This window comes from Vitis riparia, chromosome 14 (genome assembly GCF_004353265.1).
Source record: "Vitis riparia cultivar Riparia Gloire de Montpellier isolate 1030 chromosome 14, EGFV_Vit.rip_1.0, whole genome shotgun sequence".
Lineage (NCBI taxonomy): Eukaryota > Viridiplantae > Streptophyta > Magnoliopsida > Vitales > Vitaceae > Vitis > Vitis riparia.
The window spans coordinates 20,262,237-20,406,415 of record NC_048444.1 but is presented as its reverse complement, the minus strand read 5'-3'; the positions used below and the strand labels follow the sequence as shown (position 1 = coordinate 20,406,415).

General features: G+C 30.8%; 8 protein-coding genes across 13 annotated transcripts; 2 read left to right on the top strand and 6 right to left on the bottom strand.

Moving 5' to 3' along the window:
- Positions 1-14,274: 14,274 nt before the first annotated feature.
- LOC117930534 (phosphoribosylaminoimidazole carboxylase, chloroplastic-like) lies at positions 14,275-15,662 on the bottom strand. The gene is made up of 5 exons (XM_034851179.1): positions 15,624-15,662; positions 14,993-15,056; positions 14,802-14,899; positions 14,540-14,651; positions 14,275-14,357 (listed from the first exon to the last, which is right to left on the bottom strand). The coding sequence occupies exons 1-5, from the start codon at positions 15,660-15,662 to the stop codon at positions 14,275-14,277; spliced, it is 396 nt and encodes a 131-aa protein (XP_034707070.1).
- A 17,510-nt stretch (positions 15,663-33,172) lies between these two features.
- On the bottom strand, positions 33,173-44,441 carry LOC117931118 (phosphoribosylaminoimidazole carboxylase, chloroplastic). Of its 3 annotated transcripts, XM_034851993.1 has the most exons (16): positions 44,182-44,441; positions 43,229-43,444; positions 42,996-43,107; positions 41,534-41,596; positions 41,278-41,416; positions 38,696-38,751; positions 37,334-37,407; positions 37,025-37,172; positions 36,701-36,874; positions 35,517-35,604; positions 35,302-35,418; positions 34,437-34,534; positions 34,205-34,322; positions 34,010-34,104; positions 33,746-33,852; positions 33,173-33,598 (listed from the first exon to the last, which is right to left on the bottom strand). In XM_034851993.1, the coding sequence occupies exons 1-16, from the start codon at positions 44,385-44,387 to the stop codon at positions 33,505-33,507; spliced, it is 1,905 nt and encodes a 634-aa protein (XP_034707884.1). In that variant the 5' UTR covers positions 44,388-44,441; the 3' UTR covers positions 33,173-33,504. The 3 variants fall into 3 exon arrangements, with proteins under 3 accessions (XP_034707884.1, XP_034707885.1, XP_034707887.1); XM_034851994.1 differs by lacking the exon at positions 44,182-44,441 and having other exon boundaries at positions 42,996-43,111; positions 43,229-43,358; XM_034851996.1 differs by lacking the exons at positions 38,696-38,751; positions 41,278-41,416; positions 41,534-41,596; ... (1 more) ...; positions 43,229-43,444; positions 44,182-44,441 and adding an exon at positions 38,659-38,693.
- A 36,889-nt stretch (positions 44,442-81,330) lies between these two features.
- Positions 81,331-83,258, top strand: LOC117930970 (putative pentatricopeptide repeat-containing protein At1g12700, mitochondrial). The gene is given in 2 exon segments (XM_034851794.1): positions 81,331-82,218; positions 82,221-83,258. Coding segments are annotated over 2 exon segments (1,749 nt in total). The 5' UTR covers positions 81,331-81,365; the 3' UTR covers positions 83,117-83,258.
- Positions 83,259-88,550: 5,292 nt separating this feature from the next.
- Positions 88,551-90,523, bottom strand: LOC117929961 (putative pentatricopeptide repeat-containing protein At1g12700, mitochondrial). The gene has a single exon (XM_034850407.1). It carries the CDS (start codon positions 90,493-90,495, stop codon positions 88,723-88,725), a length of 1,773 nt encoding a protein of 590 aa, XP_034706298.1. The 5' UTR covers positions 90,496-90,523; the 3' UTR covers positions 88,551-88,722.
- Positions 90,524-100,459: 9,936 nt separating this feature from the next.
- On the bottom strand, positions 100,460-112,589 carry LOC117930037 (putative pentatricopeptide repeat-containing protein At1g12700, mitochondrial). The gene is made up of 2 exons (XM_034850486.1): positions 110,000-112,589; positions 100,460-100,560 (listed from the first exon to the last, which is right to left on the bottom strand). Exon 1 carries the CDS (start codon positions 112,572-112,574, stop codon positions 110,883-110,885), a length of 1,692 nt encoding a protein of 563 aa, XP_034706377.1. The 5' UTR covers positions 112,575-112,589; the 3' UTR covers positions 100,460-100,560; positions 110,000-110,882.
- Positions 103,565-104,029, bottom strand: LOC117930533. The gene has a single exon (XM_034851178.1). It carries the CDS (start codon positions 104,027-104,029, stop codon positions 103,565-103,567), a length of 465 nt encoding a protein of 154 aa, XP_034707069.1.
- Positions 112,590-117,487: 4,898 nt separating the features above from the next.
- Positions 117,488-126,425, bottom strand: LOC117930767 (myosin-binding protein 1-like). 2 transcript variants are annotated; one of them, XM_034851474.1, is made up of 5 exons: positions 126,207-126,425; positions 126,016-126,116; positions 123,938-125,155; positions 122,022-123,571; positions 117,488-117,984 (listed from the first exon to the last, which is right to left on the bottom strand). In XM_034851474.1, exons 3-4 carry the CDS (start codon positions 125,052-125,054, stop codon positions 122,046-122,048), a joined length of 2,643 nt encoding a protein of 880 aa, XP_034707365.1. In that variant the 5' UTR covers positions 125,055-125,155; positions 126,016-126,116; positions 126,207-126,425; the 3' UTR covers positions 117,488-117,984; positions 122,022-122,045. The 2 variants fall into 2 exon arrangements, with proteins under 2 accessions (XP_034707365.1, XP_034707364.1); XM_034851473.1 differs by having other exon boundaries at positions 126,016-126,425.
- A 10,803-nt stretch (positions 126,426-137,228) lies between these two features.
- LOC117931044 lies at positions 137,229-142,779 on the top strand. Of its 3 annotated transcripts, XM_034851897.1 has the most exons (4): positions 137,229-137,615; positions 137,881-138,008; positions 138,514-140,896; positions 142,613-142,779. In XM_034851897.1, the coding sequence occupies exon 3, from the start codon at positions 138,606-138,608 to the stop codon at positions 140,853-140,855; it is 2,250 nt and encodes a 749-aa protein (XP_034707788.1). In that variant the 5' UTR covers positions 137,229-137,615; positions 137,881-138,008; positions 138,514-138,605; the 3' UTR covers positions 140,856-140,896; positions 142,613-142,779. The 3 variants fall into 3 exon arrangements, with proteins under 3 accessions (XP_034707788.1, XP_034707786.1, XP_034707787.1); XM_034851895.1 differs by lacking the exon at positions 142,613-142,779 and having other exon boundaries at positions 138,514-141,124; XM_034851896.1 differs by lacking the exon at positions 142,613-142,779 and having other exon boundaries at positions 137,725-138,008; positions 138,514-141,124.
- Positions 142,780-144,179: the final 1,400 nt, after the last annotated feature.

Sequence of the window (144,179 nt, the reverse complement as noted above, 5' to 3'; positions counted from 1 at the left end):
AGAGAATGAGTAACTAAACCTTTTAGTTCCTTGGAGTGAAGGTTGCCAGGAAAGGTTCCAAGTGCAAGAATCAGAAGCTTTGTGGTTTCAGCTATGAATGAAGAGAAAGTGTGTCCCGTGAATGGTTTCTATGTTTTTAGTTAACTTAAAACGCCTTGGAGTCACCTGGGCCAACACTTGGTAAGGCAAGTGATCTCTATCCATGGAGATGCACTAGTTTACCCCTTGCGAGCCTCTGGGAGGTGACTTGAAGGTAGGATTTTCTAGAATTGCCAACACTTGGTAAGCTTTTGGACTCTAAGGAGACATCCATTAGTTATCTCTTGCGAGCTTGTGAAAGGAAGTCCAAGGTTAAAGATCACCTTGAATGGTAAAGGCTAAGTGAGAGGTTCGAACCATTGCAAGTTGCATCAGTGAGAGAATTAAAGCTGAAATCCAATTGAGGGATGCATTTGTACCAGCACCGGTTAGAGAATTGACTTATGTTAATTCTCTAATGAGAGGAAATAAACCAACTGACCGGAGTTATGCTTTTGCATGAGGAACCTCCCCTGTGAACCTGAATCTCCAAGGAATGTTTTTCTTCATAAGTAATTTCCAGTACTTGTTGTGTCGTTAGTCTAAGTCTAAACCTTTTTCAACTAAAGTTTGTGTTTTACTTCTTAAACTAACCTTGCAATGAAACAGCACCAATTCATTTTGAATTGGTATCATTTTCAGCTTGAAAACCCTTCCCAGTGAACGATCCTAGAGTCACTATGCTATAATAGCTTTTTCTTTGCTACCCTAGTTCATGGTGTTATAGGTTATAAATTTTGTTGATTACTCCCGCTATCAAGGAGCACCAGCTGGACACGAATCAGCTGAGACACCAATTAGGCATGAATCACCTACCGCCAAAAGGCAATGCCCAAGACATCTAACGGGCTAACACACCAGATTAGGGCTTGCCCTGTTCAAGGTACCCAACTTCACTCAACAATCCCCAATCCCGGTCGAGGATTTTCCCGCTATGACACCTCAAACAGACAAAGGAAGAATAAGCACCAGATAGACTCAACAGAGCCTCAAAACATGGAAATAACAAAACTTAGCCCTAATAGAGGTTAGTAGGGCGCGACATTAACCAGACTTACTGCCCCAGGAAAGTTACACACCCTCTTTTACAAACCTCGGAATAGCCATTTTGTGGCCGATTGGAACTCTCAAGCACCAGAACAATCCCCAATCACAAGCCAACAACATAACCAAGGAAAAATGGAAATCGGGGGCATTAGAGAAGAAAGAAGAATATACCTGACAAGTGCCTTCAGCAGATGACGAAGATGAACCGCAAGTGCCGAGATAAACAAATCGGAAAAATCGCCGGAGAAGAAGTGCTGCAACACGAAGACAGTAATTGCTGCCTGGATGTGGGAAATGTAGAGCAAATGGAAGACGAAGAGCAAATTTGATGAAGGAATGACAAAGAGATGTGCTTCATAGGGATTAATTTCCTATTTATAGGGGCAAATTCCCCAGGAACCCTAAACCTCAGGGCGCCCAGAAACTCACCATTTGAAGCGACACGCCACTTGACAACAACTTCAATAACGGTGCTCCTCCATAAATGCCCCGTGTCATGCGATCACTGAAGAGGTTTGAAAAATGTTTTAACCCACATTTTCTATCAAGACGAAACGATCGGGTTAAAAGGGGGCATTATAGGGGGCTTCCTCGTGTGATCACGTGGCAGGTCACCTTTGCTCCACGTGGCACCTTTCTATCTTTATTCGGACAAATGTAATCAGATTTGGATACCCAATCTGGATTAGAAGTATCAATAGTCGGTCACGCGGTGTTCCTTTGAAACTACATAATGCATTCCAGATGGGTTTCCTGACCCACTCCCACGAGCAATCATTCTCTTTATGCTAGAAGCACGCTCGATGGGACGTCACCTTGTCTCCGCAGGCGACCTGCTACACACTGCACCATACTGCTTGCAGACTGAGGTGACAAGTGAACCAGCAGGTCACCCTCACTAGCAATCCCTGTTAGTTGCCTAAAGGGTGATGATTTCTCTGTCACCAACTATGCTGTCATCATGACCACGAAAGTCAAGAAACCATCTAAGCACAAATGTGACACCGCTCCAGACACTATAAAAGCCCTCATCCAACTCAAAATCAAGGTACGTGTGCACATACACGTAATAGAGACTCCTTTTTAGTTCCTAAAAGGGGGCAACCTCTCAAGTTGACTTTCATCATCTGACTTGAACTTCGGAGGGGGTGTCCAGATAACCTGTTCGGACAACTTTTGCAGGAAAGAAGGGAGAAGCATCACTCCTAGTTGACTAAGGACATCAACAGTTACTAACTATGATTCTAAGGAAAATTGTAAAACCACAATATGTGACTGTCATTTTTAGGATATTTTTGAAACTTTTAAAACCATACTCACCAACGGTAGTTTTTTACACTAAAAAAAAAAAAAAAACCATGTGGATGCTTACATGGATACAAAAGATTACTTTGACAAATATTTTGAGATGAGTACTATTCTTACCATTTTTTTTTCTACCAGTGGATTATTTTGGACTTAAACTCTAAGATATCAATTAACTAGCCTGGCAAATAGGCTGCACCACCAGTACCAACAATGATAATCTGTATGCTTTGCAAATGTGTGGTGCCTAATTATTATCTTAAATTGTGATATTTTGGAGATTTTACATATATAATTTGATTACCTAATTATTTTATGTTTAAGATAATCGATTTGATTAGATTAATGTGTATTAAGAGAGAGAAAAAATTGCAAAGAGATAAACTTATTTTATTGTATTTGCTATATGGCTTTGAAATATAGACTATGTTTGGTTCCATAAAGTTTGAGGGAAAATGCAAAAGAAATAAAATAAAAAGGGAAAATAGAAGAAAAGAAAATAAAGAAAAATAAAAAAAATATTTAAAATCAATAAATTATTTTTATTAATTTAATTATATTTGACTTTCTTTAATATTTTCCAGAGTATAATCAAACATGAAAAAATCATTTTTATTAATTTTTTTCCCTTTTCCTAATACTTTTCAAGAATCAAATATAGCCATAATATTCATGTCCGACTCTATTGGTTTCTATTGAAAAATAGAATACACGCTTATGGATAGCAAGTAATATTGATGTAGGGATAAAAGTTATATTTTACTATATTTAAATATATTATATTACAGGTAATATTAAAATAATGATATTTGACATAAATGAAAATAAAATAAAATTATGGACCCCGCATGCGTTTCCACTCAAGTGGCGAGACTCGTTTTTTATTTTGAAAAATTGATTTTTGAAAAGTTTTTGGAGTCGCCACTTACCATTTTGTGGACCCCAGATTTTTCGCATGTGTTTCCACTTGAATGGCGAGACTCGCTTTTTATTTTGAGAAATTGATTTTTGAAAAGTTTTTGGAGTCACCACTTATTTTTGTTTTATTTTTAAAGGAAAAAAAATAAAGAAAAACCCTAAATGTAACTCCTGAAGAAAAAATAGGTCTTTGAAAAGTCGAGTCTGGGTTTGAGGGTCAGGTTACCTATTAGGAAAGCATGGTAAAAAGACCGTAGTACCCCTCTAAATCCTAAGAATTAGGTCTAGTGTGTACTTGAGTCGTGAGTTGATTGATTCATGAAAAACAAAGGTTAGCAAACGAGTATAGAATAATCACATGTGTCACAAAGCAAATCAAAGTCAATTAAGTAATCAATAACAGATGTCAAGCCCCATCAATACTCAACTGATTTTGCATGAATTAATCTCATAAATTCTATTATTTTGGAATTATGAAAATTCATTCATATTTATCAAAAATCGAGAAAAATCAGAAAATTATTTTTAGATCAAAGAAAATTTTAAGAATCGAACTCCGCTTTTAACAAATAAAAAAAATTCTGATTCTCTCCAACCATAACTGTGTCTCTATCATGAAATTCTACACCTGTAGCAATTAAAATTCAACAACCTTTAAGCTTGTAGAAAACATATGACCAGGTGGGAAACTCTCAAAATGTTCGCAGTTATCATTCAAACCAGAAATTCATACCGAGCATTCAAATCCCCAGCCAATACTTTCCCAATGATGTTTCTCCTGCTCCTCTCGATAAGCTTTCCCATGGTAATGATCCACCGGGAGCAAACTGTGTTCTCACCACTTTCTAACCAATAACAGCCTAGTCATCAAAGCAAACTCTAACCATATATTATTTGTGGAATGAAAAAGGTCTCAGGCTGCATGAGAGATAATCCTAACTGAAGTGAGGCTTTCTCAGGAAGATGAATATGTGCAAATAACAACCCCTTCGATCCCAATGAAGTCCTCAGCATATGAATTCCTGAACCACTATAACACCTTTCCCATGAAGTTGCCCCAATTTCTTCTAATAACAAAATTTCATATCCCAGTTTGCATTGGCTGTCGTCTTTGATGGTCATTAGAGCAGAACTGGAGTCCTCTTGTCGAGACACCAGCTAACCATTCATTAATTTAAGATCTCTGAGCAACTAATTGATCCATGATCATATTCTCTAGTATTACTACCATATCTACCAAAATCAAGGATGATTCTAGGAATAGTCACCACCCATGAGAGAGGTCTTGGAGTATAAAGAATATCCAACAGGTTTCCAAAAGCTATTTGAACTTCCAAATAATTTTCAAAACAATGGTATGAGTTTTTCAAAAGCAAGAATGGTTCCTAAGAAACAGAGCATGCTTTAAACAAACAATCCATTAAACTAGACCCCATTTCATGCTATACTAAATGGATCTAAGCAAGTGGAACGAACAGTGAGCATTTGTATAATTAATCAAGTGTCAAGCTCAAAGAAAACAATCCATATAAATAAAAGAAAACCAGAAAGGGAATAAAACAGAGCAAGTATGAAACGAACTCAGATTCAACAAAACCTAATCCACAACAAACGATGGTCAAGTAGCAAGATGAATTGATGAAGAACAATGAAAATGAGAAAGAATGAATAAGAAATCTACAAAGAATCCATACCTGAAGGTGCTCCTTTGATCCTCCAAAAATCGGTTAACTTTCCTTCTCCTTGCTACCCACGGCTCGCTTCCTACAGTTTTTTTCTCTACTCCAACTCACTCCCTCTCCAGCCCCCTCTCCAAAGTCTCCCTGATATGCCTTTCTACCATCTCTCCCAAGGCACCTTCTATCACCACCTTTCCTCTCACTCTTTCTTTTTTCTTTCCTCTCTCCTTTGTTTTAGCTTTCTTAAGAAATCTTTTTGTCCAAGCTCACTCCCAACGGTCTCTAAATCTTACTCCATGTGTCACCTGTTGGTTCCCACAAAAAAAGGTTTTGGCTAGCCCACTATGTCTCATACACCTGCTGCCAAAACCTCCTAAAAGGTGGTAAAAATGTGCTAAAAAAACCCTATCTCTAGACCAAAATGAGGGTCTATACAAACTCTATTGATTTTTCCCCTTCATCTATTAAAAAGAATGAATTGACGCCGGTGTCATGTTTTGAAATCAAAGACACCAATCTTGCAACCATAGAATGTTCTCTATTTTCATTTTTCATTACTTTGGAATAAGTTCACACATGGATCGATATATTATTTATCAAACCCTAATTATTTTAAAAAATTATTTGATTAAAATAGATAAAATGACATTAAAATGTGTAAATTGATTTAATTATTCTTATGTTTGAACTTAAAAAATAACTCATTTTTTTTACATGAATACTTTTTAATATTTTGATTTTTTTTTTTTGTAAATTTTAAAAGAGAATATTAATTTTATAAGAAAAAATAAGGTATTTTTTATTAAAATACGTATTTGTAAGCTAAAAAATATGAAGGGTTGATTTATAAATATATGATTATTTTGTCCTTTTAACCCATAACTATTTAAATCCACAAGCTTAATTTTTTATTTATGAATTTTATATTTTAAATAAATTTTATAATTTATTTTTATGATAAGTAATTTTTTTATATTTTAACTTATTAGAAAGGGACAAATGAAAAAAAAATTAAAATATTTTTAAAAATTATGTATATACTTAGAGTATGTAAAAATCCCACATATGGACTTATTCCAAAGTAGACCTTGCTCACGGGGCTCTCTCAAGCTTCAAGTCTTTGATTTCAAAGGCGCGGACATGGTCAAAAATAAAAAATAAAAAATAAAAAATTATGGCTTATGAATATAGGCATGGTGTTACCACCAATTAATTCCTGACATCATTCTCAAACCCCACCACCCTTTCTCCCTCTTCAAACTTCAAACTTCAAACACAGCCCTCATCTCCTCCAAATCAATAATCCTTTCGCTAACCCATTAATTTCCCAGATGGGTTTTCACAGAAACAGTAGCTCCTACACAACAATAATGCTCATCCTTGTTCTTCTTTTTGCCCTCTCAAATAATATTCAACAGCTTGTGGCAATGAGGCCATTAATAGAGGGATATGCTTCAGCTGTAATCGAAATTCAGTCCCTTCAGAGAGGCCCTGTGCCACCCTCTGGCAGCTCCCCATGCACTTACATCCCGAAACGTAACAGCGGACGATGCACCTTGGCTGATCCTGATCAAATGGGTGTTGCTCGTGCGCCACCTGCTTTTCCTTAGCTTAATGATCACGTTCAAAACTCCAGCTCTTGATCATCTTCCAAAGGAATCAGTTGTTAGAGACAGTGGAGGAATCATTGCTCTTTGTGGGAAGGTGCATATAGTAGATATGTAGCTGATGGATTAATTAGCTCCACATGGAGATTCATATATAACTGTAAACTGGATGATACACATTCATTTTCTTTTCTTTTCCTGCTTGGGACTCATCGTTTGGAGGCAAAGGATATGGTGGGAAAACCATGTGTTTCGTGTACTCATTCATGTACAATTATTTATTTATTTTCCAGTATCAAGTTGCCACGATCGGCATCTAATTTATTGTTATATTTTACGTTTCTCTTCTTTCTCTACTTTTATTTTATTTTTTGATGTTTTGCGTATTCTATAGATTTTCCTTCAATGATTATAGTATTCAAAGAAGATAAAATAGCACTTCATAGACTTTTACCCATTTATTTATCAATTAGTGAGGCTCAAAAAAAAATTGAAATACATGTTTAATTAAATAACACGTAAACAATGGCAGAAAGTTTAGTTAGCGTAATAAAATATAATATTGTCCTTATCATTTAGCCAAAAATATTGGCAAAAAAAATAAAACAATGATTTTGTAAAAAATTATATGAAAAGAATCTAAACTTGATTAAAAAGTCTGATTAGAAAATTTTCAATTTTTTTCATAATAAAAATCTTTTAATGTTATAACAAAGTGGAAGAGAAGAAGAAAACAAAAAAGAGAGGATGAAACGCATAAGAAAAATTTAATAGATTTTCATTAGAGACCCTTCCTTTTTATAGGGAGTCACAAAAAGATATTATAAATAATCATCCACAAGTTACCATAGTGGTATAGAATCTCATATTTTATGACACTCCCCCCTGGATAATCATAAGAATATGGTAACTGTCTCATTAATAATCTTACCAATAAAACCTAGTAAGACAAAACCTGGATGAAGGAAAAAATAGTGCAATATCTCCATATTAGTTTTCTTTCCTTCATGTAGACATGATCATGATTTTTTCAACACTTCAATTGGTAGATCTCTCAATCTTTGCATTTCGATGTCATACCTTAATCTTTTCAATGTGGTCGAATGTAACCCATTTGTGAATATATCTGCTAGATTATTGCATGACTAAATTTGCTGAACATAAATTTCACTTTTCTCCTAGAGCTAGTGGGTATAGTTAGGGGAGATATGCTTAATTCTACCACATTTTATGAATCCTCCTTTAGTTTGTGCAATACAAACAACATTATCTTCATGTAACTTGGTTGCATTGCTTTGATGGAAGGTAGTCTACATGTTTTTTGAATATGTTGAATCATTAACTTTAGTCATACACATTTACGACTTGCTTTATAAATTGTAAGAATTTTTGAATGATTTGAAGAGGTGACTACCACTGTTTGCTTGATTGAGTTTTATAAGGATCTAAAAGATATCTTGCATTTGCATACCCAATCAATTGTGATTTTGATTCTTTTGAATAATATAAACTCATGCCACTTGTTCTACAAAGGTATCACAATATATGTTTAATCTCATTCCAATGTTTTCTAGTTAGGGCAAAATTGTATCTTGCTAGCAAGTTGATAGAGAATGTTATATCTAGTCTAGTATAATTTGTAAGATACATTAGTGCACCAATTGTACTAAGATATGATACTTCTGGACTAAGCAATTCTTCATTTTCTTCTTTAGAACGAAACAAATATTTTTTCACTTCAAGTGAACAAATAACCATGGGGGAATTGAGTGGATGTAATTTATCTATATAAATCATTTTAATACTTTCTCTACATATGTTGACTAATTGACTAATATGCCATTTGAACAATACTCGATCTGTAGGCCAAGATAATATTTTGTTCCGTAAATCTTTTATTTCAACTTCCTTCTTTAAATAATTGGCCGTTATTGTGAGCTCTTCAGAAGTTCCTATGAGGTTTAAATCATCTACATATATTGCAATTATTGTAAGCCCAATCTCCGATTTCTTGATTAAAACACATGAGCAAATTAGATTATTCACATATTTTTCTTTTAACAAATACTTACTCAAACGATTATACAATGTGTGCTTGGATTGCTTTAATCTGTATAGAATTATTTGTAGTTTGATTGAGTACATGTTTCGAGGTTTTGGATTAGTTGCTTCAGGCAATTTGAATCCTTTAGGGGTTTTCATATATATGTCAGTATCTATAGACCCATATAAATAGGTTGTAACAACATCCATGAGATGCATGGCTAGCCCTTCAGAGACTGTTAAACTTATCAAGTATCAAAATGTGATTGCGTCCATTATAAGAGAATAAGTTTCCTCATAGTCTATATTAAGTCTTTAAGGGAAATCTTGAGTAACAAGTCATGCTTTATATCTTATGATTTCATCATTCTCATTTCGCTTTCTTATAAAAACCCATTTATATCCAACAAGCTTTATGACTCCAGGTGTTTGAACTACAAGTCCAAATACCTCTTGTTTTACTAACGAGTTTAGCTCTATTTGGATTGCTTCTTTCCATTTTGGCCAATTATTCCTTTTTCGACATTCATCCATAGTTTGTGGTTCATGATCTTTATCATTTCTCATGATGTCCATAGCCACTTGGAATGCAAATAAATTTTCTATGATAATGTCACAACAGTTCCTTGTTTCTCCCTTATGACTCATTGAGATATCTTCAGTTTTAAATGTTTATATTTGATCAATTTGTGCCTCTTCAAGGGCTAACTATTTATCAAGTTGAGTTTCATCATTCAACTTTTTCATATTTGTAAGCTCTTTAACAATACCAAGCTTTTCATATGTTGTTCCTTTTTATTTTTTGTTTTCATTTTTTTTTTCTAAGAACTGAATCCTTTGAGCCAATAGGTTTACCACACTTCAAGCATGTCTTAAATTCACTTGCTATGACATTCTTCAATTGTCTTTCAGGGACATCAATATGTGTTGGGGTATTCACAGCCGGTACATGTGACTTTGTTACTTTCTTTATATTTATGAGAGCATAAGGTAACTGATTTGCAAGTCCTTGCAAATGAATAATCCTTTGAACTTCTAGTTCCCTTTGCCTTGTACAAGGATCAAGATGAGACAAGGAGGATACATACCATGTAATGTCTCACCATTTTTCTAGAATTGACTTGCCTCCTCCTAATGGCGGGAAAACATTTTCATCAAATGACAATCTCCAAAGAGGATATTAAAAACATCACATGTTAAAGGTTCAAGATAAGGAATAATGGAAGGAGAATTAAAACCAACATATATACCAAGTCGACGTTGAGGACCTAACTTAGAATGTTGAGGTGGAACTATGGGAACATAAATAACATAACAAAAAAATAAGTAAATGGGAAACATTTGGTTGGGAGTGTAAAACAAGTTGTAAAAGTGAGCATTTATGATTAGTTGTAGGACGAATCTGAATTAAAGTAGCAGCATGAAGAATAGCATGCCCCTAAGCATACGAAGACAATTTTGTTCCTAGGACTAATGGTCTTGTAATCAATTGCAAATGCTTAATAAAAAATTCATCTAATCCATTTTGAGTGTGGGTATGAGCAACAAGATGCTCAACATCAATATCAACCAACATACAATAATAATAAAAAATTTCTTAAAGGAGAATTCACTAGCATTATCAAGACAAATTGTCTTGATAACGTGATCAGGGAATTGCGCCTTGAGTTGAATTATTTGAGCAAGTAACCTAGCGAAGACAACATTTCTAGCTGAAAAAAACAAACAAACATGGGACCAATGAGTAGATGCATTAATTAAAACCATGAAATGACGAAAATGTCCACTAGGTGGATGAATAGGCCCACAAATATCTCCCTAAATTGATTCTAGGAAGATTGAAGATTAAGATTCAACCTTGGTAAATGATGGTCTAGTAATTAATTTGCCTTGTGAGTAGGCAACACATTGTAATCATTAGACAACAAAATCTTCTGATTTTTCAAGGGATGCCTAAAAGAATTGTTGATGATACGATGCATCATAGATAATCCCAAATGGCCAAGGTGTTTATGCCAAATCATAAAAGTCGTAAGTTACAAAACTTCTAGTTCATGAAAGCATATGACTCAATGGGTCTAATGATTTTTTTTATATAACCCACATGAATAAGAAGGAATTTTTTTTACAAGACATATTTTTTTTCTACAAATAATCAAAGTAATGAGAAGGTATTCATTACTATCATTATTCATAGTTTCAATGTGATATCCATTTCGGCAAAAATCGAAGATTTCTCTTGGATTTGGTAGAGTACAAGGCATCATTAATGTGAGTTTTAGTTTCACTAGGTAAAATAATAGTTGTTTTTTTGGAGCCTTGAATCAAGTTTACAAGACCTGATATTATATTAAAATTAGACTTAACCAACGATAAGTTGGAAAATAATTTTATATAATGAAGGATTGTGTGTGTTGTGGCACAATCTGCAAGACATGTATCTACATTAGATGTCGTATGATGCATCAAGGTATATGAGAGATCCATGTATCTTCAAGTATAAATAAAGAAAAAAAATTTAGATAAGAAATAATAAGATATGAAATAAACTATAAAAGATGAATAATAAACAATGTGTTCAAAAGATGATAACATAATAAAACTATTGGCAAAGAATAACATTTAATCATAACAAACATTTCCATCACCAATTAGATGGTCAATTTTCCCATTAGGATCCTCAAAGAAGTTTAAAACATCTAAATGGGTTAAGTCCACTAAGTCATCACCATCAATGAAGTTCATTTCAACTTCCTTTCTTTTTACCTTTATTGAAGCTTGATAAAGGTCAACCAAAAGCTTTGTAGTATGATAGGTACATAGTCAATGTCTTTTCATACCACATCTATAACATTCATTTTCACGAGTATGTTTACTTTGTAGTTCTATCCCCTTTTCAGGTTGTATCTCTGAATTATTCCACTTCTGGTGGTTTGAATTATTTCATATTGGATGAAAGAATCTTTGACCATAAGGTATTCTCTTTTTAATCCTTCATCAATATGGTGGTGAAGGAATATTAAAGCTTTGACACGATTGTGTAGGGATGAGTTATTTTCTTCTTTAATGGCATTTCCAAGATTCATCGCATTTAGATGAATTTTAGCATCCATAACCTAAGATAAGTAGTTCTTGCCCGAAATATCAAGAGCAACAAATTCAAGCTTTGGAAGGTTTGACATTATCTAAAAAACTATATGTCAAATAATATCAATAAAAAAATTCAATTTATTGAAATAAACTATGAATAAATTAATAAAATGCTTTAACATTATTTCAAGTAAATAATATCTAAAAATATAATGATCTAAAATTTATCAATTATAAATATGGTAAAAATGCATAAGCACGAAATAGAAATTAAAATCTAATATTTTTCATAGCTTTAGGCTACGATTATTTTGTTAGAACAAAAATATGCAAATTTGTATATAGCTTCAAGCTATAAACTATTTTTATGTAAATTTGTGCAAAACTTTAAGGTATAAACTATTCATTGTGTAAATTTATACATAACTTCAGACTATGAACTATTCATTTTATAGTTGTTGACTATATAATGTTGTTTTGTATAACTCCTAGTTATACCATATAATTAAAAACAAATAATTATAAATCATATACATAGCTTTTGATTATGTATTTGTAATTTTGTAATTTGCCTTATAACTTTTGGTTATAAAGATTGCACATATTTTTCATAACTTCTGGTTATGATGTTATTTTTTTTTAATGATTTTTGACAAGAAAGAAAAACATATTCTCTAAGTAATATTTGTACATATTTATGTATTCAAGTAAAATAAGTGAAATGAAAAATCAAAGGATACTTTTATCACACATATAAGTAAAATAGAAAATCATATTATAAGTTTATGACATATTTTTTTGTGAGAAAGAAGAGAGAAAAGTTTTCTATTTATTTTGTATAGACAATTCATACTGATAATGTGTTATAACAAAGTGGAAGAAAACAAGAAAAAAAAAAGATGAAATGCATAGGAAAACCTGAATAAAATTTCCTTAGGGTCCCTTACTTTTATAGAGAGTCACAAAGAGATATTACGGATGATCATCCAAGTTATCATAGTGGTACAAAATCTCATATTTTATAACATTTTAAAAAAAATTCAATAAAATTTGAGATATTTTTTTTTTCAAATAAGTGTAAAATCAATTAAATTTTGAAAGTGATAAAATCTTTTACTTATAAATTATCAATTATATAATAATATCTCTAACATATTAAATATCTTGATATTTAAACTTTTAATGAATTCATATATCAACTTAAATAAAGTAGTAGTCACTAAGAATTTGATTTTTATTGTCATTTATGGTTTAAAGTATTTCTTAGTTACATTATCTTCAAGGGCTAAGACAAAATATAAATCCAATTAATGTAAACAATTTTTAAATTTTCAAATGATGGTAGAGAAAATACCACGAAAAAATTATTTAATAAACTATAAAATACAAAATGATAAAAATAACTTAATTTTATTCAAAAAAATTATTAGTTAGAAAAAAATTTAGGATAATATACAATATAAGAAAAAAAATGATAAAAATAGAATAAAAGGAAACAAAAAGTGATGATATAAGTAGATTTTATAATATATTCTATTTTCTTTTTAATTTTATTTAACTTAATAAAATAAAGCTTAATTTTTCTCATTTGAATTAAATATATTTGGTTCTTTGAGGTTTGGATTAAATGTACTTAGCCATACCCTTTTATTTTTGAGTGGAAAGGAAAGCGAGTGAAATTAATAAATAAATAAAATGAGGAAAGATATTTGATAAAATTTCAAATTAATATTAGTTAAGCATATTCAACCTAAACCTTAAGGGAGATGAGTTGAATTAACTTTATAAAATAAATTTATTTTTTAATTTTATATAAAATTTATAACATTATTTTTTTTGTGGTTCTTGAAACGTAATTAATTTTATATTTAATTTTATTTTTATATTTTATTGATATAGTTAAGATTTTGAAATACCCGTGATATTTTCTAAGGTTATGTTTCATTCTTCAAAAGTTTGAATGAAAATGCCAAAGGAGAAAATAAAGAGGAAAAGGAGAAGGAAAAAAAAAAATCAATAAATTATTTTTATATATTACTTCAAATTAACTTTTCACTTATTTAACTGTTCTCTGTAAAAAAAAAAAATTAAATATATAAATTTTTTATTGATCAATTTAATTATATTCAACTTTCTTTAACATTTTCTTCTATAATATAACAAAATATGAGAAAATCATTTTCCTTAAAAAAAAAAAAGAATTATAACTTTTTTGAAAGGTTTGATACCAATTTTTTCAAAAAAAATAACTAGCCAATTTTGCTTTTAAACAAACACAAAGCCAGGAACCACCGCCACTGCCTGCTCCCCACTTTTGCTTTCCCAGCTTCCCAATATTGTAACTTAAACATTGCTACATCTTTCTCAGATGTTTTTGCACCTGTCCTTATTCCTAATGGTCTTTGCTGATGTTGATTTTTTTCCAACCTCAAAATCATCTAATAGTAAGTTTATGAGCTTTCCGGGAAAAAAAGAATGGGCAAGAAATTACCAAAACTGAGCCAGCACTAAGGATTCAAATAGGACTCCCAGCCATCTTTCTCTAGCTTCTCGGCTTTTACTAAGACATCATCCTTTGTGTCTTCCTGTGCTGGCTCATTCCGCCCACAACATAAATACTATATCAGTACATGGGATTTGTCTTCTTTTTCCCATAGAGCGAGAAAAGAGGGCCCAACAATGCAGTATCCCTGGAGAGAGCACAGTGAGATAGAGGAAGCCCAACAAAGCAATCTGCAGAGAGAGAGAGAGAGAGAGAGTGAGGGGGGGAGCCCAACCTCACCTGTAGGTCAGGATCACCAACCCCCAACATTCTTACTGCCAGCAAACTAGCATTTGTGGCATTGTTTATAGCCACTGTAGCAACAGGAACACCCCTTGGCATCTGCATTGCATTGAAAGCAATGACAAGCTGATTAAAAATAAAGATAAAACTGACAAGGATAGTATATGGTTAGCTCCTTAAAGAATGTGCTTGTCTGATATCCGCAACATGATGCACCCTAAAGACATAATACATTATGGTGCAATAAACCTGCACAATCGATAAGAGGGAGTCAAGTCTGATACCTAATGCAGCGGCACGCACGGGCACACCAATAACTAGTAATGGAGTCGATGCAGCTACCATACATAAAATGCAAGTCATGGTTTCTTCAATGGCAATGAGACATTTAATGCATTTAGATGCCAGTATACGGAGCCATAAGTTATCAATTAACTAGCCTGGCAAATGGGCTGCACCACCAGCACCAGCAATGACAATCTGAACGTACGCCTCGCTCCCGAGCTAGCAGACATTTACAATAAGCTGAAATAAAGGAATTCATGTTAAAATGTGTGGTGCCTACTTATAATCCTAAATTGTGATATTTTGGAGATTTTACATATATAATTTGATTACTTAATTATGTTATATTTAGGATAACCGATTTGATTAGATTAATGTGTATTGAGAGAGATAAACTTATTCCCATGTATTTGTTATATGGCTTTGAAATATAGGCTATGTATGATTCTAGAAACTTTGAATGGAAAATACAAAAGAAAGAAAATAAAGAAGAAAAGTAGAAGAAAAATAAAAAATATATTTAAAATTAATAAATCATTTTTATTAATTTAATTATATTTGACTTTCCTCCATATTTTTTAGAATATAATCAAATATAAAAAAACTATATTTTATTTTCCCTTCATATTTGACTCTATTGATCTCTATTGAAAAAATAGAATACCCACCTATGGATAAATATTGATATAGGAATGAAAACTATATTTGATTAAATTTAAACATATTATATTATATTTAATATTAAAATAATGATGTTCGACATAAAAAAAATAAAAAAGATCAAACATGGTTCATTTTTGCCCATTGACCGCCGGTGCATGTCATGTTTTGAATTCAATGACACGAACCGTTCAACCACAAAATGGTCTCTATTTTCATTTTTCATTACTTTGGAATAAGTCCACGCATGGATTGATATATTATTTATCAATTCTAAAATATTATTTGATTAAAATGGGTAAAATGATGTTAAATTTGTAAATTTAAATTTTCACATGTTTGAACTTGAAAAATAATTCACTTTTTTTATATGAATAAATTCAATATTTTGGTTTTTTTTTTTTTTTTTAAATTTTAGAAGAGAATATTAATTTTATAAGAAAAAATGAAGGCATTTTTGTTAAAATAAGTATTTGTAAGCTAAATAATATGAAGAGTTGATTTATAAATCGACAAGCTTAATTTTTTATTTATGAATTTTATAATTTATTTTTATGATAAGTGATTTTTTTATTATTTTAACTTATTAAACAGGGATAAATGAAAAAAAAAATTAAAATATTTATATATATAGATACTTAGAGTATGTAAAAATCCCACATATGGACTTATTCCGAAGCAGTGAAAATATGGACTACCTTTCTCACGGGGTCCTCTCGAGCGTCAAGTCTTTGGTTTCAAAGGCTCGGAAACGCGGTTACATGGTCAAAAATAAATAAATAAATAAATAATATGGCTTATAAATATAGGTGCTGTGTTACCACCAATTCCTCACATCATTCTCAAACCCCACCACCCTTTCTCTCTCTTCAAACACAGACCTCACCTCCTCCTCCAAATCAATAATCCTTTCGTTAGTCCATTAATTTCCGAGATGGGTTTTCACAGAAACAGCTCCAACTCCACAACAATAATGCTCATCCTTGTTCTTCTTTTTGCCGTCTCAAATAATATTCAACAGCTTGTGGCAATAAGGCCATTCATAGAGGAATATGCTTCAGCTGTAATCGAAATTCAGTCCCTTCAGAGAGGCCCTGTGCCACCCTCTGGCAGCTCCCCATGCACTTACATCCCGGAACGTAACCACGGACGATGCACCTTGGCTGATGCTGATCCTGATCAAATGGGTGTTGCTCGTGCGCCACCTGCTTTTCCTGAGCCCAATGATCAGATTCAGAACTCCAGCTCCTGATCATCTTCTAAAGGAATCAGTTGTTGGAGACAGTGGAGGAAGCAGTGCTCTTTGTGGGAAGGTGCATGTAGTAGATATGTAGCTGATGGATTAATTAGCTCCACATGGAGATTCATATATAAACTGTAAACTGGATGATACACATTCATTTTCTTTTCTTTTCCTGCTTGGGACTCATCGTTTGGAGGCGAAGGATATGGTGGGAAAACCATTTGTTTCATGTCAACATAAATAATCATTCGTGTACAATTATTTATTTATTTATTTTCCAGTATAAAGTTGTCTTGATCATCATCTAATTTATTGTTATATTTTACGCTTTTCTTCTTGTATTCCTTTCTTTCTCCACTTGAATCCCTATTAAAAACTCCATAAAAGTCTAAATAACACAAACAATGGCTGAGCTAGAAAGTTTGGTTAGGGTGACAAAATATAATATTGTCCTTATCTTTTAGTCCAAAATATTGGCAAGAAAAAAAAAAAAAAAAAGTAATATATCAAAAGAATTAAAAAAAAAATGTATCAAAATAATTTTAAAGTGGTTAGAAGTTTGATTAGAAACTTTTCAATTTTTTTTCAGAAATAAATATTTTAAAAGAAATTTCAATAAATCTTTTAATAAAATTTGAGATTTTTTTTTTTCAAATAAGTGTAAAAATGAAATCTTTTACTTAGAAATTAGAGAAAAGTGAAATTTGATTCATTAATTTTAAAATATATATATTAAAAAAAGAATGTCAATTTTTATAAATGAGCTTTATCCTCATCCATTTAAAAATATCTTAGAATACATGCACTTTTTCATAAATCAGATAATTATTTTTTGAAATAACTTTTTACTTGTTATTTTAATAACATCTAATAACAATTTTTTTTTTTTAATATGAGAATTGATTTGAGATTAATAAAATAAGAAATTTTAAAAATTAAAGATATAATTAAAACTAAAAAACTTTAAAGTTAAAAATATAAAAATAAAATATTAACTTTTATTTGGCTAAATCACACTAATAAAAAATATAGATTTAGGAAAGAATTGGAAATATAATAAGAGTCAATATTTTATTTTTTAAAATTTTAATTTTTTTGCTTTTAATTGTATTTAATTTTTTTGTTTTAATTGTATTTTTAATTTTTAAAATTTCTTATTTTATTATTGATGTAAACTAATAATTTTTTTATTTAATTTTATTAAAAAAATAGAAGGTGACTGAATTGATATAATACACAATATAAAATCATTATTATTAAGGGAATTAGAAAGAATTTATTTATCATTTGAGGATTTTGGGAAAATTTCCCAAATGATTTATACACCATATTTTATAATAAAAAATTTATAATATATTTATTTGTAAGATACTTTTATCAAATTAAAATTACAAATTAATTTTTAATAATTTTATGCAATATTATTAGGTAAAATGGTATTTTATAAAATAATTATTTGATTTATGAAAAAGTGTATATATTTTAAAATATTTAAAATTTGATGAAGGTAAAACTGATTTATAAAAGTTGAGGTTCATTTTTTCATATTTTTTCAATTAGTGAGTCAAAATCCATTTTTCTTATATTTTTCCCTAATTTTTTTTAAATGAATACATCAATTGAGGTCTTAACCAATGAAATTTAAAATTAGTAATAATTTTATTTTTCTAAATTAAAATAGATTATATTAATCCACATATTACTTGATTTTTGCTTATATATATACATATATATATAGAGAGAGAGAGAGAGAGAGAGTAAATGAGAACATAAAGAATCCTTGGGCTAACAGTAAATTTTAGAAATGTTTTTTTAAAAATAATTTATTTGTTGGTTTATGCTCCATCTAGACTTAATTATTACAAAAAATAAATAAATAAAAAAGAAAATTGACTGACCTGGATTAAATCATTAAATGTAGAAAACAAACCTAGACTAAAGATGTGGACCTCCGGGTTCAATGACGAAACCCACGAGGTGAGGCACCCGGTCAATTGACCAACCTGGTTCCATCACTAAACCCAACCATGGACGCAACCATGTTAACTCTCCGAACCGCTATTGACTCCACATGCTACGTTGTTGAAATGCAAAACTAATGGAAATTCGTAGTTGTAGTCGTATTCGTGAAGTTTCAAAATTTAGGTATTTTACTACATAGTTTAATCTAAATCTATGTAAAGGTGGAAAAGTGAATAATAATAGTGTAAAAATCATAAACTCAAATATCACCTAATGATTAAATAGGTAACAGTTATGTCATCTATTTAACTTATTTAATAATTATATCCTTTTATTTAAAATCAGTTTGAGTTAAGTCTTGTATACGTGTACATGATTAATGTTTCAATCAAACATGCTTATAATTAAATTGATTTATTTATTTAAAAATAAATTTAAAATAAGTTAAATAAAGTTAAATGATTTAAAAATATAATTAGGTCAATAACGATATTACTAAATGGATCAATTCTAACCAATTTCGTGTTATATAAATTGATCCAAAAATTATTTATTTATTAAACTAGTTATGCAGGTTGATGAAAATTTGACTTAAACCTATATATACTAAATCCAAACTCACGAAAAAGTTGTTAAGTTTATATTATGTTGACAAATCATTTTAAACTTTACTAATATGGTAAAATCAAGATTATTGGATAATAATAGAATTAATGAGCCAACATACAAAATAATGGGGCCAAATTTGGTACAAAATAATAAGACTTGAGCATATATACGATGCTATGTGATTAATTATATTTTTCAACATGTACCGAATTGATATTATAACAAGCTACCTTCTCCATGTCTTATAAGATTTTCAATCATTTGAATATAAATTAGTTGATTAATTAATCAAAATTTTCATTTTTTTTCTATATTTTTTCTTTTGAGGAAAGTTACCTTGTATTTTTATTTTAAATTTTAAAAAAATAAAGAAGATTATTTTAATTTAATTTTATCCCAACCATTTAAAAATTTTGATAAAATTTTGATATTTGATTTTTCATAAGAAATTACTACAAGATATATACACCAAATTAAGTAGTATTATTTTGAAGAATATTTCTTAATTTTATGTGATAATATATACTCATAAATATGATTGTTTTCATAACATAATTTAATTATAAATTGAGACAGATATGCACGATATTGAAGTACAAAATTAACCAAAACCAAGTCAATTGTTTTAATCCATGTTCCAATAAATTAATTACTTAAGTTTAAAACTTAGCATTATAATTCATTCATATGCATAATACATTAATTAGTAGTTGGTGGCATAATAATAAAAAATATTTTCTGCTAAGTTTTAAATCATGTTGTCATTATGAGACATAATTCAAATTTTATTCCATTTTATTTGTAGTTTATTATTTTCTAAATTTGTATTAATGGGAACAAGACATGCATGCAACAAAGAAAAAGTCCAACCCTCATTGTTTTCTTATACAGGGATATATATGACTACTATCTAATAATAATAATAATAATAATAATATTATTATTATTATTATTATTAAGTGAATATTGGATGACAAAATTGAGGCACCATCTAGAATTGATATGATTTGTCATTTAGGTGGAGGTGGCAGTCTAAGTTTGCCTTTGGCTTGGGTGGGAAAAATGAAAATCCCACATATGGACTTATTCCAAGTAGTGAAAATATGGACCGTCTTCATCTTGGGGCTCTCTCGAGCTTCAACTCTTTGATTTCAAAGGCGTGGAAGAGCGGCTATATGGTCAAAGAACAAAAAAATAAAAAAATATGGCTTATAAATATAGGCGCAGAGTTACCACCAATTCCTCACATCATTCTCAAAAGCCCACCACCCTTCCCTCTTCAAACTTCAAACTTCAAACACAGACCTCACCTCCTCCTCCAAACCAATAATCCTTTCATTAGTCCATTAATCCATTAATTTCCCAGATGGGTTTCAATAGAAACAACTCCAACTCCACAACAATAATGCTCATCCTTGTTCTTCTTTTTGCCGTCTCAAATAATATTCAACAGCTTGTGGCAATAAGGCCATTCATAGAGGGATTTGCTTCAGCTGTAATGGAAATTCAGTCCCTTCAGAGAGGCCCTGTGCCACCCTCTGGTAGCTCCCCGTGCACTTACATCCCGGAACGTAACCACGGACGATGCACCTTGGCTGATCCTGATCCTGATCATGGTCAAATGGGTGTTGCTCATGCGCCACCTGCTTTTCCTGAGCCTAATGATCACGTTCAAGACTCCAGCTCTTGATAATCTTCTAAGGGAACCAGTTGTTAGGGACAGTGGAGGAAGCAGTCTTTTTGGGAAGGTGCATGTAGTAGATATGTAGCTGATGGAATATAATTAGCTCTAAAATGGAGACTCATAAACTGTAAACTGGATGATACACATTCAATTTATTTTCTTTTCTTTTCTTTTCTTTTCTTTTCCTGCTTGGGACTCATCGTTTGGAGGCAAAGGATATGGTGGGAAAACCATTTGTTTCATGTTAAGGAAATAATCAAAATACTCTTCAAGTTTACACTGTCCAAAATTATACTTTCGCACATCTTTAAGGGCATATGAAATTATACTTCTCGACAACTTTAAAGCCATTTCAAACTATACTCGTGAACAGACTTTGCATGCTCAGACACCGTGAAATCATTTTATTTTATTTCAAAATTTCTTCTTTCTACAACACATTTAAATTATTTCTAAATGTTTTTTTAAGTGTCCTTACAACAAACTTTTATTAAAAATTTACATAAATCATAATTCCTAAAATATTAACTTTGAAGTTATATAAATTCTTCTTGTATAAATATAATATTTTAAAATTATTGGAATTAACTTTAAATTTATCTCAAAAACTTTTTTGTTAACAATTGAATTTCAAAGAGAAAATTTTGTCTTGGGGTTTATTGTTAAGGTAGAAAAAAATTGAGAGAAACAAGAAAGCAGAAAAATGGTAAATTACTCTTTATTTCCTTTTATATGTAAGACTCATTTGTGATAAAAATTGATATACATATGTATATATATATATATGTATGTATGTACACAATTGAAGTGTAGTTTTTGAGGTTAAAAGGGTATTGAGCTACCAAGGGCAATGCTTTGTGGAAACCGGGTATTGAAAGAGAGATTCAATGGACACTTCGAAAGCACTAAGACAGTCGAAAGCGCCCCAAACTTGGTCTGAAATCATACCATTAAGCTTTGCAACCTAGTTCCTCCTTTTGGGACCTGGTTGAAGCACTTGCGACAATAAGGAAACCACAAAGTATATACCAACGTACACAATTGAGGTGTAGTTTTTGAGGTTAAAAGGGCATTGAGTTGAATAGAGTCGTCACACAGCGAGGCGCGGTGTGATGTGTTTGAAATCAATTAGTCAAAACTTTTGAAATTAATGGTGCATATTTTGACTTTGGAATAAGCCTACACGAATGCTAGTATTTAAGACATTGCAGCTTAAACCTATTCACATGTATTTAATTGCTATATATGTGTTTGAAATATAATTTTCATGTTTGACCCTGACTCCACTGGTCTGCACAAGCAACTACATCTCTACCCAAGAAAACAACCTTGTATGTTTCCCATGAATTGGAATTGAAATTGAAATACCACCCCTACATTAATTTCTGATTTCTAATGTTTAAAAGGTTTTTATTTTTATTTTTTAACATTTTCTAATATATATTGAAATGTTTTTCTTCATTAAATAGAAATTTTTATTAAAAGTTATTTGATTAAAAGGATAATTAAAAATCCAATTTTAAAAAATCTAACTCTCTATCATATTTTGGTCATATTTTGACTAAAATATCTTTTTTTTTTTTTTTTTAGAAATAATATTTTCTTTTAAAACCTATGTAAATATTTGAAATAGTTAAGAACATTTATGTAAAAAAAAAATATAGACTACTCTTCAAAAATAAATTAACATAAAAAAGGTTAAAATTACAAATATGAGAATCATTTCATCTATTTTTAACAAATTAATTCTTTTATAATAAAATCTTAAAACTTAGGATAATTGGTTAAAGTCATTCCTGCCCTTGATAGGTATTAAAAAAAATTAAAATTGTGTTATATGACATATTAAAAAATCATTATCTTAAACAATTTTTTGGTTTATGTAGAAAATTCTAAAGAATTGTGGGCAAAATGGCTAACCATTAAAAGCGCTTGTATTAGAATTGCTCTCAAATATACATGAAAAAAAAAAATCTAGAATTGCTTCAAGTTGATTACGAGAGCCACTAAAAAGATATGAATCATGAGAGTAATTAACCACCAAAATGTCCATATCAACAAAAATATCATGATTTTATTTGATGGAAGCATTAATGTTGACGGAAGCTTTTATAATAATAATAATAAAATTAAATATGTTTAAATTGACAAAAATATGAAAAAGGTAGAGATAACTTTAAAAATGATATGATAATCATGATACACATAATAAACTAATTTTTCTTAAAAAATTAATTATGACTTTAATTTGGATGAATCGATTGAATTCATAATTAACTTGAGTCTAATCCAAATTAAAAAATAATCAACTTCAATTTAATATAACCCGATCTCTAAATTGAGGTATCCAATTCAAACATAACTCAATGTCATCTTTTCTAACCCAGCAAGGTAGTCAATTGGTTAGGATGAACATTATATATAGGTGGTTTTAATAAGTGACACATGGTTCTAAATTCAAATCTTTTATTAATTAGATTTGAATTGATTAAGTCATATGATTCAAAATCTATTAATAATATTTTTTAAAAAATTTTTATATATATACATTCGTACCAAAATTTAAATAACAAATATGACAAAATTTCAAGAAAATAATAAAAAAAATAAAAAAAATTTATATATTTGATTAAAAATTTAAAAGTATATGATATTTTACCATATATCATAAATTTATCATAAATCCAAGCTTAATATTGAAAATGATTTTTTAATCAACCCAAATTTTAGACTAGATTGGATTAACCCACCAAAGCTGCATCCCTAAAAATAATACATGTATAATAAAATTAAAGATAATATCATAAATAAAGCCGGATGATTTCATTCACAACATCCTTAAGATTAGTGTAAATATATTAAGCATCCATTGGTTTTGAATTTCATTACATAACATCCCTGTAGATATATTTTATCTATAAAATTTATATTTTAGAAAATAAAATTTATTATTTAGAAAATTTTTAAATATATCTATCAAAAATATTTTCATCTTTTTTTTTAATGAATACATCAATAAAGGTCTTAATCGATGAAATTTAAAACTAACAAGGATTAAATATATTTATACCAAATATCATGGGTGTGAACAAAATTAACTCTAAATAAAATGTACTTGACAAATAACAAATATGACTTTTAAACCATTAATACTAACTTAGGATAAAAATTTTATTTCACTAAATTTAAATAGATTATATTACATTTACACATCCTTGATTTTTTCTTTTTTCTTTTTTCTTTTTTATGTATTTTTTGTAATTTTATTTATTGTTTTATGCCCTATCTAGACTTAATTATTACAAAAAATAATAATAAATAATTAAATAAATTGACCAACCTAGATTAAATCACTAAATATAGAAAACCAACCTAGACTAAAGATGTGGACCTCTGGGTTGAATGAGGAAACCGGAAACCCACGAGATGGCGCACCCGGTCAATTGACCAACCTGGTTCCAATTACTAAACCCAACCATAGACCCACTCAAACATTAACTCTCCAAACCACTATTGACTTCACATGCTATACAGAATATGTTGCTGAAATGGTAAAACTAGCTAGGGTTCACATTTCGTCGTGGTGGGTTGTGTTGTCTCGTGTTAAAACCTAAGTATTTTACTACATAACTTAATCCTAACCCAATACGAAAAATAATGGTATAAAAAATATAAATTCAAATATTACTTAATTATTAAATAAGTAACACATCATATAATCTATTTAATAATCATATCCTCATATTTAATAATCAAGTTGACGTAAGTCTTGTATATGTCTATATGATTAATATTTCAATCAAACACGCTTATAACTTAATTGACATATTTATTTAAAAATAAATTTAAAATGAGTTAAATATGATCAAATGGTTTAAAATATAGCTAGATTAATAACGAGATTATTAAATAGATCAATTTGGGTCAAATCTGTATTATGGAGATTGACAAAAAAATTACCTATTTATTAAACGGGTTATACAAGTCAATATGAACATAATCCAAGCTTATTTATATTCAATCCAAATCCATGAAAAACATGTTAAGTTCGTATTATGTTGACAAATCATTTTAAGTTTTGGGAACCTTAGATAAAACCTGATTTGTTTTTTTCTTATTTGTTTATTTAAAGTTTTCACATTATATATAGAGGCAACTCTATTATTTATGTCCTTTTAATATATGAATATCCATTTAATTTGGGAAATGGATATGAATGAAGGGTTGATTTGTTTTGGAGAACTGTTACAAAGAGTGAATTGACCACTGGTCTCATGTGTGGAATCAAAGACGCAAACCTTTGATTCTTGAACCACAAAATAGTCCATGTTTTCATTTTTGACTACTTTGCCACACATTGATATATAATTTATATAGTTTCAAACCCATTTATATGTATTGACTATTTATCTTTTCCAATTAAAATTATATTTGATATCAAGAATACGAATTGAAAATGACATTAATAAAGGTGAGTTTTGGAGGTTGTCTACATCTTGTCCTGCCTCACCCCAATTATCTAAATCCATTCTCATTCTCATAATGGGACTTGGGGCCTTGTTCATGGTCTCAATCAAACTCTCGAATACAAAGTATTTCTTCGAATACACACCAACTTCCGTTGTCTAGAGTTGTCAGTCAGGCCACCATCCCAATGATCCCACCCCTTCCAATATTAGTTATTTAGAAAATTGGAAAAATTTAAGTTCCTATTTATTCAAATTCACATCTCCAAAATGCATCTGGTAAAATCTAGATAATTGGATAATAATGGAATTAATGAGCCAAGATACAAAAAAAAGAAAAAAAAAAAAAGGCTAAATTTGATACAAAATAATAAGACTTGAGCATATTTGAATAATTATATTTTTCGACATGTACCAAATATAAATTAATTAATTAATTTTCAATCATTTGAATATAAATTAGTAAATTAATTAATCAAAATTTTCATAATTAATAAAAAATTTCATATTTTTTTCTTTTAAGGAAATTAAGTTACCTTGTATTTTTATTTTAGGTGTGTTTAATTTTTTATTTTTTATTTTACAGAAAGAAGATTATTTTAACTTAATTTTATCCCAACCATTTAAAAAATGCTGAATTATTTTAGAGTAAATATAATTTAAAAATAAAGAAATAATTTTCATAATATTTTGACATTTGATTTTTATAAGAAATAAATTGTAGGATAGGAAACACCAAATTAAGTAGTATTATTTTGGAGAATATTTCTTAAATTTATATGATAATACTTATGAACATGATTGTTTTCATAACATAATTTAATTATTTAAATGGCTCTACAAAACAACTATTTACTATCATCGCTCATAAATTAATTACTTAAATATAAAACTTAGCGTTACAATTCATTCATATGCGTAATAAATTAATAGTTAGTCGGGTAAAGTTCCCCATGCAATAATAATAAATATTTTCTTCTAAGTTTTAAATCATGTTGTCATCGCACATAATTCAAAATTTCATTTTATTCCATTTTATTAATAGTTATAATTTCTATATTTGTATTAATGGGAATAAAGCAGTGCATGCAGCTAAGAAAAAGTACCCCAACCCTTGTTGTTTTTTCAATAATAATAATAATATTAATAATTTATTATTATTATTATGCTCTATTTAAAATATAATTTTAACACGTAAATAAAATTAAAAAAATGAATTAATGCTTCTAAAATTGTGACTATATTAATAAAAAAAACCTAGAATTCATATCCATGCCGTACCCGTTACTTTAATTGCATATATAATTGGAACAAGTTTTTATATTGTTTTATAACATATTAAGTGAATATTGGATAATAAATTGAGGCATCTTATAAGAGTTTGATATGATTGGTCATTTAGGTGGAGCAAGCGGTCTAAATTATACCTTTCGATTGAGTGGGAAAAATGAGAATCCCACTTCTGGACTTATTCCAAAGTAGTGAAAATATGGACTACCTTGCTCACGGGGTCCTCTCAAGCTTCAAGTCTTTGATTTCAAAGGCACGGTAACGCGGCTACATGGTCAAAATAATAATAATAATAAAAAATAAAAAATAAAAACAATGAAGAAGAAATTATGGCTTATAAATATAGGCATAATGTTACTACCAATTCCTCACATCATTCTCAAACCCCACCACCCTTTCTCCCTCTTCAATCTTCAAACACAGCCCTCATCTCCTCCAAGCCGATAATCCTTTCATTAGTCCATTAATTTCCCAGATGGGTTTTCACAGAAACAACTCCAACTCCACAACAATAATGCTCATCCTTCTTCTTCTTTTTGCCGTCTCAGACAATATTCAACAGCTTGTGGCAATAAGGCCATTAATAGAGGGATATGCTTCAGCTGTAATCGAAATTCAGTCCCTCCAGAGAGGCCCTGTGCCACCCTCTGGCAGCTCCCCATGCACTTACATCCCGGAACGTAACCACGGACGATGCACTTTGGCTGATCCTGATCCTGATCAAATGGGTGTTGCTCATGCGCCACCTGCTTTTCCTGAGCCTAATGATCACGTTCAAAACTCCAGCTCTTGATCATCTTCCAAAGGAATCAGTTGCTAGAGACGGTGGAGGAAGCAGTACTCTTTGTGGGAAGGTGGATGTAGTAGATATGTAGCTGATGGATTAATAAGCTCCAAATGGAGATTCATATATACACTGTAAACCCTATGATATACTTTCTTTTCTTGTTTGGGACTCATTGTTCCAAGGCAAATGATATGGTGGGAAAACGTACCACTTGTTTCATGTCAACATAAATAACCATTCATGTGCAACTATTTATTTTTCCAGGATCAAATAGTGTTGATCAGCATCTAATTTATTGTTATATTTTAGGTTTTTCTTCTTGCACGTACTTCTTTCATTTTATTTTTATATTTTTGGTGTTTGCATGTTTGGTGTATTCTACAGTTTTTCCTTGAATGATTATAGCATTCAAAGAAGATAAAATAACACTTCATAGACTTTGACCCATTTATTTATCAATTAGTGAGACTCAAAAAAAGATGGAACAATGTCTGTTTAATCTTTTGAATCCTTGTTATTAAAAGCATAAAGAATACATGAATATCGAGGATGTTCATATCATAGAGAAGTTAATAATCAAAATACTCTTCAAGTTTACACTATCCAAAATCATACTTTCCCATATCTTTATGGGCATATGAAATTATACTTTGGAATAGGCTTTGCATGCTCGCACACCATGAAATCATTTTTTTTTTTTTCTCATTTCTCTTTTATTTTATTTTATTTCAAAATTTCTTATTTCTAGAATGCTTTTAAATTATTTCTAAATGTTTTTTTAAGTATCTTTATAACAAACTTTTATTAAAAATTTACATAAGTCATAACTCCTAAAATATTAACTTTGAAGTTATATAAATTCTTGTAGTACATATTTTAAAATTATTGGAATTAGGTTTGAATTTATCTCAAATTTTTTTGTTAACAAACAAATTTCAAAGAAAATTTTTTGTCCTAGGGTTTATTGTGAGGAAGAAAAGGAGTAAATTAATATTTATTTTCTTTTATTACATCTATTTAAATTTTAATAGCTTTAAGTTGTTTCTATTTTTAAGATAATTTATAATAAGAATTTTTTTTTTCTCTTTTTCTCTGTTTGAAACTTTTTTAGATTTCAACTCAAAAACCGAGAAAAAAAATCCTATGAATTTCAGTGATGTGTTTCTAGGAAGGTGAAACTCAAAATGATTTTGTTTTCCATGTTTTCCAAAAAGACTATGCATGAAGTCATGTGAAGAATGTGTAAACAAATTGAGCATGAGTCTTGTTGCACAAAATCTTTGAAATATTGTGCATTCATACCATTATGAATTTTCATCAAAGGAGAAAGCAAAAGGTATTTTCAAACACCGTAATATTGTTAAAGTAATTTATGCAGATACTTTTAAGAAAGCAATATAGAGAATTTATTAAAAATAATGGGATTACTAGTTATCTACGGTGTATATAATATAATTATAATTTATTAAAAATAAATAAGTGTAAATATATATTAAATAAAAAAGTATATAATATAATTATAATTTGATGTTTTTGCTTAAAAATTCAAAAAGAAAATGATTTCATTAATTGAGTTCTAATTGAAAAAATTTAACACAAATTCAATTTAAGTATTAAAAATGATTTTTTACATTTATCCAAATGTTAGATGTGGGATTAACCTACCAATTTGCATCCCTAAAAATAATATATATAGTAAAATTAAAGATAATGTCATAAATAAAGTTCGGATAATTTCATTCACACCACCCTTAAGATTAATGTAAATAAGTTAAGCACTCAATGGTTTTAAATTTCATTAGATAACATCCACATAGATATATTTTATCTATAAAATGTATATTTTAGAAAATAAAATTTATTATTTAAAAAAATTGTTAAATCCATCTGTCTAAAATATTTTCACCTTTTTTTTTTAATAAAAAAAATGAATACATCAATAGAGTTGTTAATTGATGAAATTTAAACTTATCGATGATTAAGCATATTGATATCAATTCTCACGGGTGTAAACGAAATTAACTCTAAATAAAATATATTTGACAAATAACAAATATGACTTAAAAACCCTTAATAATAAAAAAATTATTTCACTAAATTTAAATAGATTATATTATATTTACACATCCTTTATTTTTGCTTTTTTTATTATTTTATATAGTAATTTTAGATTTTTTTTTTTTGTAATTTTATTTGTCGGTTTATGCTCATCTAGACTTAATTGTTACAAAATAATAATAAATAAAAGAAAATTGACTAAGCTAGATTAAATCATTAAATGTAGAAAACCAACCTAGACTAAAGATGTGGACCTCTGGGTTGAATGAGGAAACCTACTAGGTAAGGCACCCGGTCAAATGACCAACCTGGTTCCAATCACTAAGCCCAACCATAGACCCACTCAAACATTAACTCTCCAAACCGCTATTGACTCCACATGCTATATATAGAGTATGTTGCTGAAATGGTAAAACTAGGGGTGTCAAGTTGGTTTTCTTATCGATTTTTACTATATAATTCAATCAAAATTAAATACAAATCATAATCATGTAAAAAATATAAACTCAAATATTTTTTAATTATTAAATAACACATCATATAACTCATTTAACCCATTTAATAATCATATTATCCTATTTAGTAATTAAATTGAGTTAAGTTTTATATATATATATATATATATATATATCTATATGATTAATGTTTCAATCAAACATATTTACGACTCATTTGACCTATTTATTTAAAAATATAATTAAATTAATAACAAGATTATTAAATGAATCAATTCGGGTCAATTCGAATTATGTAGATTGACCACAAATTACGTATTTATTAAACAAGTTATCAACATAAATTTGATCCAAACATATGAAAAACGTGTTAGGTTTGTATTATATTGATAAATCGTATTAAACTTTGTCAATCCCGATGTACCGCTATTATTGAAAATCGAATAATATATGTACAGTTATTATTTATGTCGTTTTAAGTTATGAATCTCTATTTAATTTGGAAAATGGATATGAATGAAGGGGTTTGGTTAATTTGTTGACTTGTTTTGGAGAATTCTAGAATGGTGGTGGTATATAAGATAAAGTTTTGATGTGTTCCAAAGAATGAGTTGACCGCCGGTCTCATGTTAGGAATCAAAGACACCAACCTTTGATTCTTGAACCACAAAATAGTCTATATTTCCATTTTTGACTACTTTGGTATAAGTCCACACATGAATCGATGTACAATTTACTTAGGTTCAAACCTATTTTTATGCCTTGACTATTTATCTTTTCTAAATAAATATATATTTAATATTGGGGAAAGGAATTGAAAAAGACATCAATAAAGGTGAGTTTTGGGTTGCCTACATCATTATCATGTCCTGTCATAATTATTTAAATTTATTCTCATTCTCATCTCAAACAAATGTCTAACCTTAATTTTTTATTTATGAATTTTTATATTTTAAAATATCTTTATATAAATTTACAATTTTTTTTATGACAAGTAATTTTTTAATTTTAATGTATTGGGGACAAATGAAAGAAAGATTAAAATACTTTTTTTAAATATGCATATACTTGAGTAGGTGAATTATTTTAGAGTAAATATAATTTATAAATAAATAAATAATTTTCATAATATTTTTATATTTGATTTTTTTATAAGAAATAACTTGTAGTATATAGGACACACCAAATTAAGGAGGATTATTTTGGAGAATATTTCTTAATTTTAGTTGGTAATACTTATAAATATGAATGTTTTCATGACATAATTTAATTATTCAAATGGGTCTACAAAAACAACTAAAACTATTACCATCACTCACAAATTAAGACAGATATGCAATATATTGACGTACATATATAATAATAATAATAATAATAATAATAATAATAATAATAATATGTGAATATTCGAATATAAAATTGAGGCATCATATAGAATTGATATGATTGATCATTTGGGTGGAGGTAGCAGTCTAAGTTAGACCTTTGGCTTAGGTGGAGGGAACGTAAGGACTTATTCCAAAGCAGTGAAACCATGGACCATCTTCATCTTGCGCCTCTCTCAAGCTTCAACTCTTTGATTTCAAAAGCGTGGACGACAGGCTGTATGGTCAAATAAATAAATAAATAATAAATAATAAATAATAAATAATAAATAATAAATAATAAAAATTATGGCTTATAAATATAGGCGCAGAGTTACCACCAATTCCTCACATCATTCTCAATAGCCCACCACCCTTCCCTCTTCAAACTTCAAACTTCAAACACAGACCTCACCTTCTCCTCCAAACCAATAATCCTTTCATTAGTCCGTTAATTTCCCAGATGGGTTTCAATAGAAACAACTCCAACTCCACAACAATAATGCTCATCCTTGTTCTTCTTTTTGCCGTCTCAAATAATATTCAACAGCTTGTGGCAATAAGGCCATTCATAGAGGAATATACTTCAGCTGTAATGGAAATCCAGTCCCTTCAGAGAGGCCCTGTGCCACCCTCTGGCAGCTCCCCATGCACTTACATCCCGGAACGTAACCACGGACGATGCACCTTGGCTGATCCTGATCCTGATCAAATGGGTGTTGCTCGTGCGCCACCTGCTTTTCCTGAGCCTAATGATCAGATTCAGAACTCCAGCTCTTGATCATCTTCTAAGGGTAGTCTCTATCACTCTGTGGGGTGGGGGGCGGGGGCGCGCTGGGGGGTGGTGTGTAAGGTACACATATTTAGCTGATGGAATTGTCTCCAAATGGAGATTCATAAACTGTAAACCCTATGATGTACGTACATTTTCTTTTCTTTTCTTTTCTTGGTAGGAAACCCCATCATTTGGAAGCAAAGGATATGGTGGGAAAACCATTTGTTTGATGTTAACATACATAATCTTATTCATGTAACATTCATATTTATTCCATTATTTTTATTTCAGTTTCAAGCCGTCTTGACCAGAATCTAATTAATTTACTATTTTCATTTTATTTTACTTTTTTGATATGTTTGGTTACAGAAAATTTGAGGAAAAATGCAAAAAAAAAATAATAATAAATAAAAAAAAATAGAAAGAAAGAAAAAATGAAAAAAAAAATAAAATAAATTAAAAATGGATAAATTATTTTTTCTTATTACTTCAAATTCCTTTTATTTATTTTTAACTCATCAATATAAAGATTAAATAATTTTAAAATACATAAATATTTAATTATATTTTATTTTCTTTGATATTTTTCATAGGACAACCAAACATGAAAAAACCATTTTCCTTTACATTTTTTTTCTTAGCATTTTTAAGGAACCAAACATAACCTTTGGGTTTTCCTTCATGATACTTAATAGATTTTCACCCATTAATTAGTCATCAATTCCTGAAAAGCATAAAGAACATATGAATCATCAGTATGCATGCATGCCCAATGGTATTCTTAAAATGAGTAGTTAGAAATTGTTGAGAAATTTGTCATTAGTTAGCTGGTTCAGTAATGTCTACTATATCTATATGGCTGTGTTTCAGTTTGTTTCTTAAGATTTTATAACACTTTTATTTCATATATATTCTTTTAATAAGAAAAAGATTTTCATTATGAAATAATTTTATACTAAAAATATAAAAAAGCAAGGTGACAGGCAAAAAACAAATGGATGGCTGGCAGTCATTAATCATTATCATAAGGAAACCCTTGAAATACAAAATCTTTCCTTTTAGCAAAATTGTAAATGCATGGAACCCCCTTAGGATAAAAAAAAAATCTTTCCCTTATACAAACTCACAACCATCACTCCCACCTTTTCTCTGCCAGCTTCCCAATATTGTAACTTACATTGCTATATCTTTTTCTAAGATGTTTTTGCAGTTGTCCTGCTGGTTTTCTTCCAACGTCAAAGTCATCTAATAGTAGGTGTATGAGCTTTCCGGGAAAAAAGGAATGGGCAAGAAATTACCAACACTGTGCCAGCACTAAGGATTCAAATAGGACTCCCAGCCATCTTTCTCTAGCTTCTCGGCTTTTACCAAGACATCATCCTTTGTGTCTTCTTGGTACTGGCTCATTCTGCACACAACGTAAATACCAATCAGCATACGGGATTGTCTTCTTTTTCCCAACAATGCAGTATACATGGAGAGAGGACAGTGAGATAGAGGAAGGTCAGTACAGAAATCTGCAGAGAAGAGAGAGAGAGAGAGAGAGAGAGCCCACCTCGCCTGTAGGTCAGGATCACTAACCCCCAACATTCTTACTGCCAGCAAACCAGCATTTGTGGCATTATTTATAGCCACTGTAGCAACAGGAACACCCCTTGGCATCTGCATTGTATTGAAAGAAACGGACATGCTGATTAAAAATGAAACTGGCACAAAAAGTATATGGTTAGCTCCTTAAACAATTTCTAGGACAATAAGTTTGTCTGATATCTGCAATGTTGTGCACCCAAAAGATGTGATATATTATGATGCAATATACCTGCACAATTGATAGGAGGGAGTCAAGTCCATCTAATGAAGAGGCACGCACAGGCACACCAATAACTGGTAGGGGAGTCAATGCAGCTACCATACCTAAAATGCAAGTCACAGTTTATTTAATGGCAATGAGACATTGAATGCATTAATGCATTTAGACGCCAATAATACAGAGCATAGTTATCAATTAACTAGCCTGGCAAATGGGCTGCACCACCAGCACCAGCAATGATGATCTGAACGCCTCGCTCCCGAGCAGACATTGCATAAGAAAACATCATTTCAGGAGTTCTGTGTGCTGAAACTATTCTCACCTGCAAAGTTTAATTTATGAAGGTCTAGTAGGAATATTATACCAAGGAAACATTTACAATAAAAGCCAAAATGAATGACTTCCCCAACCAACACAGTTATGTTAAGAAGGTAACCTCATGAGGCACACCAAAGTGATTCAAAATCCCTGCAGCATCCTTCATAACAGGAAGATCTGAATCAGAGCCCATTATGATTCCAACACGAGGTGTTACTGCATTTAGCAAATGTTGGTGATCAACATTAACAAGATAGTTGAATAAAATAAACTTAATAAAAGGAAAATTTGTTTGTCTATACTGCTCAGCCTCAACAAGACATAACTAACATTTTGATACTTAGATGCAGGAAGGGGCCACCAATATAATGAAATAGACATCACCTAGTTACACTCATTTACCAACTTCAACTGGATTGCCAAAAGTGGAACTGGAAATAGAAAATAATGAGTTAGTCTAACTCATCTACTCTGAGGTTTGGGCTGAATACACTTAACCATCATTAGTTTGAAATTTTGTCAAATACCTCTCTTACCCTTCTCATTTGTTAAGTTCACTCACCTCCTCTTTGAGGCTTTGACTCAAGGTAAGGAGGTATTTGATGAAATTTCAAACTAATTATAGGTAGTTAAGTGTATTTATCCCAAACCTCAAGGGAGGTGAATGAAATTAACCCAAAATAATATTGGTGAATGGAATATTTATTCACAAAAGAAAAGAAACCTAGCTTGGTTCTGTTGACAGCAAGAATTGATTAACAAAGTTTTCAGCACTTTTAGTTTGAAATCAAGTAACTAAAACAGAAGCTCAAGAGTTGCCACTAACTTTATTATGATGAAATATATATATATATATTTTCTGGATGCACCTCTCAAAATGTGTACAGATATAGAAAAAACTATATGATCTGCTGGACAAAACTTGAGTAACAAAAGGTTCCATGGACATGATGCAGTTATCAAGCCACAATGAAGCAACTGACCTGAAGACTGATCATCCACACTTTCTTCCCCCAACATTGAGTGCAGCCGAGCTTCCACAATTCCCATAGAAGGGCCTACAATAGTGATATGACCCATTTTTCTTTGCTTTCGCATTTCTGCCATATCATTTTAACCATCCAGGTAATTATTCAGGGAGAGAGAAAAAGAAAAACATGATAAATATGATAATGAGGAAAAATTGACATAATCTGACCTGGTTTATCGTACCAATGAACAGAGGCCCCTGGAATACTTAATGCCTTTCCAATCAGTTTATTGGCTAAACTGAAACCAGCCTCTCCCTAGAAGCATAACCATTGATATTAAGCTTATATAATTCTCTTAATATTGTTTGCACCAAAATGATGATGAAATAAATTTCAAATTATCACTTTTACAGTATTTCCCTGTTAAAATGAAATTTTCAGACATTGAAACGTGTTGAGATGAAAAACAGAGGAAACATGAAAACAAAGAACAAAACATGGAAGGCATAGCATGGAATATCGCTACAAAAAACTTCTAATCCAGATTTGCCACCATCACTTCTACCTTTCTCAACATTCTCCTATTCCACATCACAGACTGTTAGTGACTCAGGGCACAAGAATGTCAACCAATAACTAAGCCACCCACCACAATATCCATTTCTCCACATTCATCATGCTTTTATCATGGGCCACTAATAAACACTGTTAATTCAAATCGTAAAATATCAGACTCCACTTTTTGGGAGGGTATTCATACTTCAAATAATTGTAGTTACCAACTTTGTCAAGTTACATGTTAATGCTTCAATCTCTGATTCAATCTGAGGTGAAACTCTACTCTCTTGTACATACTTCTGTACTCTCACTCATCTTCTAAAAAGCAGTACCCTTGTTTTGTGATAGTAATGTTGCGACAATGTCTCATTTCTGAGAAAACCATAGATAAAAATTATTAACATTCATGATCATGTGGGATTTGCAGAAACTTTATACAGATTGTCATTTGTAAATAAGACTGATGCTGCATGTATTACTTCCTTTTCCAGAGACACATATCATGCTTTTTGTCATACTCAAGGTGAAGAAGAGCTGGACCGAACAAAAAATAAAGTTTGTACCATCCCTCTCTCTTCAAATTGACCTCTCACAGCATTTAGCTAACCAACTTCCAACACTAAACTAGAAAGTTTAGGCAGATAGCACATATTTTTTCAGATGGATAGCATCTGATAACCCCAACAGAGTGGATAATCATGAGTTCATTGCTACCACTTGACTAGGGAGTCTATGTTCAAGAGAGTGGGGAAGAAAGGAAAACTCTCAGAAGCATGGAAAGGCAAAATTCCATACATCCAAAGGACTCATAAAGATTGGAAAAGAGTAAGAAAAGGAAAACAAAAGTATGTACCTCATCTTCGCCCAGTAAATTGTACATAACGGCAGCTGGGGTTTTCATTGATGGATCACCAAGAGGAAGGCCGACAACCGCCCGCAGATGTTGTTCAAATTGTGAAGTGTAGCAAGATTCAATAGTGTGATGACCACTATTGTGAGGTCTAGGTGCTACTTCATTTAGTAAAATCTGTGGAAAAGGAATACATCAGATAGAACAGTCAAATAAAAAGTCTGCATAATCTAAAAAGACTAATAAAATACAACCTATCAAAAAACAAGACTAATAAAATGCAATAGATACTTCACAATATTAATTATGAGGGAAATATAGCACAACCTGACCATCTATAGTCAAAAACATCTCTACTGCAAACACACCAGCACCTTCTAATGAGCTAACAGCTTTATATGCAACATCCGTGGCAAGCCTTCTGATCTTCCAAGGCACATCAGCAGGTGCCTTAACTATGTGACAAATGTTCTCCCTGCAAAATACAGAAATCCTTGAAAACATGTAAAGAAATACAAAAGTACTTAAAGAGTAATATCATCAGCTAAAATACACTGTGCAACAAAGGTTTTGAAAATCAGAAGAAGAAATGGCCACTACCAACAGGATATAAAATGACTGAATCAAGCATCTTACTTGTGAATAGTTTCAACAACAGGATAGCACAACATAGAATTGTCTCTTCCTCTTGCCACAATGACAGCCAGCTCCTACAGCCAAAAAGGGGAAGAGAATCCTTCAGTATCACTTACACAATTAATCTTCACAATTTTTTTTTAATATATATAAAAAAAAAAACAAACAATAAATAAAAATGTTGAAAATTTTTCAAGGAACCATTATCAGAAATTTAAAAGAAAAATTTGACACCGTATTGCAACGTAAGGCTCTCAAAAAGAAACTTTTAAGTACACAAGGCTCTCAAAAAATGCCTTAGCAAAATCACACAGTTGACTATTACATGAAGTACTAGAACAAGCATTCATCATCATCATCACACACTTATGAGAACTCACATCATATAAATCTCAAGTACATGTGATTAAGATATAAAAGGCCTTTATGATAAAGGCGCAACTAAAAATAGTTTCATCATCACACACTAGAACAAGCTTTCTCTCTCTAGGTTTTTCCTTTCTTTTTGCAGCCTGGTTTTGGCTCTTTTAGCATACTGCCTGTGCACGTAGGGTGCACCCCCTGTTTTGGTGTTTTCTTAATTCAATCTGCCTTTGTTTATCAAAATAAATAAATAAATAAATAAAGGAACAACTTATACCATGAATAAGTTGAGGTGCTTTAAATTCTATGCAGATGATCTGCTCACTTTTGTGGCTTCCAATCATATGCCATGTCAGCAATGAATTCAAAGTCTTCAGAAACACTACTCAAAATTTGAAAGCAACTGGATGATTTTATACATTCAGCAAAATCAAAATGATTACTAATATTATAACTTGGGAAAAAAATCAATTTGTCTCCAATTTCACAAGCTTCATTTTGACATACACTTACAATTTTATATTGACTTTTTTTTATAGATAACACTTACTATTTTATATTGATAAATCAGCTTGTAATTGACACTATTAAGCAAAGAAAGATTCATAGACAATCCACATTGACATTAATCTCTTATAAAAAGCCTCAGCTTCCACTTTAACCGATAATTAAATGCATTTGATCTGTACAGTTTATGCATGTCTAATAGCAAAACTAAAACAATTCCTCATTTTAATGTGTGCCTATGTCACTGATAAAGTAACGTATTTGATGTGTACAGTGTATGCATGTCTAATTAAACAGTAAGTCATTTTAATGCGTACCTAATAATTTATAATTTCAGAAACATAGTTACTGACACTGAGATTACTCGTTGTATGCAAGCTGTCATACAGCATGGTAAATTACACAATCGCATAAACAACAAGTATAGTTAGTTGATGATATGGAAAAACACTAACTCAGCCTTAAATACAGTGGCAAACACTAGATTGTAACCTTTACAAAAGGTGCCCATTTCTCAATATATAAACCATGTTCATATCCTCCAAGCGCTGCAAAAGGTAACAAACTTAAAATCAGAAAGCACAGAATCTACAATTAGAATGAGATAAAAAATAACTAGGTAATGAGTAACAAGGATTAAAAAAAAATAGAAAAGAATGTTTTCCTAGGCAATGAGTAATGATGATATAAATCAAACTAAAAGATACCCCTATAGAACTGCAAAGAATCCAACCATACCATGTAGAGCAGAACTTTACGCAACCATGAATGAAAGCCCTAAAAATCTCATGTTTCTATCCAAATTTAATTCACCAAACTAGAAATATGATCCAATCAAACCATTCTCATGAGACCATGTAAGGATGGAATTTTTTCCATCTGATCTGCCTAACCTGGAATCAGGTTCTGGCAGAGCATTCTGAAACAAGACTCCCGCTCTAGACATGCCAATTATCCCCAATCTCCTGAATAACTGAATTATCTAACCAAAATCCAGTTTTGCAATATTTTGTCCAACCTAGTTGTCAGATCCTGTTCTAACTCAGGAAAAAACAAATTGAGGGGTGCCCAATTATTTGGTCTTGCCAATTGCAGGTAAGCCAAAATGACCTCAAGAGATGTATAGGTCAAAGGAGTCTGGAGGTTTGGGATTCGGGAAGACTACATTCAGGAATTATGCTCTCCTAGGGAAGTGGCTATGGAGGTTCCCCATGCGATATTCTACCCTTTGGCATAAGATTATTTTGAGTATTTATGGGACACATCCTAATGGATGGGGTGACAACATTCTGGTTAGATGGTCACATCACTGACCTTGGAAATGCCATTACATAGGTATTCCAGGATTTTTCTCCACAAATTCGGTTTATGGTGGGTGACAGGGAGAGAATTCACTTTTGGGAAGATTTGTGGCGAGGAAATCAACCTTTATGTTCACAATTTCCACATCTTTACAAAGTTATCACAATAAAAAATCTCACTATTTCAGCTATCCTAGGTAACTATTATTCTCCTCTTTCTTGGAAAATAGACTTCAATTGCAACCTCACAGATTTGGAATTGAGAATTTTAAAAGACTTATGTCCTCACTTACTCTTATGCACTTGTCTCCAATTGCCTACTACAAGAGCTTGATCTTTATCTTCTTCAAGTTTATTCTCAGTAAAATATTTCTTTTTGGCTTTGTCCACACTATATCAAATCCAATTCCTTTCTCTTCATTAAAATTTTTATGGAAATCTAAAATCTCATTTAGGGTCAAGCCTTTGCTTACTTAGTAGCGCACAAGAAAGTAAAAACCAATGACATGCTACAGTTAAGAGGACCTTACAAATCCCTTAGTCATGATAGGTGCATCTCATGCATGGGGAGTGGAGAGTCAATTGACCATCTCTTGCTACATTGTCCGACAACTTTGGGACTTTGGCACAAGTTATTCAATCTAGCAATGATGGATTGGGTTCTGCCCAAAAATATATGTGACATGATAACCATTTCTTATAAGGGATTGGGGAGTAATGTTAGAGGCAAGACCATTTGGAAAATCACTTGCCTCACATTGTCTTGGATTTTGTGGCGAGATGGATATGTTGTAGGATTTACCTTTAAATCTATTCCTCCTTTTGGGCCTCTTGTACCAATGCATTTAAAGGCACTCCACTTAATGTTATTCAACTCAATTGGCTTTCGGTTTGTAATTCAAAAGGTTTGGACAACAATAAGAGGAGTTTTGTTCAAAGTTGTAGTATATTCTTCAGTGGACTAAACTTTTTGTATAGCTCTCCTTGTATAGATAGTGGAGGATTCTAGTCATTCTTTGACCAGCTTCTTGTATTTTGAGGGGATGACCCCTCATCCTTCTCATGTTCTCTTTATCCATAGTTAATACTTCTTTGTTTCTGACAAAAAGATATGACCTTAGGAGAAGTCTAGGATATTAGTCATCAGAAACATGCACTTTGATAGTGTCCCATTACATCCATAAGAGACTTTTCTATATTAAAAAAGGAAAAAATTTTATTGTGTACACATATGAAAAGAAACAAGTGCTTAACCTTGAATCAATAAACCTAAAGTTAAAATGCAGTCACTAAACAACCACATTATTGAGTTTTATGGATCACATTCAGATCAAGAGTAAGTCTTGTTATCACAGTTATTTGCTGTAATTAGAGGATGCACTTCCATCTGATAATGAAAAATCATGTAAACAATGTAAGAAGAGATTTTATACCCTTTTCTTGATAATGCTCAAAAGATCATGCACTCAAATGTAAATAGAGCACTTAATGGTAACAATGCACCACTGCTCTGAGTCAAGTATTCCATAAGAATATTAATAACTAAAAAACTATGATGTTCTTCTCTCCACCCAAAATTTTGCAACCCTCAACAAATTTAAATAATGTTGAACAAGACAAAAGAGGTAAGATAAATAGGCCATAGGTGAGTCATAATTCAAGTCAGATGCCCTATTTATGAGATCCCTAGAGCAATGATCCTTACAACATTGAAAAAACACCAATGAGAGAAAAATGTTGTCTCAATTAGTTGGCAAGCAATGAAAATATTACCAGTCACGGCAGAAGAAAGCTCCACTTCACTCTTAGCAACTGCATTTCCACGCCCATCATAAGCAAGCCTTTTGCTCTTGATCATAAGAGGATAGCCAAACAGATCTCCAGCTCTCTTGGCACTTTCAAGATCATCTATCTGCTTTGGCCATATTTTCACTATCAAAATGCTAAAATCTCAGCAGCTAAGGTCTAAAAAACATTGCAAAATCAGCAACTAAATCCTTAATTCAAGTCCTAAGGAACATAATCGAACCTGCATAAACTCAGGAAGTGGAATTGCATGCTGAGAAAAGTGAACTTTTTGGAGATATTTATCCTGCAAAGGGAGGAAAAAACATCAATCCAACATGCATATACATTACATATCAAATATTCAAGTTTGATTTTGAGGAAAACTAAGTAACCACATAACATTTTAACATCTAATGTACCATTAAGTGCCAAAATTAGAAAAGGTGACAAGGAAGCAAATGAATTTTTTGCAAATTTCTTACTGAAATTTAATATAAAGTGAGATCTCATTATTTGTTTGAAATTTTATTTTTTTGATAGGCAATTTGTTTGATAAATTATAAATCAAGATTTATCAAGCCAATAAACAAGCTTGGTTTCCACACCAAGAAATATATTTTATTCTACTGAAATCTTTTGAGAAATGAGGGAACACAGACATCATATATGAACATGGGATGTTTCCTCGTACATGCATCCAGTTAGAACTAAGACATGAGAAAGAAGTTAATTTTGAATGGAAGGAGTTGAAAAATGCACGACAGGCTTTCTGGTTATTGTGGATTTATATCAACTAATTCATTGCAGAATAAATGGTAAGAAGCAAATAAAGACTGGCACTTCATTCCAGTAAAGATTTAACCCAGGTCTGAAGCCAGAGCTTCAAAACCACACCAATTGACCCAGAAAATCCATGTTATAATAAAGGAAAACAAAGCCTATTGATCACAATAGGCTTTGTAGATTGGATTACTTCAAAGGAAGGAGAAGGTGTGAAGGGGTTTTTTTTTGTTCCTTTCCTCTTCCTTCTATTTGCCTATTTTTGGGAAACATATGTATACTTTGTTGCACTTTTCATTCAGGCACTTTGCTTACTTATATATATGTTGTTCCGTATTTACTATGGCCTATAAAAAAAAAAAAAAAGGAAAACTTGAATACGGTAGAATGAGTTACATGAAATAGTCATTAGAAGCTTATATTTTTTATTTATATTTTGGAGGATCATGGGCCGCAAAACTTCTTATTTGTTAACAAGATAGATTTCCCATTTACAAAAGTAGGTATTCATGTTGATATGGTAAGATATAGATAAGAAAGCTAATTTTAGATCTTTTTTTTTCTTTTATAGGCATTTTGCTATTATATGGAATTGGACCTGAGGTTTCCCCATTCACCTCAGGCAAGCATGAGCATATGCTTGAAAGCAAAATGCATAGTTTCATTGAAGTCATCAACATGTGATCTGTTCAACCTATACCAAACCCTAAAACAGAAGGGCCCATGATCGTGGAAGGGGGCAGATTTTAGTTGTGGTGCCACATATCCACTAAGATCTTGTTTTAGTACCCATATTTTGATTGAAATGTAATTCCTTAAAAAGTTCAAGCTTTATGAGTTATACATCAGCAACAACCAATATCATACCATAATTTTCAAGATTGCATTCAAAATCAACTATTAATATGTGAAAAAAGGCATACCTGGATTATTCGAATAGTAGATGCCTTAGGTTGGCAATCTACTCCTTGTTGCTCAAGCTTCTCTAGAGTTGCCACATCAACATGTTCAATTTCCACAGTCAATACTCCACATCTAACTACCAAGAATTAAATTAGATTTTAACAGATGAAATTAAAAATTTATGTTATGAAGAAGAAATATGGAAAATAAGAATACATGAACATAATCTGCCTCAACTCCAAACAAATCCAACCTCTTTGCAAATTCCTGGACGGTAGCACTATCATCAAAGCTTCCAACCATATGATAATTGGAGATTGAGCTTGCTGGGCAGTTCTCAAGTGGGTCCAAAACAATGACTTTGATAGCCATTTGTGACGCTGCTTGACACAACATACGGCCCAATTGTCCTCCACCAAGAACACCAACTACTGTTTCGGATAGTCCATGAACTGGTAAATCATCTCTCCTAGATAGACAGTGCCACAGTGACAAATTACAAAAAAGGTAAATTAATCAAAATCAATAATTTTAATCAGAGGAGAATATTGAAATAACTAATACATAATTCAGTTGCTTGAAGATGGATAAAAAGGAAAGAATTATCACCTGGGACCTGAGGAAACAAAAACCTCAATTCGATTAAACATATTGGAACTCTCTGTCTTAGTTAACATGATAATTACAACTCTTCATAAACCAAGATAATAAAAGATATAAAATTCAGCATTTTATAGTCTTTTTGTTCCCTCCATTCTCTTTTCAGAGGGGGGAAGACAAAGTTAGGGAAAGAAAATAGCATATGGTCGTGTTAATAAATTAGGAATTCATGAACCATTTCCCATTTTCAGTCATTATAAATTCATCAAATTTCAGAAATCATTTCCAAAACAAACAACCCCTAAGAGTAATACTAGATTTTCCTATTGCCTTTTGGAGGTCCCAATTTTTGAAAGGAAATACCCATAACATATAAAGAAAAAAAATCTGACTCAATGCACGAACACTGTCGATTTTCCAACACAACTAAAAGAAAAAAACCCTAAACCAACAAGGAACATGCATGTTTTGTGCTTCAGCAGCAGTTCTTCTAACACTAAAAAGCACCAACGAAACGGATACAGCTCTTCCAAAGATTATAAATCAAAGAAAACGAATATATATTAATATATCGAGGGAACAAAACTCTAGAAATCAGGAGCTGACCTGACCGGAGAAGCCTCGCGAAGATGTTCGTCGGCGGATGCTCGGCAACGCAAAACAGGAGTGTTGTGCTTCAGCATGGAGGAAGAAGAAGAAAAGGCGTCAGTTGAAGAAGTGAAGAGAGTACGATTGACTGGAAAGCGGAGGGGGCGATGGGCGGAGTGGAGTCCAGAGGCTGCGGCAAAGGTTGCGAGGTGAAGCTGAAGCATTCTGATTTCGACCCTATTCCTCCCGCAACTCCGGCTTTGGGCTTTCCTCGGCTTGGTCACTATCCCCAACCTTTCACTTCTCTGCTGGGTTTATAATTAAAAGAATTAATTGTATCGTAATTCATTTTTGATATAAATATCCATAATTTATATATATTTAAAAAAAATTTATAAAAACAAATAAAATTATTTTTGTTAAAGTTAAAATAAGACTAAAAAAGAATAAATGATTAGATTTCAAAATTAGGTTTTCAATGAAATTTTTAATCAAATAATCCTAATTAAATCCGTCCTCAAATTCTAATCTTAAAAAACCTTATTTATATGAAACTGAGATTTATATTTATTATTTAAAATAAAATATTATATTATATTGTATGTACTAAAAAAATAAAATAAATAATTTATTATTTTTTCCGAAATAATTTATCAAGGATATAATTTATGATCTTTATTGCATTTTCTCTCTCCTTTTTTAAAAGTGGTTTCTTATAAAAAAAAAAAAAACATGTCATAAAAAATAATAAAAATAAAAAAAGAGGAAATTAATTCGTTGGACTCACTTACTTTCACCCCCAACCTTATTCATAATTTGTAAATATTTATACTTTCCAAGAATCCAATTCACTTCATGTACTTGTATGATAGAAAAAAGACTAGATTAGTCATTGGAAATTGGCATATGGTCCAAATAATTAACCCAAGTTTAAGTCCTATATGTGTATTTAAGTTGTCAACAATCTAGTTTAGGGTACTCATTAAAACTTATATTGACCTTGAAGACTCAAGATCATTGTCGATCTATACATGGGGTTATTCAAGTAACTATAGTTGAGTTTGTTTAAAGAATAATGATTGACAAAAATGCAATTTGGGTCTTAGAAACATAAAAATTCAATGAGAAAAAAGAGAAAGAAAACAAGCACTTGTGGATTTGAAACCATTCGTACACAATTTTGTTAGTTTTCTTATTATTGTTTTTTCTTGTTATTAACTTGACCTTGTTGGGGTTTTTAAAACTAAGAATACACTTTATGTTGTTTAACCCATGTGACCTAGAGTTATGTTATCATTATTTTTTGCTCGGTCTCAAACTTTGATAAACCTCATCGGTTAGCATTGTATATTGTGTCATAAATGTGAAAACAATTTCAAATGTTAGCCAATGTAAAATATTTGGATAAGATAACATTTGATCCTGGTAAAATTATATACTCGCTCTTTCATATTTAGCAAATTTAATATGTGATCAATTGACTCACATGTACAAAGTTTTTGGTAGAATTCGTAAGTGGCTTTTCACATTTATGATATATCATGCACATATTATAGGATTAGAGTGTGCATTTCTTGATATCTCATGTTGATCAAAGAAAATTATACTTGTGAAAATATTGAAAATTTGAGCTTAAAACAAGGATTACTTATTTACCTGTCTCTAATTAGTTTCAAGATAGAGATTTGAAATTCCACGCATAATTTAAGATGTGATTTGGATATGCTCCTTATTTTCTATTTTTAAAAAATAAAAAATAATAATGACTCTAGTATAAAAAGAACTCTCCTGTGGTTTACCTTAAAAAGATAATAATTATTAAAAAATTATTTTAAAAAATTAAAAGTAATTAAATGATATAAGGTAAGTTCATACCTTTTATATAAAAGTTACTATGTATTATATAGAAATTACTACTATTTTATATTTTTTAAAACAAAAAAACAAGAAACATATCCAAATGATCATTAGCTTTTCTAAGTCATTAAGTATTTACGAGACGGGCTATTAACTTTAAATCCTTGAACTCTAACTTCTTAGGAAAGTTGTTACTCAATATTAGTAATTAACATCCTAAAGATTTGATTTTTTCTTTTCTTTTTTAAAATTTTGCAACCCCACTCCAATCACTTACCATTTATGCCCCATTTTGCATAATCCATTCATTAGTATTCCATAAGTAGCTACATTGTGTCGAAAACCTTCTCCTTTGTCGAACAATTGGAGGGTTTTACCAATTTTACCCTCAACATAGAGCCCCCCGTTAGTGTGGTGAAGGTTGTAGTGTTTGTCATACAAAAAAGTTTGAAGGTTTTGCCTAAATTTTATAGCATGTGTTGATGTGATTTATAAGTAGTTTTTAATTTTTAAAAACCAATATAGATCTGTTTCATCATTATTTTCTGTTTTGAAGAACCGTTTTTAGAAAAGAAGAAGTTATTTTCACCTATTTTTAAAAACAAAGGAAAAATATTGAAAAAATATATATAAAAAGTAATAAAATTAAACATGATATTTTTTTCTTCTTTGTACACAAAAATCTTCAAAATATTCCTCCTTTAATTACACATGTTTTTCTGAATTTCTTTTTAACTTATTTAAAATTTTCCATTAAACAAATACATTCTAAACCAAATTATATTTGATACATAAAATTCATTAATTTTTAAAAATAATTTGTAAGTCAAAAATCGATTTAATTAGTAGTAGAACATCATAAAACTCAATAACTTTAGAAAGTCGTAGATCAAAATTTGTTTCGAATGAGTTAGCTAGCTTTTTCTTTACTTATAATCATATATTTTTTTACAAATTTTTTCTCTAACCAAATAAACTTCAAATCTAGTAAGACTCGTGTTGGATATATTAATGGGTTTAGTAAATTTTTGACAAATAAGTTCAAACTCGAATAATGAATCCATTTATACCAAAAATTTATAGACAAAAATCGATGTAAAATGATTCTATTGTTTCTTTTCTACATACAACTATATATATATAATTTTAATTGTTTTTAAATTAAATTTAAATGAAATATTATTAATAATTATTACTTTTGAAATAAATTTTATGTCTAGTCCTTATTTAATGAAACTATCTAAAAGGGTAAATAGAGAAACTCTAAATTAATCCTCAAATTAATACTTATTATCAATTTTCAATTTGTCCCTTTAGATTAATTATTTATTGAAAGCAATCAATTCTATATAAATATAAATAAAATGAATTGCACAAATGAACACTCTTTTGAAGTCATTGGATCCTTTTCCTTGTTCGAGAATCTCCTCCCCTTTTCCACTCTGTCCCGAAAAGTAACTAGGACCAATTTAGTCACGTTTCCATGTTCCAATTGAACACTTCCCATTTTTTATTATTCTCAAATCAAAGGAGAAGATCATTCTTTTTACCAAACATATGCGGATCAAATCATGATCTTATAATAAGAACAAGAGATCTTAAAGATATAAAGTAGAAAAACTACCTAACAACCTATTAAGTGTGAAAAACCAGGGGTAATCTCTTGATCTCTAAATATTTTGTTGTAATCTACTTCCATCACAAAATATTTTGTAACTTTAGGACAGATTGACCAACCTCCCATATTTTTTATGCAATTACTTGAAAATGGTAACTTCACAGGTTGTCAAAAAAGGAAGTTGATTCTAGTCTCCAGTCATCATCTTCAGTAAAAAATGCTCAAGTTTAGATCCATCCATCCCACACAGAAACTCCGAAAACAAACCTACCCAGAGTAATGGCTTTTACTTCTCTGCATAAGCCACCTATAGAGGTTGCTGAAAAAAAATCTTAGTCTAACATTATCACCATGGAAGCAGGGTACCATTTATTTATTATTATAAAAATTGCAACAAGCTTATTGAAAGCTAACAATAGTGACTGAAAGAGGGAATGTTCCTGGATTATGTTGGTTTCACAAAAGGATCACTTAAGCTTTAGGTCAAAAGAAGTTGCTACCATAATGATACCTCTTAATGTATCCTAAATTGGATGAAACTAGAAAAAGAAATCATCTGAACCTTTTAGTGATTGATCTCCAAATGTACACCAAAATGGTTCCTTGGCCTCATCACCCTATCATATTTCCAACATTCCCTGTAAACAAAGAGAAATGTTTGAGATATTCATACACTGAGTTCATGTATTTAAAGAGAAAATTGTGTATTCCAACATAAACCATCATATTCCTATTATTAGGGGTTTGTAGAACACTAAAGATCCATAATTTCACATAGAAGAGGATTTATTTATTTTTTTCAAATGAAATTGCACAATACTTTTAGTTAAAATCTTTCTAAAAATAAAATATTGAGGTGTTAGGAATAGTGGTTAATGGTTATTGTCCATATGTATAGCTTAGTTAGAATAAAACACAATAGTTGGTTGTTTTTGTTAGAATAAAACAAAGCCAGTTAGCTGACTAAGAAGGGTATTTATATACCTTGCTATAATAATTCATTTTGGGTAATGAGAAATTCCTTTCTCTGTTGAGTTTTCTCATATGGTATCAGAGCCAGTTTTCTCCACCGACATCAAGCTTCCTGGAGTTTTCATACCACAACTTCCCTTACCAACAATTTCTAGCAAATCGGCGTTTAGATTCAAAACTAGAACCTGTTCAAAGCTAGGGCAGTCTTGATTATGTTTGCTGAAAAATTCAAAGACTACAAAGGCATCATTTACTTTAAAATCTGGAGTCTTGATCCATAAATGCCTTCAATGGAGGCTCCAATTCAAATCATTGCTCAAGATTCATCAATGGTAGCTTAAGAATAGTCAAGATTTTTATCTGTGAGTTCCACACATTATTTTTCTATAAAACTTGATAACAACAATTTTCTCATCTAAAAACAACAAGTGGTCTTTGCAATCAAAGGTTATGGATTACAAAGATTTGTCTTCTTTGAGTCTACAATTCCTCCACGTTTTCTATTGAAAGAAGATGCATAAGACGGAAATGTGAACAAAGCCTTTGTTGAGTGGGAACAACAAGACCAATTGTTTCTTTCACGGTTGCTCTCGTCGATCTCTAAGAAAGTTCTTCCGAGGTTAGTTGGATGTGAAACCTCTTTTCAAGTTTGGGTGAAATTAGAGCAATATTTTGCATCTCAAACCAGGGCTAAAATTGAACAGTTTAAGGATTAGCTTAAGACTATGAAAAATGGATCTTTGAATGTTATTGAATATCTGTCCAAAATCAAGAGCTATGTTGATTCTTTAGCCTCGGTTGGTCACGTACTTACAGATAAGGACCATGTTGATGCTATTCTAGATGGCCTCACTGATGAGTATGATGTTTTCATCACCTCCATCCTTACTAGATCTGAATCCTATACGGTAGAAGAAGTTGAGTCTTTGATTATGGCACAAAAAACTAGAATTGAAAAGAATGCTAAATCTCTTGATTCTGCACCAAGTGCTAATTTTGTCTCGTCTTCTACTAATAATGGTTTTGGAGGTTGTGGCAAAAGCAATTTCTCTACCAACTTTGGTCCGGGAAGAGGTCGAGGTATTGGTCAAGGTAATGGAGGTCGTTTCAATTTGGAAACTTTGGTAGAGACAGAAATTTTAATGGAGGCAGAGGAAATGGTGGCAGATCTGGTTGGAATAACAACTGGAATAATATTGGCAAACCTTAGTGCCAACTTTGTCGAAAGTTTTGGACATGAAGTTGAAAGGTGTTACTATAGGTTTGATCCAAGTTTTGTTAGTTCGACCTCCTCTTCTCAAAATAGTGGTGGTCCTCGTGCTTATTTTAACCAAGCCTTTCCTCATTCCTCAACTTTGTTTACAACACCTGAGGTGTTCAATGATAACTCTCGTTACCCTGATTCTGGTGTTTCAAATCATGTCACACCAAATGCTAATGATCTTCAGCACAACACTAAATTTACTGGTCAAGACAAAGTACACATTGGTGATGGTTCAGGTTTGTCAATTTCACGAATTGGTCATTTTTCTTTACTTTCCTCTCTTACTCCTAAAGTGCTCTCCTTAAGTCATATGCTTTTGGTTTCTTCTATTACAAAGAATCTTCTTAGTGTTTCTAGATTTGAAAAAGACAATAATGTCTTCTTTGAATTCCATTCTGATGCTTGTTTTGTTAAGGATCAGGATTCTCAGGCTGTTTTTCTTACCGGGAAAGTTAAAGATGGTCTATACTCGTTTGATTCATCAAATTTGTGCCTTGCTCATCTAGAAGTTGCCTTCAACATTTGTCAATCATCCTCTGTTGTAAAAAGTTGTAATGTTCAAACCTATACTATTTCAAATCCTTGTGATTCAATAAAGCCAAATGTCTTTGATCTTTGGCATGCCAGATTAGGTCATCCTTCTATTCAAGTTGTAAAAACAATTCTTTCACAATGTAATGTCCCTAATATCAATAAAATGACACCTTCATTTTGTTCATCATGTTGTTTAAGAAAAATTCATAAATTTCCATTTTCCAGATCTGAAACAGTTTATACAGCTCCTCTACAATTAATTCATTCTGATCTATGGGGTCCAACTCCTGTCCCTTCAAGTAGTGGTTATAGATACTATGTTCATTTTGTGGATGCCTATTCTAAATGCACCTGGTTATATCTTCTTAAAAATAAATCCGATGTCATCCAAACCTTTATCAATTTCAAAACTCAAGTTGAACTTCAACTTGACTCCAAAATAAAAGCTTTTCAATCTGATTGGGGTGGTGAATTTAGATCTTTTCAGTTATTCCTTACTCAACATGGAATCATTCATAGAGTGTCTTGCCCTTATACTCAAGAACAAAAGGGAGTGGTTGAAAGAAAACATCGACACATCGTTGAAAATGGTTTAGCCTTATTAGCTAAATCTTCAATTCCTCTCAAATATTGGGATGAAGCTTTGAGAAAACTCAATAGAGAAAGGAATTTCTCATTACCCAAAATGAATAATTATAGCAAGGTATATAAATACCCTTCTTAGTCAGCTAATTGACTCTGTTTTATTCTAACAAAAACAACCAACTAATTTTGTTTTATTCTAACTAAGCTATACACGTGGACAACAACCATTAACCATTATTCCTAACATCTCCCTTCAAACTCAAAGTAGTAAGGTCTTCCACTTTGAGTTTGTTCCTCATTTGATTAAACTGTCCACTTAAGTTAGAACATCTGCTACTTGTTCATTTGCTGGTACATGTCTTATATCCATGTCTTTCTTCAAAACTTTTTCCCTTACAAAATAAATATCCAATTTTATGTGCTTTGTTCGAGCATGAAGAATGGGATTGGCAGATAACAACACTATGCTGAGATTATCACACCACAAAATCGGTGTTCTAGGTGTCTTGCACTGCAATTTAGATAGTAAGGATTGAATCCATGTTACTTCAACAACTAGTTCAGCCAAACTTCTATATTCTGCCTCTATGCTGGAATGGGAAACTATTTTTTGTTTTCTGGAATGCCAAGACACTATTATTGCCAAAGTAGACACATTGACCTGAAACTGATCGTCTATCATCAGGGTCTGAACCCCAATCAGCATCAGAAAATCCAATTAAACTCAACTCAATAACTTTCTTTAAATGAATGCCATAATCCATGGTTGCTCTTAAGTACCTTATGTTAGGAATATTAGGCTAATCCAACCTATGGTAATCACCTTAGAGGGGGGGAGGGGGTGAATAGGGTGATGGTCTCTTTTCGCAAATTTAAACAAGTGAATGCAAGAGACAATTATATGCAAGTATATAATAAACAATATATAGACAATTGCATATAAATTAAAGAATAGGGAAAAGAGAATGCAAACACAAAAGTTTATAGTGGTTCGACGCAACCCGACCTACATCCACTCTCCTTTAGCTTCAATCCCAAGCTTGAGGTTCCACTAATCTAAGGCTTCCAAACCAAGCCTTTAAGCAATACAATTGGATTATGGTTCCAATTCACCCTCTTGGATTTTTGGCTTCAAACACCATTTACACTTCTCAAGAGATATCCCACTCTTGAACAACTTCCTCTCAAGGATTTACAAATAAAATGATTTCACAAAAATCCTAGCACAAGAACTTTAAGCTCAAATGATACAAGAAAACCTAGGATTGAATGGTGTACTAAAGATATGCAAGTTTTGAAATAATGATGCACTCAAAAATACTCTTCCTATGCTCAAATTTAATCAAGAAAGATTTGGGAAGGTTAAACTTTTTAAAACAATGAAGATTGGAGCCTTTTTATAGAAGAGAAAGCCAAACTAGCCATTTGGGGGTTCGACAGGTCGAGCTAGGGGTCGACCGGTTGACTAGCCGTTAGCATTACATGCTTGGCAGGTGACCGTTAGCCTCGACCTGTCCTCGATCGGTCCTCGACCGGACCTTGACCGGGAAGAGAAGGCCATTGGGAGAGAGAGAAACTTTTTGGCCTCCCTCGATCGGTACTCGACCGGACGAGCACAACCGGTCGACCGGTTCCTCAACCGGTTCAACCGGTTGAGCCATTTTTTGGCTCAACACCCAATATTTTTCAACTTAAAACCTTTTAAAACAAGTTTGAAAGATATTTAACACAAGGTTTTAGTTGAAAACATGAAATCATCCAATTCTTAAGATATTTAAAGCAATATTACTCTTGGATGATTTTGGTGCATAAATAAAGAATGAAATGCATGAGAGTCCTAGTGCATCAACAACCTTACAAAGAGATCTTATGAAGCTTGGGTCTTGAAAAACTCTTCTCTTTGAGGTGATCTTCTTTTTCATGATTTCTCCTTGGCTTGATTTGTCTTTTTGATTGCCACTTTGGAAATCGTCTTGCCTAATCACACTTGAAATATGATCATTAGTTCTAAACCTTGTTTTGTTATCATCAAAACCAAGATTAACCAAACCTTGGTTTCACACCTTAGAATGCGTTTTACAGCCTTTCAATGCTCATCTGTAGGCCTTTGCATAAATTGACAAACTTTATTGACACTATATGCCAATTTAGGTCTAGTTACGGTAACATATCGTAAAGCTCCTACTGTACTTCTATATAGCTAAGCATTTTCAATTGGAACTCCATCTTGAGAACTAATCTTTAAGCCACTAGTCATGGGAATGGGAAGACCCTTGGCCTGTAACATTTTAGTTTTCACCAAAAGATCCCTTATATACTTCTGTTGAGAGATATGAAACCCATTCACTGTATGAGTAACCTGAATGCCAAGAAAATAGGTTATTTCTCCTAGATCTTTCAAAGAGAACTCAGCATCCAATTGTTTAATAAGAGTAGTTACTACCTCTGCATTGCTTCCAGTTACCAAAATATCATCTACATAGATAAGAATGTAGGTGGTATGAGTTGAAGTAATCCTGAAAAAGAAAGATTGATCTGCCTTGGAAGAGACAAATCCAAACTACAGAAGTGCTTTGTGAAGTCTCTCAAACCATTCTCGTGGTGCTTGTTTGAGTCCATAGAGAGCTTTATGCAGTTTACAAACATATTCAGGGTGTTTCTCATCCATGAAGCCTTGAGGTTGTGACATAAACACTTCTTCTTGTAAAATACCATTCAAAAAGGCATTATTTATATCCAAATTCCTAACACTCCAACCTCTAGATAAGGTAATGGTGAGTACAATCTTGATAGTTGTTGGTTTCACAACTGGGCTAAAAGTCTCATTAAAATCAAATCCAGCTTGTTGATGGAAGCCCTTGGCTACTAACCTAGCTTTGTATTTTCCGACACTACCATCAGGATTTTCTTTGACCTTATAGACCCATCTACAACCAATAGGTATTCTTCATTCAGGCAAGGGTACTAAAGACCAAGTGTTGTTTCTTTGCAAAGCTTCAAACTCAGATATCATGGCTTGTTTCCACTCATCCTTTTGTAAGGCCAACTCAACTGTCTCTAGTTCCTTTGTTGCTGCAATATACACTTTAGGTTTGGCAATGCCATTTTTGCTTCTTGTTGTCGTGACATGAGTGTTCCCTTGAACTCTTGGTTGACCTGTCCTTCTATTCAAATTAGTATTACCAGAAGAAACAATATCCTGCACAACAACATCAGTTATTGGAGAAATAGAATGTACATTAGGAACAGAAGGTAAATCAACCTCATTGATTGGCCCGTCAATGAGGACTGTGAGAATTGAACTTATTGGAATGAGCCACTTGCATCAGAACTTACCACCGAATTGAGAATTGATTTTGTTATATTTTCCACATCAAACACATTAGACACACAAACCCATGCTTTTAGGTCAAAGTTTTTGGCCATGTCATCATTGTAAAGCAACTGTGCGAGTGTTGTCTTGCCCAGCCCACCCATGCCAACAATGGAAATGACACCAACATTGTTTTCATTAGGCTCAACCTTGCGGAGCAAATCAAGAACCACTTTTTTTATCTTCATTCCTACCATAAATGCCAGGTTTGTATGCTATAGGTGTAGTGTGTGGTGGCCTTTGCCAAGCGGAATTAGTTGGTGCTCCTACAATCTTTTATAGGCCAAGTCCAGCTTTTCTAGCTGAAGTATTTTGTAATCTGCTAGTGATCTCTCTAATCTTGGGCCCCATCTTGACATTACGCACAACATGAGTTGGACTGAAACTAGTGCAGCAATTGGGAATGAACTTGCGTCCCTTGCTTGTGCTAGCTTCGTCAACTTCCGCCCCCATCAACTTTCTTCTCATCAATTCATAAGCAAATTTGTCCAAGATGTTCTCCACATCATACCATGGTTCAAAGTCGCGGTATCGGTCACCGACTCGGAAGGTCCTGAAGCGTATCGGTCTCAGTGTATCAGTTTGGTATCGGACGATCTGTAAAATAAGCTAATTAGAAAATTTTAAAAAATATAAAAATATTATGTAAATCATCAGAAAAATATATACAATTAAATAAGCTAAAAAAATTAATAAAATAAAATTGTCTCACATTTAAGATTATTTAAATAGTTATAAAAGTATTTGCTCAAAGTTATTTATGATAATGCTAATAAAAGAAAGTTATTTTATTTCAAATATAGTAACATTTTTACTAACAAACATACAATACAATAATCAATTCCATGTTGAATGACGAGGGGGTTCAAAATCATCATTATTAGTCCTATGACGAGTATTTAACTTGGGGTAGCAATTCCCGTAGTGAGGATATGGTTGAAAGAGTTGTTCATAACTCGAATATGTTGGGTGAGATGATTGGTTTAATGATCCATAATCAGGAAAATATGGTTTCGAAGGCTGTTCGGGAGCAACACCATATTGATAGCATCCAAAACCTCGATAAGCAATGCTATTGCTACTAGAAGATTGATCATATCCATATGAGTCACTAGCTCGTGTTCCAGTATTTGAATATCTCTCTGGATGCATCATTGGAAATCGATCAAAATCATTTCTACTAAAAGTACTGGAAGAGCTATCACGATTTCTAAAGTTGTGATATGATCTATCATCTACCCCTCTGAAATACGGCCTTGATCCTATACCCAAATTTTGTAAGTGCTCATCAATACGGTGATAATTTGATCTATGATAATCATGCCCACTAGAATAATCATCATCGTTGGGAAATGTAGTTAGTCTTTCCAAATGCTTTTGTTGTTCCCATATCCCTGGTCGATATCCATGATCTGTATCTTGTGTGGCATAGTAATTTTCACCTCCTTGTGTCCATGACATGCCAGGATCTACTTGACTAACATAACCGCCTCCAGTGCTATAATCTCCTCCAATACCCTCACTGGTGCCACCAACTCCTCTATTGCCCCCACTAGTGCCACCACCCCGCATACTGCCCCTATTTTCACCATCGTCACTACTATAACTAGAAGAAATTACTCTAAAAGCCTAACCTTTATGACGGGAATCAACATCTCTTTCTCTACCTTCTTCATTAGTGGAAAGACCTTTATCCAACCAATTCAAATTATTAGATGATAAAATAGGCTCGTCTTCTTCTCGTATCCACTCATTTAATATATCATCATCATTAAAGATATGATTTAGATAAATTGGATTGTATAAATCTTCATTGCTTCGCTCTTGCATCAAATTCTTAACTCGAAGTCACATATTGTAGTGCACATAAACTAACTTATGCAACTTTTTCATTGCCAAACGGTTACGCAACTTTGTGTGAATCAATGACCATGTGCTCCAATTTCTTTCACAACTTGTTGAAGAACACGTTTGACTTAAAATTTTAATAACAATCTTTTATAGATGTGGACCTTCATCGTCATAGTTGTTCTACCATTCAGCTATAATAAAGAAAATGCATACTTATTAATCACTATGATATATTTAACAAAAAATGATAATAATTTCTTATTTGTAATAGACTTAAATGTATTGAGTACCTGAAAGAGACTGATTTATTGCTTTCTTTGTAAGTGCACTTACAAATTCTTCTTGGCCGTCAACAAATAATTTCACCTACATCATTAACATTTTTTTTTTGTTAATGCACATTACATATACAAAATGCATTATATAAAGGTCACAAACTATTATTATACCTCGTTAATAGCTTTTGCTTGTCTATCCAAATCTGGCTCTAATCTCTTGATAACCTCCTTTAATCCAACTTTAATTTCCAGATGGTTGGAGAAATGCTTTGAATATTGGAACATTGGATTTAAAAAATATGCTGCCATAAGTTAAATAATGATCAGTTTATAATAATTTGTACTTGAAAAAAATAATAAAAAATATATAAAGAATTTTTTTATCACCTGTAGCATGCAAATGTCTGTGCAATTGACCTTTCCACCTTCTATCAATGACTTCCCAATACTATTCCTATTGCTTGACCAATGCCTTGATAGCCAATTTAGCTCTATCCATTGCTTCATAAATGATTGATAGTGTGGGCTTTTTATCTTGATCAACCAATTTCAATACTTTGATGAGAGGTTCCATGATGGTTTGAATTTCCCCCGCCTTCTTCCAAAATTGGTCAGTTAAGATAAGGTTGGATACCTTATCTCTTAGAATTTTTCTGCTCCTATATTTATTGAATTCATGCTACTATTTTGTTGTGCACATTCTCTTCAAATCAACCTCATAACATATAAGACTCTCAAGTGAAATGAATTCAGTGGCAAAATGGGTTATTCCTGGCCTTAATAGATCTCTATCCTTGGTGAACACTTTCATCAAATTCACTATTTTCATGCTTGCAATATCTTCAAGCATTAAATCAATACAGTGGGCTGCACAAGGAGACTAAAACAAATGCTTCCGCTTCTCCATCAACAACATACCGGATGCTTTAAAACTTGCCTCATTATCAGTGATTACTTGAACAACATTTTCCTCCCCAACCTCCTTTACAACTTTATCCATAAGGGAAAAGATGTAGTTTGTTGTCTTAGGTATGTTAGTAGTGTCAACTGAATACTGGTATATCATACTTCTATCGCAATAAATCATGAAATTGATGATAGGCTTTCTAGCCCTAGAACTCCAACCATCACACATGATTGTGCACCCATATATAGGCCATTTAGCCTTCAATGTTGTTATGTATACCTCAAGCTTTTGCATCTCCTCTTCCAAATATGTATTTCCAATTTGGTATACCGTGAGACCCTTGATGCCTGGGCCTGTTGCTGCTATGGTATCAATCATTGATTGATAGTAAGGCCCACTGTCAACTGCATTAAAGGGTATTGCATTAAATAGAAAGAATTTAGAAATAGTTTTACCCACTTTCTTCGCGCATTCAGTAGAAAACAAGCTTTTTATTGATTTATGCTTTGATGGGAACATGTAGGGATCAATTCCTTTTGGAGGTATGCTAGCTCATTCTCTTACACTGAAGCTATGTGTCAGTCTGCGCTTAATCCTAGCATTAGAAGGTTGTGAGAAACTATCACCATTCTGATGCTCTTGTCCACCTTCTTCAAAAATTCGACAACTTTCTTTCATTGCTTGTTTCATTTCTCTTCTTTCAAGATCAACCATAACAACTTCCTCAATTTCATCATCAGAATCACTCTCATCAATTTCATAGAAATTTTCTCTATTTAAGGAATTCAAAAGTCGTTTTTTTTATTTAACTGTGATTTTTCTTTTGAAGTATTAGACATATGTTGTTTAACACTATGTGACACTTCTACCAGTACATGTGGACATCCTTCCACTTATCCAGATATATGTGCGATGTGTTGCTTTAATCTTGTTATACTGTCATGTATGACTTTCCCACAATATTTACACTTTGTGGTTCTTCTACTACCACCAACTGGTTCTACATGCATGCTCCCAATCAATATAATGTTTTGAAGCCATTTTGAAATTTTAACCTAACCATGTATGAAAGGAAAACAACTTACTTTTCAAATTAAATATATATAAACACATTTATATAAGAATTATAATATTCAATTTTCCACTCACTTATATGTTTCATATTGTTACCATATAAAAATAAATTCTACTAAAAAAGCAATAAACACGATCTCACCTAAGTTCATCATCCTTTGTTTTCCACTTGTTTATCTGTTTTTTTTAATTAAAATAAATAATATTTAAATAAATGGATATCTTTGTAAAAAAAATTCTTTTAAAAAAGTTTGTTTTGATAATTATTGATTTCCTATTGTAATTTAATTGTAGAATATTAAAAAAAATAAAAATCTACATGATATAATGAAGTAAGATTGATTCAAATATAAATGTAATTGACCATGTAAATGCATACCCTTCATTCCATATTATTAAATCATTTATGATTATTTAAAAAAAAATAATTATTAATTTTCTAGTGTAATTTAATTTTGCAATATTATAAGATAAAAACATAAATTAAAAATACAATATCTATACTATATAAAGTTTACCATATAAATGTAGTTTATATTTCTATACCATACAAAAATAATTTAGTGAACCAATTTATTGTTTTGATAATTATTGATTTCCTTTTGTAATTTAATTGTAGAATATTATAAAATAAAAAAATCTACATGATATAATGAAGTAAGATTGATTCAAATATAAATGTAATTTACCATGTAAATGCATACCCTTCATTCCGTATTATTAAATCATTTATGATTATTTGAAATTTTTTTTAATAATTATTAATTTTCTATTGTAATTTAATTTTGCAATATAGTATTAATGCAATTGAATAATAGGGAAATTTTTTGTCACTAATATAATGTAAATTTATTTATACTAATAGAAAATTGAGTGATATTTTTAAAGTATTCAATACAATTTCTTGTGCATTATATTTTGTAGTATTATACAAAATTTTATATAATCCTTATACTTGAAGAGTAACTCAATTTATTAAAACCTAATTAGTTAAAAATGATGAAAATAATCCTTATATTTGAAGATTAACTCTTTTATATATATATATATATATATATATATATATATATATATATATAAATACCCTTGATTATTTTAAGTATTTACATGAATGCTTAAAAGAAATAATTATTTTTATAAGAAAAAAAATGAGAGTGTTTTATTTAAATGATGCCAAAAAAATAATGAAGGGTTGGATTTACAAATTTGGGTTTTCAATAACCTTTTTAATTAAATAAGTCATTTACTAATGCTATATTTGGTTTATGAATATTAGAGGAAAAAGAAAAAAGAAAACTAAACAAATTTAAGGTTAATAAATTATTTTTTTTATGGCTCTTTTAATTCATTTTATTTATTTATTTTTCTATATAAAGATTATATAATTTAAAAATATATAAATATTTAGCTAATTTTTAATTGCAGTTGATTATCTTTTATATTTTTTTATGTTAAAAATAGTGAAAAAAAATAATTTTTCTTAATAATTTTTTGGGAATCAAATATAACCTAAACGAAGGTTTAGTATCTATTACAAAAGAGTACTTATAATTTTTTACTTATATATGATATTTTAATAAAATCATAAGTTAATTTTATTCTATTTTTATAAAAACAAAAATACTATTTTAGTATATATTAGAAACATAAAAATATTAACATCTTCCTCATTTTTTTGGTTAAAAATTAATAATAAATATTTAAAGTAATAATTTTTCATAATATTTTATTTAAATTGAATAATTAATAAAGTTTAACTTTTTAAAAATGAGTCAAATTTTTCATTCCATGTACTCATTTAGAATTGAATTATGAACATAATATTATAAAATGTTCTGATTTTATATGTAACTAATTAGATTGGTTTTTTGAATTCTAAATTATTTTTAAAAATTAAAAAATTCATGAAATAATTTAAAATTATTAATTATGTCTTATTTAATTTATAATTTATATACGTAAATTCAAAATTAGATTATACCATAGTTGAAGAATATAAAACAAAAATCAAAGACCATTCAACCAAAGACTAATAGATCACATCTCAAGGATGGTCAAGGGCTAAGATGAATTTTAATTAATCACTTAATAAATAAATTAGTATTTAATGTCACTTGTCATTGTATAAAAATATAATAACTTATTTTATTAAGAGTATTGAGAAATTGATAAAATGTATAATTTAATAGGGATAATAATTTTAAAATATTAAAGATATTCATTTATGTTTTCTCATTTATGTCATGGATGAAAGTCAATCAAATTAATTGGCACCTAAAAACAAAAATGTTATCCAATATTTGAAAAGGAAAGATAGATTATATATAGCAATAATAAAGTGTTAAACCATATATAGAGAGTATACATTTACTGATATGCTTTATTAAACGCAACTATATAGCAGAAAAGGGGAATTCCTTTATTAGTTATTACCTGCTGGTTTGAAACCCTTGCCCTCTATCTTCTTCCCCAACACCACGAAGACGCAGCCTTGCTATCTTCTTCCCCAACACACCACGAAGACCACGAAGACCGATCTATACTCTGTAGCCTTGCTATCTTCTTTCCCAACACACCACGAAGACCATGATTTGGATTTGCAGCCTCTCAGATTATCGGACCTTCCCACTGCTACCATACAACCACGATCTACTACCTTCCTACCAGGCACTGCACCAAAGATGAAGATTCTACACTCCGGTAATGGTGGATTTAGGGTTAGGTAAGTTATTCTTCAACCGATGCTCTTTTTAAAGGTTTTCAAAAAAGGTTAAGGGTTTGTTTCAAAATTTCACGGGTTTGTTTCAAATTTTCATGGGTTTTATTTTACAGAGGAATCTCTGATTTCTTTGAAAAATTGATTCTTGTTGTGATGAGTTTCTTTTGCAGAGAATTTGTTGATTGGTTTTTTTTTTTTTTTTTTTTTTTTTTTTTTTTTTTTCTGAGTTGACTGAGTTAACTCGGAATATCGATCGAGTCATCCGAGTCCAACCGATTCAAGACCAAGTCTAGGTATCTGATATCAGACTCATTCCGATCGGCATCGAGGCGGATACGACTCGGCTGAGTCGTATCGGACTTGGCCGATTTTTTGAACCTTGCATCATACGCCAAAACCCTCAGATTGAATAGCCATGATTTGACAACCACGTTTGTGGTCTGCTTCTCCTCCACATCGTTGAGCTCTTGCCAGATGCTCTGCAACTCCTTCTCCCATTTCTTGAGCTCAGTGTGGACATCCTCCTGGCGTGCAAACTTAATGAGATCAGAGGAACCCAACTTTTCAAACAGCAAGTTGAGGGCAGTGGAAAGAAGAGCCTCTCCAACAACGTCCATGATGTTTTGAAAAGGAAAACAAAGCGCAAAACGAAGCGAAAGGAAGATGGAAACAAGTGAAACTGATCCTATTTCTACCTCCGTGAAGTAAATGCTTGAGTAATGAGAGAAAGAAAATGTGATAGACATAGGATTTCAATAGCTGTCATGGCCCCCATTCCCATGGTTGACATGGTTCAAAGTCACGGTATCAGTCACTGACTCGGAGGATCCCGAGGCGTATCAGTCTTGGTGTATCGGTTTGGTATCAGGCAATACGTAAAATAAGCTAATTAGAAAATTCAAAAAACTATAAAAATATTATGTAAATCATAAGAAAAATATATACAATTAAATAAGCTAAAAAAATTAATAAAATAAAATTGTCTCACATTTAACATTATTTAAATAGTTATAAAAGTACATGCTCAGAGTTATTTATGATAATGCTAATAAAAGAAAATTATTTTATTTCAAATATAATAACAATTTTACTAACAAACATACAATACTATAATCAATTCCATGTTGAATGACGAGGGGGTTCAAAATCATCATCATCAGTCCTATGACGAGTATTTAACTTGGGGTGGCAATTCCCGTAGTGAGGATATGGTTGAAAGAATTGTTCATAACTCGAATATGTTGGGTGAGATGATTGACTTGATGATCCATAATCAGGAAAATATGGTTTTGAAGGCTGTTCGGGATCAACACCATATTGATAGCATCCAAAACCTCGATAAGCAATGCTACTGCTACTAGAAGATTGATCATATCCATATGAATCACTAGCTCGTGTTCCAATATTTGAATATCCCTCTGGATGCATCATTGGAAATCGATCAAAATCATTTCTACTAAAAGTACTGGAAGAGCTATCACTGTCTCTAAAGTTGTGATATGATCTATCATCTACCCCTCTGAAATATGACCTTGATCCTATACCCAAATTTGTAAGTGTTCATCAATACGGTGATAATTTGATTTATGATAATCATGCCTATTAGAATAATCATCATCGCTGGGAAATGTAGTTAGTCTTTCCAAATGCTTTTGTTGTTTCCATATCCCCGGTCGATATCTATGATCTGTATCTTGTGTGGCATAGTAATTTTCACCTCCTTGTGCCCATGACATGTTAGGATCTACTTGACTAACATAACTGCCCTTAGTGCTACCATTTCCTCTAATACCCTCACCAATGCCACCAACTCCTCTACTGCCCCCACTAGTGCCACCACTCGCCTATTGTCCTCATTGTCACCATCATCACTACTAGAACTTGAATTTTTTTTTCTAGGAACCTTACCTTTACGACGGGAGTCAACATCTCTTTCTTGTGTAGCATTACGTATACGCCTACTAACTCTATGATTTGTGGCACTGTCATCTTCATGAATTGTTTCTCTACCTTCTTCATTAGTGGGAAGACCTTTATCCAACCAATCCAAATTATCAGATGATAAAATAGGCTCATTTCTTTCTCGTATCCACTCATCTAATATATCATCATCATTAAAGATATGATTAGGATCAATTGGATTGTACAAATCTTCATTGTTTGTTCTTGCATCAAATTCTTAACTCGAAGTCGCATATTATAGTGCACATAAACTAACTTATGCAACTTTTTCATTGCCAAACGGTTGCGCAACTTTGTGTGAATCAATGACCATGTGCTCCAATTTTTTTCACAACCTGATGAAGAACAAGTTTGGCTTAAATTTTTAACAACAATTTTTTGTAGATGTGGACCTTTGTCGCCATAGTTGTTCCACCATTCAACTATAATAAAGAAAATGCATACTTATTAATCACTATGATATATTTAATAAAAAATGATGATAATTTCTTATTTCTAATAGATGTAAATGTATTGAGTACCTGGAAGAGATTGATTTATTAATTTATTTGTAAGTGCACTTCCAAATTCTCCTCCGTCGTCAACAAATAATTTCACCTACATCATTAACATTTTTTTTTGTTAATGCACATTACATATACAAAATGTAATATAGAAAGGTCATAAACTATTATTATACCTGGTTAATAGCTTTTACTTGTCTATCCAAATCTGGCTCTAATCTCTTGATAACCTCCTTTAATCCAACTTTAATTTCCAGATGGTTGGAGAAATGCTTTGAATATTGGAACATTGGATTTAAAAAATATGCTAGCATAAGTTAAATAATAATCAGTTTATAATAATTTGTACCTGAAAAAAATAATAAAAAATATATAAAGAATTTTTTTATTACCTGCAGCATGCAAATGTCTGTGCAATTGACCTTTCCACCTTCTATCAATGACTTCCCAATACTTTCCCATTGCTTGACCGATGCCTTGATAGCCAAGTTAGCTCAATCCATTGCTTCATAAAATGATTGATAGTGTGGGATTTTTATCTTGATCAACCAATTTCAATACTTTGATGAGAGGTTCCATGATGGTTTGAACTTTTCCTGCCTTCTTCCAAAATTGATCAGTTAAGATAAGGTTGGATACCTTATCTTTTAGACTTTTTATGCTCCTATCTTTATTGAATTCACACCACTCATTTGTTGTGCATATTCTCTTCAAAACACCCTCATAACGTATAAGACTTTCAAGTGAAATGAATTCAGTGGCACAACTGGTTATTCCTGACCTTAACAGATCTCTATCATTGGTGAACACTTTCATCAAATTCACTACTTTCAAGTTATTATAAATAAATCATGTGATCATCTTAGCTTGATCTAATGTCTCCTTAATCTGCTTCATGCTTGCAATATCTTCAAGCATTAAATCAATATAGTGGGCTGCACAAGGAGACTAAAACAAATGCTTCCGCTTTTCCATCAACAATATACCGACTGCTTTAAAACTTGTCTCATTATCAGTGACTACTTGAACAACATTTTCCTCCCCAACCTCCTCTACAACTTTATCTATAAGGGAAAATATGTAGTTTGCTGTCTTAGGTATGTTGGTAGTGTCAACTGAAGACTGGTATATCATACTTCTATCATAATAAATCATGAAATTGATGATAGGCTTTCTAGTCCTAGAACTCCAACCATCACACATGATTGTGCACCCATATATAGGCCATTTAGCCTTCAATGTTGTTATGTATACCTCAAGCTTTTGCATCTCCTCTTCCAAATATGTATTTCCAATTTGGTATCCTGTGAGACCCTTGATGTCTAGACATGCTGCTGCTATTATATCAATCATTGATTGATAGTAAGGCCCACTGTCAGCTGCATTAAAGGGTATTGCATTAAAGATAAAGAATTTAGAAATAGCTTTACCCACTTTCTTCACGTCTTCAGTAGAAAACAAGCTTTTTATTGATTTCTGCTTTGATGGGAACATGTAGGGATCAATTCCTTTTGGAGGTATGCTAGCTCCTTCTTTTACACTGAAGCTACGTGTCAGTCTGCACTTAATCCTAGCATTAGAAGGTTGTGAGGAACTACCACCTTTCTAATGCTCTTGTCCACTTTCTTAAAAAATTCGACGACTTTCTTTCATTGCTTGTTTCATTTCTCTTCTTTCAAGATCAACCATAGCAATTTCCTCAATTTCATCATCAGAATCGCCCTCATCAATTTCATAGAAAATTTCTTTATTTAAGGAATTCAAAAGTCGTTTTTTTTTTCTTTAACTGTGCTTTTTCTTTTGAAGTATTAGTCATATGTTGTCTAACACTATGTGACACTTCTACCAGTACACGTGGACATCCTTCCTCTTGTCCAGATATATGTGCGATGTGTTGCTTTAATCTTGTTATATTGTCATGTATGACTTTCCCATAATATTTGCACTTTGTGGTTCTTCTACTACCACCAACAGGTTCTGCATGCTCCCAACCAATATAATGTTTTGAAGCCATTTTGAAATTTTAACCTAATCATGTATAAAAGGAAAACAAGTTACTTTTCAAATTAAATATTTATAAACACATTTATATAAGAATTATAATATTCAATTTTCCACTCACTTATATGTTTCATATTGTTACCATATAAAAATAAATTCTACTAAAAAAAGCAATAAACACAATCTCACCTAAGTTCATCATCCTTTGTTTTCCACTTATTTATCTGTTTTTTTAATTAGAAGAAATAATAGTTAAATAAATGAATATTTTTATAAAAAAAATTCTTTTAAAAAAGTTTGTTTTGATAATTATTGATTTCCTATTGTAATTTAATTGTAGAATATTGTAAAATAAAAAATCTACATGATATAATGAAGTAAAATTGATTCAAATATAAATATAATTTATCATGTAAATGCATACCCTTCATTCCGTATTATTAAATCATTTATGATTATTTGAAAAAAAAAATTATGAATTTTCTAATGTAATTTAATTTTGCAATATTATAAGATAAAAACATAAATTAAAAATACAATATCTATACCATATAAAGTTTACCATATAAATGTACTTTATATTTCTATACCATACAAAAATAATTTAGTGAACCAATTTATTGTTTTGATAATTATTGATTTCCTATTGTAATTTAATTGTAGAATATTATAAAATAAAAAATCTACATGATATAATGAAATAAAATTGATTCAAATATAAATGTAATTTACCATGTAAATGCATACCCTTCATTCCGTATTATTAAATCATTTATGATTATTTGAAAAAAAATAATTAATTATTAATTTTCTAATGTAATTTAATTTTTTAATATTGTAAGATAAAAACATAAATTAAAAATACAATATCTATACCATATAAAGTTTACCATATAAATGTACTTTATATTTCTATACCATACTAAAATAATTAAGTGAACCGATTTATTGTTCTGTTAATTATTGATTTTCTATTGTAATTTAATTGTAGAATATTATAAAATAAAAAAATCTACATGATATAATGAAGTAAAATTGATTCAAATATAAATTTAATTTTTCTATACCATGTAAATACATACCCTTCATTCCGTATTATTAAATCATTTATGATTATTTGAAAAAAAAATTGATTTAAATCATTATTGATTTTTTATTGTAATTTAATTGTAGAATATTATAAAATAAAAAATCTATATGATATAATGAAGTAAAATTGATTCAAATATAAATTTAATTTTTCTATACCATGTAAATACATACCCTTCATTCCGTATTATTAAATCATTTATGATTATTTGAAAAAAAAATTGTTTTAAATCATTATTGATTTTTTATTGTAATTTAATTGTAGAATATTATAAAATAAAAAAATCTACATGATATAATGAAGTAAAATTGATTCAAATATAAATGTGATTTTTCTATATCATGTAAATACATACCCTTCATTCTGTATTATTAAACCATTTATGATTATTTGAAAAAAAAATATTGTTTTAAATCATTATTAATTTTCTAGTGTAATTTAATTTTTTAATATTATAAAACAAAAACAGAAATTAAAAATACAATATCTATACTATATAAAGTTTACCATATAAATGTATTTTATATTTCTATACCATACAAAAATAATTTAGTGAACCAATTTATTGTTTTGATAATTATTGATTTTCTATTGTAATTTAATTGTAGAATATTATAAAATAAAAAATCTACATGATATAATGAAGTAAAATTGATTCAAATATAAATGTGATTTTTCTATACCATGTAAATACATACCCTTCATTCCGTATTATTAAATCATTTATGATTATTTGAAAAAAAATTGTTTTAAATAATTATTAATTTTCTAATGTAATTTAATTTTGTAATATTATAAGATAAAAACATAAATTAAAAATACAATATTTGTACCTTATAAATGTATTTTGTATTTCTATACCATACAAAAAGAATTTAGTGAACCAGTTGAATATTATAAGATTAAAAAATCATATAATTTAATAAATTAAAAATATAATCTCTATATAAAATAAAAACATTACATATAAATATATTTAATACCATCATAATATTATCATTATAAATTCTCCAATTTCATATAAACATTATTTTCTAATTCTTCAATTTCATAAATGGTTTTTAAAAATAATTATTGCAAGTCTCAAACGATTATTACATCTTGTATAGGATTTATCATTTTCTACTTTTAAAAACAAAAAATGACAAGTATATCCAAACCATATCTTACTTCATTTGGATACATTTAAAAAAATAAAATAAAATAAAAACTTATATGTAAAAAGTAAGAACTCTCTTACACAATATGTATATACTAATCTTATGTTGTTAAAAATTTTAAAGTGAGGTATTAAAAACTATTTCATTGTCAATAAAAGTTACCACCATTTTCTATTTTACAAAAGAAAAAAAAAAACAAAAATGAATGATAGATTAATATAGCAACAATAAATTAAAACCATATACACAGAGGTATATATATACTCACCTGGTTCATTAAGCACAACACGATAGCAAAAAAGGGAAAAAGAGAGAGAAATGTGCATTGTGTAGTAAAATAAAGATTTCACAGCAACCAAACTGAGGAAAAAGAAAGGAAACAAAATAAAGATTGATCTTTTTCCCTTTATTACCTTTATTAGTTATTACTTGCTGGTTTGAAACCCTTGCCCTCTATCTTCTTCCCCAACACCACAAAAATCGATGTGCATCGGCTATTTTCTTCCCCAAGACACCACGAAGACCACGATCTGCAGCCTCTCAGACTATCGGACCTTCCCACTACTACCATACAACCATGATCTGCTACCTTCCCACCGGCAGTGCACTAAAGATGAAGATTCTACACTCCGACGATGGTGGATTTAGGGTTAAGTAAGTTATTCTTCAATTGAGGCTCTTTTTAAAGGCTTTTGAAAGGGTCACGGGTTTGTTCCAAATTTTCACGGGTTTTCTTTTGTAGAGGAATCTCTGATTTCTCTGAAAAATTTATTCTTGTTGTGATGGGTTTTTTTTGCAGGGAATCTATTGATTGTTTTTTTTTTTTTTTTCCAAGTTGATCAAGTTAACTCAGAATATCAGTTGAGTCATTCGAGTCTAACCGATTCAAGGTCGAGTTTAGGTATAAATTGTATCTGGTATCAGATTCGTCGTGATCGGCATCGAGGCGGATACGACTTGACCGAGTCGTATCGGACTCAACCGAGTCATACCGGACTCGACCGAGTCGTACCAGACTCGACCGATTTTTTGAACCTTGATGGCTGAAGAAACTTTTTGTTTTCTTTTCTTCAGTAGAATCTTGTACAACCTCTTATAATTACTGAGAGAAATCCTAAGCTCATGAAATTCGAAAAATACTTCCCAATATAGTTCAAGGAGATATCTTTTAGGAAAATTCTACAGTACTGCCCTTGGGCTTGGTACTATACCGAAAATTTTTTTAGCTGTTGGATGTGCAAGATTAGATCTTGCCTGTCCATTTTTATTTTTTATTAAAAAAAAAATGATGACCCGTTAAAGGAATAACCGCTTATCACTTTTCCATTCTCTCTCCTGTATTTCCAATTTTTTTCATATTTCCTATTATATAAAATAAATAAGATATAAATATTAACATAAAAAACATGAATTGATAAAAAATAAAAATAAAAATTATAAAATATATTTATTAATAAAAATAATTTTTTTTATCACCTACCATAACAATATTTAGATTATAGGTTAAACAAAAGCATTGAGGTAATTGGACCATGATCCATGTAAAAAACTTTACTAATTATATGAAATGAAAACCATATCATATTTAAAATTTATTATATTTTATAATAAAAATTAATTATTATACATTTGAATATAATTTTAAAAAAACCATATAAACTTAATTTAGTTGTTTTTATCTCGATTCATCAAACAATGCTATTACTCTTATCTCATGTATGTGAGATTGACTCATAAAAGGATGATATTGGTATATTTGTCGCTAACTTTGCAAAAATACAAGGAAATTATAATATTTGTATTTTGATATGATAGTATTAAAATATAAGAAGCTTATTTATCGTTATTAAATATAATATAATTTATAAATACACTAATTCTATTTAGAAATGATAAAATTTATGAATTTTTTTTTTTAAAGAACTTCAAAATTGGAGAGAGTGCAAAAAATCTAAGAAGGGTATAATGAATTAGTATGAATAAATTATTTTAAAATTTTATAATCTTTTCCCCACCTCCAATAATACTAATATTGCTTAAGCATACTAAACACTTGGAAAAGATGGAAAGTAGTACCAAAAAATTTAAAAATTAAAAATAATTCAAAATTCAAGAGGGTACAAAAAAATGTGAAGAGGGTACGAAGAAGAACACGTCTCTAATTTTTGTGAATTTTAAAATTTTATAGTCTTTTTCCCACTTCCAATTATATTAATATTATTTAGGCCTATTAATCACACTTAGAAATTATGGAAATTAGTGCTAAAAATATTTAAAATTAAAAATATTTAAAAATTCGAGAGAGTACGAAAAATATGGGGAGGATGCAAAGATTGTGAAGATTTTTCCTACCCTCCAATTTTGTAAAAATTGAAGATGGCGAGAAGAATATGAGAAATGGTATGAACAATGTCAGAAATATTCACATTCTTCCTATCATTTTTCGTATTCTTCGTACTCTTGAAATTTTATATATATTTTTTTCAATTTTAAAGATTTTTTTTTTCACTTGGAAATGCAATAATATTGTTTATCCATACCAATTAAAAATTAAAAATATAAAAATACTAAAAAAATATAGAAGATATAAAAAATATGAGAAATCTTAAATATCTCTAATTCTCTATCTTCAACTATTTAACATAACTAAAATTCTAAATGAAATAAAATTTTGAATGTCACTAACATCGTACATTATTTAGAACACCAATTAAACATAAGAATGTTGCTATAAAGTTTATAAGACAATAATCACCCAATATTATAAAAGACATCTACTAGACACAGTACAGAACACAGAAAATCCTCTAGATTTGATATTCACTTTCCAAGAAAAAGGTAGAGTAAGAGTGGATTTATTCCCTTTATCCAATCAACTTGGACTCAAAAGGAGTAACTACAAAAATATCCACACCATAAGTAATTACTGGTCTATCCTCACTTAGATGTCCTTGGAAGGCTATTGCTCAAGTTTTTTAGGATTTCTCCCATTTTGTCCACTTAGTGGTGGGGAATGGGGAGAAAATCCTTTTTTTGGGAAGATATTTGGTGGCGTAACCAAACTTTGTACTCTCAATTTGCTGGTCTTTATAGAGTTATTTATGTGAAAAACCTCACTGCCTCAAATGTCCTTGGCAATTCATTTCCACTGTCTTGAAATTTTAATTTTCGTTGTAATCTTACTGATACAGAAATTGATCTCCTTTAGAGAATCATGTCCTCCCTTAGTTCAATGCTTTTCTCCCATTCTTTGGCAGATTCAAGAGCTTGGTCTTAGTCATCATCAGACTTGTTTTCAGTGAAAATTTTTTTTTCTTGGCCTTGTCAAAAGTCTTGAATCCTATCTTGTTCCTTCCGACCAAGTTTTTGTGGAGTTCAAAAGCCCCCTTAAAAGTTAAGGGCCTCGCTTGGTTAGTAGTACATGGGAAGGTAAACACCAATGACAAGTTGCAATTGAGAAGACCCTACAAATCTCTCTGTCCTCAATGGTGCATTCTTTGCAAAGGAAATGGGGAATCGATTGACCACATTTTTCTTCATTGTCCTGTTACCATTGGACTCTGGCACAAGTTGTTCAATCTAGTAGGGTTGGCTTGGGTCCCTCCAAGGAGTATTGTGGACATGATGGTTATTGTTTTTAAAGGTTTGGGGAATTCATTAAGAGGCAAGACACTTTGGAAAATCGCTTGCCTCACTTTGTTAAGGATGGTGTGGCAAGAAAGAAACAATAGGATTTCTGAGGATAAGGAGAAAATGGAAGAGATGTTATGGGACTTGATTCTTTTCTATTCCTCTCTTTGGGCCTCTTGTACTGCAACTTTTAGCGGAGTTCCTCTTAGTGTTTTACAACTCAACTAGACTGCCGGTTTGCATTTCAAAAGTTTGAGAGTGTTGGGGTTTTTCTTTGTATTTAGTTTTCTAAAGTTGAGTGTTTTCTCTTTTGTTCAGTTTTTGTTTTCGTGGGAAATACCTTTTATCCTTTTCTTGTTTCTTCTCTTTCTCTTGTATTTCTTCTTTCTCTTGTATCTTTTCTTCTTTTAATATATTTTTCTTCATTTTTGATAAAAAAAAAAAAAAAATAAGTAATTAAAATGAAAAGGTAAAACATCCATATTCCAAACATAAACCTTAGACATCTTTCTTTTCAACTTCAATTTAAATGCCAGAAAATATGAGATCTTGGCATCTTTTTTCCCTAATTGAAGCACAAACCTAATTTCTTAACAATCTCTCTATCATCTAACTTGCAAGAATCGGACATCCTCAAATAATGGCAATTATCTGCATCTTGAGTTGGACTAGCAAGAGCAACGTCATTATTGAACTAGTTTCTCCAACTCCATTCCCATCCCCACCGTGCAAGAAGGTTTAAGTATAACACAACAAAGTAAAGGATACACCTCTATGATAGCATGAAAAAAAAAGAGTAAAACTTTTGGTTATATTTTCTTGCTTATACAATGTATTAGGCGAAAACAAGGAGTAAGTGGGAAATCAACATGCATTAAGTGATATTAACTGAAAAGAATAAGAAACATGGAGATATTTGAGGTTGTTCTACTAACTATGAGGTCAAATTATCTGGTCTGCATTGTGGGAACTCTTGAATAAAGCGTAACAAAAAGAGCTTCTTGAATGTTCTCTGTACATACAAGAGAATAAAGATTGCATCTCCATCATAATTAGGCACTATTACATAAACTACCTCTGATATCCAACAACCAGTATATTGCAACAAACAAAAGAAACCTAGGGAAGCAATTGCCCTAATATATGCACTATATGGAACCATGAGCAACCTGAGGAAAATTGAGGAAGCAGGTTGGACTTACATGTGAAAATCATTAAAGTTTTTAAAATACAATGTTGACTAGATGAAGTCAACATTACCTTGTACAGAAAGTCAGCCTTTGCACCATGCAATTATTCATCCAGTCCTACAACACATGAAGAAAAAAGAAAAAGGTAAATAAAGAAAGCAACATCAACTTGTAGCATAATCAAGCATTGTTGATACTACAGACTAAGCTAAAGAGAGATGACAAGGTGGAAGTTTAAAAGGCTATAAAATCTAACATTCATTGCTATGAGATTACTTAGGAGCATGGAACAAGGAAATTGTCAGCCTAACGTTGTTGTCTATAACTCCCTCATTGATAGCCTTTGTAAGGATAGACGAGTAACCAAGGCTTTAAACCTTTTCTCTGAGATGATCCATCAAGGCATTTCACCTAGTCTTTTTACTTACAACTTGTTAATTCACTCTCTATGTAATTTACACTAGTAGGAAAAATGCATGTTATGACGCTTGATTCCTAAACGCTTCTAAAAAGTGTCAAGGAATTAGGTTAACCTTGGCGCTTGTAGAATATTTATAAACCCTGGCACTTCTAAGATAGATGTACTAGATTCAATGGCGTTTTTTTAAGTTGGCACCTTTTGGAAGAGTCATGGTTGGAAATTTAGAGTAACATTGGCACTTTTTAAAGTTTCATTGAAATGAAGAGCAACATTTACATTTTTATTAAGTGTCATTGAATTTACTGATATATATTTCATTCTTTTTTTCCACCCAAACACATTACACTCAACTCCCCACACTTGGAGTCATAGCCCATGACAATCCCCCGCAGAGTAGTCAGCCACCAGCAACCACCAATCGATGGGAAAATGTTGCCAAGACATTTAAGGTACTCTTATTTCTTTTATTATTAGTTTGTTTGGTTACCCAGAAAATGGGAGAAAATATATGAAAATCATATTGAAAATTTTTGAATCTAAAATCTTGAATTGGTTAATCCAATTATTTCAATTGTATATAATTTATTGGTTTTTATGGTTGATTGAGAATATGGTGAAAGAGATATGGAGAAAGTAGGGGCCCCACTCATGAACCCTAGCCCTTTGAACAATCTATTATTTGGGTTTTCTCCATCATAGAGAACCTGCAACACACTGATTTTCTTTAAACATGTCTATTTATGAACACTTATAGGTGGAATTGAGGTATTCCTTGGTTGAACGTCTTTATTAGCCTTTGGAAAAAATGTTTTTCAAGATGTCTTTCAAAGATATTTCAAGCAGTAGGGTATGAGTGTGGCTACTTGACTGTGTTAGCAAGAATGGTAAGTATTTTCTAATAAAAATTTGCTTTATATTTTTCTACGACTCCCAAAATATGAAACCAAACACAACCAAATTATAGAGAGAGAAGGAATAAGAAAAGAGGGACAACATCGGAATTTGGTCTGGTTTTTTTTTTTTTCCTTTATTTTTTTTCTTGGGTAAATCTTGTTTTTAATCTCCCTTGGTAAATTCCAAAAAATTTTAATAGAATAATTTTTTTTCTTTTCTTTTTTATTTTATTTTTTGGGTGGTTGTGGCTTTACTATTAGGCTTTTTTTGGGGGCGTCTAAGTTGGTATTTCAATTTTGAAATTTAAAATTGATTTTCCTTCTTGGTACTTTTAAATGAAATTACAATTTAATACTTTAGTACAATTAATATTAATTTAGAATGAATAAACTATCATTAATATATTTTCAGTTTAAATCAATGAGAAATACTTGTAACACTTTGGCAAAAGTATTTTTTAAAAATAATGAACTAGAGAAAATATTTTGTGAAACATGAATTTTGGTAAAACAATAGTAAAAAATTACAGAGATGTGTAGTTAACAAAAAAAAAAACAAAAAAAAAAAAAAAACAAAAAAACAAAAAAGGAAAAAAAAAATGAAATTTCAATAACTTTAATGGATTTGGATTACTAAAAAAAGTCATTAAAATTACACAAATTTTAATAGAAAAAAAAAATCAATTAGAATTAAGCTACAACATTGAGAATTAGAGTTGTTTTTTAGGATAGTTTGATAGATTGTATAAGTTCAAATGATAAGAATTGTGTGTTTTGTATTCATTTTATTTTCAAAAATTATATTAATAATATTTGAAGTTAATAAGAATTATACATTTTTTAAGGTGTAATTTTTTTTTTTTGTCATTAAAATGGCAACAAATAATTTTATTGTTGCCCAAATTTCAACAAATAAATAATTTTAGTAGCAAGGATACATTATTATTCAATAACTCATGTTTGACTTTTTTTCATTAAGTGTGGTCATTTATTGTTCTGTTCCAGCTTTTTAGATTCCATTTGGAGAATAAATGATATTCCAATGGATAATTGAATATTCAAATTGGAGATCTTCTGTGATATGTCACTAATGATTCCTCATGAAACTTTCTCATCTTAATTATATACCATCTACACTTGTGAAGTATAGTATATTTACTTATATTGAAAAAGAAATAGTGAACAAAGGCTATAAGAAAAAAAACCTTTGTTAATGGAAATGCCACCTAGGCCTATCAACTATTGCCTTTATTTCTAAACATAAAAAATTTCAAAATTTTGCTATGGCTTATTGAAGGACAAAGATGTTGAAATAGACAATTGATGCATGGTTATTAGGAGACTCCACTAACAACTTTCCATATCTAGCTATCCCCATTTTGCGTGTTCCTTCATCCTCTGCTAATGTGGTAGAGAAAGTTGTAGAGGCAGGTGAGAAATCACAATTGGTGAGGAAAACATCTATGGTACAAAAAAATGGTATACCAATGATGAAAAACCGGAGGGACTAGAGTCTTCTCTAACATCCGTCATTGAGAAAATGCCACCATCTCCATCTATTGTAAGAAACAGAAATGGAAAACACAATGAGAAGGAAACAAACCATAATGGCTTAAATGCAAGGTATGAACTCCTTTATAAGGTTTGGTCTTCTTGAACAGTGCTAGTGATTACATTAATCATGTATAATAATATTGTCTTTATCAAATAATATCATGAAGGGAATATTGTAATATATACAAAATATTTCCTAGTCAAGTGAACTGCTGTTATGTAAATTGAGACTTTCTTATTTGATTGTTCTTACCTAAAATATCTCTTTGTTAGCTTATTTACCTTGATCTTGAAAGCATACATTCCTTGTTGACTTATCTATTTTATTTATGGACTGATTAGGTTGTTAGGAAGAGTACTTATGATTCACTCAATGACCTTATTATCTTCACTTAGTTCATTTGTTTTTCCTTTTCGTAGGTTTGGTTTGTAGGAGATAAAATTGGTGAAGGAATTGATAGAACAAGAAGAGAAGCCCAATGTCAAGCAGCTAAAGCTTCTCATATGTATTGTCTTGTAAGATCTCTTATATCTACATTTATTCTTGTCAATGCATTTTGATGTTTCTACTTTTTATCATGGCTAGAGTTTTGCTTGTGCTTGCTTGGTTGTTTGTTGTAGCTTTTATCTTGGGTAAGTGTTACATAATGAAGTACTTTTTTTTCTTTTTTTCTTTTTTAACGTGACAAATCTGTTGTGAAAGAAATTTACCTGTGTAATAATAAATAGCATAATGTTTCATTGTAATTCGGTTTAATATCTTAACAAATTCTTCTTCTTTTTAGTTTCAAGGAATTTTTTTAGTTTAATGTCATGTCCATTTATAAACCTCCAATGGAGGATTAAAGAAGTAGTTTAGTCATTTAAAATTCTGATATTGTTTACAAATCAAAGCCTTGGTCAAGACCAAATTAGATTAGATTAGATTGCTAAAAGAAGGAAATTGAGCACATGCAGAGTACACAATGGTCCATCCAATTAGGACCATAAAGAAATGAAAAAGAAAAAATAGCATAATTTAAAGTGCCTAAACAAGAATCAACTTTCTTCCATCCTATCTATAAAATCAAGAAAAGACAAATGTCTTTCCCTTAAGAATTTTACAATTGCCAAAATAACTTTAGGAAGACATCTTTAAGCTTCATCATAATTGACTTTTCCTCTTTCAAAGACTCTATCATTCTGCTCCTTCTAAATATACCAAAAAATACGTAGCATAGTTGGACTAGAATTGTCTTCATTTTCTTCTCTATAAGCTGCCAATGAGTTTTTAATAAAATGAGGCTTGACCTAAGATATCCCAACCAATGAGAAAACTGACACCCATCACCACACAATGAAGCCAAATGGTATTTGCTAACTATACTTGCATATATAATATCAGTTCATGAGTAAAGGACCTTTATTCCTTAACTGGTCCATTAGTGTAATAAAATTGGTTGCCGACAGTTTGCACCCTAAACATGGCTGGTTTTATAGCCATCTTGTAAAAGTTTTTATTCATTTGATAGGTGACTTATCTTATGAAGCCTATTTATAACCTGAAGTCACCAAAGACTCATTCTTTAATAGAGAACTTTTTGGTCTATAACTGCTTTTGAGTTTTGACACGACCATGAAATTGTGTCAAACACATATCTTATATTGTTTCTTTATTTGTATTTCCTATTTTAATTTCTCATTTTGGGAAGCCTCTAGCCAGTGTTTGTTAACCTACAACATGTTTCCACTTTTAACTTTCATGGAATATCATTATTAATTATTTTCTTTAACTTTCATGTTTCATTTTCAAAACACCTTTCTCTTTGGATCTTGCTTTCCCAGTATGTCTCTGACATGTTCACCAATATGTGCATTAGGTTTGTCTTTTTTATTGCTGAAAAGGAGTTTCATTACAACTCAATCCTTTTATTGCTTGAAAAAGAATTTTGTATATATATATATATATTTAATCCACTTGAATGGTGAAAATTCTTGTAAACAAAAACTTTTGGTCTTACATGTTTTCATGGAAATATCATATCAAGCCCAGTGACCGCTTTTCAATCACTTGGCTGTTTAAAAGAGTTGATAAAATAAATAAATAAATATAAAATGAACTTAAAAAAGGAAAACCTTTTCATCTATTTTCAAGAATTTCCCTATGTCCATAAAGCTTTTGTATTATTTGTTCGGTAGAGAAAAAAATGAGATATAATGGGAGTTATAATTTTAAAAATAAATTGTATAACATATTAATGAGTATGATTTTCATTTATTTTTCAAAAGCAAAAATTGAGAAGAGAGAGTGAAAGCAAGTTTGAATAGTCTAAATTAATTTTTATAAAGATTATAATTTCAATTATGCTTATTAGTTGTTGCATGTATAAATTAAAGGTTTTTTTTTTTCTTTTTTAATTTGTCCTTTGCTTATATATCTTTTTCTGAAATTGTAATTGATTTTAGTTTTTTGTGCATGTAGGTCATCTTTTTGGGAAATTAACCTTATAGTTGGATAAGCTAGCATGAAGCAGTATGTTGAAGACCCAAGCATAATTGGGTTGCATGTAAAGAAAAAATGGACCATGTTAAGAGACTAAACATTAAAGTTGTGACTTTTTTTTTGTTGTTATTTTAATATCTTTTAGTTTTTTTGTGTTTCTCATACAAGTTCTCTATCTGTGATTAAATATTGCAATTTGGAAATGTATTACCAAGTGAAATATTAGGTGCAACAACTAATTTCATTGGTACATAATTTTTTATTTTTTATTTTTATGTGCGTGCATTATTTCAATAGCAGGTGAAAAAATTATTAAATTAAACAATTATCTTCCTTGATGTGTTTACTAAGTGTCAAGGAATGAGAACAATTCTCTTCAATGGCGCTTTCTAGAAGTGTCATTATAATTTGATATTTGAAACCGCTAAACAATGGCACTTATAGAAAGTGTCAAGGTTTCTTCTACTCAACAATGACACTTATATAAGTGTCAATGTAATTTGATATAACTAACAATGACACTTTTTTAAGCGTCAAGGTTCTTTTCAATGGCGCTTTCTAGAAGCGTCATTGTAGGCAAATACTTATTATGACAGGCTAATAGATGATGTTTTGGGGAAGCGCCATCGAATGTATTTCTTGACACTTAAAAAGCGTCATGGTTAACCTTTTTTCTTATAGTGTAATTATGTGAGTGGAAACATGTCACAACACTGTTGAATGAAATGGTAGAGAGCAAGAAAATGCTGATTGCATGAATCTTCAGTACAATTGTGGATGCACTCTATAAAGAAGAATGGTTGCCAAAGCACCTGGTGTAGTTGACATGATGATTCAAAGAGGTGTGAAGCTTAATGTAGTCACCTACACTGTATCGATGGATGGACACTGTTTGTGATCTGAAATGGATGAGGCAGTTAAAGTATATGACAGGAAATGCAGCAGTGTGCTCAGTTTCCTTTTGTCTTGAAATATATACAGTTTGATCACAATTAAAGATATTCGGCATGCTCAATGAAATATCCAATTCCAAGTATAGATATGTAAAAGCTTGTTTCTCAACTTATCCTCTGTGTGGTTGTTTTGTTAATATAGCAGATGCCTGGGGAAAAGACATGCTGATTTTAGTGAGAATACTGAACCTGTAACTCTCATTTAGCTTCAATTAGTCAACTTGGGTGTTGATTATGATTGTTATTACTTACAGGAGGAGGAGGAGGAGGCCATCAGGAGATACGGTGTTGGTGATGCTTTGCTTATTATAAGAGTCAATGCTGTTGTGTGTGTTCTCTGAGCCTTTGGATGCAAGCAGTGTGATGAATCTATGAGTCCTTTGCAAACTCTAAAAATTCATGAAGAGGTACTCAAGAGACGATAAGCTCAAACTTATTTTTACCAATTTCTAAAATATATCATTCAAAACCCCCCCCCCCCCCCCCCCCCCCCCCCAAAAAAAAAAAAAAAAAAACATTTATACTAATTTGTAAACTAAGGGTTATTTGACCCTTTTTTTTTTATATTTTTTTTAAAAATTGTTTTTAAGTTGAAAGAATAAAAAACGATTTTTAGTATTTTATATGCATAATGGTGTAGGGTAAGTTGATTTAAAAAACATTAAAAAAAATTGTTAGGATATATTGTTTTCTAAAATATTTTTTTATTATAATTTTGTAAAAACATTGTAAATTCAATTTATATAATATTATTTAAACTTAACTTAAGTCTTATTAAAATGAAAATAGTTTTGTAAATATAAATAAATTTTAAAAAATAAATAGTTTTTTGGTAAAATATGAATTGTAATATTATAATAAAATCATAAATTATATTTTTTTTATAAATAAAAAAAATACTATTTTGGTATATGTTATAAAACTACGGATATTAAAATCATAATTGATTTTTATTTTTATTTTTACTAAAAACCAGTAATAATAGTTTAAAAATAATAATTATTAATAATATTTTATTTAAAATAAATTTTGAAACAAAGTAAAGTTTAATTTTTTGTTTAGCATGAGCCAAATTTTTTTATTACATGCACACATTTAGCATTCAATTACAAACCGAGTATTATAAAATGTTTTGATTTAATCTATAATTAATTGGTTACTTTTTAAGTTTTTTTTAATTATTTTTAGAAACTACTAGACTAATTAATAAATCCAATATATTAAGTTTTATTTAACTTGAAATTTATTTATCTAGTGAAAAAAGAATTGAAAATATATGATTCTATGTAAAAAGAAATAATAAAGTTCTTATAAATCAATTTTTACCCATAAATTCCTAGTCTTAATTGGATCTCTATTTACGTTTCAAGTTATTTTTAAAAATTGCTATGCTTGCTACTAAATCCAATACATTAACCAATTTGAAAGTTATTTATTTAGTGAAAAATTTTCTACATAAGAGAAACAATATAGTCATCATAGACCAAGTTTTATTCATAAATTTTTAGTATTAATAGAATTCCTATTTGAGTTTCAAATATTTTAAAAAATTATTGAGCTTGTTAATAAATTCAACACATTAAATCTTGTTTGATTTGAAATTTATTTGTCTTATGAAAAAAAAAATTGTAAATATGCAATTATAAGAAATAAAGAAACTAATCAAGTTGTTCAAAATGAATTTTAATTAATGACTTTGTATTGTTATTAAATTCATAGCTTTTCAGTATTAATTAAATTAATTTTTAAGTTTTAAATTATTTTAAAAAATTAATAAATTTTATGTATGAAATATAGTTTGATTTAAAATTTATTTACTTGATGAAAAGTTTAGGGAGTTTGAAAGAAATTCAACACTTGAAATTCAAAGAAAAACCATGTTTGTATTTTATGTTTTATTTATTTATTAATTTCTTCATATTTTCCTTTTATTTTTTTAAAAATCAATGAAAGTAACTTTTACTTATTCTTTAAAAATTATTCACCAACCTATAAAAACATAAAATAATTAAATTTTAAAAAATAATTTTCTATTTCTAGTATAGACGAGTTGTAAATTCACATTGGCAAAGAGAGTGTATAGATGGTGTGAAATTATATTTATAATAAAGTAGTTAAAACTTAAAAGAAATGGTATTGGAATTCATTACTTTAATAATCTTAGGCCATTATTAAAAATAAGTCATTTTATTATTATTTTTTTATATTTAAACCTTATAAATATATTCTAAAAGTAGGAATTTCTTTTCTGTATATTATTACCTGCTTTTATCTCGAAAATGGGGTGAGGGTGTGAAGTGTGTGAAGTTAGGAGGAAATCTCAAGCTGAAGATGATGAGGATGACGATGGTGATAAGGCCTTCTTCTTCTTCTCGTCCTCCTGGTACACAGATGCGTTCTCTTCCTCCTCTATTCTTGTCTTCGTCACACAACAGCTTACATTCCAGATCCCCTCATTTTAATACCCTGGATGATGCCCTCTCTTCATTTAATCGAATGCTTCATATGCATCCTCCTCCCTCTACCGTTGATTTCACTAAAATTTTAGCCTCCATCGCTAAAATGAAACACTACTCCACTGTGCTTTCTCTTTCTACCCAAATGGATTCGTTTGGAATTCCCCCGGATGTTTACACTCTTAACATCCTCATCAACTCTTTCTGCCATTTGCGTCGGTTGGGTTTCGCTTTCTCTGTTTTAGCCAAACTCCTCAAACTTGGTTGTCAACCCGACAATACAACCTTTAACACTCTGATTAGGGGGCTCTGCGTTGAGGGTAAAATCGGTGAAGCCCTCCACCTGTTTGATAAAACGATTGGGGAAAGTTTTCAACCCGATGTAGTTACGTATGGAACTCTGATGAATGGGTTATGCAAAGTGGGCAACACGAGTGCCGCTATCAGGTTACTTAGGAGCATGGTACAAAAAAATTGTCAGCCAAATGTAATTGCTTATAACACCATCATTGATAGCCTTTGTAAGGATAGACAAGTAACGGAGGCTTTCAACCTTTTCTCTGAGATGATCACGAAAGGCATTTCACCAGATATTTTTACTTACAACTCATTAATTCACGCTCTATGTAATTTATGTGAGTGGAAACATGTCACAACACTGCTTAATGAAATGGTAAATAGCAAGATAATGCCAAATGTAGTTGTCTTTAATACAGTGGTGGATGCACTCGTAAAGAAGGAATGATCGCCATAGCACATGATGTGGTTGACATGATGATTAAGAGAGGTGTGGAGCCTGATGTAGTCACCTACATTGCATTGATGGATGGACACTGTTTGCGATCCGAAATGGATGAGGCCGCTAAAGTATTTGATACGATGGTTCGTAAGGGCTGTGTGCCTAATGTTCGTAGCTACAATATCTTGATCAATGGGTATTGTCAGATTCAAAGAATGGATAAGGCCATGGGTCTCTTAGAACAAATGTCTCTGCAAGGATTGATAGCTGATACCGTGACTTACAACACTCTTATACATGGCTTATGCCATGTGGGAAGACTCCAGCATGCAATAGCACTTTTTCATGAGATGGTAGCCAGTGGCCAAATTCCAGATTTGGTTACATACCGTATTTTACTGGACTATCTATGCAAAAATCATCACCTTGCAGAAGCAGTGGTTTTGTTGAAAGCTATTGAAGGTAGTAATTTGGATGCCGATATACTAGTTTATAATATCGCCATTGATGGGATGTGTAGAGCTGGTGAACTTGAAGCTGCAAGGGACCTCTTTTCCAATCTCTCCTCCAAGGGTTTGCAGCCTGATGTTCGGACGTATAATATTATGATTCATGGGCTTTGTAAAAGAGGTTTATTAGATGAGGCAAATAAGTTATTTAGGAAAATGGATGAGAATGGTTGCTCGAGGGATGGTTGCATTTATAATACAATTATCCGAGGATTTTTACGAAGTAATGAGACATTTGGAGCAACTCAACTTCTTCAAGAAATGCTTGCAAAGGGATTTTCTGCTGATGTATCCACTACGACCTTAATAGTGGAAATGTTATCTGATGATGGATTGGATCAATCTGTAAAACAAATTCTACATGGGTTTTTTAAGTAAAGAGTAATGATATTCATCAACTCCAAATATGGAATTCTTGGAGGATCCCACTCTTCTTTGTAGTTGTTAAAGACTTTTGATTGTATCAGCAAATTTTTTGTAAGCAAAAGAGTTTAATTTATCAAAAAATCATGTTGCCAGAGATTGATCTAGTTTATTCCATTTCTGTTATGTTTGAAAAAAATGTTTATTTGCCATTGGTGTCTGTCTTGTAGAAATGGTATGAGCAATGATTCATTGGTTACTACCACTGGTGTTGCTTGAAGCAGTTTGTTCTTAGGTTTGTGCTCACTTGGTTGCATTGTAGTGCAGTAGACATTAATTCATCAATGAATAATTATAGATAAGTTTTTCGTTAACTGGCTAAAATTACAGGCCATGAAGCATGGTGAACACTTAGAGCCATCTTGTGAGGATTTCCTCTATAAGTAGTTGCTCCTTTCTCTGTTTTTTACCCCTTCTTTTCACACCCAGATTCTTCATCATTGGAATGACAACTATAACAATAATAATAAGTTAATGACAATAACAATACTTGGGTCACATGTTATCCACCTCTTTACTCTAGTCAATAATACTAATAACAACACCTTCAATACACTAGAAAGAACGTAAAAATTCTAAAATAAACAATGAATTGTCAAGATTGTTTAAGAAATTATTAAAAATAGAATGATTTTAGTAAAATATGATTGCCTAAGATAATCATAAACTTTCTTTTTGAAACATCTTTTTGTGATTACCTCCATCACTGTTCACAGCAACTAATTAAACCATACTTCATCCAAAAATAGAATGAATGGTTACACATCTTAAAAGTCTCAATATTTAATGCTTAGACACATCTCATGAGACTAATTATTTGTCCTTTCTTTCCCAACCACATAGTACAAGTATAGAACAAATGCAAGTGTATGAACACAAATTAAAGATTTGTTTTGATTGGAAGTCTAATATATAGATATAGAACAAAACAAGAAAGAGGGGTATGAGAAAGGAAGAACAAGGAGTTCTTCAAAAAACTAGAAACCAAACAAACAAGCTGAAAGCACCCCGGGCCAATTGCCTGACCGCTCTAAAAATTGCCCCCCAAAGTCTTCAAGTGTAACTGCCTCTACTTTATCTACCAAACCATTAGGAAAGCTAGAAAACCAATGGAAATTGCCTTCATTATGAAGCGACCAGTAAGAATGAAAATCTCCTTCCTTCAAGTGGATAGTCCTCCACATGCCCTAAAACTTGAAGTCAACCCACTTAGTGAAGTAGAAAATCCCCTTTGGCCTTTGATCTGTTCCATCCTGATCGATGTTTTTTTCTTTTCTATCAGAGTTCCATCCTGAACTGTTAACTTCTGTAATGCCTTCAACAATGGCTTTTATAGCATTACCTAACCTCATGGCTTTGAATAAGCAAATCATAGACCTAAATCAAGGCTTATAATTATGCTGACTAGCCTCAAGTTCCCAACGGAGCAACCTTTCTGTTGTCTAGTCTATTGGATGAAGGTTTCATCCAGGTGGAAAAAATTTCTATGAGATCATTTAAAGCAAAAGTGTACTGGATACAGTAGCTTCTTTCTTCTCTGTAATAGTTAAAAAGAATCAAATGTGGACCCTGCTCTAGCTTGAAGAAAGACAAAGAAATAAGGTTGACTATGGTTCAAGTATAGAATGTTTCATCAACTTTCAATTTTAAACTAGAGATAGGCACTAACAATGTATATGAAAAATCTGTTCCCTGTTTGTTGGTGAAGTTAAACTAGACAAGTTGATTACAACACAACGCTATGGCCTAAAGCTTCAAGAAAGAGCTTGATCCGTCATGTCCCAATTTTCCACAGATGTCTTATAAAAAGAATCAATGTGATTACTTCCCAGTTGAGCAGCTCCAACTGATCCAGAAGGTATTTATCATCTCTTTTTCAGGCCATCATGACTGTGTTCAACAGCACCTGATAAGGAGAGCTTAAGTTCAGCAGCCTCACATCCAAATGATTTGGTTTGAAGCAAGCTTTTGCCGCACTCACTGGAAATGCAGGCTCACTGCAACAGGCACAATGCCTTTCTTGAAGAAGGCTTATACTCCTCAAGTAAGAACCAAGTGTCCCCCAATTTACTCACCAATAATCTGTATGTTTCAGCATTGGATTTATTTATTGTGTCAAATAAGAGGAGGCAATTTTCATATGTTCCACCCATGAACATCACTAGCTTATTATGAGCTTAACAAAGAATTAAAGACAAGGTCTCCAACTTATGGTTACAGCAAATCAAATCCTAATAATAGCCAAACAGAGTTTAAATCAAGTGAGAGTTGAAGTATTGAAAATTTTAAAACTATTTAGTTTGAGACTCCTTAAATGATGCAAATAATGCCTTAAATCTTTGGACCAAAACTAGCCATGATGACTCTGTTTTAACCATGGTTTTAAAAACTGGACCAGTTCGACCGCTGGCCAATCATGATTCCGGTCCGGTGAATTGAATCGGTGGATGGTTGAACTGGAATCGGATCGGGTGAACCGCCGGTCCGATTGGCGAACGTTTTGATGCCAGAAGCATCAAAACAATGTCGTTTTGCGGAGTATAAAAGGTTTCTTTTCAAACACCCCCCCCCCCCCCCCCCCCCCGCGACTGCCCCTACTCCAGCACTAGCCGCCCACTGTCGTCATTGGCACGCCTTAGCCGCGCTCCTCCCCCACCTTCCTACTGCGATACTGCCCCCCTCTTCTCCTTCTTTTTCCATTTGTGTGCACCTCCACCTCCACCTCCCCTCCCCCCCACCCCCATTGCTACTGTGACACTAACCCTCTTCCCCCTTCCCACCTCCAGCGCAACGCGTCCCATTTTCCCATTTCATTTCCAGATTTTTTTTTTGATTTACCTTATTACTTATTAATTCATATCCATTATTATTTATTTTATTATACATTTATTTATTTTTTAACTTTATGATTTTTAATACTTGTAATTTTAATTGGGAGAATTATGTTTTGGGAGTAGATGGGCCCCCAAATTAACAAAAGGTCCATGTAACTCTTCAAATTGAGCCCAAGACCCAATGAAAGTATGGAAATTGAGTTGAAGGATATCATCCTTCAGTATTTTTAAAAATGCCCTTTGTTGATTTTGAAAAAAAAAATTAATATTTTTGAAAAATACTTTTATTTAATTTAATATTTTTAAAAAATATTTTTATGTAATTTAATATTTTTTAAAATATTTTTATTTAATTTAATATTTTTTAAAAATAAATTTATTTAATTTAATATTTAAAAAAAATATTTAATTTAATATTTTTTAAAATACTTTAATTTAATTTAATATTTTTGAAAAAAAATTTTATTTAATTTAGTATTTTTGAAAAAAAATTATTTAACTTAATTTTATAAAATATTTTATATGTGTTCTTAAAGGGTATATTTGTCCGTTACTATTTCATATCCTTTAACTCAATTTGAAGAGTTATATAGACCTTTTGTTAATTTGGGGGTCATCTACCCCCAAAATATAATTCTCCCATTTTAATTTAAATTAATGAAAATATTATAATTTTAAATAATTTTATGATTTTCAAATAAAATTTTATTTTTTAAATAATATATAAATTATATATTTATGAAATCACCAGTTCGACCAATGAACCGTGAATCGGTAACTTTTCTAATTTAATGATCGATCCGATTATGAAAACATTGGTTTTAACTCTCGTAACTACCCCTTTTATAGCTTTATCTCCCACCATTGGATCATATTCCTGAATTTTTAAGTCAACCAAACAACAAGGAATTTGAAACCCACCAAGTAAGAAAAAGATCATAATACTCAAGACCACTAACTAATGAAACCCACCAGCTCTATTTTATTATAGAGGAATGGGTCCATGGAGTGACTCCCGTTGTAGAGGAAATTCTGATATCATTTTCTGGAGTTCTACCCCACCCAAATGACAGGTCAAACATGCATGTTTTAGCATTACTTTCCTCTATTTTCTGGGCAACCAAACATTCCCAGAATTTGGAGAATGATGTAGAAACCGAAAACAACCCCACACCTTCAATCTCCTAGCTTTAAGAAACACTCTAAGAATTAAAAGAGAACGATTAGAAACCGAACAAGAGGCAGCAAACTGTATCTGGAATTATTGAATCAAATACAATGCACCTGCAACTCCTCATGAAAAGTCCATTTCATGCTCAGTTCCTCACACTGTCACCATCAATTTTTCTGAAGGTGCTTCCATCCAGACTTGAAACAGGAGCGTTTCTCCCAAGTTCCTCTCATAAAGAATGACAATCCTAACAGAAAACAAGAAGCATAGTCTTTAATTTATCATCATTTCCAAATACTAGATCTCCTATTCTTCACTTGTAATCAACCTTAAACTCTTGCAGAATCTCCTCATATTGCAGCCAACACAACAAATAATATTAAAAATTTAGATATCGAAAAGAGCTTCAGATGTTCCTCACCACACTCCCCCCTCTCCATTATACATGTTTGCCCAACTTCAGAAGTTCCAGAAAAACATCTATTGCAAGAATATTGGCATGCGCAAAATAAAACAAACTTACCATCCTCAAGAAACAGTCCTGAACCAGACCAAGGTCAATTGGCATGTTCCACAATAGACTTCCTACTATAGCAACTACTATAGAGAGCAGTGAGAGACAACTATCATAGGACTCAACTAGTTATAAATATAATGAACTAAGGCCAAGATATCCAACTTATGATTCCTGCAAATCAAATCCAAATAATGTCTAAATTATGCACTGATTACATGACCAAACATAAATAGCATCAATGGAAGGTCGTATGTTTGTAGCCGTCTCAAGAAAATCTACCCATTTCTAATGTTAGGCTCAATTAACCTATCAAAAAAAAAATGTTAAGGCTCAATTAGGTGGAGCAACTAAAACTACATTGCATTCTTTGAAAGTGATTCAGTTAAAATACAAGTAAACAATGCACTGATTAAAACATGACCAAACATAAATAGCATCAATGGAAGGTTGTATATTTGTGGCTGTCTCGAGAAAATCTACCCACTTCTAATGTTATGCAAAATTAAGTGGAGCAACTAAAACTACATTGCAATCTTTGAAAGTGATTCAGTCAAATTACAAGTAAACAATCTCTAATGTGCAAAAGACTTTACAAAATATAAAATAGATTATGAAGGCCGACCTACTCCTATAATCCAATCCTAGTAATGCTATAGCAGAAATAATTGGTACAACCCTAATCTATTTCCCAGTTGGCCTCAGGATATTTGGCATTAATAGCATGTTGTCCACCATAAGCAATTCAATTGAACTGAGAGAAGAAGCAAGTAAAAGGTAGAGAAAGAGTGGATCTATTCCCTTTATCCAATCAACTTGGGCTCAAAAGGAGTAACTACCAATGGCAAGTAAACACACAAAAATAACAGAAATTCAACTCTTGCTTGATAGATCAATCTCCTGTAGCAACATGATCTTTTGATCAATTGAACTCGTTTGCTTGCAAAAACTTGTTGATACAATCAAAAGCCATAAACAGCTACAAAGAAGAGTGGGATCCTCCAAGAATTCCATGTTTAGAGTTGATGAATATTATAACTCTTTACTGCACATACTTGCATAGAATTTGCTTTACAGATTGATCCAATCCATCATCAGATAACATTCCCACTAACAATGTGGTTGTGGATACATCAACAGAAAATCCCCTTGCAAGCATTTCTTCAAGAAGTTCAATAGCTCTCAATGCCTCATTATTCCTTAAAAATCCTCGAGTAATCAAATTATAAGTGCAATCATTTGGTGAGCAGCCATTCTTATTCATTTCACTAAATAACTTACTTGCCTCAGCTAATAACCCTTGTTTACAAAGCCCATGGATCATAATATTATAAGTCCAAACATTAGGCTGCAATCCTTTGGAGGAGAGATTGGAAAAGAGATCCCTTGCATCTTCAAGTTCACCAGCCCTACACATGCCATCAAGGATAGTAGTATAAATTTGTATATCAGGATCCCAATTACTACCTTCAATAGCTTTCAGCAAAGCCATAGCTTTATCAAGATGACGATTTTTGCATAGATAGTCCGATAAAGTGCGATAAGTGACAAGATCAGGAATTTGACCATGAGCTACCATCTCATGAAAAAGTGATATTGCATCCTGGAGTCTTCCCACATGGCATAAACCATGTATAAGGGTGTTGTAAGTCACAGTGTTAGGAATCAATTCTTGTCGACACATTTCTTCAAAGAGATACATGGCCTTATCTACGCTTTGAATCTTGCAATAACCATTGATCAAGGTGTTATAGCTGATAACATTAGGCACACAGCCCTTATGAACCATTGTATCAAATACTTTGACCGCCTCATCCACTTCATTTCGCAAACAGTGTCCATCCATCAATGCATTGTAGGTGACTACATTAGGCTCCACACCTCTTTGAATCATCATGTCGACTACATCATGTGCTTCAGCAACCATTCCTTCTTTACAGAGTGCATCCACCACTGTATTAAGAGTAAATACATCTGGCATTATCTTGCTATCTACCATTTCGTTCATCAGTGTTGTCACAAGTTTCCACTCACATAACTTGCATAGACCATGAATTAATGAGTTGTAAGTAACAATATTAGGTGAAATGCCTTTAGTGATCATCTCAGAGAAAATGTTGAAAGCCTCGGTTACTTGTCTATCCTTACAAAGGCTATCAATGAGGGTGCTAAAGACGACTACGTTAGGCTGACAATTTCCTTGTTCCATGCTTCTAAGTAACCTGATAGCTGCACTAGTGTTACCCACTTTGCATAATCCATTTATCAGAGTTCCATATGTAACTACGTTGGGCTGAAAACCTTCCCCAATCATTTTATCAAACAAGTGGAGGGCTTCACCAATTTTACCCTCAACACACAGCCCCCTAATCAGAGTGGTGAAGGTCGTAGCGTCGGGTTGATGGCCAAGTTTGAGGATTTTGGCTAAAACGGAGAAAGCGAAATCCACCCGATTCAAGTGGCAGAAAGAGTTAATGACAATGGCGAGAGTGTAAACATCGGGGGGAATTCCAAAAGAATCCATTTGGCGAGAAAGAGAAAGCAGAGTGGAGTGGTGTTTCGTTTTAGCAATGGAGGTCAAAAGTCGATTAAAATCAACAGTGGAGGGAGGAGGTTGCTTATGAAGCATCCGACTAAACGTGGAGAGGGCTTCATCGAGGGTATTGAAATGAAGGGGTTTGGAATGAAATGTATTATGTGATGAAGCCAAGAATGGAGGAGGAAGAGAAAGCATCCCTGTACCGGAACCAAGAGGAGGAGGAGGAGGAGGAGGAGAAGAAGGCCTTCGAATTTTCCTCTTCATAATCGCCACCATTTTGCAGACAAAAGAGGGTTATAAAAGGCTAAAAGCACAAGAAAACACAGGGAGCATCTAGAAGTAGATACTTGTACATGGCCTTGCAACTATTTTGAAGAACACTTATCAATTTCTTAGAACAAAAAAACTAAAAAACACCGAAACTTTTTTTTTTTTTTTCTAATTTCTATTTTTAGAAAATAAAAAAATAGGGTATTTTCATAAAACTTCTTTTATTTATTTTCAGTTATTTTTTGAGAACTGTTTTAAATAATAATTATATAAACATATATAATAATTAAAAATAAAGTTATGGACATAAAAAAATTGTTTTTAAAACATATTTAAAATATTAAAAATATGTTTAAAAAAATTTTAGATTTTTAAATAGACTTTTATTTTACAAAACATCATAGAATGGTCTTTAAAAACTATTTTTTCATAATCGTTTTCAAAACTAGTTACCAAACAAGTCCTATTTTTCTGTCTTTTTATTTCTTTGGCATAACATAATAAACTTATTTTAAATTTAAAATTATTTTTCCAATTAAAAAAAAGTTATGTCCAAGATTTACAAGATATTGTAATTCTTTTCAAATCATTGAAATAAAAGAACTATAATCAATATTTATTATTTATAAAATAAAATAGAGAATAGTTTTTTAGAAAATAAGAGCTTGTTTGGTAGAGTTTTTAAAAATAGATTTTTATTTTTAAAAACAGAAAAAAAACTATTTTTAAAAATTCATAACATTGTTTAGTTATTGTTCTTTGTTTTCAGTTTTTAAAAATAAAATAAGATAAATAACAACTTTTAGAGAGCGAGTAAAAGTTGTTTTCATCAATTTTTAAAAATAATAAAAAAATACATACACTCTATTATTTCTCTTCTACACAAAATTTTTATTTTTTTATTTTTTTTGTTAGGCAAATTAACTCCAAATTAAACAATTAATGCTTGAGTTTGTTAACAAGTCCATTAATTTTTAATAATAATTTAAAATTTAAATAATAAACTTATTAATACCATAAATTTATTAATACAATAAAATATCTTTTTTCTAACATATAATAAAATAGTATATTTTTTATTAAAAATATAATTTATGATTTTATTATAATATTACTATTTATGTTTTACTAAAAATTATATATATTTTTTTAATTTATTTTCAATTACAAAATTATTTTCATTTTCAATAAAACTTCAATTAAATTTAATCAATTAATATTATATAAATTGAATTTAAAATGTTTTTACAAAATCAAGATAATTAAAAAAAAAACAATTTATTTGAACAAGTTTTTTTGTATTTTTATTTTTAAAATCCTTTTATAATAATAACTTACCAAATATCCTTAGTTTTATAAAACATTAAAAAAAAACTTTTTTTGATTCTTTAACTTTAAAAATGTTTCTAAAAAAAGCATAAGAAATCATGATCAAATAAAAAATTAAAAAAATTAATTAAAGTGTTATAAAATATGAGAATTTATTGCATTATGGGAACTTGTGGATGATCATCCATATTAATGTATATCTATTTGTGACTCTCTATAAAAGGGAGATACCTCTAATAAAAATCTATTTTATTCTCTTCCTACATTTTAATTTCTCTTCCTTGTTTTCTTCTCCTTTCACTTTATAATTTTACAACACATTATCAGCACGAATAGTCTCTACAAAAGAAATAGAAAGATTTTTGATTCAGAAAAATAAGAAAGACGTTCTCTTTTTCAGAAAAATAAAAAGACTTTTCTCTCTTCTTTCTCACAAAAAGGTATGTGATAAACTTATATCATGATTTTCTATTTTATTACCCTTTGATCTATATTTTCATTTATTTTATTTGAATACATAAATATGTATAATCCCTATAACTAGAAGTTATGGGGTAAATTATAAATTATAGGGTAAATTCATAACCAGAAGTTATGAAAAATATGTGCAATTCCTATAACCAGAAATTATGAGGAAAAATTACAAAATTATAAATACATGACCAGAAGTTATGTATATGATCTCTAATTATTTATTTTTAATTATACGGTATAACTAGATGTTATACCAAACAATATTATAGCCAAAAGCTATAAAAATAAATAAATAAATAAATATTCATAACCTGAAGTTATGTACAAATCTACATAATGAAAGTTCATAGCCCAAACCTATGCACAAATCTACCCAATAAATAGTTCATAGTCTGAAGTTATATACAAATTTATATAAAAAAAATAGTTCATAGCCTAAGTTATGTACAAATTTAAATATTTTCTTGTTCTGACAAAATAATCATGGCCTGAAGCTATGAAAGATATTAACTTTTAATTTCTTTAATTTTTTTTAATTATATTGTGTAACTAGAAGTTATACATAAATATTTCATAGCTTGAAGTTATGTACAAATTTGAATATTTTCTTGTTTTGACAAAATAATCATAACTCAAAGTTATGAAAAATATTGGCTCTTAATTTTTATTTTGTACTCACTTATTTTTCACAACAGGAATTATGAAAAACAATTTTTATTAACAATTATTTCATAGTCAGAAGCTATGCATACAATTTCTAATTCTCTTGTATAACTAGAAGTTATACAAAACAAAATTGTTAATGAACAACTATGTACCTAGAAGATACATAATTTTGTTTTATAACCAGAAGTTATATAAATATTATTATTCATAACTCGAAGTTATGAAAAATGAGAAAAATTAATATTCTTTGTGCTAATCAAAGGTTATGCCAAAGTTGTTAATATGTACTTTCTTATAGCTAGAAGCTATAGAGAACAAAATTGTTAACTAACAATTTTGTACAACTTTATGAAATCTATATAACCAAAAGTTATAATGAAATATATTATAGTTTGAAGCTTTGATAACAAGCATATAGATAATATTTACATATTATCAAAAGATTAATATTTTGTATATCAAGTTATACAAATAGGCAAGTGTTTGATAGTTTTTATAAATTTCTATTATTAGAAGTTATATTGTTATTAATAGAAAATTTTACACATAGTTTGGAATATTTTTTTTATTCTAGTTGTTTAATACACAATAATCTTTTGATTTAGAAAATTGAGATTCTTTGGATACATGTGAAATATCTAACTTGTTCATATGATCAATAAATTGATTTTGCATGTCAATTTTCTTTAAGACGTGTTTTTATTATTGAAAAATTTTGAGTTATATAAAATAATATATATTATTGCATGTTGCCACATATGGTATTTTTATTAATGCAATAATTTCATTATCTAAAAATAATTTTGAAATTACAATAGGTTCAACTATTGTTCTCAATATATTATGTTATATCTTTACATATATGTTTAGATGGATTTGTAGTATTTCAATTAAAGTTTTGGGACAACAAGATGCTTTAAATCATGATATGTTCTCTTGAAATTTTGATTTATGAATTAATTTTTGCACATTGATTCAAATCATAATAATATTTTGAATAAAATTATTGATCTATCACTACAATTAGTTTGATTATTGAAATACTTCCTTGTTATTTCATGTATAAATTGCTCCACACTTATAAAATCAAATATGAGATACTTACGAAATATATAACTTTAAATTATCTTTTCATATTTGTTTTATTGTGTTATATATGCTCTCATTGCTTTTACACAACTTATTAAGTTAAGTTATTATCAATGACTAATATTTTTCCATTGATTTTAACTCTTTCTCTATAATAATATTCATTTAACTCTATAAAGACGAAGTCTTTATGATAATGTTTTATGACTTGTTACTTTGATGAAACTCTTGTCTCATTAATTGCACAACATTGATGACAAACAATGTTAATACTATATCAGGTGATAGAAACCTTATTAAAGGCTCCAGAAGAGCTTAATTATACTATGTCACTAGTAGTATTTGATTCCATGTGAATGACACTTTATACGATGATAGATCCAGAAGAATCTTGTAAGACCAACTTGGTCCCCCGGGGTAAAAGGTCATATGGATGTACATTACAAAACCAGAAGTTTTTAATTAGTGACTAATTTATCTATACACTTAAAAGGTAGAATGACATGTTGTGCATATTATCATTTTAATGAGACAATTTTCTCGCAGTTAGGAGGAGAAGAGTCAATTCCAGAAGAACGACATGAAATTATTTGGAATGCATTGACTTTGGCTTATCTTGATCCTCGTACCAATCAATGTGAATTAGAAGTTCAAGGATCAATTATTTGCAAAATCTTGCAAATCAATTACCAGATGCATTCATTGATACAAAGAAAGTGACAAAGTCATATATCCCAGCTGCAAATACTCCAGCATGGATTGATGTCCCTATAGGACAATTAACAAATTAATTTAAGATACGCCTGAAGTGTGGTAGACCTGTCGGCTCAAAGGATGTAACTCCCCGGAAGAGGAGAACCTAAGAAAAACTTGGCACTCTAAAAGAGGTCATAAAAAAATAACTGATCAGTTTAAAATTGATAAATCTATAGCCCTAGAAGAGGCACAAATAATACAAGAAGCCCCTGAAGAGGCACATATATTGAACAAAAAACCCTTGAAGAGGCATAGGTACCTGAAAATTGTGAGATCTCAGTAAGTTATGAATACACGGGAGAAAAATGGGATCAAAATAATATTATTTTCACTTTCCAAGTGGTCTCCATAAGGAATGATGAAGATCTTAAACCATGAAATGTGGAAGAATGTCGACATAGAAATAATTGGCTAAAATGGAAAGAAGTTATACAGGCAAAGTTAAACTCATTAACAAAATGAGAAGTTTTTGGACATGTAGTCCAAACACCTGAAGATGTAAAGCCTGTTGGGTACAAATGGGTATTTGTACGAAAACGCAATGAGAATAAGGAGATCATAAGATATAAAGTGCGATTAGTAGCACAAGGTTTCTCGCAGAAACCTGGTATTGACTATGAGAAAACACTCTCTCCCATCATGGACGCAATCACATATCATTTCTTAATTAGTTTGGCAGTCACAGAAGGACTAGATATGCGTCTCGTGAATGTTATTACAACATGTTTATATGGATCCATGGATAATGATATACACATGAAAATCCTTGAAGGATTTAAATTGCCTGAAGCAAATTGAACAAAGCCTCGTAGTATGTACTCAATCAAGTTACAATGTGTATGGATTAAAACAATCTGGATGCATGTGGTACAATCGCTTTAGCGAATACTTGCTAAAAGAAGGGTATATGAATAATCCTATATGCCCATGCATCTTCATTAAGAAATCAGAAACTAGATTTGCAATTATTGCAGTGTATGTTGATGACTTAAATCTTGTTGGAACTTCTGAAGAGCTCACAAGAACAACAAATTACTTGAAAAAGAAATTTTGAGATGAAAGATCTTGGAAAAATAAAATTTTGTCTTGGCCTGCAGATCGAGCATTTCCAAATGGAGTTTTAGTACATCAATCAACATACATTAAGAAAGTTTTGAAGCGTTTTTATATGGATAAAGTGTATCCCTTAAGTTTTCCAATGGTTGTCAGATCACTTGATGTGAAAAAAGACCCATTTCGTTCTTGTGAAAAATGATGAATAATTATTTGGTCCTGAAGTACCATATCTTAGTGCTATTGGTGCACTTATATATCTTGCCAATTGTATAAGTTCAAATATTGTTTTTTCTGTCAATTTATAAGCAAGATATAGTTCCGCTCCAACTCGGAGATATTGAAATGGTATCAAATATATATTGCGTTATCTTCGCGAAACTACTAGTATAGGTTTATTTTACTCAAGGGAATCAAAGCAACAATTGCTTGGATATGCAGATTCAGAATATCTTTCAAATCCACATAAAGGTAAGTCGCAAACATGGTATGTGTTTAATTATAATGGTACTACTATCTCGTGGAGATTTATCAAACAAACAATGCTGGCCACATCATCAAATCATTCAGAAATACTAGCAACTCATGAAACAAGTCGTGAATGTAAATGGCTAAGGTTAATGATCCAACATATTCAAGAAACATGCGGACTACCTTCCATCATAGTCAATACAACCAAGTTACTTGAAGATAATGTTGCTTGTATTACGCAAATTAAAGGAGGATTCATAAAAGGTGATAGAACTAATCATATCTCCCTAAATTCTTCTATACTCATGAGCTCCAAAAGAAAGGTGAGATCGATGTTCAACAGATTCGGTCATGCAATAATCTGGCATATCTATTCACAAAGGCGTTACATTTGACCACATTAAAAAAGTTAAAGTATGACTTTGGAATACGAAGATTGAGAGTTCTACCATTTGAAATGTTGAATAAATCATAATCATGGTTACATGAGAGGGAGAACAATAATATGGATATACTGCACTCTTTTTTCTTTCGTCCAGGTTTTGTCCCATTAGGTTTTACTGGCAAGGTTTTTAACAAGACTGTTATAGTAATCCAAAAGAATATTGTACTCTTTTTCCTTCACTAAGGATTTTTTTCCATGGGGTTTTTCCTAGTAAGGTTTTAATGAGGCATATTCTTATGATCGTCCAAGAAGGAGTGTTATAAAATATGAGAATTTATCGGATTATGGGAACTTGTGGATGATCATCCATATTGATGTATATCTCTTTGTGACTCTCTATAAAAACGGGATACCTCTAATGAAAATCTATTTTATTCTTTTCCTACATTTTAATTTATCTTCCTTGTTTTTTTCTCCTTTCACTTTATAATTTTTTTAAAAAAAAAACCAATTTATCTGAACAAGTTTTTTTGTATTTTTATTTTTAAAATCCTTTTATAATAATAACTTACCAAATATCCTTAGTTTTATAAAACATTAAAAAAAAAAACCTTTTTTGATTCTTTAACTTTAAAAATGTTTCTAAAAAAAGCATAAGAAATCATGATCAAATAAAAAATTTTAAAAATTAATTAAAGTACTTAATTGACTTGTATTAAAAATAAATATTAAAATTATTTTTATCTTATAGAAATTTTTGTTTCACTACAATAAAAAAATTTGTTTCATTATTTAAAAAAAATTATTTATTTTTAACTCATATATAATTATAGATTTAATTTTTATTTATTAATAAGACTTAACTTGAATTTGATTTCATATTATTATAAATTAATTTTATAAAAATTTTATAAAATAAAAGTAATACATTGTTTTTAAAAACAATACAAATTCTTTCATCCAAACAAGCTTCTTGTTTTTTGTTTTAAAAAACTATTTTTTAAAACAACTTGCCAAATACTCTAGTTTTTTAAAAATTCTAAAAAAGTGTTTTTTATTCTCTATTTTGAAGACAATTTAAAAAAAAATTAAAAAACACAGCCAAACGGACCCTAAGTTTTCACTATTTTTTTTAAATAAAAGAAAAATATAGAAAAAAAAATCAGAAAAAAAAAATAAAATTGAACATGATAACATTCATTTTTTCTCTTTACAAATAAAATTTTCAAATATGATATTCCTTTAAATTATGCATACTTTTCTTAAATTTTTTTAACTTTTCTAAACTTATTCGTTAAATAAATAATTTTAATTTAAACTATACTTGAAATATAAAATTTATTACTTTTAAAAATAATTTAAAACTCAAAAATTGATTTAATTAATACTAAAAAGTCATAAAACTCAATAATATTAATAAATCATAGACCATAATTTATTTTAAATACCTGAATTAGTTAAAATAAATTCCTAAGTTAGTTTCTTCTTTGTATAATAATAATAATAATAATTGGTTTAGAAAGACTTTATCATTTCTCTTCTATATAGAATCATTATTTTTTTATTTTTTTTCACTAGACAAATGAATTCTAAATTAAACAAGACCTAATGTGTTAGATTTATTAATAAATCTACTAATTTTTTAAAAATAGTTTAAAATTTAAATAGTGAATAGTTAATATAAGAAATTTATGGACAAAAATTGGTTTAAAACAACATTATTGTTGCTCTTCTACATAGAATCTTTATTATCTGATTTTTTTTTTTTTTTTTTTTTGTTACTAAGCAAATGAACTCTAAATTAAACAAGATTCAATGTTGGATTCATTAAAAAGTCTACTAATTTTTAAACATAATTTAAAACTTAAATAGTGAAACAATTAATACCAAAAATTTACGAACAAAAATTGGTTTAAAACAACCTTATTGTTTCTCTTCTACATATAATTATCATTTTTTTTTCATTAGGCAAATGAACTCAAAATTAAACAAAACTTAATGTGATAGTTTCATTAACTACTAACTTTAAAAAATAACTTAAAATTTAAATAATGAACCAACCAATATAAAACATTTATAGACAAAAATTGGTCTAAAATTACTCTATGTTGTAAAACAAAGTGGGAGAAGAAGAAGAAAACAAGAAAGAGAAAATAGAATGCACGGAGAAAACTAAATAGATTTTCATTAGGGTTCCTTCCTTTTGATAGGGTTTCACAAAGAGATATACATCATTACGAATAATCATCCATAAGTTTCGACAATGCTACAAATTCTCATATTTTATAATACTCTCCATTGGATGATCATAAGAATATGGTAATTGTCTCGTTAAAATCCTTGCTAGTAAAACTCAGTGGGACAAAACCTGAACAAAAGAAAAAATAGTGTAGTATATCCATATTAGTATTCTTCCCCTCATGTAGACATGATTATGATTTCTTCAACACTTCAATTGGTAGATCTCTCAATTTTTACATTTCGATGTCATACCTTAACTTTTTCAATGTGGTTAAAGGTAACACATTTGTGAATAAATCTGCTAAATTATTGCATGACCAAATTTGTTGAACATCAATTTCACTTTTCTCTTGGAGCTCGTGAGTATAGAAGAATTTAGGGAGATATGCTTAGTTTTGTCACATTTTATGATTTTTTAAAAAAAAATTTGTGCAATATAAGCAATATTATCTTCATGTAACTTGGTTGCATTACCTTTGATGGAAGGTAATCTATATGTTTCTTGAATATGTTGAATCATTGATCTTAGCCATACACATTCACAACTTACTTCATGAATTATAAGAATTTCTAAATGATTTGAAGAGATGACTACCATTGTTTGCTTGACCAATCTCCAAGATATTGTCATACCATGATAAGTAAAGACATATCCTGTTTGAGATTGAGCTTTATGAGCATTTGAAAGATATCCTGCATCTATATACTCAATCAATTGTGATTTTGATTCTTTTGAATAATATAAGCCCATGTCATTTGTTCAATGAATCCATATAAAATCGTTATAATACTTTCTCTATATATGTTGATTGATGGATTAATATGTCATTTGAACAATGCTCGATCAACAAGTTGAGACAATATCTTGTTTTCCCCAGATCTTTGTGAACTCTTCAAAAGTCCCACATAAAGGTTCAAATTGTCCACATATACTGCAATTATTGTAAGCCTAGTTTCCGATTTTTTGATAAAAACACATGAGAAAATTAAATTATTCACATATCCTTCTTTTAACAAATACTCACTTAAACGATTATACCACATGCATCCATATTGCTTTAATTTGTATAAAGATATTTGTAGTTTGATTGGATACATGTTTCAAGGTTTTGGATTAGTTGCTTAAGGCAATTTGAATCCTTTAGGGATTTTCATATATATGTCAGTATTTATAGATCCATATAAATAGGTTGTAACAACATGTCACGACCCAAATTCCGGGCAACCCAAAATTTAGCCCATGACCCTAGGTCAACGGTTTGATTCTAAGGGTTTCTCCTACTCCACGTTGGCAGTCAACCAAAACACTCTGATTTTTTTTTCTTCACGTTTAAACCACACTAGAGTTCCCACCAACTAACAACATACTAATTAATACTCAAAAGCAACAAGATATAATAGTTATCATTACAATCCAAAAATAAAAGTTCACGGTTAAACAATTTAATCAAAATAGGGTCTCATAACAAATCCATAGTTCACAGTTTACTAAAACAAGTCCCAAAACCACAAACACAATAAATACAGCACGCTCCACTAGGCTACTCCAGGGGCATCCTGAAGTCCTCCCTACCCCACCTATGGATCCTTAGGAATGATATCTGCATCTAAAAATATGTAAAAAGAAAGGAGTAAGCATTCCACATTGCTCAGTAGGGTGCCTAACACCCAAAGGGTTAACGGAGATTACTAAGTTTCAAAAAAACATAAAAAAAAAAAAAAAACGCATTTCAACAACATTAATCAAGCCACATAATTTAAACTCTATAATTATACACAATTCCACAATATTCAACAATTAAATGAAATGCATATGAACGTGTGACACACAATCATAGAATGCATTGTCATTCTCGGGTTTTCACCAAAGGATACGCGTCTTCACCCAAATACACTCCCCATTCGGAGTCTTCTCGGGGTAAACTTTTGGGTCTTTCACCCTAAGGATCTCTCTCCTGTCTTAATTCGCCTCACACGGACCTTTACTTTTCATCACTATTCATTTTTCTCTTTCTTTTGCCATTTCATGCACTTTTCACATTTTTTATCCTTTCTTCACATAACCATGATGCAAATGCATGCCATGAGATTAATTACTCTCATTCATGTGTATCACCAATATCATCGGAATTACAATCATGCCACAATTCCAAAATTTCCCAACAATTCCAATAATTCCAACAATTCCAACAATCCCAATAATCCAATATAATTATTTTCCCACAATAAAATCATAAAAAATATTCCAACAATTTCTCAAAAATTCACATATCAATAAATTATAACTTATACCACAATTTTATAATTTTCCAACCATTCCAATAATTTCCAATAATCAAACATGATTATTTTTCCACAATAAAATCACAAAAAATATTCTAACAATTTCTCAAAAATTCACATATCAATAAATTATAACATATACCACAATTTTATAATTTTCCAACGATTCCAAAAATTTTAACAACCCGAAAACAACCATTTATTAACCAATCAAAATTTCCCGAAATCACAAAAATTCCAAAAAAATTCCCAATCATCCAATAAAATTCCTACAACACAAAGATTACCTATTTAACTCAAAATGACAAGATCTACAATTTTTTTTCCAAGGAAAAACGCATTTAATTAAAGTTTTAGGGTTAGGTTCCCTTACCACAGATCTACGAATCAAACCGTTAAAATCAAGATCGGTCATCGTAGAATTGTTCATATCGTCGAATAGAACACCTCCTCAAATTTTCAGGCGAAACTGACGACGTTTGATCGTCCAAATGATCGGCCAAAGATTCGGCAGAAAGACTTTCTCCACAGTCATGGAGAACTCTCTCTCTTCTGCCACTTTCTAATGTCTTTTCCTTTTTCTTTTTAAAAAACCCAATTCATTTTATTTTATTTTTTAACCACCAACCATCACAAGGCCAACCAAACAACCTTTTGAATTCTTTTCTTTTATTTATTTTGTTTTGCTTATTTTTCATTTCATTTTTAATTCACTTCATTTTTTTTAACAACACACAAAATGATTTATTAAATACCAACCCAAAAATGTAATTTTTCTCAAATTTATTATTAAGCAATTTAATTTAATTTTTATTTAATTAGTTCATATTAATTTTAATTAATTCATTTTTCATTTTTTGTTTTCGTTTTTCGTTTCCGAAAATTTTCAATTTCTATAATCATAAAAAATTTTCTATCATAAGGCTGACATGACACAAAATTTTCAACTCGTCTAATTGACCAACAAAATAATTCAAATTTCACCAATCCAAAATTAACACGTGTTCTCCAATTATTTTTCTTTTTTACTTTTCAACCACCACTCAAAAGAAGACTTTTCAAACTAAAAATTTTAACGTGACCTAAAATACCCGGTCATTACATCTTACCCCCTTAAAAGAAATTTCGTCCCTAAATTTAAACAAGCTTACCTCAAAAATTATAGAAGAGTTGCAGATAGTGTCGTCTCATTTCTTCATTAGGTTCCCAAGTGGTTTCTTCTATCCCATGGTGTTGCCACCACACTTTGATTACAGGGATCACCTTGTTCCTAAACCTATGCTCTTCAACTTCCAAAATCTGTAAAGGTTCCTCCACATAAGAAGTATCTTCACTAATCTGAACATCTTGCAAGTCCAATACCCAAGTTAGATTTGGAGTATACTTCCTTAGCATCGACACATGGAAGACATCATGCACGAGGGACAACTGTTGAGGCAAGATTAACTTGTATGCCACTGGGTCAACTCTCTTATCAATATGAAATGGTTCCTACAAACCTAGGGCTAACTTCCCATTTTTCCCAAATCGAAATATGCCTCTTCGAGGATACACTTTTACAAACACCCAATCCCCTTCCTCAAACTCCAAGGGTCTTCTCATTTGGTCTACATAACTTTTCTGTTTATCTTGGATAGTCTTAAGCTTTTCCTTGATGAGTTGTATCTTTTCTGTAGTCTCTTGGACAATCTCAGGTCCCAACAAATAACTCTCACCCATCTCTATCCAACATAAGGGTGATCTACAAGGTCTTCCATAGAGTGATTCATAAGGTGTCATGGCAATACTAGATTGGAAATTGTTGTTATAAGCAAACTCTGCCAAAGGTAACCCAATTTCCTCCAAAGTCCAAAATACAAGCCCTTAAAATATCTTATAAGATTTGGATCACTCTTTCTGATTGACCATCTGTCTGAGGGTGAAAAACGGTGCTAAAATTTAATTGGGTGCCCAAAGCCCTTTGTAAACTCTGCCAAAACTAAGAAGTAACTCAGGGTCCCTGCCAGACACCATAGACAAAGGTATCCCATGTAATCTCATAATCTCCTGTATATACAACTTAGCCAAAGAGTTCATGGAATCAGTAGTCTTCATGACTAGAAAATGAGTTGACTTAGTAAGACGGTCCACTATCACCCAAACTCCATTTTTCTTGCTTCTAGTTCTTGTCAACCCTATCACAAAGTCCATAGTGATATGATCCCACTTCCACTCAGGTAGAGGTAAAGCTTGCAACAACCCTACAGGCCTTTGGTGTTCAGCTTTCACTTGTTGGCAAGTTTGACAGTTGGCTACATATTGAGCAATATCTCTCTTCATCCCATTCCACTAGAACTGTCTCTTTAAGTCTTGATACATCTTGGTATTCTTAGGGTGGATGGTATACTTTGCCCTATGAGCATCTGCTAGAAGTTCATTCCTCAACTCCACATCTTTTAGCATACACAACCTTCCTCTAAATCTCACACTCCCATATACATGCATAGACCAATTTTCATCTACTTCACCTTCTACCAACTGGGCTTTAACTTTTTCTAAAAACTCATCATGAACTTGGGCCTCCACTATTCTTTGGATAAACATTGGTCTAGCCGATATACTGTACAAGCATGGACCCTGTCCTTCCCAACCAAGACATAGCTTAAAATCCTCAATATCTGCATGCATCTCAAACTTTCTCAACCCCAAGCTAGACAACTTGCCATAACTCTTCCTATTCAAGGCATCTGCTACAACATTTGCCTTTCCAGGATGGTAATGAAGAGCAAAATCATAATCTTCCAATGTCTCCATTCATCTCTTCTGCCTAGAGTTTAGATCCTTTTGAGTGAAAATGTATTTCAAGCTCGTGTGATCATAGTACACCTCAAACTTCTCTCCATACAAATAGTGTCTCCAAGTCTTAAGGGCAAACATTACTACTGCAAGCTCTAATGCTGGATAATTCCGCTCATGCTGCTTTAATTGTCTTGAGGCATAAGCTACTACCTTGCCTTGCTGCATTAGCTCCACTGTAGAAGCATCACAATAAACCGAAAACAACTCTCCACTAATATGAGAAGTTAACACTGGAGCAGTGGTCAATTTCTGCTTCAACTCCTAGAGAGCATTCTCACACTCCTCATTCCATTCAAACTTTACTCATTTTCTAGTCAATCGAGTCATTGGTGCTACAATCCTAAAGAAGTCTTCCACAAACCTCCTATAATATCCAACTAACCCTAAGAAACTTCTAACCTCAAATACATTAGTAAGCCTTTGCCACTCCTGCACAGCTTCCACCTTGGAATGGTCCACTGCTATTCCCGCCTCAGAAACCACATGGCCTAAGAAATTCACTTCAATAAGCCAAAACTCACTTTTGTCCAACTTCCCATACAACTGATGTCTTCTTAAAGTTCTAAGGGTGGTCACCAAATGCTGCTTATGCTCCTCCAAACTCCTGGAGTAAATCAAGATGTCATCCACAAAGACAATCACAAACTGATCCAAGTAAGCACAAAATATTATGTTCATTAAATCCATGAAAGCAATGGGGGCATTAGTTAACCCAAAAGGCATGACTAAGAATTCATAATGCCCATATCTTCTTCTAAAAGTGGTTTTAGAGACATCTTCTTCTCTAACCCTCAATTGATGATACCTAGTTCTCAAGTCAATCTTACTAAAATACTTCGCACCCTTCAACTGATCAAACAAGTCATCTATCCTTGGAAGATGATACTTTCTTCACAGTAACTCAATTCAACTTCCTATAGTTAATGTATAACCTCAAGGTGTCATCCTTCTTCTTCACAAACAACACTGAGGCTCCCCATGGCGATGTACTTAGACGAATAAAACCCTTACTCAACAATTCCTCAAACTGAGTTTTAAACTCCTTTAACTCAAAGACTCAGGTAGGGCCTGTTTTGTTTATGGGCTTTAATTAAAAGTAGATCTGATAGATAATAATGCTAAAAAAAAAAACCCTCAACATATCAAAGGAAAAAACAAAAGAAAACACAGAATACCACCAAAACCTAGAAATTCGAGAAGAAAATAATTTCAACAACTCATACCTAAAATAAATAAATAAATAAAAATAAAAATAAAAATCAACCTACTAAAGTTGAAGAACCCAAATCTCTAGCAACTTTAGTTGCGAATGAAACCAATAGAAAACAATAAGCTCAGGCATTGAAGATAGATGGATAGAGACAAAGAGCGAGCGATAAGATTGAAGTGAGACTTTATTTGAGGTTTTTGAATGCTTTCACTTCAAACAAGGAAAAAAATGGAAAATCTAAGGAGAGATGAAAAATGATTGAGAGAGAGAAGCCACAATCGTGGGTTTTTGTAAGTGATTTTATTATTATTATTATTATTATTATTATTATTATTATTATTATTATTATTATTATTATTAAGACCATAAAACAAAAATCTACTTTGAAAATATGAATGCATACATGGAAGCAAAAATCTCATGTAAATATAAATAAAATTAATCACTCAAACAAATACAAGATATAACATGAAAAAACCAAAATAATCCACTTAATATGAAAAAAAAAAAAAAAAAGTTACATAGTATTACATGATTAAATGCACCTACTCCCTAAGGTTTTATATCGTCAACACCCATACTCTTTTTCCATGTCCATAATGCAACACTCTCCTATACTCCTCAATGGATCCCTCAAGGCCCTTATTGAAGTTTCGTGATGGGATCTCTAACATTTATTGTAACTGAAAGTTACTCTCAAGAAATCTTGAAATTTTAAGAGTTGGAGGATCAAGCTTTTGATAAATGGCTATGCTCTCTATGGGTTCATAAAAATCTACCTCACATTTTAAAATTAAATATCTTTATTTATATTTATAAAACTCTCTTTAAAATTACGAAGAGTTTCCTAATTCTAAAATATTCTTTTTAGAATCAAATACCAATTTAGAGATAATCATAATTTTAAAATATTTCAAAAATTCTTTTTAGAATCAAACACAAATTTATAGATAAACGTAATTTTAGAACTTATCAAAAAACAATTTTTGAAATTAAAAATATAGTAGAAATCAAATTAGAAAATAAAAAGTATTATTTCCCTAATTTCTTGTATTAGGAATTCCAAAAGTACTTATCTTAAACCACTATGAATTACCCGAATCCAAATTTAATGAAGTTCGAAGTTGTCTTGAAATGAATAAGACCCAAGGAAGTAAGTTACATCCAATTTGTAAGAAAGGAACCAAATTGTCAACTAAATAAAATACCTTAACAATCTCTCCCTTTGGCAATTCTATGACAAAATACAAAGATATAATGAGAGTCCCCATAACTCTCTTAAAACCTCACTGAACCCAATCCTAATCTTAGTCTAATAAGGGGCCCCCATATTATTATTGTTGTTGTTGTTGTTGTTGTTAAGACCATATGACAAAAATCTACTATGAAAATACAAATGCAGACATGAAAGGCTGGTGACAACATGTATTCTCAATAAAGGCACTATGATATCTCATAGGATTGAGACAGTGTGTCCATTTGGGTAACCCAAAGGACATGTACTCATGAAATTTGTGGTCACAATCATTCCTTTAGTAGAATTTGACATATGCTCCTTGGAGTTAGAGTATGTCAGTTGATTACATAATAAGTGAGATCTGTAACTCAAGGATTTGAGAAGTAATTTTGTGTAGGACCTCAGGCGCTACCAACTCTCCTAAAAGCAATTGATGTTAGGAAAGACGCATACCCTAGCCTTATAGTGCATTCACTCAAGCGCCCACGACAAACACAAGGAGAGTTGATGGACACGGCCAACCCTCCGATCTGCCAACAATCTCCCCCCAACGACACCCCTAGGGTTCGAACCCGTGACCTTGGCTCTGATACCACTTGTAGGACCTCAGGCGCTACCAACTCTCCTAAAAGCAATTGCTGTTAGGAAAGGCGCATACCCTAGCCTTATAGTGCATTCACCCAAGCGCCCACGACGAACACAAGGGGAGTTGATGGACGCGACCAACCCTCCGATCTGCCAACATCTTGATATGTGATAACACTACCTTGTTAGATTACGAACACCAGTTCATGGAGAGTCTACATGTAGTGGATAGTAAGTCATAGACATGAGCACTTGGTGTCTCGTTGTAATATACATAGGATGCTGGAATGCAATTGACTCTTTGTAGTGGGATATAGAGTCAATTTCAGAATTTGATTCTGGGGGAGCTAGTGCTCCTATAGGTCTTAGTGGTCCCTGCTCTAAACTCATATTCTTTGTTGGCATGGCTTATGAAGGTTGGATGGGTTTTTAGTTCATTTTTGTGCATAAGGGCATTTTAGTAATTATGTAAGATTGCACAAGGATAAGTGAGTGGCGTCTTTGGACTTGGCTAATTGATTAATTAGGGTATTGTATGGTTAATTAATCAATTAACAACCTTTTTGGGCTAAATTAAGTGACCCAAGTCCATGGTGGGTTTAAGTCACTTTAGCCTAGTAGAAAACCTATAAATACCCCTTTAGGGTTTAAGATTTCCATGTCTTGCTATTCTCCCCTTCAATCTAGAGAAAGAACCCCAACCTCTACCCCTGAGATCTCCACCATCTCAGTGCTTAGACACAAGGAAGAGTCATCGTCCAGAAGATCATGGTGTTTACGAGATTTAATGCGACTTTGGAGTTATCTACATCGATTGGAATTGATTTGAGAACATTCAAATCAAAGGTACGTGACTTTATTCTCTATATTTATGTTTTCTATGGTATTCTTATTGTTTTTTAATACTAGTTCATCCATTGTGATAGATTTAGAAAGCCTAAGATAGATTTGCATGCACCTTACACGAGCCAAGACATGGGAATGGAGTAATCTGGAGTTCCCAACACTAACAACCTACTAGGTGTAAAAAATTATGGGTGGTCTCACGACCATTAAATAATCCAATATATATGAGAAAAACGCACACACATTTACTAGATTGGATGCACTTACTCCCTAAGGTCTTCTACCATCAACACCTACACTTTTTTTCCACATCCCTGATGCAACACTCTCCTATGCTTCTTAGTGTATCCCTCGAAGCCCTTATCAAAGTTTTGCAATGAAAAATAACATAAATAACAATAACCATCACAAACCATGGACAAAGAGGTTATAGTATATAACGCATGTGGTGACAAAATTATAATGCTGACAAGCATGGGGATGAAAAGAAAACAATTGCAAACTTAGATGAAACTTTTGTTGAAACAATGCATATCTTTTCTACATTTCTACCCTAATGTCCTAAATAATGCAAACAACTTATTAGGAAAATTGTTGAAATGAAAAAGGTTCAAGAATCATTAGTAAGGGGAGCTTTCGAAGTAGTAAAGGATTCCTTTTAGTCTTCCGCTCTCCTTATAGCATATCAGACCCTCCATCCAGAGAATATACGTTTAGACCCTAAAATTGCTTTTTCTGCTTATTTACATCTTTAACTCCACTCAATAATAGTAGTAATAATAATAATAATAACAAAACACCTTCAATAAGCTTGAAAAGTAAAAATTTTAAAATAAACAATGAGTTCTCAAACTCATTAAGAAATTATTACAAATAGAATGATTTTAATACAATATGATTTCAAAATTTTCTTTAGAACTGACTACATAATCTTTGTTTCTATAACATCTTTTTGTGATTAGTCCATCACTCGTCATAGCAAATAATCAAAATAGACTCCATCCAAAAATAGAATGAATGGTCACAGCCAGCTCAACAATCTCAATATTTATTGCTTAGACATATCTCATAAGATTAATTATTTGCATTTTTTTTTCAAACCACACTATAGAGTATGGTACAAATGCAAGCATATGCACACAAATTAAAGATTTGTTTTGATTGGAAGTCCATATTCTAACAGAAAAAAAAAAAAAAAAAAAAAAAAAGGAAAGAAAGAAAGAAAGAAAGAGGGGCATGAGGAAGGAAAAGCAAGTTTTTTAAAGAACTAGAAATCAAATGAACAAGCTGAAAGCACCCCCAGCCTAACCAATCTAAAAGTTGTCCCTGAAGTCTTAAAGAGTAACTGCCTCTATTTTATCTAGAGACTATTGGGAAAGCTAGCAATGCAATGGAAATAGCTTTCATCCCTGAAGTAAGAATGAGAACCTCCTTTTTCAAGTGGATGGTCCTCCATGAACCCTAAAACTTGGAAGCCAGCTCACTTAGTGAAGTAGAAAATTTTCCTTTGACCTTTAATCTGTTCTATCTTGAACGATTACCTTCTGTTATGCCTTCAATAATGGACTTGATAGCATTACCAAATCTCATGGCTGTGAATAAGCTAACCATAGATCTAGATTGAGACATAATTATGCTGAGTAGCCTCGAGTTCCCCAAAGAGCAACCTTTGTGTAGTCTAGTATATGGGATGAGGGATCCATCTAGGTTGACAAAAATGTCCTACTTGAGTTCATTTAAACCAAAAGTGTACTCTGCAGTAGAATCTTCCTGTGTAGTAAAAAAAGAAACAAATGCTGACCCACTCTAACTCGAAGAAAGACAAAGAAAAAGGGTTGCTTATGGTTGAAGTAAAGAATGTTTCATCAACTTTCAACTTCAAATTAGTAATTGGCACTACAATGTGTATGAAAAATCAGTTACAGGTTTGTTTGTGAAATTAAACTATATGCACATGTATGTAGAGAGAGAGAGTGTCTGAGAGAGATTTATAATAGAAACTACACAAACATGTTGAAAAGAGCACTATGTTGATTAGAGTATTTACCATCACAATGCTAGTGGCCTAAAGCCTCAAGAAACAGTTTGATCTCTTCTTCATGGCCCAATTTTCCATAATTCTTGCAGATTGAAGCTGTCCGCTGAATCGTTTGAAGTCTCTCATCTCCATTTCTGAGTAAGTTGATGGTGTGCTCAAGAAAATCATGTCTTCCTCAAGTTCTTCCAACCAATCATTTAGATCAGAAATCACTTTCCCAAGAGCATTTATATCATCTTCTTTACAGAACACAGAGTATCTTTCACCTGGATTCTCAGATGAGGGAACATGTCCTCCAGCTTGTGGGCTTCCTCTAGATACAGAAATATCATTTTACATAGGCAAATCAGTCTCTTCCATTCCACCACCTTCTTGAGACCCCTCTTTATAGTTGAGCTCTTTTGAGTCATTTACTGCATCTCCATTTCTGGAATATTCACCATTAGCCAAGTTTGAGTGTGCCCCACCATTAGAGAAGAGATGAAACTTCTACAATTTCTTCAGACACTCTGAAATGTATAATCTTTCACCTTCAATTGCTAACAATGACCCCTCTTTATAGTTGAGCTCAAACCTAAGAACAAACTTATTCTAAGTGACACCAGTGGTAGTAACTAATGAATGATTGCTCATACCATTTCTAAAAGACAATCAGTTTAAGGTCCACTAAATGAAATCCACCTGGAAGGACACCAATGGCAAGTAAACACATGAAAATAACAGAAAGTCAACTCTTGCTTGCTAGATCAATCTCTTGTAGCAACATGATTTTTTGATCTATTAAACTTGTTTGCTTGCAAAAACTTGTTGATAAAATCAAAAGCCATTAACTACAAAGAAGAGTGGGACCCTCCAAGAATTCCATGTTTGGAGTTGATAAAAATCATAACTTTTACTGCACATACTTGCATAGAATTTGTTTTACAGATTGATCCAATCCATCATCAGATAACATTCCCACTAACAATGTGGTGGTGGACACATCACAAGAAAATCCCCTTGCAAGCATTTCTTCAAGAAGTTGAATAGCTCTCCATGTCTCATTATTCCTTAAAAATCCTTGGGTAATTGTATTGTAAGTGCAACCATCTGCTGAGCAACTATTCTCATCCATTTCCATAAATAACTTAGTTGCCTCATCTAATAAACCTCTTTTACAAAGCCCATGGATCATAACATTATAAGTCCAAACATTAGGCTTTAATCCTTTAGAGGAGAGATTGGAAAAGAGATTCCTTGCATCTTCAAGTTCACCAGCCCTACACATGCCATCAATGACAATAGTATAAATTTGTATATCAGGATCCAAATTACTACCTTCAATAGCTTTCAGCAAAGCCATAGCTTTATCAAGATGACGATTTTTGCATAGATAGTCCAATAAAATGCGGTAAGTGACAAGATCAGGAATTTGGCCACAAGCTACCATCTCACGAAAAAGTGCTATTGCATCCTGGAGTCTTCCCACATGGCATAAACCATGTATAAGAGTGTTGTAAGTCACGGTGTTGGGAATCAATTTTTGTCGACACATTTCTTCAAAGAGATACATGGCCTTATCCATCCTTTCAATCTTACAATAACCATTAATCAAGGTGTTATAGCTGAAAACATTAGGTGCACAGCCCTTATGAACCATCATATCAAATACTTCAACTGCCTCATCCATTTCAGATCGCAAACAATGTCCATCCATCAATGCAGTGTAGGTGACTACATCAGGCTCCATGCCACTTTGAATCATCATGTCAATGACATCATGTGCTTGGGCGACCATTCCTTCTTTACAGAGTGCATCCACCACTGTAGTCAAACTAATTGCATTTGGCATTATCTTGCTATCTACCATTTCATTCAACAGCGTATTAACATGTTTCCACTCACCTAAATTACAAAGAGCATAAACTAATGAGTTGCAAGTAACAATATTAGGTGAAATGCCTTTAGTGATCATCTCAGAGAAAAGGTTGAAAGCTTGGGTCAGTTGTCTATCCTTACAAAGGCTATGAATGAGGGTGCCATAGACAACTACGTCAGGCTGACAATTTCCTTTCTCCATGCTCCGAAGTAACCTGATGGCGGCACTAGTGTGCCCCGTTTTGCATAACCCATTTATCAATGTTGCATATATAACTACATCGGGTTGAAAACCTTCCCCAATCATTTTATCAAACAAGTGGAGGGCTTCGCCAATTTGACCCTCAAGACACAGGCCCTTAATCAAGGTCGTGAAGGATGCAGTGTCGGGTTGACAACCAAGTTTGAGGATTTTGGCTAAAACGGAGAAAGCGAAATTCACCCGATTCAGATGGCAGAAAGAGTTAATGAGGACGTTGAGAGTGTAAACATTGTGTGGAATTCCAAAAGAATCCATTTTCCTGGAAAGAGAAAGCACAGTGGAGTAGCGTTTCACTTTAGTGATGGAGGTTAAAATTTTTGCGAAATCAACGATGGAGGGAGGAGGATGCATATGAAGCATTCTATTAAATGAAGAGAGGGCATCATCCAGAGTATTGAAATGAAGGTATTTGGAACGAAATCTATTATGTAATGAAGACAAGAATGGAGAAGGAATAGAAAGCATCCCTGTACCGGAACCAGGAGAAGAAGAAGAAGAAGAAGAAGCCCTTCGTATCATCTTCATAATCGCCACCATTTTGCAGACAAAAGAGGGTGATGAACGCACAAGACAACGCACAAGACAATTATTTCAATGATTTGAAAAGAATTACAATAATGAAATAAAAAAGAATTATAATCACTATTTATTGTTTGTAAAAGTAGTTGATCCTTTCATGCAATTCCTTATTTTTACCAAAATCATTTTACTAATCTTTAAATTTAAAATCCCAACCTTTTTTATTTCTAATCTTTCTATGCATCCACCCATTTCCCAAATGTATCCACCAAATAAATCTAAACAAGAAGTAAGAGAAAATGAAAAGAAGATGGACTATTTGGCAATTTGTTTTTTAAAATAGTTTTTATTCTTCAAAACAAAAAAAAAAAAAAAAAAAAACACATTTAATAATCAAAAATTATTTTTTGTTCATAAGAATAAAAAGTGAGTTTATTTAACAACTTTTTTTTTTTAGAATAAAAAATAAGATATTTTTACAAAACATCTTTTAATTGTTTTTTGTTATTTTTACTTATTTTCTAAAAATTGTTTTAAAAAATAATTATACAAATATTTAGAATGATTAAGAATAAAACACTAGACATAAAAATTATTTTTAAAATATGTTTAAAAATATTTAAAAAATAGGTTAAAAACATTTTAGATTCTAAACAAATTTTTGTTTTACAAAATATTATAAAACAATTTTTAAAAACTGTTTTTTAGAACTGTTTTCTAAAACAATTACCAAAAAGGCCTTAAAGTGTTTTTAGAGAATATCTTCCAATTGTTTTTTATTGTTCTCACTTGTTTTCTAAATATTGTTTTTAAAAATAATTATACAAATATGTAGAATAATTAAAAATAAAACACTAAACATGAAAATGATTTTTGAAACATATTTAAAAGTATGGAGAATTGTGTTTTACACAGCTTGATAATTAATTGATTACAAGAATATAAGGTTGGAATAGAGAAAAATACTCCCTTTGACTTACACCCATTATTTTTGTCTTTATACCACCGCTCTTGATATGCCCCTTCCATAAAATTCTCCTTTATTTAATCATTTTTTTATTTTTCATTATTTTTTAAACTCTTTTAAAAATAATTGAAAAATCAGCATTATTTTCTATATTTAAATTATAAATAAACAAAAATTATATTAATGATTCAAAAATTATTTTGGAAAATACTTTCAAAAAAAATATTAATTTAAATGAATAAAAATTAGTTTTTACATTTTAGAAGTAAATAATTTAATGAATAAAACACTATTTAAAATAAATATATTTACTATTTTTTTTTCTTTTATACTAAAAAGTTTTAAAGTTTACTTTTTTTACTATTATAAAATAAAAAGTTTAAATTTTTTTTTAATCTTTTTCCTTCCATATTTTAATATTTTTTTTTATCATAGACTTTTGGTAATAAGTTATATGAATGTTCCAAATTTGTTTACTAAGGAATTTTTTTAATGATTTGAATTAATTGAAAATTTATTGAAATAAGAAAAAAAAAAAAAAAAAAAAAAAGATAAAGAGGATAGACAAAGAGTTTTTATTTTAAATATCTAACTAAAATATTTTCGTATTTAGAAATGAATTATATCAATACAAAGTACAGTAGAGATTAAATTTTTCTCATATAAAAAGGTTAAATGATATATTTACTCATTTTAAATGAAAACAAGTAGTTAAAAATCATATAGATTATGTTTGAGTTTGGTTTTAAAATAATTTTTTCTAGTTTTATTTTTTTTATTTTTTATATTGACTCTTTTTGAAAATACATTTAATTAAAAAAAATGAAAACTATTTTTAAAAATGAAAATTGAAGACCTTGTTTAATACTATTTTTTTTATATGAAGATAATAAAAAGAATTAAATTTCATTTATTGATTATTCTTTTTTTATTTTTAAAATATAATATGTTCACAATTAAATAAAGGAATTGGTCAATTGTATATTTTTTTCACAAAAATGTAATATGTTCATAAAAAAAAAATTGGATTTAAGTTTTCCGTCATTTTTTTAATTAAACTACTAGAATCATGTTTAATACATATATAGGCATACATGCACTACAGGGATATGAAATTTGTGTCACTGTATAAAGGTATTTACTAACTGTACAAGAGAAATGTATTAAGTGTACAAGCAGTGTATAAGATTACCATTTATAAAATATTTCAATCTATTTTGAACCACTCCTTTATTTTCCTTATCACCCACAAATTGCATACTCATGTCATGCACTTTATTTAACTCCCACATGAATATTCCAATACTTTCCCAGTAATGATGTTTGAGGAAAAAAAATTAACCCTAATTCATCCACCTTTTTCTCAATTAAACCTTTAGAAATATGGTTAACACACTTACGTGGACATATTACTTAGGAGAGATATATTGCACCATTGTACAATGGTATTACGCTAATTGTACAAGGGAAATGTACTAAGTGTACAAGGGTGTACAAGGTTATCATCCATGAAAGATTTTAATCGATTTTGAATCACTTTTTAATTTTCCTTGTCACCCACAAATTGCATACCCATGTCATGCAATTTATTTAACTTCCACATGGAAATTCCGATACTTTCCTTGGTAATAATATTTGGCGAAAAAAATTTAATCCTAATTCATCTGTCATTTTGTCAGTCAAACCATTAGAAATAAGGTTATTATACCTACGTGTACACACAACTTAAAGAGGGATATATTGCACCATTGTATAATGGTATTACACTAACTATATAAAGGAAATGTATTAAATGTACAAGGGTCTACAAGGCTATCATCTGTGAAATATTTTAGTCAATTTTGAATCATTTCTTTATTTTCTTTGTCACCCATAAATTGTATATGAAATTTGCACTATTGTATAAGGGTGTTACACCCACTGTACAAGGCAAATGTACTAACTGTATGAAGCAAATATACTAATTATACAAGGATGTACAAGGCTACTCTTTATGCAAGATTTCAATCAATTCTGAACTTTTTTTTTCTTGTCACCTAAGAATTGAACACTTTCCCCCATGCATTTCTTCACCTAAAAATTGTTTTTATTTGAAAATTTAAATTTCATCATCCAAAATTTGTAATTGCATATTTTGTTTAAGTAGTTTTAACAATATTTTTTATTACTACATTTACAATTTAGGTATTACAATTTTTTGTGAAATCAAATTAATATAAATGGATAACATTAGTGTCATTGTTTCAAATGACTTAAGACTATATAAACAACACATAATAACTGTTGAGGAAAAATTATCAATATTTTTTACCAAACTATGTCATTTAGATCTTCCCTACCAAAATTAAAACATAGGAAATAAAATTCAAATTAATCACATTTAAAGTGTTTATTACAAGTAAACCGAATGAAATATATATTTTTACTATTTTACCTTTACAAACATAATGTCAACAAAGATTAAAAAAAACATATTTAAATAGAATTAAAAAGGATAAAAAAAAATCATATTTGTAACATTTGTAATTTTTTTTAAAAAAATCATTAATTTAAATTATCAAGTTAATTTTTTTTTGTTGTAATTATAGTTTTGAAGATTCTACGATTTTTATATTATTACTTTTAATTTATTTTATTTGATTTTTTATTTTAAATTTCATCTAAACTTGTTTTTTTTTTGCATTTACATGTTGTCTATTATATCCTTATTTAAGGTGATTTTCATTTAATTTGTGTTTCATTATATTCTCTTTTCAATTTTAATATGTTGTTATACCTCTTTACATAACAAAAGATTTTGTCATTTTTCATCTACAAAACTTTATACAAAAGATATCATGTACAAGGAAAAAAATAAAAAATAAAAAGAGAAAATTATGATATAATTACATACACATCTCTTAATATGATACATTTGCTTGACTTAATGACAACGTGCTTTAATAATTTAAACCATGTCAAGTCCACATCTATTTTAGATTTAAAAGGGTATTTGAATATTTTTCAAATTATTAAGTTATAATACATTATTCAATTAAAAATTAATTATCAGTATTAGTTAAAAGATGATCATGTTACAAAATAATATATTAAGACAATATCTATGTATTATCCATAAAATAGAGAAAATATTCAAATAATTGCCTATAACCTTAAAGATATATAAAAGAGAATGAGAGAGAATGGGAAGTTAATTGTTTTCTTTTTCTTTTTCTTTTTTATAGTCAAGGGCATTTCAAAAAATTTTGAAAAGTAATATCCTTCAACTCAATTTTCACTCATCCACTAGGTTTTGGACTTAAATACAAGGGATACGAGAACCTTGGGCCAATTTTCAATCCCAAATGGGTGTAAAACTCAATTCTCCCTTAAAACTATTAAAAATAAGTTTAAAATATTTTAAGTTTCCAAACAAATTTTTATTTTACGAAATTGTTTTCGAAAAGAGTCACCAAATAAGCCTAGGTATGTTTTGAACCTATTTTAAAACACAATTTCCTATTCTAAGAACAAAAGGCCGGGAAAATATTTTTAAGAATCAAAAAACAGAAAATTAACAAGAAACAATATGTATTATAGATGTTTTCCCTTGTTTTCTAAAAACTATTTTAAAAAATAATTATATAAATATTAAGAATGATTAAAAATAAAACAAAATTAATAAAAATTATTTTAAAAAATATCTAAAAATATAGAAAATAGATTAACAATATTTCAAGTTTCCAAACAAACTCTTATTCTACAAATATTAGAAACAATTTTTAAAAACTATTTTTCAAAACGATTTTAAAAAACACTTCCCAAACATACAATTAGCATCCTTTTAACATAATGAATCCTCCTGGAACAAGCCAAGTAGACAAATTGAAGCTAAATGATGGAACCATGAGACTTACAAGTTCAGCAATCCAGAGTAAAATCATTTATCTGTTTCAATGTACAATAGAGTCAGCAGCAACAGGTCAGACCAATTGAAGTCTACCCTCTTAAATAATAGTATAGTTTTCACTTTACACACAAAATCAACCCCCCTTGGACCCTAAAAAAAATGCATCACTCATCCACTCCTGCAATCCAAAACCAGAAAAAAGCAAAGACAAAAGCCCCATCTCCATTCTCAAAAAAGGAAAAAAAACCAAAGCCTCACCAACTCCTACCATTATCAAGCTACAAACCAAAATATTCTAAGCAATGAAGCAAGCCCAAAGAAGAGAGATTGGAAAAGAAACAAACCAAACATCATACGGTGTCAAATCTAAGCTATTCTATGTCTTGGGAGAAAACAAACTCGCGATACTGTACAGAGGTTATGCCAGTTTTGTACCAAGGTATTGACTGATGGTAGCTGCCTGGCTCTTTGGAGTATCATCATGTCTTTTCCCGTGGCATCTGCAATATTAACATAACAACCCCTCAGAGGATAAGCTTAAAAAAGTTCAGAAACAGGCTTTTATGTATCTATATGCTAATCTAATCTTGGAGTTGCATATTTCATTGAACATACTAAACAAAGAAGAGAACATGGAAGGTATAGTTGGGAAAAACAATGCAAATGCTAGACAATGAAGGCTTTCAATTTCCATCAGTGCAGTATAGTTTCGAAATTCTCCAGAGCAAAATCTCCTTGCCAGATAGTATGTCAGAATTAGTTTGTTAAGAGTTCTGAAATTCAATATTGTGATGCTTTTCTTTCCCTGCATTTTCTCAGCAGCCAAACAAACCACAAGAGAAAATGATGCACTCATGAATCAACCAAGAATAAATGCTTGTTATGCCATAGAGTAACAATAAGAATCTCTCCTCTTTTCACAAAATTATTCTCACAATTAAGCTGTGGTCTTATTCCGGCCAGGGAAGATTACCGAAAGGCATTGAGTTTCTCTCCAAAGTCCAAACTAAAAAAACCAAATACATCTCATATGGACTATTTTCTCGAGAAAAAAAAATTCTTCAGAGTCCTCCAAATATGTTGGAAATTATTCTCACAACAAAAAACATGGTTCCTTCACCTAAATGCTTCTTAACAAAAAACGCACTTGGAACATAGGATCAACTGTTAGATTTAAGGCCCTCTCAAGACATGCACTAGAAACCCATCCTCAAACTGAACCATTTCCAACTAAAAGAAAAGAATATGAATCACCCACTACCATGACACCATGCATCTACAATATGACACAGGACCAACTAGACCACCCAATAAAGAAAGAAAGGCACAGATTCTTATCACACCAAAAATTTTCCCAGGTACCTTCATTGCATGTCCTCTACTACAGGAATATGTCAATAGAATCCTGTAGACATGGTCATGTACAATCTTACATTTAAAAAGGTAGAGAAGAAAGATACTGATAATAGAGCCATGCGCTAATGCCCTAAGATTCGTGATTACATGAATCTGATGTCCAGATTCTAGCAACAGATGAATCCCCAACTAAAAGAATGACTCACAAAATGATCCTTTGAACTGCATTTTAACAAGCTAACTCAACCTTTTAAGGCACCTCAAGGTCAGATTTTGGTAGTCTTTAAACTAATCTGATTACGAGTAAAGGTGGTCTCTAAGGTGTTTTAGACATTCAAGAATAGACTTGATGCAAATCAGGGCATCTTATTCCTTGAATGTAACTGTTTTCTACCAACATAGTGAAGCATTATACCACCCATTTCCAATTACATGAGACCTTCTTCACTCCATTCTCTTCAAAAAATGCAGGCACACAGAAAACATATTAACAGCCGGCAATACACAAGATGACAAAGACCATGCAGATGGTCTGGGAAATTTTTTTAAGTTTCTCATTTACCTAATGTCCTCCAACTCACTACACAGACCTGGAACAATAGTGCTAGAGGAAATAGAAATGTTTTCCAGGAAGTTTAACACATGAGAATGATGACTAAGCAATTTTGTCAAATCCTTGTTTGCTTTATTCAACCAATTTTGAGCATGTATTGATTTGTAACACTCACACAATGTTGATTTATTTTTCCTTCATTGCTTCTGTAACTTTATTATCATTTGAAATTAGAAAACGAAGAGTATTAAACTTCATTCTCCGTCTCTGGTGAGGTCGCATCAGCAAAAGAGTACTCATCAATCCAATTCCAGCTTCTGTCCCAGATGAAGTTGTTCTTGTTGGTATCATAGATGTGCTGTAAGAACTGGGCAATGTCCCTAAATTAATTGATATAGAAGCATGAACATTTGTGGATGGAAAATGAAAGATCACTTAAGAAATTATGATAAATGGAATGATTTCAGACAGTATGATTTTAAAATTTTCTCTAGCACCTGTCTAGGATAATCATAAACTTTCTTAAGATCTTTTTGCAATTATCTCCATCATTCAACATGGCAAATAATCAAGATCATAGTTGTGAAAGGAGCGCTTTAAGCACACCTAGGCTCAAGGCACACCCACTCCCTAGTTGTAGCATCTTGCTTGTCAAGGTGTGCACCTTGTTGGAGAAACTCACCTAGCCTACTTTACTTCCATTTTTAAAACACTTCTATTCTTGAAACTTCTAACCATATATTGAAATTTATACAAATTCATTACTTTTTTGTTGGATGCTTCTTTTAAATGTTTGGAATCTTAAATTTTTTGTTGATCGGATTAGATTTTAGATCATATCATCATAAAAAGCATTTCACTTTCCTTAGGCTTGCACTTTGTATTGTGCCTTATGCCTAAGCCATAAGAGACTTTTGTGTCTTGTGCCTTTTAAAACTATGATCAAAATATCCTTCATCCAAAATTCAAATCATGGCCATCTTAGCAGTCTCACTGGTTAACCCACAAACATCTCTCATGAGACCAATTACTTGCCTTATTTTTTGTTTCAAACCATACAATAGGAGTATAAGTACATTTGCAAGCATATTGTCACAAGATGCTTCAAATGACCCTCCCCATGGGCTTATATAGGGGGTAGGAAGCTTCTAGAGACCCCTGGAGACATCTACACTTAGCTACAAGGTGGAAGAGTTGGAAGCTTCTAGAAAAGGCTAAAGATGTCCACACATCTCTACGCTTGGCTAGGAGACCACTGGAAAAGTGTGGGGTGTTCTAAAATCTTCCAAAGTCATCTTGTACATAGACTAGTGTAGGAGCTTCTAGATTATTCTTGATTTGTAAGGAACCCTTCAAGGTTCTAGAGACTTCCTAATGTGCCTATAAATAAGTTAAGGCCCCATTTGGCCAAGGCACCACCCAAGAACCTAACCAACCAAGCAAATGAGCTCTAAGCACTTGTAAAGCTTCCTTTGAGTAATAAAAGCTTCCTATTCTTTAAGTGTTGCCTACGGTTCTCTTAGCTTCCAAATCGTGTACATCTTAGCTTAGCAAACTAAGCATAAAGGGGAAGGCTGACTTAGCAACTTTCAAGCGGGGTGAGTTGTCTAAGTGCCGCACGTGAGCTTAGGAAAGGCCTAAGTCCGTGACATATGCTCACAAATTAAAGATTTGTCTTGATTAGGAGTCTATATTCTGATAGAAAACAACAAACTGAACAAGAAAAACAGGATGGATATATGCAAGAAAGAACATGACTTTTTCAAAGAATTAAAAATCAAATGAAGATGTTGAAAGCACCCCCAGCCTACCCGCTCTCAGAAGGATAAAAAATGGCCCTAAACTCTTCCAGCATAACTGCATCTATTTTATCTAAAAAACCACTGAGAACCCTAGCAACCCAATGGAGATCACCTCTATCTTGTAAGTAAGAAAAAAATTACCCTTCTTCAAGTGGATAGTCCTCTACAAGCCTTAAAACTTGGAAGTCAACCGGCTTAGTGAAGTAGAAGAATCCCCTTTGACGTCTAATCTGTTCCACCCTGAACAATTAGCTTTTGTAATGCCTTCAACAATGGCTTTGATAGCATTACCTAATCTCATAGCTTTGAACAAGCTAACAACATACTTAGATCAAGATATCAAACTATATTGACTTATCTTGAGTGCTCCATAGAGCAACCTTGTGTAGTCTAGTCTATTAGATGAGGGATAAATCTAGGTTGACAAAATGTCTTCCATGAGTTCATTTAAGTAAAAGTATACTGGCTACAGTTGCATCTCCCTTCTCGGTGATACTTAAAAAAAAAGTCAAATGTTGGCCTCCCACTCACTTGAAGAAACACACACACACACACACACAAAAAAAAAAAAAAAAAAGGTTGCCTACGGTTTAAGTATGGCACATTCCATCGACTTTCAACTTTAAACTGGAAATTTGCACTATAATGTATATGAAAAATATGTTAAGGTGTTGTTTATGAAATTAAACTAGACTTGTTCAAACAGCCATTTACAAAAACACAAAAAACATATATGTACATACGAATATGCATTTGTGGACTGAGATACAAAATAGAAACTACACCAACATGCTTAAAAGTGCAGCATGTTCATTAAAGTACTTACCTTTGCAAGGTATGGCATAAAACCTCAAGAAACAGTTTGATTTCTTCTTCGTATCCCAATTTTCCGCAATTCTTGCAGATCAGAAGCTATCTGTTGAATGAATTGAAGTCCCTCATCTCCATTTCTGAGCGAGTTGATGGAGCGCTCAAGAAAATCACGGTCTGCCTCGAGTGCTTCCAACCGATTATTTAGATCAGAAATCTCATTTCCAAGAGCAATTAGATCATTCTCTCTACAAAATATGGAGGAGCTTTGGCCTGATTCCTTGCCAACAAACTGAGAATTCTGTGATGAGGCAAAACTTCCTCCAGCATGTGGACTTCCTCTAGATACAGAAATGTCGTTTTGCACAGGCAAATCAGTCTCTTCCATTCCACCATCTTCTTGAGACCCCTCTTTATGGTTGAGCTCTTTTGAGTCGCTTACTCCATTTCCAGAATATTCACCATTAGCCAAGTTTGAGCATGACCCATCATTAGAGAAGAGACGAAGCTTCACCTCCAATATCTTCAAACACTCTGAAATGTATAACCTTTCCTCTTCAATCTCTAACAATGAATTCTTCATAATACTCATATGTTTATCATTAAAAGACATTTCTTTTCTTTCAACATTATCACAGATTTTAGGTTTCACCATAACCACATTACTAGGAACACCAACATCATTTCCAACACAGCTTGCATCTGAATGCTCCATTCTAACATCTTCTATTTTTGGATCACAAGTTGGCTGCAATGTATTCTCCAACAATGTTTCATCTGGGAATTTCTTCCTATAAAATTCAAGCTCAGCTTCTCGATCTTGCATCTCTTTCTCCTTTTCCGTAAGAAGGTCATTTGTCTTTTGCAGTGCTTCCATGTCATACTCAGCCTGCTCTTCCATCATTCTTAAGTATTGCAATGCTTCCATATGGAGCGCTGCCTTCTCCTCCTGGAGTCTGGTAATCATGGCCATTGCCTGGTTTGCAGAAACTGCAGAAGCATTTCTTTCTTCATCCAACTCCCTATACAAAGCAATGATGGTTTTCCTGTCATGCTCAACTTGACGCTTTAACCGATCAACCATGCTTTCACCTTCTATTTCACTGACAATGCTTCCATCCAAAGATAAGCCAGATTCGTTTCTTTCAAGTGAGATCCTCTTTTGAAGTATATGCAATCCAGTAGGGGTAGAAGAATCAAAGGTTTTCAAGTCATCAACATTTCCAGATACTCTAGGACTTATATCATTTAGTGGTAACTCAAACCCTCGAGTGGCAGACATTTGTGATAGCAAGACCTTGAACTCTCCACTAACTTTTGCAGAATCTTTCCCAGTGCGCTGGTCTGCAAGAATACCAGATGATTGTCTTCCTCTATTACTTACAGCTAGCCTATAAGCATCACCAAGATCCAAAGAATTGGGCATTTGATGAACAGTATCAACTAACATGGGATTAATTTCTGAACCTATTACACCACCTGCAATTGGCCCACTTCCTGTCTTAGAGATTTCCCCTTTTTCGGCCACAGATGTTTGTGGAACTTCACTAGCTTCGGCATCATCTACTGCAAAACATCAATAAGTAAAAGAAAAGCTCAAATTTTCAAATTTAACTGAATAATATAATCAGATCTCAGGACATAATGTAGAAATGAAAATTTTAATTTCAAATTGTATAGCATTTGAATACAAGATTGTTTGGTGGAGCAAAGCAATTACACAAAGAAGGGAGGAAATTTAAAATTAAGATTAAGAATGAAATCCAAAGATGATATTATATTATTATTTAAGTGCTGAGCAAAAAAGTTTCATTTGAACCACCATCAAACAAAATAAATACATTTCAAACACCATGTGCAAATCAGCAGAGTGGTTTTGTTTGGAGACCCAACAGCCACAAAATAGAGCAAGAGTAAAAACTTCGAACTTACAGACTTGTTTTGATAATTCAACAGGGGTTTCTACGGAATTGAATGATGCAGGAGTATCATCTGTGTGAGTAAGCGCTGGTAATACAGAAGGATCAGCCTTGTGTTCAAGCTTCTGCCAATCAAGCTCCTCCAAGCCATGCCCAATAGCAGCAGTAGGTGCTTCAGAAGCAGTCCCATTGAGCTTGATAGCATTTAATTGCACCTGTGGCATTGCATCTGAAGGCTCAGATACAAAAGCTGGAATTATCAGTTTCTCAGTGGCCAAATCATCAGCAAGGGTAATAACACGTGGCTCTGGTAATAAAGAATGAACTGTGACATCTTCCTTGGGTTGATTGGTTTCACATGGTATCGTATTTGCATCATCATCATCAGAAAGTAGGATCTCAGATTCAGTATCAGAAGTAATCTTGAGTTCTGTATATCCTATATGAGATAAAGGATCAAGGCGCTTACTTCCCAGTTGAGGAGCTCCAACTGATCCAGACAGTATGTATTGTTTCTTTTTCAGACCTTCATGACTATGTTCAACAGAACCTGATAAAGACAGGTCAAGCTCAGCAGCCTCAGACTCAATTGATTTGGTCTGAAACAATCTTTTGTCAGACTCACTAGGAATGTATGGCTTGCTGCAACAAGAACAATGCCTTGTGCTTGAAGAAGAAGGCTTATACTCCTCAAGTATTGGGTCATGATCAAGAACCGAGTTAGTGTCCTCTCCCAATTTACCCACCAATAATCTGTTTGTTTCAGCATTATATTTATTTATTGTGGCAAATGAGAAGAGGCAATTTTCACACATTCCACGACCATTGACTAGCTTTTTATGAGTATAACAAAGAACTAAAGAGGAGATCTCCAACTTATGATTATGGCAAATCAAATCCCAATAAAAGCCAAGTTTTTCCTTGCCTAGAACACGATCAAGTCTCGAGCATAGCAGGCATGGTGCTTGCAATTCACAACCACGGGCAAATTTAGTGACCAAGTATGAGAATATGCCATCAATGAACAACATAAACATAAGCAACCATTCAAAAAAAGCTGACGTCAAGACTGTTGTAAAACCCTGGGAAACATTCTGAGATTTAACAGATGAAATCCCCATTGTAGCCATGCCCTGGCAAGATTAGTAGAGTAAGTTCACAGCAAGAAATCGACTGCCCGAAACAGAATAGTGTCCAGTCTTCCTAAAACCATCAATGGAAAATATCAACACTGCAGACATAAATGAACAAACAAATTTAGGAGCAATTCAAGGAAAAAAAATTGCAAAAAAGGCAGCATACATTCAAAATGAGGATAAAAAGGAAGGAAAAAAGAAACTGAATACACATTTCAAGGAAAATCCTAATAGAAGCTAAAAACAAAATTCAAAGCAGAAATAGAAGGGACCTGCATTTTATAGATGATAAAAAATGGAAAGGATCCGATTTCTACCAACACCAGAAGCTAAGGAAAAAAAAAAAAAAAAAAATCTTAACAACAGGCCACAAACATGTCTCATACAGAAGCAATGCCATCATAATCCTGGCATATAACTCCTAAAGCTAGTAATTAAATATCTAGAGTGCTAAATGAGAAATCAATAACAGTATGTTTCTTACCAAAAAGCAACAAACCCATATCTCCTACATAATCAATACCCACCCATATAATTTTCAACCATTTAAGAAGCTGATAAAATAAAGCCTTCAACAAAAAAAGTTAGAAAAAAAAAAACTTAATTCCAAACCAAACCATTTCTCAAATAAGATTAACATCCATAAAAGCCATAATACCTACCCTAACTCTAATCAAACAGAACTTTCCAAACAAAAAATGCAAACCCATCTCAGGATCAGAACCCAATACAACCTTGACACACACCCGAAATCAGAAGCCAACACAACAAAATTATCAACCTAACAAGAAAAAAGGAAAACAAAAAGAACAAGAAAAACCCAACTTTCACAGATGATCAATAGCCACAAAACCATTAACAAAAAGTCTTAACCCCCAATAATCTGAAAAACATCAATACCCATAAAACACCAAATCAAAATTCAATAAAAGAAATTATAGAAACCATGACCTACCTGTTCATGTGAGATGGCCAACAACGAGAGCAATGAATGATTCAGCGATGATGGTCCAATCAAACTGACCCGTCCTCAAATTGAAGACAAAAACAAAAGACCTGTTCAGTTGGCAGATTGGAAAACGTTTATTTTCAAAAGTTAAAACACAAAAGAGAAAGAAGAAATTATTGAAACATTATATGCCCAACCGCAAGTTGAATATTTCCAACTGATCCGCCCACGTTGTTTTCAGATTCAAAGGTGAACACAGAAAAACATAAAATATAAAAAGTTTAATACGCCGACAAATGCCAAAAAGTCGGCTGCAGATCATAACCGACAAATGCCGAAAGTACCCCCCCACAAAGAAGAAGCTTCCCCACTTCCATCAAATTAATGTACCCAGAAAGATTCCCAGATTCTCTCCATTTTTTCTTTCTCTTTTTCTTATATTTTCTTTTTCTTTTTCTTCATCTGTAGTTTGGTCTCCTATCTTATTATTTTATACTGTAAATAGTAGCAATGTTGGGTAATGGTTTGAAAAGAGTTCAAAAAAATAGTTTTTAAGTACTGTTTTTTATAACCCTCATGTGATATTTTATAGAATAAAAGTATGTTTGGAACTAGAAATGTTTTTAATTTATTTTTAATATTTTTAAATATTTTTAAAAATTATTATTATATTTTTTATTCATTCTACATACTTGTATAATTTATTTTCTAAAATAACCCACAAAAAAATAATATAAAATAATTAAAAGATGTTATTTGAAAGCACTTGTTTTTTGTTATTAAGAATAAAAAATTAAAAATAGTTTTTAAGTTGTCAAACATCTTTTCTTATTTTTTTGTTTTGAAAACAGAAAATGTTCTTAAAATCATCTATCAAATAGGATCTTAAACTTTTCCATTTATGGTGTAGGGTTCAATATATTAAACAATATCTTAGGATGTAATTACTAATTATTTATAATATAAATAATTTTTAATTATTTATATTCCTCTATCACTTAATAATTTATATTTGTTAAACACAAAAACTAAAAAATAAAAATAAAATCTCATTTAAATTCATATAACTTAAATATATTTCTTTTTTCTCACTTAACACTAAAACTATAAGCTTTGATAAAAATGAAAAAAAATTAACTTTCAAACCAAAAGCCAATTGTTCTTTTTTTAAATGACTTAATAGTGAATAACTTACTTTTTTTTTAACTATAATATAAGAGGAAATATGAAATAATGAGAAGTAATAAGGAAAGAAAAAAATATTAAGAAAAATCATTTTTTTATGTTTGGGTTTCAGACAAATAAAAAGTAAAATAAAATTAAAATTAGTTCGAAATTTATAAATTTTTAAATAATTCAATCTTTACATAGAAGAGAAAAAAAAAGTGAAATGAGTTTGAAGTATGTATAAAATAATTTATTAATTTTAGATCTATTTTTTATTTTTTTTCATTTTTTTTTTCTTCTACTTTATTTTCCAAATATTTTCCCTCCTATTTTTAGAGGACCAAGCATAGCCTAAGATTATGTTCCAGTTTTTTTCACAATGATGATGTAAGATGGTTGTTAACTAAATTGTTCACTTTAATGAAAAGTATGCAATTTTAAATTAATAATTTTAAGAATAAAATTTAGAATAACTATAAATTCAAATCAAATGTGTAAATTTTAAAAGTAAAATATCATGAACATGCAATATTATGAATGTTAATTTACATTTAGCTTTAAATATTTTATATTTAATTTAATTTTTAAATTTTAATTAAAAAATTTAGGGAAAAGTGGGTTTGATTGGATAATTTTTTTTTCAAAAAAAAAAGAACTCCAACTTTTATAAATAGTTTTATGTTCACCCATTTAAAAATATTTTAAAATATATATATTTTTTCATAACTCAAATAATTATTTCCCAAAATACCCTTTTACTTGATAATATTAAATAAAATTATTCAAAATTAATTTATTATTTTAATTTAATAAAAGTGTTTTATAAATAAATATATATAATATGAGATACAAATTATTGTGAAAAAATTCTCTAGTTAAATAAAATCTCATCTTATATCGTGTATTATAATTCTCAAGTGATAAATAAAATTTTTCTAATCTCCTAGTTAATAATGATTTTATATTGTGTATCATGCAAATCATTTCTTCTTATCATTTTATTAAATAAAATTGAACAAAAATTTTGTTACTTGACATCAATAATAAAATAAAAAATTTTAAAAATTTAAAATGCAATTAAAACTAAAATAAAAAAAAAATTAATACAATTAAAAACCAAAAAAGAACTTAAAAATTTAAAAATAAAATATTTACTCCCTTGTATTTTCAACTTTTTCTCAATATTTATATTTTCTACCAAAATGTTTTAATTAAATGAAAGTTAATATTTTATTTTTATATTTTTAGTTTTAAAGTTTTTTTAGTTTTAATTGTATTTTTAATTTTTAAAATTTCTTATTTTATTAATTTCAAATATTAAAAAAAATTGTTAATGGATATTATTAACATATAAAATGATCATTTTAGGAAATAATTATTTGAGTTATGAAAAAGTGTATGTAATTTAAAATATTTTTAAATGAGTAATGATAAATATAATTTATAAAAGTTTGAATTATTATTATTATTATTATTTTAAATCAACGGAATCAAAACCCACTTTTCCCAAAAATTTATACATAAAAATAGAATTAATAAAATAATTTAAAAATTAAGCCCTCCCTTGTTATGTTATTTATAAGCATATGACGAGAGTTTTTTTTTTATTTTTTTTTTAAGGAAAACAATTACAATAAACAATTTATATGTTTTCCTTCTTTAAAACATTTTGTAGAATTTAACTCTTCTGGACTGTTCTAGGCCAATCCAACATTGCCCTTTACTGATATTTACTGATAATGGCCTAGATTTTCATTTATTGTGGTGCCTATTATTATATTAAATTAAATCAATTATTGAAAAGTCAAGTGAAAAAAAAAAAAAAAAAACCTTAAAATCTAGCTTATGAGGGTGATAAAAAAAAGGTAAAAAATATTAAAATATATATATAGAAACAAAGATCATGTTGGTTCTATTTTGTTTTAAATAATTAAAGTATTTATTTTGAAAAAGAAAAGTAATATTTGATCCATTTTGAAGTTAATTTTTTTAAAAACATACTTAGTGGAAGGTGAAATTGGGTTTGATTAAAATCAATATTTTAATTTTTTTTTCTCATGTGGTTTTATTAATTTCTTTACTTTTATTTCCTATTTCTTTATATTTTTATTTTATTTATTTAAAATTAAATTTCATTTTTTAATATTTTTCTTCTCCAATTCAAATTTAATTATATTTGTTAAGCTACAATTAAAATTTTGATATATACCAAAAAGTATATATATATTTACTATAATTTTTGGAATCCCAATACAATATTTTTAAAGGCCCTCACATTTTTTATAATGATCATCATCCAATTAGTGGATCAAGGCTTGAGGGTCTAGTCATGGGTCATTTAATCATTATGAATGGAATATCATGTCTACTCAAAAGGCCTCTTCTAAATTTCAAAATATAATGCAATAATGATTGAAATTACAATAAAAATAAAAAATAATAATAATAAAATAGCTCAAGATAGAATAAAAAAAAGACAATAATTGAAAATTGACAATTTATTATTACAACAATATCTTTTAGGTTACAAAAGAGAAATTGACAATTTATTATTACAACAATATCTTTTAGGTTACAAAAGAGTTTGCTTCAAGTACAATACTCTTGGACCAATTGAGAAAGATTTTATTATAATGGAAAGTAATAGCTAACAAGAAAGGATTGAAATGTAAGAATAAGGTCATCAGCATGAAAAGTCTAAATGTTGTCATGCCTTGGGAAGTAAGGAAGGACCTTTTATATATAGAACTTTTGTGTATAGCATGAATCGTGATTTGTCGGTTATTGTAGCATGAATAGTGTTTTTTTTATATAAAAAATAAAATTATTATTAGTGTTGACCACAAAGGTCCTCCTTATAAGATGAATTTTGAATCAACCTGTGAATCATAAAAAAGAATAGCTTTTTCAATATCATCATCTTCTAAGTTATCATCAAGCTTCTTGAGAACTTTTAGGAGCCATTTGCGATAGTCTGCTTTGTCAAGGGCAGTAGCAGAGGAGAATCGACATTTGCTTTTGGTTGTCAAAAAGTTAGCTTGTTTTGGAATAGTTGAGCTAGCCAATATAAGGTTTTGAATTAGTTGCAAAACCTTTTGCTACCAAATAAACTCTTGATTCAATTTGTCCCACCATTTAATACTGAATTCTTTCAATGAAAAGGGTAAAAATGGATGTGGAATATATATAATTCTAACTTAAAATCCAAGGGATTTTTAATCTAAAGCAAAATGTTAAAAATATTGGTTGAAGAAGAGACTCAATACTTGAGTCTTGCTTTTGTAGTCTTAGAATTTTTGCTTCAATGGACCCAAAGTAAAGCCACCATTCTTGAAACCAAGCAAGAAAAACTTAATTGCAATGTTTCAAGAATTGAATAAGTCATGAATGCTAATAATTTTGTGAATAAAACATTTGGTACTAGACATTCATATAGTTTATGTAGTTGTAGCTTACTAAATGCAAACTTTGATTAAGACTTTACAAGAATGATTTTGATTTCAATTTTTTATAAACAACACTTTTAAAATACTACATTTAGAAAATGCAATCCTTTTAGGATTGACTTTGTCATAATTATGAGTAATTTCAACTAAATCAACATTTACAAGTATAAACTTTTAGAATTGATGAGTTTTGGAAGAATCATTTGAGGCAAAATGAATTTCTTTTAAAATAACAAAAGGAAGAATTTTGGGAATTTTTTCAAATTTGAATTTTGGTTCTATAAAGAAAATTTGAAAGGTGTTGGTTTTCTTGACATATTGACTATTTTAAGAATGGGAAGAAGGAAGCGTTGATACCATGCTAGGACTGGATTAACTTTGAACAAACATAAGCTTAGTAGAAGATTTTGAAGCTTGAATGTATCTTTTAAAAGGTTGGATTTGAGGAAAATCCAAACTTAAAGGGTGAAAAGAATTTGTGTTTACCGAAGGAAGAGAAGGATGTACCAAGAGCATACAATGACTTTCTTTGCTTGGAGGAATAGAAAGGAGATGTGGATGGCCTAATGAGAGTATCCATCAGGGTTGAGAATCCTTACCTTGGAAAATCTCTCGAGTAAGGAAGTCATGAAGGGAATTTAACTATTATTTTTAAATTCTCTTTCAAAATCAAAATTTGAAAGTAAATCTTGCTATTTAACAAAAATTTATGTAGCATCTTTTTGTAAAATGTTTTTAGCTACTTTGCAATCTACTTTTGATAAAACCTCATTTTTAATAGATGAATAATTAGCTTGAGCGTTCAATTAGATCCTTGATTTTTTATTTATTAAATCACTTTGATATTTTGAAATACATAAAACTATTTATTAAACCTTCTTTTTAATAGTTGAATAATTAGTTTGAGCATTCAACCATATCTCTAAATGAAATCTAATTATATGCTTTTGACTGTTGTATTCTTATTTCAGTATGCCTTTATATCCTATATTCAATGCATCTGATTCTACAATGAGTGATCTATGAGGATGTGGAATAGTCATACATGGTAAATGTTTGACTCATTATTTATTTTGTTTGACTAATGCAGTATGACACTCATTTTATGCGAGGACATTCTTTTTAAGTCTTCTACATAAAGGTTGACAAATAATTCTTAAATCTTTGAAGTAATCAAATACATAATTTAAATATCCTAAAATCTTTATAATTGTTTCTTATCTTTAATTTCATCAAGAAACTCGCTAGCAAACTCTATAGATCTTTGAATAGGCTTTATCATTCCTTGATAAATACCATGACCTAAAAATCTAATTTTTGTTTAAAATAATTTTATTTTTGAAGCAAAGCATGTCATTCTTAAAAAACCTTTTTAGATGTATAAATTTTTTTTCTAATGACTAAAAAAAAAAAAATAGAACATTATCAACACAAATCATAATAAATTTCAAATGAGAATTAAATATATCGTTCATTATATTTTGAAAATCAGAAGGGACATTTTTTTGGTCCAAAGGTCATAACATTCAATTCATAATGACCAAATGGAACTATAAAAGTAGTTTTGTATCTATTTTATATTTTAATTTGAATTTGAAAAAAATCCTTAATCCATATCAAATTTTGAATAGATAATTACACTATGATTAAGTCCTGAGTAAATCTTATTTGTTAGGGATTGGATATCTAATCTATTATAGTACTTTACTTAAGGGTTTGTAGTTAATGACGAACTTAAGTGCACCTGTTTTTAATTCTGCAATATTTTATACATAGAAAGTGACATAACTCCAAGGAGACTTTGAAGATCTAATTAATTTTTTTAAAAATAAGAAATATATTTATTGTTTACGATATTGTAAGAGTTCTTCGTTCATTTCTATTGACCTCACCTTGGTAGGCATTAGATTCATCAATATTTTGAATTTATGGTAGATCAACTTTATATTTCTTTCTTTTTCAAAATGCATGGGAAGATCAGAACAACTTTTTATTTTATTTTTTTAGAAAAGGATTTTGAATTTCTTTTATTCTTTGTTGAATGTTTGTATCCAAAAATAGGTCTTTTATATTTTTATATTGAATTTCTTTTGATAGAAAGTTTATATGAGCTTGTTTCTTTTGGATTAATTCTATCTTTCTTTTTGAAATCAAATCTTTCTTTGTCCGTCAAAGAATATTGTTCCTAAAGCAAACTCTCTATAAACTAAAGGTGTTATTACAATAACAAATATTTAATTTTCAATTATTGTCTTTTATTTTATCTTTAATTGTTGTATTATTGTTTTGTTTCAATTGCAATTTTAATTATTATTGTCTTTATTATATACTTATTATACCAAGGCATGAAATGCTATCAGAGCCAAGTTTTGCTTAAATTTTTAATTAATATTACAAATATTATTTAAATTTAATTAAAGGATTCAAAAAATTCTAGAAATTAACAAAAAAGAAAAAAAAAATAGTTATTATTCTTAGTGACATTGAGTAATATTTAAAAAAAAAATTAGAAAATTTGATTTATCTAGATCTCTTAGGTCTAATAGTTTCACATCTTTAGTGTCATTATTTGCATTATATAATCAAAATATTATTAATAGTCAAGAAAATAGATGTAGAAATACAAAATCAATTACATAAGTAGTCAATACCTCACATGAAAATCAACATAGTTTATCAACATGGAAGCTTTAATTTTAGTCAAAATTATTCTTTAAAAACGAAAGAACAAACTATATTTTTTAATCAAAATATTGAACCATTACAACTATTAAATCAAAACATTATAAATCATCATAAAAAGAGATATAAATACATTCATATTAGTTAGGTTCAAATAGTAATAAAACCTCCCTTCCGAATATGGTTAGATATTCCAATATTTGTTTGTTCAAGAGACTAGAGCTACAAGATTTTTTTTTTATGTTCTTAGTATGACCAATTTAAATGATCCTAGTATTTTGTTATGTTTAAGCCTAAATATAAAGACAAAATATGAACTTCGTAGACAATCTTAAACAATAGTCATAGAATATAGGATATATTAACAAGGCTTAAAAAATCGGATTTTTTTCTCCAAAATATCGGCAAAAAAATTGGTTATCGGGACTGAATGAAATGAAATCGGTCACCGATAACGGTTGACAAGAGTGAAAAATTGGGGTGTGGGAGGGACGCACGCCTAGTAGAGGGCGGTTTGATAAAATCATTGATTTTTTGAAAGTTTTTTTTTAAAAAATATTTATCCGTTTTTTTAAATTATTCATTTTTAATTTATCTTTTATTTTAAATTTATATTATCATTTTATTTTATATTATCCTTTTATTTTTAACTATTTTTCATATTTATCTCATTAATCCTATTTTTAAAAATTACTATTACTTCACTCTTAATTTTTTTTAAATATCATTTTAATTTTATTTAATTTAAATTTTTTATTTTAAAATGTAATTTTACTCAAAAATTACTACAATAAAAAAATAATAATGAAGTCCTAATATTTTATAAATTAAAATTAATTTGATAAGATAAATTATTAATAATTTTAATTATTTAAATAAATTAATGTTAATAGAAAAAATTGATTGTAATAAAAATTTAAAAATTAAATCTCAAATAAAATATTTTATATAAATCAAGTTAATTTTTTTATTTAAAATGTAACAAAACATGTTTTAATAAAAGTATTTTTTAATTTTTAAAATAAATGAATATAAATATATTAAAGGAAATTAAGTTATTTTTTTATATAAAAAATTGATAAATATTATATTTAAATATAATTAAGTCAATTACATTTACAAAATTACTTTAACACGTGTATTCTTACTTATTTTATCATTTTTTAGAGTTTTTTTCCCATGAATTTTGAATCATTTTCATCCCATCGATATATTTTTTTATTTTTTGATATATCCGTAAAATCCAAGTACTTATGAATCCTAAAATAGTGTATAAGATGAAACCTTATTATCATAATATAATCCTAAAAATATAAAAACTTTTGTTCCTAAAAAAAGTTAAAATGGAATGGAACTACTCCAAGAGGTCAATGGGAATCAAAAGACTTTTAAAATTTATCAAAAATTTATATCTATTTAAATTATTTAATATTTGTATAATAAAGAGAAATAAATAAAATGAGTTTAAAGAAATATATAAAAATAATTTGTTGAGTTTAAATTTTTTTTTTCTTCTATTTTTCCTTTCTATTTTCTTTTCCTCAAATATTTTGCAACCAAATAGAACCTAAAATAATATATATTCAAATAATAAAATCTTCTACTTTTTGCAGGATATTCTTGCTACAAAACTCAATTGGAATTATGGACAATATGATATATTAATTGCTTTTGGAAGTTATTTCATTAGGTACAAGAATGATAACAATTAAATTAAGCCGCTTCTTAAAAAAGTGAAAAACTTATTTCTTGCCACCAGTGAAATTCCAAGACTTTTTCTATGCAATTTTCTTGCAATAAAGCTCCACGAACCAAAAAAAAAAAAAAAGCCAGCAAATTTGCATAGTCCTACCATGAATCTCTTACAAAAAAAGGAAAAATTTACTTTATGTTCTTAATTGTTTTTTTGTTTTCAAAATCTTAAAAATTTGATGAAATGGAATCCAACCTCCTTTTTATTTATTTATTTATAAGATTTCTTATATTTTATGTACTTTTTTTATAAAAAAAAAAGTATAGAAAATGTATCTAAACGTGCACCATAAATGTAATGTTTCACATGATTTTTGATTTTTGCCTTCTACCTATTGCTATGTTTGGTTTTTAAAAGGTACTAAGGAAAGAAAACAATGTTAAGAAAAATGATTTTTCTTATGTTTGGCTTCAACATCAAATATGCCAAAGAAAATAAAATATAATTAAAATTAGTTAAAAATTTACATATTTTAAAATTATTTAATTTTTATTTAATGAAGAAAATAAGTTAAATGAATAATAAGAAACATATAAAAATAATTTATTAACTTTGAATTTTTTTTTCACTTTTCCTTTTTTTCCACTTTTTCTCTCTATCATTTTTTCCTCCCAATTTCCCTTAAATTTTTTGGGAACCAAATAAAGCCTAAAAGTTTAGGATGAAATCAAAGTCATAAGCTCTATTTGGGAAAGTGTTTTCAAAAAACAGTTATGGAAAATAGTTTTTGTTTTATGATGTTTTATAGGATAAAAGTTTGTTTGAAAAATTAAAATGTTTTTAAATAAAAATAACTTTCATATGCAGTGTTTTATGTTTAATCATCTAGTATATTTATATAATTATTTTTTAAAATAAGTCCTCTAACAACAAGTGTAAATAATTAAAATATTTTATTTGAAAATATAATTTTTTATTTATTTATGTATTTAGTGTTTTTTTATTTGGGAGAATAGAAAACCGTTTTAAGAAACAATTGTGAAACAAGATCATAATTTTAAGCAAATTTCAACATCATTAATGTTTTATCAAATATAAAACACAAACTTGAGGAAGCACTTTTAAGAATTTGAAAAATCATTTATAGTATTAAAAAATTATTTATAATATTTTGTAGAGAAGTACTTGAGGTGATTTTTCTAAAAATACTTTAAAAAAGAAAAAACTTCCATTAAAAATGCTTCTACTAGTAATACTGTCAAAAGTACTGTAACACTAGATCAAGGAAATTCATACTTTAAGAATGAGAAAACAAAAGCAAAATTTTAAATCTTTCAACTTTATCTCACACTCAATTAAAAAGTGAAAAATGTATACAATTTGTTGTCTTATTTCTTTAATCCATTGGTCTTTTTAAAGTTTTCTTTTCACCACCTTTAATCAGCATATAAGTTATTAAATTTTATTTCAATATTGATTTTTATTCTCTTTTCAAAGCTTATTTTCTAAGGCAAAAGATCACTCCAAGTAGCACCAAGCATAATATTTTTCAAAGCTTACCATTTTCCCCCCTGCCAATGTCAATGCTAAAATAGTAACTCTCAAAAGGTTGCCAATAATTTAGTGGATATTTCTTATAGACTTTCAAAATATGCAACATTCCCATTGTCCTCAAATTTGAAACTAAAGTTACCAAATTTTATCATTTTATATTTGGTTCGTGGAAAATTTTAGGGAAAATGTAAGAGAAAGAAAATAAAGAGGAAAAATAGAAGAAAAGAAAAATAAAAGAAAATAAAAAATAGATTTAAAATTAATAAATTTATTTTCAAACTCATTTCACTTATTTAGCTTATTGATGAAAAGATTAGATAATTTGAAAATATATAAATTTTTAATTTAATATTTTTTTATATAGGACAATTAAATATGAAAAAATAATTTTTCTTCATATTTTTTTTTTCTTTTTTTAGTATTTTTGGGACCAAACATAACCTAAGTTTATACGAACTATCTTTTTAAAAAAACAAAAAGACATTAGATGTTACTAATAGAAAGCAAAGCAACTAGAAAGAGTGGACTTCATGGAGGTAGTTATAACTTCCCAAATGAAGAGAAAAAGAGAAAAAAAGGGGGCAATAGGGTAATTCCAAAATAAAGAAAAAAAAGAGGCTTCATAATTTTGACCTAAATACCCCCTTTCTCGCCATACCCTTTGCCTGTATTCCCACTCCTCAAAACCTCCCAACACCCCTCTTCTTCTGCCCCTCTATTTCCCAATCTCTCCTCCTCTACCCTGATTTTCCCCTCTACTCCCTCTCAATTACCCGCCCTTTTCCTTTCAAATCTTTTCCCTTTACATTCTTCCACCGCCACTTCTTCTCAATTTCTGCCAATTCCCAAACCCTAAGTCTTGATTCACCCTTCTCTGCGTTTCTCTCAAAACCCCACTTGTGCTCGCCCTTTTCTTTGCTATTTGGATTGCTATAGACGAGGGAAGTTGCATGTGAGCCCGATTTCTTTGCTGGGCCTTCGGAAACCTAGTTTTTTTGGCTTGATCTGGACGGCGTCGTTTTGAGTCTGGAGTCTTCTTGGCCTTTCGGGTTTTGGAGTTTCAGGTATTTGGCTTTCTGGGTTGTGGTGATTTTGGTTTTGTGTTTGTTTCGATTCTTGGGTTCGGTTTGATTTTTGCCGAATTTTGTTCCTTGATGGCTGGGTTTAGTAAAGTTCTGGTTGTTGGCTTTTGCTATGGTGGATTCGCTGACTTGGGAATCGAAATAGTAGTACGAGCAGCTGAGAGTGGATTTTGTACTTCTGTGTCTTCATATGATCTTTGTTTGTTAGTGAGAGTAAAATAAGGAAAAACTTGATTCTCTTTGCTAGGCTAGTGGTTGCAGTTTCACGAAGAAGGCTGTACTTTCTGGCTCTGAAATGATTATTTGCATTGGGGTTTTCGAATTCGAGAAGCAAAGGAACAGCAAGAACAGCTGAGGGTGGATTTCCCTTGTTTGGTATGTTGTTCGTATGCATTCTATTTATTAAACTAACAAAGAGATTCTCTATCCTTCAGATTTGTTTGGTATATTCTTTCATATCACCGCCACTGCCATGCTATTTTCTTTGATATCCATGCCATGTATTAAACCAACATGGAGATTATCTCTAATCCGTTTTTTTTTGGCACTTCTCCATGTCTTTTTGACATTAAAAAGGACAAAAGTAATCAACATTTTTTTTTTGTCATTTCTTTATCCAACCATCAGCAACCAACGGTCATTCTTTGTATTTAATTGTCATGATGATTTTTACATCTGATATATGAACCTGTAATTTTATTTCAATATAAATTAATAATGCTATAGAAAACCAATTGCTAGGTATGCTTGCTATGTGTGTGATTACTGTAGTGTTTATTTATGTAAGTGGTAAAACATTTGTTTTAGGACTTGTTAGAGTTTATGTAGATTGATGGTGATTGTGAAAGGGGTGATGAGATTTTCTTCACTCATATGACAGGGGTTTTCTGAAACAGACGAGATTTAGAGAGGCAGTGGTACAGATTATAAGCTTTCAGTTTGGTGCCGGGAGCTGAGGAATTGTTGTTGGTGATGGCTAACCATGATTTGATACTTGGCCCAAATCACAACTTAGGGCTTGGCCAGAATCAGCAGTTGGTGTTGGGCCATAACCATAATCTGGGTCTTGGTCAGAACCATACTTTAGAATTGGGACAAACCCATGAGCATGATTTGGGTTTGGGACATTCTCATGACCATGAATTGGGTTTAAGCCATGCACATGACCATGATCTTGGTTTGGGACAAACTGTTCATCAAGGGGCTGATGAACATGGTTATGAGCATGGTAATGAGTTAGCTATGGATCGGAAACCAGAACATGATGACCATGGATTGTCTCTTGCAGAGCAGAACCATGAGTTAGCTTTATCTGAGAACAATGAATTGGCTGTTTCAGAAAACCAAGAACTTGATGATAACTTAGACCTAGCTGTGGACGATCACCAGGAAATGGGGATTGAATCTACCTCTGATATGGTTCAGCAACACCAGCTTGTAGTTTCCACTCCTGTTCTTCAAGCCCGTACTGTTGTTGCAAACCCAAGTTATGAGCTGGTGGTTGGACAAGAGTTTCCAGATGTCAAGAGCTGCCGAAGGGCATTAAGGGACACTGCCATTGCCCTTCATTTTGAAATGCAGACCATAAAATCTGACAAGACTCGTTTTACTGCAAAATGTGCTAGTGATGGATGCCCCTGGCGCATACATGCTGCAAAGCTTCCAGGTGTTCCAACTTTCACTATCAGGACAATCCATGAGTCCCATACATGTGGAGGAATTGCTCATCTTGGTCATCAGCAAGCCTCAGTTCAGTGGGTTGCAAACTCTGTAGAGCAACGACTTAGGGAAAACCCTAATTACAAGCCAAAGGAGATACTGGAAGAGATACACCGGGTTCACGGTATTACCTTATCATACAAGCAAGCTTGGCGAGGTAAGGAGCGTATCATGGCTGCTATGCGTGGATCCTTTGAAGAAGGGTACCGTCTGCTTCCACAATATTGTGACCAAGTTAAACGGACGAACCCTGGAAGTATTGCATCTGTCTATGGGAACCAAACGGACAACTGCTTCCAGCGTCTCTTTATTTCATTTCAGGCATCCATCTATGGTTTCCTGAATGCATGTCGGCCGCTCCTTGGGCTTGATAGGACATTCTTGAAAAGTAAGTATCTTGGTACTTTACTTTTTGCTACTGGTTTTGATGGTGATGGTGCTCTGTTTCCTTTGGCATTTGGTGTTGTTGATGAGGAAAATGATGAGAACTGGATGTGGTTTCTCTCTGAACTTCATAACCTGCTTGAGGTTAATACTGAAAACATGCCAAGGCTCACAATTTTATCAGATAGGCAGAAAGGCATTGTAGATGGAGTGGAAGCAAACTTCCCAACTGCTTTTCATGGGTTTTGCATGCGTCACTTGAGTGATAGCTTCCGAAAGGAGTTTAATAATACAATGCTTGTCAACCTTCTATGGGAAGCTGCTCATGCTCTCACTGTAATTGAATTTGAGGCAAAAATCCTAGAAATTGAAGAGATATCACAAGATGCCGCATACTGGATTCGACGAATTCCACCTCGTTTGTGGGCTACAGCTTATTTTGAGGGAACACGGTTTGGACATCTGACAGCTAATATAGTTGAATCTTTAAATACTTGGATTCTAGAAGCTTCTGGACTACCAATTATTCAGATGATGGAATGCATTAGGAGACAGCTAATGACTTGGTTCAATGAACGCCGAGAGACGAGTATGCAGTGGACCTCAATACTTGTGCCTTCTGCTGAGAGACGTGTTGCAGAGGCTCTCGAGCGTGCACGCACTTATCAGGTGCTACGTGCTAATGAAGCTGAATTTGAAGTTATCTCTCATGAAGGAACAAATATTGTGGATATTCGCAATCGTTGCTGTCTTTGTCGGGGCTGGCAGCTGTATGGTTTGCCCTGTGCACATGCTGTGGCTGCACTTCTCTCTTGCAGGCAGAATGTTCATCGATTTACTGAGAGCTGTTTCACTGTTGCAACTTATCGTAAAACATACTCACAAACTATACATCCAATTCCAGATAAAACTCTATGGAAGGAGTTATCTGAGGGAGATCCGAATGGAAGCAAATCTGTGGAGATTTTGATCAACCCACCCAAATCACTTAGGCCACCTGGACGACCGAGAAAGAAGCGAGTGCGAGCAGAAGACCGTGGCCGTGTGAAACGAGTTGTGCATTGTAGCCGTTGTAATCAGACAGGCCATTTTAGAACAACATGTGCAGCACCCATTTAAGACTTCCCTGTCAACAATTGGTTTACTACCATCATATTTGGGTATATCCCTTTCCTGTGCAAAGAAAATTTTAATTCTGTTTATTATTTCTGGAGTTCTATTAGATTAGACTAGATTTGCATGTTGATGCTATATTCTGTTCCTTGACATTTAGGCGAATTAAGTTAAATATCAGCTATGTTATCTGAAGCTTCACCTCAATAATACGCTGTTATGGAAGGACCCACATTCATGGATTTTTAGCTTTCAATATCTTCTAAGTTATTTTCTCTTGTCTTAGCATTTGAGGTTTATCTTGGGCTTTTGTTTAATCATGTTTGTTCTCAACTTTCTTTTGCTGGTCCAATCTAATTTGATAAACTTCAATTCATATCTTAGACTGTTACTTCACTGTGGTTGTGCTTGATTATGCTTACTGAAGGTTACTAGTCTCAGTTGCTTGACCCTGCACATGTTCTTCCATCACATATATAGTAACGACTCCATCCATCCATCCGGCCATCCATCAACCTGTTTCCCCTGGTGATATATCATTTTTATGGTATAAAATCCATCCATCCACCCATCTATCTATCACCTATCTTTGCATATTCTTACATCATTAATATTGGATCTGACCCATGTCCAGGCAACATGAACTCATGAGTTTGTAGTCATTTATTTGAAACCAGAGTTTTACCCAAGACAAGCTCTGCTAAGCCTGGATAAGACCCTGTTAAGTAGAACGGACTTGGATTGAGGGTCTGGATCAGGTCACAAACTTTCATTTTTGCTCAGCTCCTAAGCTTTATTTGGATGCAAACAAGAATGGTTCTTTCTGATGTAAGAAAATGAGAAGGAAATCATGGAAGAAGAAAGTTTTATGAGGAATTCCATTTTTATTTAATTTTCAGCATTTTCTTTTCCTGCATTCTTTCTAAAATCCAAATAAAATCTTTGTGAATCCCATTAAAGCTATGAAGGCAAGCTTTTTACGTGAGTGCCAAGGTTTTCCTTCTACTATGAAATGAGCCTCAGGTGTGTTTGATAACTTTGATTGTAGCCGCCTAATTATTCTAAATAGTTATACTTTTGTGTCAAAAATATTACATGACAATTGAAATAAAATCTCTCTTGAAATTTGACTTCTTTGAGAGGAAAACTTTGACTTGGGATTACTTCTTTAGTCCTAGATTTAGTATACTGAGGATGAGAATTGCTATGATAACTGTTCAATTATTTTCCAATCCATGTTTTTCATTAAAAAGGCAGTTTTGTTTGAGCTTCTACAACTCTTTTTATAAAAGGAGAGTCAGATATGTTTCCTGTGAGATGTTGGGTTTATCAAAATTTTAGTTAGGTGATTTTCTTTTCTTTCCTTGGAAATGGGTGCTGTACCACTTGTTCTTTTTATCATGTTCTGTCATTTCATGTGACAGTTGATGTAGTATCACGCCTGTAGGTGCAGCCAAATTATTGGTCCATGATTGCTCCTGATAAGATGCTGTCATGGACCAGTAATGATGGCATGCTAGTTCTGAAGTCAGGTGGTAAGAAACTGTGGCCATATTACTACCTTTCTGTTTGATTTCATTTTTTTTCCTTTGATTTCTTTAGAAGAAGCACACAACTCAAAGTGCACGACTCTAGTGAAATTTCATCATATTGATTACAAGCAAGCTGCTGCATTTTAATTTAGGATTCTGTGATATGATTAAGCTTTAGATGATAAAAATTCATATTAGCTTCTTGTATATAATCTTTTTCTTTGGTTACAGATTACAGTCAGCTAATAGATTTTTGGGTAGTCATTGTCTGGGAACGGCTCTCTGGGATTTCCTCAACTGTTTTGATTCAACAAAAAATCGGAATTCAGGAACTTCACTTGGAGTACCAGGTCATATGGAATCGATATTTTTAATTATTTTCCTCTTTCGTAGGGGTGTGTGGTAAAACTTAATACTTATTACTTAATGATTTAAGTTGATTTTAAACTAAATTATATTTAAGTTGTTAATTTAAAACTTATTACTTAATTCTTACTTTAAGTATTAAAGCTATATGATAATATTAACTTAAAATTTATTCTAAATTATCATATCCATATATTTATCCTCATAAATTGTAACAAGGGTAAAGGAGGTCAAATAACAATGAATGTCGTAGAGTATTAAAAGATATTATGAAGGTAAATAGGGTAAATGAGGATCAAAAGGTAAAATAAAGATATGAATTTAAGAATAATATAATTATTTTTACTTTAACTCATATCATTAAATTATTTTACTAAATATACTTAATTTACTTGATGACTTATATTATTAAGTTACTTTAAGTTATTAAGTTGGTTTACCGAATATTCACTTAGTTTTGGTATAAATAGAACTCAACTTAATGTTGTGATATTGCCTATTTTTAGTGATAGAATTTAAACTTAATTATTAGGGTTTTGACTTCTAAAGGATGAAGATTGGGTACGAAAAATTCGGGGGAAAAATATAAGGTAAAGAAAATAGAAAGGAAAAATAGAAAAAAAGGAAAAGTGAAGGGAAATAAAAAATTAAATTTAAAGTCAATAATTATTTTTATATATTATTTCAAACTCATTTAATTTATTTTAACACTTCTATATTAAGATAAAATAATTTAAAAATAAATAAATTTCTAACTAACCTTAATTATATTTGTTTTTTTTTAATATTTTTTATATTACATTTGATTTTCTTTGGTATTTTCCATATTATAGCTAAATGTGAAGAAATATATATATATATTTTAACAATTTTTTTTTTCTTAGTAGTTTCTGGAATCAAATATAACCTGAGGACTTGAGTCCAGGAGCTTCTAATGCATACCCGCCAAAGTTGTTTGTGGAACTGGAAACCAAAGGTGAAATTCCTTGGAAAAAGCTTGGGTTCAGTAGAAGGGAGTCATATTGGACTATCAGTTTGACATCCTCCAAAACTGGCCTGCAAAAATGAAAAATAATTGTCCAAGCAGTGGAGGTCCTTTGCCCCCATAATCGTCGCAGAAAGGTGAAGTTGTGTGAAGGCAGGCTTCCTTGAGTAAGTCTTCGGTGATTTAGATCATTAAAGCAGAGTAAGAGTGCAAAATAAAAGGCATTTTCAGAGGTTATCAGATTGTTGTTACTCTTAAATTCATGTCAAGGGGAAAAAGGACCTTCATGAATTGGCGCTACTCTGCAAAAAAGCATCACTTCACCCATCTCCTGTCCTGCTTCTTTACCCCCAGAATCACATCATATTCTGAGATCATCTGATGGATGAAGAAGAAGCATGAACCCATGATTTTGTAATTTTTACAGATGCCTCCCATCCAACACAA

Coding starts and splice junctions, on each gene's coding strand:
- LOC117931044 (XM_034851897.1), top strand. CDS start 138,606: ATGGCTAACCATGATTTGATACTTGGCCCAAATCACAACTTAGGGCTT.
- LOC117931118 (XM_034851993.1), bottom strand. CDS start 44,387: ATGCTTCAGCTTCACCTCGCAACCTTTGCCGCAGCCTCTGGACTCCAC. Junction 35,605..36,700: donor ATTTACTGGGCGAAGATGAG/GTACATACTTTT, acceptor TTATGCTTCTAG/GGAGAGGCTGGTTTCAGTTT. Junction 33,853..34,009: donor CCCTCCTATCAATTGTGCAG/GTATATTGCATC, acceptor AATACAATGCAG/ATGCCAAGGGGTGTTCCTGT.
- LOC117930767 (XM_034851473.1), bottom strand. CDS start 125,054: ATGGCTACAATGGGGATTTCATCTGTTAAATCTCAGAATGTTTCCCAG. Junction 123,572..123,937: donor TGAATTATCAAAACAAGTCT/GTAAGTTCGAAG, acceptor GATGTTTTGCAG/TAGATGATGCCGAAGCTAGT.
- LOC117930037 (XM_034850486.1), bottom strand. CDS start 112,574: ATGCTTTCTATTCCTTCTCCATTCTTGTCTTCATTACATAATAGATTT.
- LOC117929961 (XM_034850407.1), bottom strand. CDS start 90,495: ATGGTGGCGATTATGAAGAGGAAAATTCGAAGGCCTTCTTCTCCTCCT.
- LOC117930533 (XM_034851178.1), bottom strand. CDS start 104,029: ATGGAGACATTGGAAGATTATGATTTTGCTCTTCATTACCATCCTGGA.
- LOC117930534 (XM_034851179.1), bottom strand. CDS start 15,662: ATGACATGCACCGGCGGTCAATGGGCAAAAATGAACCAT. Junction 14,652..14,801: donor CCCTCTTATCGATTGTGCAG/GTTTATTGCACC, acceptor AATGCAATGCAG/ATGCCAAGGGGTGTTCCTGT. Junction 14,358..14,539: donor TGACCTACAGGTGAGGTTGG/GCTCCCCCCCTC, acceptor GGAATGAGCCAG/CACAGGAAGACACAAAGGAT.